Source organism: Zingiber officinale, chromosome 1A (assembly GCF_018446385.1).
Source record: "Zingiber officinale cultivar Zhangliang chromosome 1A, Zo_v1.1, whole genome shotgun sequence".
NCBI lineage: Eukaryota > Viridiplantae > Streptophyta > Magnoliopsida > Zingiberales > Zingiberaceae > Zingiber > Zingiber officinale.
Window position 1 is genome coordinate 160,625,636 of NC_055987.1, and position 144,179 is coordinate 160,769,814.

The 144,179-nt window shown below is 41.1% G+C and overlaps 4 protein-coding genes across 4 annotated transcripts; 2 read left to right on the forward strand and 2 right to left on the reverse strand.

Moving 5' to 3' along the window:
* The first annotated feature begins 8,651 nt into the window (after window positions 1-8,651).
* Window positions 8,652-13,080, forward strand: LOC122038192 (glutamine synthetase leaf isozyme, chloroplastic-like). The gene is made up of 14 exons (XM_042597826.1): window positions 8,652-8,804; window positions 9,496-9,778; window positions 10,145-10,184; window positions 10,294-10,397; window positions 10,499-10,547; window positions 10,663-10,769; window positions 10,897-10,984; window positions 11,195-11,323; window positions 11,626-11,700; window positions 12,087-12,140; window positions 12,226-12,263; window positions 12,397-12,556; window positions 12,643-12,703; window positions 12,810-13,080. The coding sequence occupies exons 2-14, from the start codon at window positions 9,522-9,524 to the stop codon at window positions 12,947-12,949; spliced, it is 1,302 nt and encodes a 433-aa protein (XP_042453760.1). The 5' UTR covers window positions 8,652-8,804; window positions 9,496-9,521; the 3' UTR covers window positions 12,950-13,080.
* Window positions 13,081-26,509: 13,429 nt separating this feature from the next.
* Window positions 26,510-48,314, reverse strand: LOC122038193 (rhomboid-like protein 20). The gene is made up of 8 exons (XM_042597828.1): window positions 48,056-48,314; window positions 47,837-47,937; window positions 44,558-44,698; window positions 44,318-44,384; window positions 29,841-29,986; window positions 29,662-29,763; window positions 27,362-27,481; window positions 26,510-27,045 (listed from the first exon to the last, which is right to left on the reverse strand). The coding sequence occupies exons 1-8, from the start codon at window positions 48,081-48,083 to the stop codon at window positions 26,878-26,880; spliced, it is 873 nt and encodes a 290-aa protein (XP_042453762.1). The 5' UTR covers window positions 48,084-48,314; the 3' UTR covers window positions 26,510-26,877.
* A 921-nt stretch (window positions 48,315-49,235) lies between these two features.
* Window positions 49,236-55,241, reverse strand: LOC122011862 (E3 ubiquitin protein ligase RIE1-like). Its single transcript, XM_042568273.1, has 4 exons — window positions 54,648-55,241; window positions 52,706-52,825; window positions 51,159-51,453; window positions 49,236-49,483 (listed from the first exon to the last, which is right to left on the reverse strand). Exons 1-4 carry the CDS (start codon window positions 55,160-55,162, stop codon window positions 49,331-49,333), a joined length of 1,083 nt encoding a protein of 360 aa, XP_042424207.1. The 5' UTR covers window positions 55,163-55,241; the 3' UTR covers window positions 49,236-49,330.
* Window positions 55,242-63,761: 8,520 nt separating this feature from the next.
* Window positions 63,762-67,016, forward strand: LOC122038194 (mediator of RNA polymerase II transcription subunit 4-like). Its single transcript, XM_042597829.1, has 2 exons — window positions 63,762-65,092; window positions 66,835-67,016. Exon 1 carries the CDS (start codon window positions 63,855-63,857, stop codon window positions 65,082-65,084), a length of 1,230 nt encoding a protein of 409 aa, XP_042453763.1. The 5' UTR covers window positions 63,762-63,854; the 3' UTR covers window positions 65,085-65,092; window positions 66,835-67,016.
* The last annotated feature ends 77,163 nt before the right edge of the window (window positions 67,017-144,179 follow it).

Consider the following 144,179-nt stretch of genomic DNA (forward strand, 5'->3'; position numbering starts at 1 on the left):
CTTTAACATTATGCAATCATCTTTGATGTGTTCTTCATTGTTGCAGTTGTAGCATCGTACCGTCCTTTTGTTGTGTTGATGCTTTTTCGACTGTGATTTAAATTTGTTAGTTTTAAGGAATTTATTAAAACGTCTTACCAGTAGAGCTACTTCGGTTTCGTCGATCGACGCTTCGGAGTCGGGATCATCCTTTTCGGCTTGTAGGGCAATGTTGAGGTTCGACTTCTCTACTTGTTTAGGCTCTGCAAGTCGAGACTCATGAAGTTCAAAGGTCAAAAATAAACTTTCTAAACTACTTACCTCAAAATCCTTAGAGATGTAGTAAGCACCTACTAAAGACGCTCATTCTGGAGTCCTTGGGAAGGTGTTTAGTGCATACCGGATGGAGTCTCAGTTTGTTACCGTTTCACCGAGATTTGTCAGTTGCGTTATCAACTCCTTGATCCTTGCTTGGAGTTGCGCAACCTTCTCGCCGTTGTTCATCCGGAGATTTGTTAGTTGTGTCTGGAGGACGTCGCACCTTGCTAGCTTCGCTTCTGAGGTGCCCTCGTGGAGCTCCAGGAATTTATCCCAAAGGTCTTTGGCGAAGTCGTAGCTTCCGATCCGACTTACCTCTTGGGGCGACAGAACACTGAGCAGGTGAAATTCTGCCTTTCCGTTGGCCACGCAATCAGCTTGCTCCTTCTTCGTCCAGTTGCATTCTTCTTTGTCTTTTGGCGTTGCATATTCATACTTCATTATTAAGAGTATATCAAATTCAGTTTTAAAAAATACCTCCATTTTTCGTTTCCAAATAGCGAAGTCTTCGTCGAACTTCGAGGGATGAATGTTCACTCCGGCCATCATCTTGATCTTTGTGCTTCAGTTGGCGGTTAGTCCTTCTGAGGCTGTCGGGCTCTGATACCACTTGTTGGTGCAACGGGGCCGGCAAGAGGTGGGTGAATTGCCTGCAAAATAAGATTATACCCTCCTCAAGGCTTTCAACTTAAAATAATAGCAACTATAAAAATAATGAAATAACAGAAAAGAATTAGAGACAGGAAATTTAACTTGGTTACAACCAAGACGGTTGTTAATCCAAGGCGGTTGAACAGCTCCACTACCAGAGTCTCCTTTACTGTAGCGGAGAAGCCTTTTTACACTTAGAACGCTCACTAGTTGCTAGGAATTGATTACAAAGTTGATTGCTTGAATGAATGAATATTTCTTACCTCCAGGGGCCTTTAAATAGCTCTTGAAAATCCTATCTCGAAGGTCTAACGCGCCTCCAACAAGGTCCAAGGCACCTCTAGCCAAGTCAATCGGATAAAACTTTATCCGATTGCAAACGACAAGTTTTACTAGGTCTGAGGCGCCTCAAATGGCCTTGGAGGCGCCTTTGACTAGGTCTGAGGTGCCTCCAAGCTGTCTGAACCGCCTTAGACAGTGGAAGCAGCTGAGGCGCCTTCAACATTAGTCTGAGGCGCCTCTGGCTAGCTTCTTCAGCTCCTTTTGGCTTCCTTTCTCCTTCCGAAGCTTCGATTGATTGGGTGATTACGGCCAACCGAAATAGGGCTCACCCGAACCTAATTTCCAGCCTTTTCCTCGAGCAGTCTTTCATCCCGGCTTTACGTCCCTCGAACGTCATGCACGTTCTTCTCACCCACCGGTGTATTCTTCCGCAGCTTTCTCGTCCTTCGAACGCATCGAGTCCGTCGGCTCCCTTCCTGTGTCGTCCTTCTCACTAGCTGCGTCTTCCGCTCAACTTCCTGCGCTCCTAGGCTCCTGCACACTTAGACACAGGGATCAAAAAACAAACAAGACCTAACTAACTTGATTAATCACATCAAAACAACCACGAGGTCCAACAAATAGTGCATGAACATAAAATAAACAAATAGAGTATGCCAAAAGGTATACAGTCTCATAAGGGAAGTAGCAGATACTAAAATAAAATCATAATAAATATTCATACCTGAAACTATATCCTAGGCTAGTAATAAAAGGTCAGAAGTAGTACTAATCTGCTATAGTACTGTTCATAGCTACAGAGATAACATATAAGGTATATAAACATTTCCAATAAATAAACCAATGTTTAAACACCTACAATGAAAGCATATCTCAACATAAGGAAGCATATCAGCATAAGTGAACAATAGCAGTAAGTAAGCAATAACAGCATATGTAAACAGCAGCAGCCAAAGCAAGTATAATAACAGCGTATGCACGGATAGTCACCCCACCCACCTCACTGCACCATGACCCCTGTATGGTCGAGAGGTCGGATCGATGACAACTGTACCACTCAAAGGTCGCCACTCCTCTCAAGTGACCGAGTGGATATGTGCTGAGTAGCTAACTAGCTACACAGCGAAGGGGGTCCCTGCTGCTTGCAACTCCAGCTACCACTACCCACAAGTGGCTGAGTGTGGCACGATAGGACAAGCGACATCAACTCCAGCTACCACTCTATCGAGTGACCGAGGATGCGGCCCTAGTCAACGACTCTCTGGACTGTAAGGAAGAATTTGTTGTTGACATATATGCAATGATATGATGCGCCAAATGCAACAGTCATCATACAAATATAAGTAGAAATTAGGTATGCTACATGAAGCCAGCATGCTCAATACGATACATAAACAAACAATAGTCATCATACCAATATAAGTAAAAATTAGGTATGTTACATGAAGCCAACATGCTCAATATAGTACATAAATAAACAACAGTCAAAGCATACAAATATGGTATCTAGTATCTGCTACTTATCATGGACAACAACCAAAGACTGTATAAATATGGAAACGAATATCTCAAAAATCACGTGGAAGTATCAAGCGCAGGAAAAATAAGAATGGAGTCAAGGTAAAACAGTCCTTATCCAAAATAGTTCATGCACTAAGTTCAAAGAACTACAGAATCAAGGTAAGAAGTACCCACCTTTATATGTAGATCGTGTCAACCGTCTTCAACAAGTCCAAAAGATCACATCCAATTCGAATCCTACAAATACAGGATACGAGACAAAACTAAAGATCTATAATATGCATATTAATCAATCTACCCCTCTTCCGTGACTCTACTAATTAATTAGTAGGTAACCTTTAATTGCTCCTCAAACCTAAGTAAATCAAATAATTCAGTTAGTTATCAAATTAATTAAGCTAACTTAGTTTACCCTTAGTTGATCTCCAAATCAATTAATCAATTGAACAGATTATTCAAACATTAATCCATAAATCAATATACCTACATTTACCTCTATTTGATAAATACGAGTAGTTAATCAATCATTATTCAATTAACTCATCTACTATTAATCCATTTCATCAATTCCTTAATATCATAATTAACCAAGTGATAAATTCATATCTTAATTAATCACCCAATTAACTAACCAATTAAACAAGTTAGTTAATCACTTGCTAATTAATCGAAACATGACAACCTCTACTCCTCAACATATCCTACCTTAATAAAAGCATACTTTTAATTTAACTAGTATTTCTATTACTGTGGATTTCGATGGCGAGAGCAACGCAAGCACGGGCATGGCCTTGAACTCCTTGAAGCTAATGGGTTTGTCACCATCGCGGTTGGATCATTCGGCGGCGTTGGGCACCGGAGGCACAACAATGCTCCCTGGAGGTGGAACACAGCGACGGCGAGGCTACTTCGACGCGAGCATGCGAGGACTACCAGACATCTGATCACGGTGGCTGGCGGCAAAGACGCGCGTGGCAATGACGATGGTGGTGGGATGGCAGCAACCGCTCGTTAACAAGATGGTATCGCGGTCCTGCGGACACAGACGTCACACAGGCTCGGCGGTCATGAGGGCGCGGCGGTCGCACGCTCGGCGGTCGCGGCGGTCGCGGCGGTCACGGTGGTTGTGGCGGTCGCGGGGGAAACGACCGCGAGGAGGCGGCTAGGGCATGGCGGGTGGTCAGCGATCTACCGAGGGAAAAATCGCAAGAGGGAAAGGGCGGCGGAGCTTCGGCGAGGTCGGGGAAAGAAGAGGTCGGCGGAGGAGACAGGGGCGGCGTCACGAGGTGAGGGGAGAAGGGATCGGGAATTAGGGGATGAGGAATTAGGTTTAATATTTATAATTTAGGTTTTGATTAATTCAACTATATGTTAATCAAATTAATCAATTCTCACCTTTGGGAATTCCAAACAGACTTTTCTCGAGCCCATAAGTGCATCCCCTTTAAATACGTCGTACGAGCTCCGTTTAATTCCAGAAAAATTTCTCAAAATTCTCAAAAATTTCGTTAAGGCTATTAACCTATTAAACCTTATTATTTAATTAATATTTAGTATGATATTTTACATGGATTTTGTGGTGGGATTGCCTAGGACACGACGAGGCCATGACGCGATTTGAGTAATCATTGATCGATTAACCAAATCCACACACTTCTTAGCGATTCGGAAGACCGATACTCTGGGTCAATTGGCAGAGCTATATCGTCGGAAGATCATCAGATTGTATGGTGTTCCTTTGAGCATTATATCGGATAGAGACCCATAGTTCACGTCCCGGTTCTGGCAGAGTGTCCAGCAGGCCTTGGGCACACAACTCCGTTTCAGTACAACATTCCATTCGCAAACAGATGGCCAGTCAAAGCGGACCATTCAGACATTGGAGGACTTATTGAGGTCTTGCGTTATGGATTTCGGAGGCAACTGGGAGGACCACTTGCCATTAATAGAGTTCGCCTACAACAACAGCTATCATTCGGTTATCTGGATGGCACCGTTTGAAGTGTTGTATGGTAGTCCTTGTCGGACACCCACCCTCTGGGAGGACATTGGGGAGACCCAGTTGCTAGGACCTCAGAGAGCTCAGTAGTACATTTTTCTTTTTTATCACATTTTTCTCTTATTTGAGGGTATTTTGGTAAAAAAAATTCATTAACCCCGGAATCAAGAAAAACCTCAGTTTTTCGAGGTTTTCCGATTCCGGGTTGCATGCCCCTTTTGCTAACGTGTCGGGCATGGAACATTATTCGGGAATTATCGATTACCTAAACCAAACAAAGTTTTCGTTGATAACCTTGGATGGATAACCAAGGTCATCAAGGATAACCCCCAACCAAACGCACCCTAAGATGTGTCGTAGTGCTATAGGGAGAGAAAGAGTTCACGTCCCGATTAACCAAATCCACACACTTCTTAGCGATTCAGAAGACCGATACTCTGGGTCAATTGGCAAAGCTATATCGTCGGAAGATCATCAGATTGCATAGTATTCCTTTGAGCATTATATCGAATAGAGACCCATGGTTCATGTCCCTGTTCTGGCAGAGTCTGCAGCAGGCCTTGGGCACACAGCTTCGTTTTAGTACAGCATTCCATCCGCAGACAGATGGGCAGTCAGAGCGGGCCATTCAGACATTGAAGGACTTACTGAGGTCTTCCGTTATGGATTTCGGAGGCAGCTGGGAGGACCACTTGCCATTAGTAGAGTTCGCCTACAACAACAACTATCATTCGGTTATCCGGATGGCACCGTTTGAAGCGTTGTATGGTAGGCCTTGTCAGACACCCACCCTCTGGGAGGAGGTTGGGGAGACCCAGCTGCTAGGACCTCAGAGAGCTCAGTAGTACATTTTTCTTTTTATCACATTTTTCTCTTATTCGAGTGTATTTTGGGTAAAAAAATTCCATTAACCCCGGAATCAAGAAAAACCTCAATTTTTCGATTCCGGGTTGCATGCCTCTTTTGCTGACGTGTTGGGCATGGAACATTATTCGGGAATTATCGATTACCTAAATCAAACAAGGTTTTTATTGATAACCTTGGATGGATAAACAAGGTCATCAAGGATAAGCCCTAACCAAACGCACCATAAGATCTGTCGTAGTGCTATAGGGAGAGAAAGAGTTCATCAAAGAATTTTTCCAAGAATAGCTACTTATAGCCTCTGAGAAATATAAAAAGGTATGACTCTTCATATTCTCCATAATCATCATTATGATGACTTTTCAAATTTTCCATTAATCATCATGATTATGACTATTTGAATTTTCTCTTCTTTGGATCAAATAAATCCATATTTGATCTTGATCTCGACTAGCTTCCGATATTTTAGAATTAATTAATAATTCAATTAATTCTAATTTAGAAATAGTAAAATTGATTAACTTTAATATCCACTAAAATAATCAATTATGGATAATGTTCATATCTACGTGTTATGCGTGCGATCCTTTAAGTTTTATACACGAAGATAGTATAAATTCATACACAGACTAAGGTAACTATCTAACAATAATTTTTAGTCACCTAATGCGATAAAATTAATATTGGTCATAAACTATAAACTACAATGAACTGATTACTGTGTAATTTAATCTCTTCATCTAAACCTGCATCCCAATTAATTCGGTACATTATGCGTCATCACCAAATTAATTATTTTACTTGATTTCCAAGATATAATAGACTCCTCTTAAATGATTAAATCATTCCTCCCATGGCTATAGATTTTGAGTCACTAATATCTCTATTAAGCGGTCAGGATCTTAACTCCTAATCCAAGAGAGTGATGAATCCTCTATTAACTCAACACTATTCTCTCTACACTTTGGCATACACCCAACTACCGTATTAATCACAATCCATAAAGATTGCTTTTAACGACGACAAAATATATAACTCCATGCATAGAATAAATGAAGGTCTCAAGTCAAAAAATCAATTACACTCGTTCATAAGAGGAAAGATAATGATGCTTAATATGTGGTCTCCTCTTAATCGAGTCGTATCCAGTGTACCTCTAAACTCAAGACACCCCCAAATACAACTTGAATATTTATTCCTTAGTCTATCTCGACCTAGTCTACTTAGCATTGATTTAGATATTCATGTCCCCTCTAGATATCTATTTGATAAAGAACTATTTTTATATTAATATATCCATTAATATATAAGATTTTATCATTAATCATATATATACAGAAAAATAAATAATTAATGATAAATACTTGTCTTTATGAAATAGTTATCCATAAAATACATAAGAAATATATTGACATATAAGTACTTACACTAACAAACCCAAGATTATTCGATTTAAAAAATTAGGTATCTTGTGCCAATTTTAAAAAAAAAAAAAATAAGAGGAAACCTTTCTCAAAGATTTTGAATACGAGTTTAACTTTATATGATAAATTTGTTAGGACTTTAAAAAGGTTTATAATAAATTTTTTAATTTTAAAATTCTATAATAAATTTATTAGAACAATTATGACAATAAAAGACAACTCGAAATTTGACAGTCGAGTATAACATACACATACGATAAATATCGACCTTCTCAACCGAACGATCCAATGCTCGACAACGAGTGATTTCACTGTCATGCGCAGCCAACATGCAGCAAAGAAGTAAATGATGCTGATCGAGCGATCTTTTGGATGAAGGGATTTTATTTCCAAGAAATTATTCTACGGAAATTCGATCCTGCTGTGACAAAATCTACGAGAGTTTTCATAGTTCAGCAAAATATTGTTCCAAATATTAGTCACTTCATCAGCGAAGTCACACCCTAAAAGCAAACAATAGCTGCTACTAATACCGCAGATGAGATAAACAAGCAAAGACGCCAAATTCGAGCTCTGAAATATAGTAAGAACCCGCCATTACTCTGAACTAAGTTTCTCATTCACTCAAGAAGGTCGTATAACAAACAGAGCTGCTGAATTAAAGAGAGCAGCAGAGGGAAGACAACGCCAACTAATCTCAAATCGCTACATGGTCATCGTCATCGCGCACCCGCAGCAGAAAAAGAAGAGCTTGGCGAGGGAATGCCAATCTCCACCCAGGGGGCCTTCCTCGGTTGGCCACCGCCCGGAGACGCCAGCACACGCAGGCCGCCACGCAGATGACGTGTGGGCCCCAATTGATGCTGCGGAACAACAGCACCATCGCCGTCTCGTTCAGGATCCCCGTGTGAGTATCGCTGGCGTAGGCATAGCCGCCAATGATCGGGGAGGCGGCGCCGCGGTCGGCTTCGACGGATGCAGTTTTCATTCTTTCTACTCTGCTCCATCGATCTCTTGCCTCCATCACATCCTAAGTTCCTAACTGCCAAGTTTTCTTGTTTGCAATGTATCGAAATGAATTGAATGTCCATTCGCACAAGAACATTAGAACAAAAAGGCTGCGCAGAAATAGAATGGAGCAAACAGATTTAATTTGTATTGGATCGGTTGCAAAATAATTATGCCGTTTATATTATAAAATGAGTTCCTCCAAATGGGGACATGATCTGAACTTCTAAGCCGCCGTATGTGCATATCTCTGCGTGCCATAGTATGGATCAACTCTTTTCATTGCGGATATAAAAACCAAAAAGCCCTCATGGAAACGACAATAAAATTAATTCAATTTCTAGTTTTATTATAATTCTCTCTGCCATCGAAGTCAAATAGTAGTAATGTGGCATCGACATGCTGTATGTCCAATCCATTTGGCATATGGTAACTTGCCAAAAAAAAATAAGTAATTATTACAAACTGCAATTATTAACTTGAACATGATCAAGAATAGAGAGAAGGCAAGATGTGGTCAACGTTATCTAGATATGGCTTCATGTTGTCCCCAAAACGCAGGGGCCAACTCTCGACCACCCAAGAATCCAACCCTATCTGCTCTGCAAAAGCCAAACCATGTTCCTCTACACTATTTTAGCCAGTCAATTGTTTTCCAATATAAACAACTTTGCCTCCTTTTCTGCACAAGGATTGCCTTCTCCTCCCTCCATCTTTCTCACTTGCAGGCTCACTGCCCAACCCTGCTTCTCTCTCTGGTAAGCATGCCTCCTCTCACTACTGCAACCATTTCATTAGCTATGCAGTTTATGTTACCGATTTCCGGTTTCTTTTAGCAATTTTATGGCATTCTAATATTGCCTCCTTGTGTTACCGGTTGTACTCATTGTGTGCATGTGAGTAGCATGCATGGTCCAATGACTTTTTCATTGTACTTTTTATCTTTTAAACCTATTTTTTTCTTTCTGGATTTATTGTGTTTGAAACTCTAGGATAAAACATATCTCGGCAGTTATTTTCTTTTTGGTGTTTATATTCCCTTTTGGGAGTCTTATCTTCTTTTCTTTAAACCCAAGGGAGTATAGTGCAAGGAGAGAAAGAGGAAATTACCGAGTTGACTTTTTGAAGAAACTGGAATCATTGGGATTATGGTTTGTGAGAGGATCCAATTCCAGTGATAGTATTTGATGCTTTGACCATTTCATGTTTCTATTTGGTTATGCTATACAGCCAAACCATATCTGTTTCAAGATTTGACTTTTACTCTATGGAACATCAAGCTATTTCATTTCAAAACATGTGTTTTTAAGAGAAGATGAAGAACAAGGGCTTCTTTTTTCTAATATGAATAGGATACGCCAAAAGGAAATTACTATAGCATATATTCTGATCAAATATGGGTTTCTGATTTTGATGTTCTTCCCTTGTATTGATTGCTTGTATTGGAAGGTCTGCGAGGGTAGCAGAAAGGCAACATGGCTAAAATGATGGTGTCTCCCATGCAATGCAAAATGGATTTTCCAGGCAAATCATTTCAGGCAGGGTCCATGCTAACATCAAAGATGTGGAATTCTTCAATGTTAAATGCTCAAAGACCTAAAACTAGAAGATGCATTTCTGCATTCAAAGTGCTCGCTGTAAAGTCTGAAAATGGTGTTGTGCCTAGGTTGGAGTACTTACTTAATCTGGACACAAAACCTTACACTGATAAAATCATCGCTGAATACATCTGGTATGCCACAAGCATCTCTGTTCATAATTTCTGAACCTTATAGAACTAGTCTATAAGATGAAGTAACGTGACTTTGAAAGAATAATAGAATGCAAAATCTTAGCTCAGTTACTTGTTTTTTCTATTACATCAAGTTTTATTTTAGCACCAAAAAAAAATTGTTAACGTAATGAATAACAGTATGAATTATACCTGCAGTTTAGTCTTGCTTAAAGTTCAATGGAGGATAAGCTCCATATAGTTGTCACTAACTTAAGCCTAATTTAATTTAAAGCACAACTTATTCTATATATGACAGAACTTATTTTGGATACCTGATATTATGTGGGTATTGGATGTAATAAAATCTTTCTCAACTTCAACTAGGATCGGAGGAACTGGTATTGACCTCCGAAGCAAATCAAGGGTATGTGTTTTTTAACATCTATTTTGGCTGTTTCTATAAGAGCAATCAAGCAGAGACCTGTAGAAAAATATTTTTCTCATGTTTGTTAACAGTTTTTAAACATGGTCAGACTATATCAAGTCCTGTGGAACACCCATCTGAGTTGCCAAAATGGAACTATGATGGATCAAGCACTGGTCAAGCTCCCGGAGAAGATAGTGAAGTTATTCTATAGTAAGATAGATAATGCTTAGTCTTTATGTTTTGTCTCTATCAAGATTGCAAAATGAAAGTTCTCAGTTTCCTTTGTTCTAAGCTATTACTTTTATCAACAGTCCTCAAGCTATTTTTAAGGATCCATTTCGAGGAGGAAACAATATATTGGTTAGTATATTCTGCTGGTACAAATTTTCTGATCTCAAACAAACAAGCAAAAAGTTAAAAAGTTTCGAACTTACACTAATTACTTCTTGAGCATTGACACATGTTTGTTATGAAGGTAATTTGTGATTCATATACTCCAAGTGGAGAGCCTATCCCTACCAACAAGAGACACAGAGCTGCGCAGATATTCAGTGACCAAAAGGTCATTGACGAAGTTCCTTGGTAAGATAAAGCATAGTTGTCTTGAGACCACCAGTTCCTTTTCTTGTGCAGTTGTGTAATAGATCCGTCTTGTTTTCAATTTGCCAAACTAAGATGTTTTCTTTATAATACTGTACAATACTTGTAGGTATGGTATCGAGCAAGAGTACACCTTACTTCAAACTAACGTGAAGTGGCCTCTTGGCTGGCCTGTGGGAGGCTATCCTGGCCCTCAGGTAACTTATTTTTCATTTTCCTGGCAACCACTTGAATTATGTCAAGAAGATGAGAATGAAAGGAGGAGCTACACTATCACAATTATTCTAGTTATTCCTTAATTTGCCCATCAAAAGAGGGATAAAAACACGAGAAAAACTGATACATCCTCTATGTTACACTTCTTGGTTTCTAACACGTTAATAATCATAGACAATATAATATCGCAGGGGCCTTACTACTGTGCGGTAGGTGCTGATAAGACGTTTGGTCGTGATATCTCAGATGCTCATTACAAGGCATGTCTGTATGCTGGAATCAACATAAGTGGAACTAATGGGGAGGTTATGCCTGGCCAGGTATTGTTTCCTTCTGTTTCTTGAGTGCAATACTGATCTTTATTTCATTCATATGTTGATCTCCTAAAATTTTGACATTACTGAAACACTAATTCTATTAAAATAATATCTTGCTTTCCTCAGTATACTATTTGGTAGATGGTTCCATATTAATGTACGATTTCTCAAATGACAATTGGTATTTTTCAGAAGTTTCACTGTTAGGATAGAAATTGTATCATGGTCTATGATGTTCTTTCTTCAGATATATTTGAGGCTTTCTCAACTTCAATAGATAGATAACGGAAGATGTATTTATGCAGTGGGAGTACCAAGTTGGACCCAGCGTCGGAATTGAAGCAGGGGATCACATATGGGCTTCAAGATACATTCTTGAGGTAATGTTTTTTTCTCTCCCCAATCTCAAAACAGAAGGAAAGATTGAGCAACATTTTATTGTTTTCCTTAATCTTTCATGAAATTTGTATTGTCTATTTATCTTAGAGATCTCTTTTCTATAAAATGCTTGAATGTTACATGTGTTGGTGCAAAAACCACAGCTTAATCTCCATTTAGCATCTTGATATTTGTTACTGCTACATATTCAGAAAGGAAGTACTTGTTTGAAACGATGAGATCCTGATCACTCAAGTTATTCGAGATCATTTTTGTTTCAATTTTTTCTCAGTTTTTTAACATAAGATATGATGATTATTTACGATCAAGAATTCTTGGTGTTCAAGTCCTTTTTTTCACTTAATGATTATGTTTTTGCCATATCTAGAGAATTACTGAGCAAGCAGGAGTTGTTCTTACTCTTGATCCAAAACCAATTGAGGTACTTGCATTCTTTGTTCGAAATGCATTGACTTTTATGTGCGGATATATCAGAAATAATTTTGAGTTGTTCGTAATGCGGTTAGGGTGACTGGAATGGTGCCGGATGCCACACGAATTACAGGTAAGAGGTCCATGTGGAGTTAAGTCTTTTGAAAAAAATTGTATCATAGTTCTTCTTTCCGACAAATATGTTTTTTGTTAAAATTGTCAATATGTTCATCTGATTGACTTGATTTAGATGCTTGGTAATGCAGCACCAAGAGCATGAGAGAAGAAGGTGGCTTTGAAGTAATAAAGAAGGCAATCCTCAACCTGTCGCTCAGGCACAAGGAGCACATCAGTGCATATGGAGAAGGTAATGAAAGGAGGTTGACCGGGAAACATGAGACAGCGAGCATAAACACCTTTTCCTGGGTACATAACTGAAAACTTACTTCACATTTTTCTTTGATTTTGCCTATTTTGAATGCTTAGAATGTTCAGTAAGAACTTTGTAACAGGGAGTCGCGAATCGTGGTTGCTCCATTCGCGTGGGACGTGAAACTGAAAAGCAAGGCAAAGGTTTGTTCTCATTTTTCCATGCCTGCCTTTTCTTTGTCAAGATCATGCATGTCATATAAGTTTGGAAGAAGAGTTCCATCTTCGACTTGGTTTCGAATAATTTCAGGATACTTGGAGGATCGTCGGCCAGCTTCAAACATGGACCCCTATGTGGTGATCTCACTTTTGGCTGAAACTACGATTCTTTGGCAACCCACACTCGAAGCAGAGGCTCGTGCTGCTAAGGAGCTGCAGTTGCAAGTGTGAGTATTCTTAATGGTGAAGCCTCGATCCTCAATATCGCGATATTCATGTATTCAATCAGTCTATTTGGTACTTGTTATTGTCATTGTACAATTTCCACATGAATGGCTTTCTAGCGTTGTGTACTTCTTTAATCTCAGTCCTTTTAACTTGTCAACTGAAGGGCATCCATTGGTTTTGTTTATTCGATATCATAATATTCAGATTCAGCAAAGAATAAGGCCGTGCAATATTTAAAATTCAGAAATAGAACATATTAGTCTTCATCAAATTCATTCCTATTCAATGAAGTTTAATTATTTATGTGAGTGAAAGGGCATTTACCATTAATTACTCCTAAAAAATGTAGAATATCTTCAATTAAAGAATTAATTATAATCCTTGAACATTGTATTATTTCATTTGTTATATGAAGACAAAATTCACAAGAAATGAAAAGGTACTAAAGGTTTTATAATGGTCTGGAGCTCAAAATGTTCAAAGATTGCTACGAGTTCAGTTAATTCATTGCTAGATATGACTTGAGGTTGATTATAATTCAGGTTTAAGCTCGAAATTGCCAATAAATAATAAATAGTAGCAGATTTTTTTAATTATTAAATGATTTGATTGATCACTATTTTTTCTTAACTAATAAGACGTTCGATTAGATGGAAGATTCAGTAAACCTTTTGTTTGGGGGCAATCAATCAAATATATTAAATTTGATATATAGAAAATATTTTGTGGAACTGTAATTTCCTATTATTCCACAACCAATTGGCAGTAAGAACTGTTATTTTCTATTATTCTGCAACTAATTTGTAGAATCAATCTATAGAAATAATGAGTAATGATACTCGGATGGGAAAAATATTAGATAAAATTTAAGAAATAGGCACATAAATTAGTAGTCTATTATTTTTATTTTAATATGTCTCGTGAGATTTTTCTTTTACATGTCATTTTTCATAAATAACTGTCTCCGCAATGCCAATAGACAAAGACTACGCAAGCAACGATGCCAGTCATCGAGGTGTGGGAAGAGAACTTGTTAGAGTAATTTGACTTGATTGCCCTTCTCCGCCCCATCTTCCCAATCGTCGCCTTGGACACCGAGTTCTCTGGATTCCTGCGCTTCACCTCTCGCCACGCCTCCGAGGTGGAGAGATATTCCGACCGCAAGTACAACGTCGACAATCTACGCATCATCCAGCTTGGCATCGCCCTTTTTTATGCTATCGTCAACCAGCCAATGCCCCGCGTGGCATGGCAGATCAATTTTTCTGATTTTGACCCCGACGTGGATTATTGCTCGCCGGAGCCCATGCGCATGTTGAAGAACAGCGGCATCAACCTATAGAGAAACCGACGTGAGGGTGTTTCTTCTGTTCGTTGTGCCGCTCTGCTCCGAGAGAAGTCGTTCGGCCACCACCACCACAACGGTTCATTTGTGACATTCCACAGCCCCTACGTGACCAGTGGAAAGCCGCTACCGGAGACGCTGAGCGAGTTCATAGCGGCTGCGAGTAGTATTTTCAACGGAAGACTTTACGACCTCAAGTACATGGCGAGACTCTGCCATGGTGATCTCCTTGGCGGAGAGCTTGACCTGATGAAGCTTGCGAGTCTATTGAACGTGGAGGCCAATGGAGTGGCTTGTTGGAAATTAAACTTTATTTTTAAAGATAGAAGTTGTTGATAAAGTTTGTGAAGATAAATGATGAGGTGATAATTTTTGATGAAAGTTTGTGATATGATAGAATTTGATGAGGTGACAATGATAAAAATAAGAGTTTCATGAAGATAGAATAAAAAAAAATCTAGTGTTTATCTAATAAGTGTATAAATATGTACTTTTTTTCAATGAATGAAGTAAGTTGAATTTTTGTTTTATTCTTCTTCTCTTTCACGTAGAGATTCTTCTCCTCTTCCACATTATTTTCTCCCATAATTTCTTTTATTTCTTCTATAATAATTCTTTTTCTAATAAAGTGGTATCAGAGTCATGTCTAATGAAGGTATGGTTCCCTTCCAAGTTCCAAGACTCAAGGCGAGTAATTATGATAATTGGAATATCAAGATGAAGGCACTTCTTGGAGCTCATGATGTTTGGGAGATTATAGAAAAAGGCTACGTTAAGCCACATGATAACTCGATACTATCTTCAATTGAAAAAGACAGTCTAAGAGATTTAAGAAAGAGACAAAAAAGCTCTCTTCCTTATTTATCAAACTTTAGATGAGGACGGTTTTAAGAAAATCTCAAATGCTACTTCGGTCAAACAAGTATGGGAAAAGCTCCAAGTCTCATATCAAGGAGAAGAAAAGGTAAAAAAGGTAACACTTCAAACATTAAGGACAATTTGATGCTCTTTGTATAAAGGAAGGCGAATTGGTATCCGATTACTTTTTTAGAGTCTCTACCATTTTCAATCAACTAAAGAGAAATGATGAGAAACTAGAAGAAGTAACTATCATTGAGAAAATTCTTCGATCACTGGATTCAAAATTTGATAGCATTACAACCATCATAGAAAAGACCAAGGATCTACAAGCCATGATAATAGAGCAACTCCTGAGTTCATTACAAGCCCATGAAGGAAAGAAGAAGATAAATAAAGAAATTACTCAACAACTCCTAAAGATGTCTCTTCAACCGACAAAGAAAGATGAAAGCTTCAATAACAATAAAAGTCAACGTGGAAGAGGTCATGGATCTGGGCGAGGCCGTCCTAATGAGAAAGGATGGGTTTCCAACAACAATAATGAAAGAGGAGAACATTCAACAAGAGGACATGGAAGAGAGTACACAAACTCGAGGTATGATACATCTCAAGTTAAGTGCTACAATTGTGACAAATTTGGGCATTATGCTAAAGAGTATAGATCGCCCAAGAACAAAGTATATGAAAGAGCAAACTATATAGAAGAAAGGAAAGAAGAAAATGTCACTCTACTGCTAGCATATAAAGATAATGAAAGAGGCGTACATACAATTTGGTATCTCGACACTGGTGCAAGCAACCATATGTGTAGGAAAAGGAACATGTTCGTAGAGCTTGATGAATCAGTTGGTGGTAATATATCCTTCGGAGATGAATCAAAGATTGAGGTGAAAGGCAAAGGTAATATTCTCATCCGTTTGAAGAATGGAAAGCATGAATTTATCTCAAATATTTTTTTTTATGCCAAATATGAAGAGTAACATTTTGAGCTTAGGACAACTCTTGGAAAAAGGATATGATATTCATCTAAAAGATAATATCCTTATCTTGAAAGATGATATTGGTTGCTTAATTGCTAAAGTACCTATGTCAAGAAATAGAATGTTCTTGCTTAATATTCAAAATGATATTATCAATTGTCTCAAAGCTTATTATAAAGGTATCACTTGGCTATGACATCTTCGATTTGGGCATTTCGATTTTGGAGGACTAGAATTTCTTTCAAAGAAGGAGATAGTAAGAGGACTACCATGCATCAAACATCCTGATCAATTATGTGAAGCATGTCTATGTGGGAAGCAATTTAAAAGAGGTTTTCCAAAGGAGTCAAATTCAAGAGCTAAAAAGTCACTTAAACTTATACACACGAATGTTTGCAGCCCGATAAAACCAAGTTCACTTGGTAAGAGTAATTATTTCATTCTTTTGATAGATGACTTTTCTCAGAAAACTTGGATATACTTCTTGAAGCAAAAATCGGAGGTCTTCGGTATATTCAAGAAATTTAAAGCTATCGTAGAAAAGGAGAGCGGTCTCGAGATCAAAGTTATGCGTTCTGATCGAGGAAGAGAATTTACCTCAAAGGACTTTCAAGAATTTTGTGAAGCCAACAGAATACGACGACCCTTGATGGTTCCAAGATCCCCTCAATAAAATGGAGTGGCGCAAAGAAAGAATCGAACCATCCTTGACATGGCAAGGAGCACTCTCAAAAGTAAGAGGCTACCAAAGGAACTGTGGGTAGAAGCGGTTGTATGTACAGTATACTTATCCAACCGATCATCAACAAGGAGTGTGTGGGGCAAGACACCACAAGAAGCATGGAGCGGAAGGAAAAATGGAATTTCTCATCTAAGAGTTTTTGGGAGTATAGCTCACGTTTATGTGCCTGATGAAGCAAGAAGCAAACTGGATGATAAAGTAGGATCGTTGCGGCCGGCTAGGAGGGGGTTGTTGGATATCCTGCTAACACAAAAAGACAAACCCTCCTCGAACTCTTTAAACTAACACTTGCATAAATAATAAAGTAAGCTGATAAATTAAAAGCATAAAGAAAAAGCGAGGCACAAAAGGTTTACATGGTTACAACCGATGTGGTTGTTAATCCAAGGAAGATTAAGCTCACTAAAAATCTCCTTCAGGCGGAGAAGCCTCGTACAGCAATGTAGCGCAGAAAACAGAAGCTAAACTAGAACAGAAGCGCACAAGTATTTGGAATTACAATTTTGAGTTCATTGAAAAGTTTCTGGACCAAGACTATATTTATAGCCTTGGTCGGGGCGCCTGGAAGGGTTCCGGGCGCCTGGAAGGGTTCCGGGCGCCCTAGGGGGGATAAAACTTATCCCCCAACGTTCAGATCAAGTCAAAACTCGATCTGCTCAATTTTACTGCTCAGGGCGCCCCGGACTGCTCCGGGCGCCCCGGACTGCTCTGGGCGCCCCGGAGCCCAAAGTCAACAGTTGTTGACTTTTTCGTCCGGGACTTCTTCTCTGGTTCAGTCCCGCCTCGATCCGGTTCTTCTCCTCCGGATCCGCTCGCTTGGGTGATCTCTACCATCCGGAAAAGGGCTCACCCGAACCCAACTTCCGGTCTTCTCGAGCAGCCTTCCGCTCGGCTTCTCATCCCTCGGAATCATTGCGTGTTTCCTTCTCGTCCACCAGCGTACTCATCCGCAGTCTTTGTCCCTCGGTCACACCGCATGCCGACCTTCTCGCTAGCTACGTCTCTTGCTCCTCGAGCAATCTTCCGCTCCGGCTTTCGTCCCTCGGAACCACCGCACGCTTCCGCAGCACCTCGTCCCTCGGACTGCCGTCCTTCTCGCTAACTGCGTCTTCCGCTCGACTACATGTGTTCTTAAGCTCCTGCACACTTAGACACAAGGTTAGAAACAAACAGGGTCTAACTTAACTTATTGATCACACCAAAACAACCTTGGGGTTCCAACAATCTCCTCCTTTTTGGTGTGATCAACCCAAGTTAAGCTAGGGTCAAAAATAGATATGAAATTAAAAATTTATTGCAATAACATGCAACATGATAGAAAAAATTAAATTTCAACCATTCCAAATTTTAATTTTCAATTTGCTACCTCCCCCTAGACTTATACTTCCCCTTCTCCCCCTTTGATCACAATAAAAATGGGGTACAACAAGAATCTAAGGGTTAATATAATGAAAATATATATCAATGATTTTCAAGGAAAATATTTCCAAGTCAAGGAAAATTTCTGAGTCAAGAAATAACTTTTGAAAAAAAAATTTCAAGTATTTGTCATCAAAAAACTTTCTAAGCTGAAAAGTTTATGCAAGAAAATTTAAGAGAATTGATAACATTAAAAGAAATTTTCTATGCATTTATTTATTTATTTATATATTCTAATGCTTTTATCAGAAAATTTTAAATTTCCATTTTAATTTATCATAATTTCTTAACTTTGAAGCAAGAAACTTTGAGCATGTAGAAATTTGTGCAAATTGTAACATGTCATTTTCTATTGTATTTTGAATTCCTAATTTGCAAAGATACTTCAATAATATAAACTTGATAAAGTTTTTCAACAATACTTCTGATTTGCAAACTTCCTTCGACAAAATATTTTGTAATTTGCAAAAGTATTTTGACAACATAAATTTGCAACAATCTGTGGATAATAGATTTACTACTCCAAAAAACTCTTTCGATAATATCTCTAATTTGCAAACTTTGTTCGAAAAAATGTTTCGAAATTTGTAAGATTCTTTTGTCAAATCATTTTGCGATTCGAAAAACTCTTTCAACGAGATAATTTGTACTTCGGGAAAATTTTTAGATTCGGAAAAAGTTTTCGAAAAAATACTTTGTGATTCGCAAGAATCTTTCGTCAAAACATTTTGTAATTCGAAATTTTTTTCTGATGATTCAATTTTTTATTTGCAAAAATTTTCATGTAATTTGATTAATTGAACCAGTTGTTCAGAGGGTAGAGGTCATACCTTACTTACCTCGTCAGTCGTTGATTCTCCCCTGTTGAGTTGCTTTCTTCCAATATCTCTCCCCCTTCATTGATGCTCACTTGGGATGAGCTTTCTGTGTCCTCGGGATGGAGATCGACTATCTCGACAGTTTCCTTATTCTCGGACTGTTCTGGCATTGAATCGGTGTTGGATTCATCCTCGACATTGGCTGGTTCTTCATAGATCTTCAAGAACTTTTCCCAAAGTTCTTTTACATTTTTGTACTCTCCGACTCTATCGAGATCTTCTTTTCGTATTACGGTTAGAAGATGGAATTCAGCTCACCCGTTTGCCATAAACTCGTCACATCGCTTCTTGTTCCAGAGGCGTAGATCGAGTTCTTCTCCATTCGTTGTCTTTGGTGCTTCATAGCCAGATTTTAATATGAAAGAAATACCAACATCAGAATTAAGATATACCTCCATTTGTTTCTTCCATGAAGAAAACTCCCCCTTGAATGCTGGTGGATATTCGCTAGCTCCGGCCATCGTTTTGTTGCTTCAGACGGCGGTTAGTCCTTCTGAGGCGAATTTGGCTCTGATACCACTTGTAGGATCGTTGCGGCTGACTATGAGGGGGTTGTTGGATATCCTGCAAACACAAAAAGACAACCCTCCTCGAACTCTTTAAACTAACACTTGCATAAATAATAAAGTAAGCTGATAAATTAAAAGCATAAAGAAAAAGCGAGGCACAAAAGGTTTACTTGGTTATAACCGATGTGGTTGTTAATCCAAGGAAGATTAAGCTCACTAAAAATCTCCTTCAGACGGAGAAGCCTCGTACAGCAATGTAGCGCAGAAAACAGAAGCTAAACTAGAACAGAAGCGCACAAGTGTTTGGAATTACAATTTTGAGTTCATTGAAAAGCTTCTGGACCAAGGCTATATTTATAGCCTTGGTCGAGGCGCCTGGAAGGGTTCCGGGCATCCTGGGGGGGATAAAACTTATCATCCAACGTTCAGATCGAGTCAAAACTCGATCTGGTCAATTTTACTGCTCAGGGCGCCCCGGAGGGCTCCGGGCGCCCTAGAGCCCAAAGTCAACAGTTGTTAACTTTTTCGTCCGGGACTTCTTCTCTGGTTCAGTCCCACCTTGGTCCGGTTCTTCTCCTCTGGATCCGCTCGCTTGGGTGATCTCTGCCATCCGGAAAAGGGCTCACCCGAACCCAACTTCCGATCTTCTCGAGCAGCCTTCCGCTCCGGCTTCTCGTACCTTAGAATCGTTGCGTGTTTCCTTCTCATCCACCAGCGTACTCATCCGCAGTCTTCGTCCCTTGGTCGCACCGCGTGCCGACCTTCTCGCTAGCTGCGTCTCTTACTCCTCTAGCAATCTTCCGCTCCAGCTTTCGCCCCTCGGAACCACCGCACGCTTCCTTCTCGTCCACCGAGGTACTCTTCCGCAGCACCTCGTCCCTCGGACTGCCATCCTTCTCGCTAGCTGCGTCTTCCGCTCGACTACCTGTGTTCCTAAGCTCCTGCACACTTAGACACAAGGTTAGAAACAAACAGGACCTAACTTAACTTGTTGATCACACCAAAACAACCTTGGGGTTCCAACAGATAAAAATAAGAAGTTTATTTTTATTAGCTATAATACTAATTCAAAAGTGTATAAGCTATACAATCTAGATACTGGGAAGATAATTATCAGCCGGGATGTTGTATTTAATGAAGAAGAAGAATGGAATTGAGAATCTCAAAATGAAGATTACAACTTATTCCCATACTTTAAAGAAAAAAATGTGAAGCAACCAAGGGTGGAGCAAACAAGAGAGGATCCTACTACTTCATTGGTAACACCAACATCAAGTACTCAAGAAAATTCATCTACATCAACTTCAAGTGAAAGAGTACCACGCTTTAGAAATTTACGGGAAATTTATGAGATAACTGAAAATCAAGATAATATTACTCTGTTTTGTCTCTTTCTGAATTGTGAACCAATAGATTTCTAAGAAGCTATAAAGAGCAAAAAGTGGAAAGATGAGATGGATGAAGAAATCAATGCGGTCAAGAAGAATGGTACATGGGAGTTAACTCCACTTCCTGAAGGGCATAAGACGATTGGTGTGAAGTGGGTGTACAAAATAAAGAAAAATGCCAAAGGAGCAGTTCAAAGATACAAAGCAAGATTGGTGACAAAAGGCTATAGTCAAAGATCTGGCATTGACTATGATGAGGTATTCACTCCTGTTGCTCGATTAGAAACTGTCAGACTAATCATTGCTTTTGCAAGCCAAAATGAGTGGAGAATATATCAAACGGATGTAAAATCTATTTTTTAAAATGGAATTCTCGAATAAGAAGTTTATATTCGGCAGCCATCAGGTTATGAAGTCAAAGGAGAAGAAGACAATGTTCTAAAATTGAAGAAGGCTCTCTACGGCCTAAGTAGGCACCAAGGGCATGGAATAACTAGATAGACAAGTACTTGCAAGAGAAAGGCTTCATCAAACATCCCTATGAACATGCACTATACATTCAGAGAAAGGATAAAGATGTTTTGATTATATGCCTATATGTTGATAACTTGATATTCACATGAAGCAAACCAAGTATGTTTGGAGAATTCAAAAAAGCAATGACTAAGGAGTTTGAGATAACTGATATTAGGCTCATGACATACTATTTGGGCATCGAAGTGAACCAAAGGGAAAATGAAATCTTCATCTCACAAGCAGGTTATGCAAGAGAGATATTAGAAAAGTCAAGATGAATAACAGTAAGTCTATAAATACCCCAGTAGAATGTGGAGTCAAGCTATCAAAGCATGATGAAGGAGGAAAAGTTGATCCAATATTTTTCAAGAGCTTGGTTGGAAGTTTACAATACTTGACGCGCACAAGGCCTGATATCCTTTATGCTGTTGGACTTGTTAGCCGCTACAGGGAAGATCCAACTATCATCCACCTTAAGATTGCTAAGAGAATTTTGCGTTATATCAAAGGTACGATAGATTTTGGATTGCTTTACAGTTCAAACTTGAAGGATATAACGACAGTGATTGGGGTGGAGATATGGATGATAGAAAAAACACTATGAGATTTGTGTTCTTTATGGGAGATATAGCTTTCACTTGGATGTCAAAGAAACAACATATTGTTATACTTTCTACTTGTGAAGCGGAATACGTGGCTACGACCTCGTGTGTTTGTCATGTTATTTGGCTTAGAAATTTATTGAATGAGCTATGCTTACCACAAGGAGAGGAAACTAAGATTCGAGTTGATAACAAGTCTACAATAGCACTATCAAAGAATCCAATTTTCTATGATAGAAGTAAGCACATCGATACGCGTTATCACTATATCAGAAAGTGCATTACAAGAAAAGAGGTGCAAGTGGAATACATAAAGTCTCAAGATGAAGTTGCTGACATTTTTACTAAGCCTCTCAAATTTGAAGACTTCATCAAGATGCGATATTTGCTTGGAGTCACAAAATCAAGTTTAAGAGGGGGTGTTGGAAATTAAACTTTATTTTTAGAGATAAAAGTTGTTGATAAAAGTTTGTGAAGATGGAATGATAAGGTAACAATTCTTGATGAAAGTTTGTGATAGGATAGAATTTGATAAGGTGACAATCATGATAAGAATAAGAGTTTCATGGAAATATAATAAAAAAAAATCTAATGTCTATCTAATAAGTTTATAAATATGTATCTTTTTCCAATGAATAAAGCAAGTTGAGTTTTTGTTTTATTCTCCTTCTCTTCCATATAGAGATTCTCCTCCTCATACACATTATTTTCTCCCATAATTTTTTTTATTTCTTCTCCAATAATTCTTTTTTCAACATGGTCACCTGGCTGGATTCGACAGTTTGGTCATAGGACTAAATTTCCACAAGATGAGTGAGAGGTGGATGGTAGAGGAGGAGCGAGATTCCATGATCCCCTATGGTTTGCAAAGTACTTGCCAAGAAATCAAGAACACTTCCTCTTTTAATAATCCTCTTCGCCACCCGACAATTTTACCGATAAGATTCATGATACAACCACCTCTTTTAATAATCCTCTTCACCGCCCGATGATTTTACCAATAAGATTCATGATACAATCGTCGATGATGAGTCCACCTTGTACTTGGTTTCGATTGATTCCACCTCGTAACTCTTTCCCTGGCACTGGTGTCACCATGCCCTACATTAGTTTGTAGTTATCATGCTGCTTATCGTCGGTACATAGAACTCTGTTACTAGTCGAATTAGCATTCTAACTGTCTGATAAATTTTGATATTGTGATTTATCTAGAGTGATATTGTAATCGGACTTAGCGCAAACTATTGATTTCATTGATTTGATTGCGAATATCAAAAATAATCTGTTAATTCAGAAGAATATCATAAATATTTGAACAAGTTTTGATTTGACTGGTTAAAGATCATGTGATTGAATCAAAAATTATGCCCGATCAAAATTTACAAAAAGGTTTCAAAAGTCTGGGCTATATATGCTGCTCCGTAGAGTAGTCCCACCCGTGCGTTCGAATGTATCATCTGCAGATTTAAAGGATCACTTTCACTAAAAAGGACAAATTAACATTCTTCCAAGCTATTCATTCCTTCAGACGAGCTTGCTAGCGAAAGCAACCTGTACAGAGTGCTAAATGATTCAATAATATTGCTCCACCATAACCTATTTTTTTTAGTCCTTCTTCCGACTGTTGAGGATGAAAAATAGGTGACTCAACTCCCTCATTACGCTACCCAACTTCATTAAATCCCCATTCCCTTCCATTAGATCCTCATTAATTCAAGCTACATCAGATACACTATTCTCTTCTGCACTACTATGGAAGTTGCTGCTCTTCCCGGTCTACTTCTAAAACCCTTCCACACTTGCCCAAACAGTCCGAGTCGCAATGCCTCCTTTCTCGATAGCGCTCTGTATTTCTATGTAGACACTGATCCATCAACTACTGAAGCCATCGAACTCAAGGACAATTATGGCGGCAATGACTTCGAATTTGAAGCATCGATTTGTTTGGGGCAGCAACAGCAGCAGCTCTTGTCATTCGCTGACGAGCTTTTCCAGAGTGGTAAACTACTGCCACTTAAGCTCCCACCTCGACTTCAGACAATCACCGGAAGGAATTGTCGGCGGTCAAGCTCTTGTGCCACTTCTCCTACCCTTCTTTCGGGAGCAACGTTCAGGAATCCATTTGTTCGACGACGACATAGCTCAAAGTGCAAGGACGTTGACCCCTTCATGGTGGCCCTGGAGAAAGTGAGGAAGGAGGATACTACGAGGGGTCGAGACTCCCCTGTAAGGCGAGCTCGTTCGTTATCACCTTTGAGAAAACCAGCAGCTGGTTGGCTTCAGGAACAGACAATAGGCACAAAGAAAGGAGATCCATGCGTAAATACCCAGCCATCAATGAAGCAGACAGGGATGCATACGACTGAGGTCAGTCGAGAGATTGTCGAAAACACAGACTCTTTTGGTAGGCGATCCAATCGAAAAGTAAAATACAAGAATATCCTATTGGCATGGTCGGAAGAATTGAGGAAAGCAAACGGTGGCAAGTGGAAAATTTGGCTTAAGGAGGTGTTTATGTGCTTTGGGAATAATCTGTGAGGAAAAAAGAACGAGCTTAATATTATGTTTAGTTTAAGGAAAAAAGAAGAATTTGTTTTAATTATATCATCTATCTGTACATTGTCACGAGTAATCTTAAAAATTTGAGTGATTATCAAATTTGGCAAAAAATTTAAGTCACGAGCTTAATATTTAACAGTGAATTTTATGTGATTTCTCTCTGAGTTACTTTCTAAATTAGTTTCCTATCTACTTGACATCCTTATAAAGTATCCAAAGTGTTATTCTTGTTAAAAAAAAAAAAAATATACTTTACGTTATTTTACATGCCCCAAATATTATTGGTGTAAGGGAATTTAATTTTTTTAAGTTTAATTTTATTACTTTAGACAAGTAAATGTACCACTGAATTTTATAAGATATATTTTAAATTAAATTATTTTGGACAAATATAATAATTAAATTAAAGTATTTTAATATAGAGTCTTAAATAAATGAGAGATTGTCCGGTGTCCGATTGATTAGACGGTGACACCTTTACTAATAGGATAATGTTTAGTAGCAAACGTCTTCTAAATTTTCTAAACATATAAGGATCAAATCATATTTTTAATGAATTAACAAATAAATTTACTTTAATTCATTGCAAGCAATTTTCGATGAAAAACTTCATTCCAGGATTAATTAGTGTAAACTAGATACATATGCCAATTAAATTTTTTTTATATATAAAACTCATTTATTTTTATTTAATAATAAAATAATATATAAATAAATTTGAATATTAACTTTTTTTTATTAATGATCAAAGTTCATAAAAAAATATAAATAAATGTATTTATCAACTTACATAAAATATAATTATAAAGTTTTTCCTATGTTTATTAAATATATTAAAAATATAATAATTTATTTTTTAATCTTAAATTGTTTATAATATGTTAAAAATAATATATATATATATATATATATATATATATATATATATATATTAGATAATATTTTATCTAAATTATAAGGGTAATAATATTGTTAATTACAAATGTCTCGATAAAATTTTTAATAAATAAACTTAAACAACCATGAAAAATAATTACACTTGAACACCCTTGTACATAAATAAAGTTTAGCTCATTTACATACATTTACATCCTTACTTTAATGCTATATATTTAATGGATACAGAGGTAAAATATATTTTAAGAATTAATTTAAGATAAACAATTTTACACTATCAAAATGATTTGAGTGGAACCACATCTCTAATGGGGACTAAATTATTAAATTTAAAAAATATATCTTCATTTTTAAACCCATGACTATTAGGTGGCTTGAATTTTTATCAATTTTTTATAGACCTCATTAATATCTAGCAACATCATATATATATATATATATATATATATATATATATATATATATATATATATATATATATATATACTAAAATAGTGGACTAATAAATCTAATTTTTAGGTTTGTCACTAAGGATAATCTTAGTGGATTTATAACTTTTGATAGGATAAATGATGCAGCAAAAATAAACCTACTTTAAAATAGGGAAAATTTTGATTAATGGCATTTATACTCATTAAACCAGCTTCAAACACGATTAAAGCACCTTAATTTTTCAAACATCGAGTCTCATGCTAGTGGCCAATAAAAAACCTCTATGAGACACATCAATTATCCCCAAAATTAATTGCCGTAAGCTAGATAATCAGTAACTAGAGCCAACAAAATAACTAAATAAATAAACCTCAATTAGTTGGAATCATTTCTTTCTTTTTTTAATGAAAAATACGATTGCCCGCCATGCGATCCTAGAAATAACATCACAGAAAAAGGGTGTTTACATAAATACTTCAGTACAAAGATTGAGTTCTAAACCTCAACGAATTTACACCATGGTTGGGTCATCGTAATTGGTTCTTTAGCATTTAATATTAAAACGGACAGAATGAGACCTACCTGGAGATGCTTCTCGATGTACAAATGTAACGTAGTGATGAATTCATTCTAAACTGCTAAAGATAAGGAATTAGGGAAACCAGAATCGGCTCATATTGAAGGAAGTAAAAGCAAGACCAATGGAAATTCTATTGGTTCCTCTTTTCTTATATGAATGCGGTGCTGGGCCAGGTTCCCATCCGTGTAACTCAATGTACATTTTCCAAAAGGACACAGCCGAGTTACCGAGACTGTGCTTCGAGGAGAATGTTTGTTGCTACATTTAAGTCATTTCTAGCCTGAAGGAGTGCCTGCCTAGCAGCATTGCTCTCAAAGCCCATGGACACCAATGTCGCAATCGAAGACTCTGATGGTTCTGGCATAAAATTTCCCACTGAACGATTGTTCCGCTGTATCAAAAACGCGTAGATAAGCTGTTCAAAATCTATATGTGGTGCGTTAGCCCCCAAACCATGGATAACTCTTTTACATGCAACTATTACATGCAAGCACATTTTATGCTCATACTGATGTTAACACTATTCTACTATCATGGTAGATTCGTAATAGGACCAATGCAAACAGGTCTTCCCTGATTTAAGAAGAAACTAAGTAATAGATGGATGTCATATATAAACATTATGGGAGGTTTCATCAATAAATTGAACAGGTTAAAAGATTTGTTTGTTCAAAAGTGCTTTATACAAAGAATGAAGACAAACTTGCCTGAACCTGATGGTCGATATTAGATATATGTGCATTTCTTCTGATATTGGCACTTGAAGGGAATGAACTTGGATACAACAAAAATAACCATGAAAATACTGATGTTAACTTTTTGGGGAACTGCAAGAATAAGAAATTGTCAGAACATAATCGACAATAACAAAAAAAAAAGACAGATAATAACAAAGATGAAGTAGATAATCTTATGGTTTCTCGGATTTTGTCTATCCTTGATCCTTGACTATGTCTGTTCAACAAATGCTTATATTCCCCTTAATACTAGTTTTTTTTTCCTCTAAATCATGATACCATAGTTGCCACCATAATGAATAATTATTATATTCAAGTATGCTTGCCTGGTCCATTGCATTGTACCCGCAATTAGTTCACCACTCATTGATTTTTCTTTTCCCAAACGGTAATTTGTTGTGTTCATGTGCAAAAAGAAATCTGTACGTAATCAAATCCTTTGTTCACATACAAGTGTAAAGAACCCCCAATATAGAAATCTCGCACACCCACACCCTCCCACAAAGGATACCTGGCAACCCAGGGATGAATCATTGATTTCTTTCAAACTGAACAATTTTGTTATCAGCCTTTTGTTTGTTGTGCATGCAAAAACCATAAGACAGTTCCTGAACAAAAGAACAGTTTCTTAATTCTATGTGTGTGAACTTTTAGTGATAGTTTCATAAAGATAATGATATTGTAAACGGAATCACTGTACAATATAATAAAAAAAGAAACTATTGTATCTTTACAATCTTGTTGACTTTATGCAACTGATGATTGAAATAAAAGATGCTTGTAGCAGTGCTACTTAAGCAACAAAATATAGACATGGTGATACTTAGACAAGCATAAGGGTGGGGAGTTGGAGAACTCACATTGAAAGTGGAAGGACGCATTTGACATATTATCTAGTATCTATAAGATTTCATGTAGGTGAGTGCAATTAACCCTTAAGATTATTATCTATCTCATATGAAAATCAATATATTTGATGCTTGTGGTTTGGTTCCTTAAAGAGTTGCATGTACACTTTTGTTGAGTACATTACTAATCTTATAGAGGTAAGAGAGATCAACAAAGCCCTTATCACTCCTGGTGATCTGGGAACTTATATCAATTGTTGATCATTGGATTAAATCTAGACATTATACATAATTGATAATAGATGTCAGTTTCTAGTAGGTCAGATTCAAACAAAGTTACTACATGTGCCCTATTAGGACAAACATTGCTCTATGTCCCATAAAGCACTATCATAAAAGGATCATAAGAGGACTAGATTACATGGAAATCATGTTGCAGAAAGACTTTGTGGAAACCTGCACCTCCAGAATGGTAGATAAACTTAGATACCACTGTTTATTAGAATGAGATTCTTTAGGACTCTTTATTTAATTAACTGATATTTATTAGGATGATAATTAAAGTCTTAATTATTTTAGCTTGAACGGTTTGCTAAGATCTCTAAGTCTATATAGCGAGAGTCAAGGTTGTTGTCTATGATACACAAGATAAATAACTCAACACCCTAGTCACCCTTCTTTCTCTACTCATCTTGGTGCCGCCAACGTCATACGGTGCCACCGTCGCTCCTCCACACTAATGCTCACCTAGCCACCACCAAGCTAGGTGAGTCCTCTAGCTCACACATTAGCACTTTTGCATTAAACTGCATCAGAGGATCATATTGTATGACAAACTAGAGAATGCGTTCCCTGACATGTCTCCATAAAGGTACAAACTTCTTTCTCGTTGATCTCGTTTTGGAATCAATCTAATATCATAAGTTAGTGGATGCTTAAAATGTTTCCATGGCTAATTTGGCTGTGCTCATGTGCTCCTTCCGTTGGGACGATCCCAACATGAACAGCATTGGTTAAGTATGTGCATTGTTGGGAGAGGTTTAGCCTTGTTGCTCCATCCTAAACACGAGTATACCTTGAGACCAAAAAAAATTCTTGCCTTGCTTTTTTTCATCTAAATTTACCATATACTAAAGGTTATATAGGACCACATGTGCACATAACACCCCAGATGAGTCATATCCCAGTTCCAGGAAAGCTCACATGTTAACCATCCAACCCAAATACTTAAGCAACTTTTCAGCAGTTTACTTGAGAAACTTAGCTTGCAACAAGAAGCTAGACAAACATAAATAGCGCATATATTTGAGAAAAAATACAGAAACTAATGTAAAGGCAGGAAAAGAAGCTTAATGTTCACACAAGGTCCCATAAGTGCGAGTGGATCCACATAAGCCAATTCAAAGTGAAAATTGTGATAACCTTAAGCTTGCAGATGCCAAATAGATTGGCTCGGAAAACAAAACCAGCAAGAAGACCACTTATGACTGGTATAAATGACCTTCTCCAGGCAGATAAAACAAGCTGGAGAAAAGGCACAAGTTGAGATACATCAGCACCGGAGATATGAAAGAGGGAGATTAAGAATAAATAAGTTAAACCTGAAAAGCGGCAAAGTATACAGCTGACTTGTTACTCAAGTTCAGTCCAAACATACGGAATCGTGAAGTAACAGGGATGTCAAAATAAAAAGATACAAAGGAAGCAAATATGAAACCATAAGGCCCAGATGCAAGTACTTGAGAATCTGCAGAAAATAGAAAAAATGATCTAATTAGGAAATAAAATGAGAAACAAAATTAACTAAAATGCTGCATAATTACATATGGAAGAAAAGACTGCAAAGAAACTTCAACTGAAACACTAGACATGACAGAAGAATTTTTTTTCACATAATACATACAAACAACCAATAAGTAAAGATTTAGACTCTTTACAACACACCTTCAACTCTAGTTGATTCAATTTAGATAACTATATATATCTATGGGTTATATTACAAAAATGAGACAGAAACGTTCCTAGAAGACATCTCAGATTTTAGTAACAAATTCTGAGATTAATCCGTTTTTATTGGGAATAAATTTCAGAGCAAACCATATGTCATTGGAAAGCCACGGATGCCTAATTTTCAAAAAAAAAAAAAAAAAAGGTGCTCAAAAATAATATTCCTTCATAAAGTTATGTCTATTTTGATGGAAGTCTGTCAGGCTGGAAATATTACTCGGGAAACCTTAACAATATTGCTTGGGAAAGATTAACTTGCTCGGGAAAGATGAATCTACTTGGGAAAGATAATCTACTCGGAGACAATTTGTCACAATTAAGGGTGCAAACGAATTGAACCGGTTCATGATCTTTTCGAACAAGCTCAAAAAATATTTGATTCATATTCAAAATTATCAAATTCGAGCCAAACTCGAACATGTTCGATAATTTTTCAAGCCGAATTCGAACCCATAATATTTTATTCGATTGTTCATGAGCTGCTCGCAAGTTGAACTCGAATCGAATTCTAGTTATTTTTACACAATTTTAATTTAAACATACTCAAATTAAGATTCAAATAATTCAAACCAAATTCGAATTTAAGTCATTTCAAATTATACTTCGAATATACTCGAATCAAGGTTCAAACAATTCGAATCAAACTCGAGCTCAAATTTTATTTTGAATTGAGCTCGAGACAAAATTATTTGTATTTTCGAGCTTCGAATATCAGATATACTGTTCAAGCTCGATTTCAATATTTTCATATTATTCGGCTCGACTCGATTCGTTTGCACCTCTAATCATAGTCACAGTACTCAGGAAAGACTAATTGCTCGAGAAAAACGAAGTGCTCGGGAATTGGAAAGAATCCATTTGTGTTTTTGGTATTCTTGGTGATCTTCTTGGAACTTGATAAGGTTGATGAGGCTTTAATACCACTGCATGCTTATTCATTGTTAAATGCACATTTTCATTCTCAAAGCCCTTGGAAATATAAATCTCATTAATGTAATTTTTGACTCATCTTGGAGGATTGTTCCATGTCTCGCCTATAAAGGCTATCTTTTGTATTGTTGGGCAGCAGATTTGTTTTTAAGATTGAAATATATTTGAGCTTTTAAGCTTGTTAGAATATTTATCTTCTTGTTATCCCTCTAAAGTCTTGGTGGATTTCCTAGAGTGGTGAGTATTAAGAGTGTCTTGTATTACCTCTTCTCCTACACTTTCCGGTGTCAAAAAAATATATCTATTGGATCTTTAAATATGCCCACATTTATATTTTATTATTGGAAACATTTAAAAACACATGTATACTAGCATTTTATTCTTTTTTTTTAGTAATCCCACATATCTATGTCCGCTCTCACCTTGCTCGATTTTTTTTTGTCTTGGTTGTTAATTGTCCAACACCATGACCCATAATGCATCATTGGTCATATAAAAGGTTACATAAGCCCATGAAGTTTATCATGAATATCACCAATAAATTTAACTCAACTCTTACCAATTATAACTGGGTTTCTAATGGTTAGGTCAATATGATTATGTTGAATATGACTAGTACTTTTAAATTAAAAGTACATTTAAAAAAAATCATACATTAATTCACTACAACTACATTATAGTAACTTTTGTGTTACAACAACAACAACTTTTGTATTACATGAATACAATAACTAGAGACTGCATTCTTTTCTAAAACCATCAAAATAAATGTATACTAACTCTAACATAAATTTTTCTCAGGTCAACAAAAAGCATGTGCAAACCTATACCTAAATATTTTCTGTTGAAATCAGCTAGTTGACCACTTACTGAAAAGCTTAAATTATTACTTGTTTACACTATGCATTTATCTAGTTAACATTTGCTCTCATGCTACTATGTAGACTGACTGAACTATGGGTACAGTGTCACGATTTGAAAATAAGGCTTTGATACTGATCCGGTGGTAAGGACGGGGGATCCTCGTCAACGGGGGGTCAACGGCACGTGGAGGTGAGAGGGCAACACGGTCAGGCCGACCGGACGGAGCAGGCCTACCGACAGGGCCCTGCAGTCCGACCGGCCAGGAATTCTCCGAGCCGAATGGAGGACAACCTGACTAGGGGTCGGGTTTCCGATGCTCAAGATGAAGAGGTTTCAATGGTCAAGAGGGCTCATCGTTCGGCTGGCGCGCAAGGCAACACAGGCATGAGCAGTCTCAGCCGAGCATATGACCAATGCAGGAGTAATATGCTTGCCGAGCGGCCTATCCGCTCGGCCCTGGAACAGACAAGACCCGCAAGAGGACAAAGGAGACAAGACAGCATCATCCTCGAGACACCTGCCGCCGACAAGCAGCAGAGTTGGCGGCTGAGCCGTACACAGAATCGTACGGTGGAAACTTCCACCGTCACATCCGGGATATGCTCGGACGATTGCGGAATGGCGCCAGAGGCACTTTTCTGACACAGGCTTGTTAAGGTATGTTTGGGGAAGCGTGCACGCGTTGGGAAACGTGCCCGCGCTTCCCCGGGGTCCTATATAAAGACCCCAGACGTCGACGAAGGTATGCGCAACTATTTACTGTAGCCACGTTACTCTGCCTCGTTCGTTGCATGACTTGAGCGTCGGAGGGCCGTCGCCGGGAACCCCTCCCGGCTCGGTTTCTTTGCAGGATCGTCGGAGAATTACATCAGCAGTCGGAGACAGCGGAGCGTGCCACGTCCCCAGTGTCCGTCGACTCAGCGCTCGGACAGGATCAAATTGGCGCCGTCTGTGGGAACGCACCTGAATCCGAGCTAAGAAGATGGAATAAGCTGGACGTCAACTTTTGGTAACGCTCTCTCCTGAAGAGCTCGAAGCACTCGTCCAAGCGCGAGCAGCGAAGATTGTGGAGCAGCAGCAGAAAGCTCAAGCTGAGCGGGCAGTGCAGCAAGCAACATCAACTTCGGGTGGCAGAGCGCCACACGAAGACCGACAGGAGCAGCTCTCAATATGGGGGCAAAACAAGGGGCCGGCCGGCACACAGATGGGTGCGCCACCCGCCCCAATACCTTTTCATCGGGCTCTGTTCCAGACGCCCTCGGAGGTGGCGCAAGCCAATCAAGACAAAGGATCCTCATCAGACGAGGCACCCATCCGGGACGTCAGAAAAGGAAAGGCGCCCCGATCGGACACGTCGCCCGAGCGGACCAATCAGCAGTTCTCAGAAGCCATTCTTCGCGATCCACTGCCGAGGCATTATGTGCCCCCTGCGATCGGAGAGTACAACGGGACGACCGACCCAGACGACCACCTGGGTAAATTCGACAATACTGCCACTCTGCATCAGTACACAGATGGGATAAAATGCCGAGTGTTCCTCACAACGCTTTCGGGATCGGCACATCGGTGGTTTCGAATACTGCCGGACGGCTCAATCACCAGTTTCAAGGAATTCCGGACGGCGTTCCTCCATCATTTTGCTAGCAGTAGGCGCCACCAGAAGACAAGCGTTAGCTTGTTTGCCGTCAAGCAAGGCACGAGGGAGCCGCTCCGAGCGTACATTCAGCGCTTCAACCAGGTGGCCATGGACATTCCAACGGTCACCTCGGAAACAATGGTGAACGCGTTCACGCAAGGGCTCGTGGACGGTGATTTCTTCCGATCGCTCATCCGGAAGCCGCCTCGGGACTACGACCACATGCTACACAATGCCAACGAATACATCAATGTGGAGGAGACCCAGGCGGCAAGAAGGAAAGAAGCTCAGAGCGACCAACCAGCTCTTGCCGAGCGAAAGCAACCCATCAGTCACCAGCCACCAAGAGGACCGCGGGCCGAAGCCGCCCGTCCTCCTCAGCATACTCGATCGCAGGCCGTCCAACAAGTCGCGGCTGATCGGCCCAAACACAAGGGGAAGGTATGGACCCCAATGTTTTGCTCACTCCATCAGTCGGCCACTCACAATACTCGCGACTGTCGGAGCCTCCCCCCATCGCTCATCCCGCACCGAGGAGTTACCGCCGCCGATCGCCTTCACCAGATCGGCAACATCAACAACGTAGCCCCAGGCAAAGGACAGAAGGGCGATCCCCCGAGCAGCATCACCGTCAGCAACACGGAGCCCACCATCGAGCGTCAAATGAACGACCTCGACCTTCGGCTCGGGATGAGGAGAACAGGGGCAACGCATCTCGGGGGAGATCAACATTATCGTCGGGGGTCCGACCGGCGGAGATTCGAATAGAGCCAGAAAGGCGCATGCAAGGCAGTTGAGAATCCACGCGGTCGGCTGCAGCCAGGAAAGGGCGAGCGGACCCGAGATCAGCTTCGGGCCCAGGGACCTTCAAGGAGTTGAAGTCCCTCACGATGACGCCCTGATCATACGAGCGGTAATAGCCAATTACACTATTCACCGCATTTTCATTGATACAGGCAGTTCGGTCAACATAATCTTCAAGAAAGCCTTCGACCAACTACAAATTGACCAAGCCGAACTACTTCCAATGACGACTCCCCTATACGGATTCACGGGGAATGAGGTCTTGCCAGTCGGTCAAGTCCGACGGGCTATCTCGTTGGGCGAGGAGCCGCTCAGAAGGACAAGGACCACCACCTTCATCGTGGTCGATGCTCCTTTTGCATACAACGTGATCCTGGGGCGACCGTCCCTCAATGAGTTCCGGGCGGTCGTCTCTACCTTCTGCCAGAAGATCAAATTCCCGGTGGAGGATCAAGTAGGGGAGGTGAGGGGAGACCAGCTGGCCGCTCGGAGATGCTACGTGGAGATGGTCCGGGCCGAATCTAAGTCCGCTCGGAAAGTGCCGCGTGTCGAGGTACATGATATTACTGAAAAGCCACCTTCTTTAGTTTATGAAGAGAAAGAGGAGGTGCAGATTGACCCATCCCGACCGAAGGCCACCACCTTCATAGCATCCGATCTAGAGGAGAAGCAGAAGGAAAAGGTGATCAAATGCCTCCAGCGGAACTGCGACGTCTTCGCCTGGTCGACCCATGAGCTGCCAGGTGTCTCGCCAATTGTAGCGCAACATGAACTTCATGTCCGGCCGGACGCTCGTCCGGTGAAGCAAAGGAAGAGGGACTTCAGTGCGGAGCAGAACGTAATAATCCGTGTGGAGATAAAAAAGCTTCTGAAGGCCGGCCACATAAGGGAAGTACAATTCCCGAGTTGGCTTGCAAACGTGGTCCTGGTCTCCAAGCCGGGCAACAAGTGGAGAGTTTGCATCGACTTCCGGGACTTAAACAAGGCGTGCCCGAAGGACTTCTACCCTCTTCCACGGATCGATCAGCTGGTGGACTCCACGGCCGGGTGCGAGCTGATATGTATGTTGGATGCATACCAAGACTACCATCAGGTGCCGCTCGCCCGAGAAGACCAGGAGAAGGTCAGCTTCGTCACGACGGACGGTACTTACTGCTACAATGTAATGCCGTTCAGATTGAAGAACGCGGGAGCCACCTACCAGCGCCTGATGAACAAGGTCTTCAGAGAGCAGATCGGACGCAATTTGGAAGTGTACGTGGACGACATACTTATCAAGTCCTTCCGGGCGACCGATCTCTACGCGAACGTGGAGGAGACCTTCCAAACATTGAGGAGGTATGGCGTCAAACTTAACCCTCAGAAGTGCCTGTTCGGGGCAAGAGGTGGACGCTTCTTGGGTTACATTGTGACCGAGCGAGGCATAGAGGCGAACCCCAACAAGATAAAGGCTCTGCAGGACATGTCGCCTCCCAGAAATCTCCGAGAAGTGCAGCATCTCACAGGTCGAATAACGGCGCTGTCAAGGTTCATCTCTAAGACCGCCGACCGAAGCTTGCCGTTTTTCAAGATACTCCGTAAAGCCACCAAGTTTCAATGGGATGAGGAGTGCGATCGGGCGTTCGAGGAATTAAAGGTTTACCTGAATTCTTTACCCATGCTGGCAAAACCAGTCGTAGGTGAGTCGCTTCGCATTTATTTATCATCAACTGAGCATGCTGTGGGCTCAGCATTAGTGAGGCCGAGCGGCGAGGAGCAGCCAGTGTATTTTTTGAGCCATATCTTAAAGGATGCTGAGTCTCGCTACACCGGTCTCGAGAAGTTGGCTTTTGCCTTGGTTCTTGCAGCTCGGAGGTTGCGCCCTTACTTTCTGGCGCACACAATTATTGTGATGACGAACAGCCCACTAGCCAGGGTACTCCTGAACCCCGAAGCATCCGAACGGCTTATCAAGTGGACGACGGAGTTAAGCGAGTTTGATATCCAATACCAACCCTGCTCGGCGATCAAAGCACAATCCTTGGCGGATTTCGTAACTGAGGTACAAAAGCCCGAGCGCGAAGCTACATGGAAAATATATGTGGACGGATCGTCCACTCGGCTTGGGAGCGGAATGGGGATAGTACTACTTTCGCCTCAGGGAGAGCGGATGCATCTATCCATCCGTCTGGGCTATCGGGCAACAAATAATGAGGCAGAATACGAAGCCCTCATAGCCAGATTGCAAGCCGCGCGGTATGTCGGAGCCAGTCGGGTCGTGATCCACTCGGATTCACAGCTTGCCGCTCAGCAACTCATGGGCGCTTTTGAAATAAACAATGCCAGACTCAGATTATACGTGGAGGCCTTTGAGAAACTCAAGGTCGGCTTCACCGAGGTAGTAGTCCAGAAGATACCCCGAGCGAAAAACTATGCGGCAGATGAGTTAGCTAAACTCGCAAGCTCAATGTCGCCGGTCGTCATCCACCCACCCATCGAGCAAGTATGTTTGGTAGCACACGTGGATCGGATGGACGGCCTCACATTCCCGAGCGATTGGAGAACAACCATCGCGGAGTTCCTGCGCTCGGGTGCCACGCCCTCCGATCGGGACGAAGCTCAGCTATTAAGAAGGAGAGCCAGCCGGTTTACGCTCATCGGGGAGCAATTTTACAAAAAGGCGTTCTCCCGACCTCTGCTGAAGTGAGTCAGCTCGGACGACGCCGAGTACATTCTCCAGGAGGTACATCAAGGGTCATGCGGAGGTCACCCGGGTGGCCGTTCTTTGGCTGGGAAGATCCTGTTAGCCGGATACTTCTGGCCAACGCTACACGAGGACGCCGCTCGGACCATCGCAACATGTCTTTCCTGTCAGAAGTACCACAATTTTTCACATAGGCCGACGGAAGAAATGAAAGCGTCCACAGTGTCTTGGTCGAACTGCCCGTTCGACCAGTAGGGCATGGACATCGTAGGACCCTTCCCTATGGCGACCGGACAAAGGAAATTTCTATTGGTGGTGGTAGACTACTTCTCCAAGTGGGTGGAGGCTGAGCCATTAGCCAAGATAACCGAGCACATGGTCAAAAAATTCATCTGGCAAAACATCATCTGTCGGTTCGGCATTCCGCGTCAGCTCGTGTCGGACAATGGGCGACAGTTCGTCGGAAGTCAGCTCGAGGAATGGTGCAAGGGGTATGGCATCGAGCAACACTTCACGTCTGTGGCGTATCCCCAAAGCAATGGTCAAGCCGAAGTAGCCAACCGGGAGATACTCCGAATACTTCGAGCTCGGCTCGACCACATGGGTGGAAGCTGGGTTGATGAGCTGCCGGGAGTCTTGTGGGTCATCCGCAAGACCCCCAAGGAGGGGACGGGAGTCACCCCGTTCCACCTGGTATACGGAGGCGAGGCGGTCGTCCCAGTCGAAGTCGACGTAGAGTCCGCCCGGATCCAGAACTACGATGAGGATAACGCCGAGCGGAGGCAGCTGAAATTGGACTTGATCGACGAGGAGCGAGCCAAAGCATCCGTCCGGCTAATGGCCTACAGGCAGAGAATGAAGCAGAACTACAACCGTCGCGTGGTTCCTCGAACATTCCAAGTGGGCGACTTAGTGTGGAAGAAAGTCAAGCCGGTCGGGGACGTGGGCAAGGTGGAGGCTCCCTGGGCAGGACCGTTCAAAGTCATCGAGAAGCTCCGATCGGGAGCTTATTACTTGGAAGATGAGGATGGACGAAGGCTAGAAAGGCCGTGGAACGCAAACCACCTCCAGCCCTATCGGGCTGGATGAAAGATGCGCTGATGTAATATACTTTGAAATATTCTGTTCGGATGTATTACTTGGTTGCAGGAATGAAAGCTATAAGAACAAAGGCACGATTTTGGCGCACCAAGCGGGTAGCAGCGTGATGTCGTGGCGAAGACCCCGAGCCGTTCGGCGAGGAGTATATTATCCGAGCCCAAGGCTCGATGGTGAAGACCCCGAGCCGTTCGGCCGAGGGAGTATATTATCCGAGCCCAAGGCTCGATGGCGAAGACCCCGAGCCGTTCAGCAGGGAATATATTATCCGGTCTAACGCTCGATGGAGAAAACCCCGTGCCGTTCGGCCGGGAATATATTATTTGAGCTATAAGCTCACCATTGAAGACCGTCGAGCGGCGAAGTTAAACTCTAGAGTCGGACCGGCGACTATAAACCCCCCGGTTTGAAGACCGTCGAGCTCCGACGTTAAACCCTAGAGTCGGACCGGCGACTATAAACCCCCCGGCTTGAAGATCGTCGAGCGGCGACATTAAACTCTAGAGTCGAACCGGCGACTATAAACCCTCCGGCTTAAAGATCGTCAAGCGGCGACGTTAAACTCTAGAGTCGAACCGACGACTATAAACCCCTCGGCTTGAAGACCGTTGAGCTCCGATGTTAAACCCTAGAGTCGGACCGGCGATTATAAACCCCCCGGCTTGAAGACCGTCGAGCGGCGACGTTAAACTCTAGAGTCGGACCGGCGACTATAAACCCCCCGGCTTGAAGACTGTCGAGCGGCGACGTTAAACTCTAGAGTCGGACCGGCGACTATAAACCCCCCCCGGCTTGAAGACCGTCGAGCGGCGACGTTAAACTCTAGAGTCGGACCGACGACTATAAACCCCCTGGCATAAAGACCGTCGAGCGGCGATGTTAAACTCTAGAGTCGGACCGGCGACTATAAACCCCCCGGCTTGAAGACCGTCGAGCGACGACGTTAAACTCTAGAGTCGGACCGGCGACTATAAACCCCCCGACCGGAAGACTCTCTGGTGTAGACACGACAAGTCATACGGATCCCGGCTCTGCGATCAACATTAGCAATCGACAAGCCTTGTCCATAGGGATAAAATAGTGATAATGTACTTCCGTCCGAATACATCGACGAAGAGGTACTCAAGGGGTCGGCATGTGAGCCAAGCGGCCGCGCGGCCAAGTTACCAAAAGTACTTCGCGACCATTTAACGAAAATCTCAGTATAAGTAAGGGGAGTCCATACGAGCGGCTTAGTTATAAACACGAGAAACGATTAAAGAAAAGAAAGGGAGGAGACATAACGATTGTAGCTCGCGCTCTGATCGGAGGACACAAGTATTGACAGTTAAATAAGTTAAATAACAGGACAGGATATATCCATTAAAAGCCTGGCCCTTAGAGCCGGTCGGAAGAGTTACAAAAAACACCAAGAAAACCACAAACTCTCCTCACTCCAGGGGCTCGAAGATGGACTCCGGAACGGATTCCAGCAGGCCGGCCATATCTCGGGGGAGGATGGAGGTATCCTCTGGAAGATGGCCCTTGGCCTTCAAGTATGCAGTGGTCGCCCGGATAGCCTCCTCGAAGGACAAGACGAGCCGATCGCTTAACTTGTTGCCGAACTCGTCCGATCGGAGGTAGTTCCGTCTCATCACTTCGAAGTGGTCGGACTCTCCGCCCTGATATTCCTTCAACGCCGCTCGGGATGAATCGAGAGATTCCTGGAGATCTTTCAGATCAGCTTGCAATTTAACTTCAGTAGCCGATCGGCTCTCTTTCTCAGCGGCTAGCAAGTCGGTCAATTCCGTGACAGCGCTCGAACCTCCACCTTCATCGTGTCCAGATCAGCAACGGCCCTGTTTTTTCTGTTGGTGGCCACAGTGATCTGGTGGTCGTGGGACTTGACTTGGTTTTCAAGTCCGGCCACCCTGGTTTCCAGGCCGGAAGCTTTGCGCTGCTCAGCTGCTAGCAGTTTTTCCATTTTGGCCAGCTCGGACTTGAGCGTGGCGTACGGGGGCCCCTCAGCCGGCGCTCCGGAAATTTGGAGCTTCTTCAACTCCTCTTCCAGCTCGGACAGACGATTGCTGACCGCAATGTTCTCCACCCAATGCTGCGTTCGGATGGATAACGTCAGTAACCTGATAAAGTCATCATGATAGCGCGTTAAGAAACATACCCCGGTGGCTTGCTGCATGTGGCTATCTGCCAGCTGACCGGGAGTCATCAGGGCCACGTGAGCCCTCGCATCTTCCCACGTCTGGGCGAGCGGACCCCGGATGGTGACTTGGTGCTCGGGAGCGGCAGGCTGATCCGCCGCTAAAAGGAACTCCTCGTTGGGGAGACGGAGGACAATCTTGATCATTCGGCGGCCGCTCGGATCTGCTTGGGTAGAAACGGCTCGGCTGGAAGACTCGCCGATCGGTGCAGAAGTAATGTCCGAGCGCTTGAGCCGAAGGCGGACCAGGGGCACGGAGCTAACGAGTGGTGCTCCAGTCGAGGGTGCTGGCTGGTCAAGCTGGGAGGGGGTTTGATCAGAAGAAATGGTCTCGTGCGCGGCAGGCAGCGGGTCGATTGCTTCTGGGAGGGCGTCGACTGCCCAATCACCGGCTCAACAGGCGCAATGGCGGTCCGGCGACGTTTGCGAGTTATCAGTGGGGAATCGCCGGCCGATCGCTCCGCGTCCTCTGATGCAGGCTGCTGACCGCCCGAAGAAATATCATCCCCGGTCGCTCCAGTGGCGGCGCCCTGAGCGGCAGACTCTCGGGCCTCAGTTGGAGCCTCTTCACTTTCGCCCTCGTGCGAGCCGACCAGCGCGATGCCTCGATCGGCCATCTCTTTGGCAGCCACCGCCTCAATCTCGGCGGCCTTCAATTTCAGCCGATCAGCAACCTTGGATCGCCACATGATGTCAGCTGCATAACAGAAGAATAAATCAGTTAGACCAAAAGGAGAAAGGACAAGGAGAGTGCTTACCCAAGCTGCTCGGAAGCTTTGTGCGGATCGGGCTCAAGCCAAAGACATACAACACCCCCTCATGAAGCAGTTTGTCGATATTGAACCTCTGGTCGGCCAGTAGGTTAGCCGCATGAAGGTATTCCGGTTGGTTCTTGTACTTGCCAAGGTTAGGCGGGTCCGGCACGGTGATTTGCCACTTGGTACGAAAGGAAGACAGCTCGGGAAAACGAAGGTAAAAATAATTTTCCTTCCAGTGCTTGTTCGAGATCGGCATCTTATCGAAGAAGACGAGGCCGATCCGCGACTGGAAAAGGAAAGTACCCCACTCGGACTGTTTTTGGTAGTAAAAGTAATGGAAAATTCTAGGGGTTAAGGGAATACCGTGCAGCTTGAAGAGGATTACTACGCCGCACAACCGCCTAAAAGAGTTAGGGACAAGTTGGTCGAGCGGGATGTGGAAATAATTGCAAACTTCCCGGATAAAGGAGTGTAGAGAGAAGCGCAGACCGGCCACAAATTGGTCGCGGAAGAAGAAAACTGTGCCGGTCGGCGGATTATGGGGTCGATCGGAAGAGGTAGCTAAAACTAGTCTATGGTCAGAAGGCAGTTCGAATTCGTTGAGGAAACGTCCAGCGTCAGTTTCGTCGAACCGGCTAAGCATGGTCATATACCACAGGCCAGGAGAAGAACCATAAGGTTGCGAAGTGCTAGCCATCGACGGAATGGTAGCGAGGAAAGAAGAAACGATAAAAGGAGAATGAAAGGATGAACAGAGGATCCAAACTATATTGAATGGGTATGGAGGCCACCAGAAAAGAAAAAACAGGAGAAAGCAAGGACAGGAGAAGGCTTACAAGGAATGGACCGTGAAGGAGGCGGCGGAAGTTCGTCGGAGCACCACGGCAAGCGGACACTGGGAGGATGGTCGCGGAAGGAATCGCCAAAAACGCAAAGGCAAGAGTGATAGAAGGAGGTTCAGTGCCGGCGCTTCTTAAACCCCGGTCTCGGTTCACCACAGTCGTCCGATCCAGGTCATCGGAAGAAGCGAAGGCATCGGACCGTCGGATTTGAACCGACGCATGTTCCATCGAAGATTACGCCACCGCCGTACGATGACGGCGGACTTGCCAGGTGTCGATCAGCGATTGGGCGGCATTTAATGAGCGCCATTACACACGCGTGGGCAGCTTAATGGGGATTGACACGAATCCCGAGGAGACCCGACGACGCCGACCGCTCCCGGAACAGTAGCGCAACAAGCGACGGAGGGAGATCAAAACTGCAAGGCATAGCCATCGACTCGCCGATCGGCCTTGGGGGCGTCCTAGAGCCGATCGGAAATACGCTTTCAGAAGTGGCGAAATGAATGTCGCTCGACCAGATTCATAGTCCAGTCAGTCGAACTTCGCGCCTCCTTCGACTAGACTTGAAGGGGAGGCATGTGATCCGGTGGTAAAGACGGGGGATCCTCGTCAGCGGGGGGTCAACGGCACGTGGAGGTGAGAGGGCAACACGGTCAGGCCGACCGGACGGAGCAGGCCTACCGACAGGGCCCTGCAGTCCGACCGGCTAGGAATTCTCCGAGCCGAATGGAGGACAACCTGACTAGGGGTCTGATTTCCGATGCTCAAGATGAAGAGGTTTCAATGGTCAAGAGGGCTCATCGTTCGGCTGGCGCGCAAGGCAACACAGGCATGAGCAGTCTCAGCCGAGCATATGACCAATGCAGGAGTAATATGCTTGACGGGCGGCCTATCCGCTCGGCCCTGGAACAGACAAGACCCGCAAGAGGACAAAGGAGACAGGACAGCATCATCCTCGAGACACCTGCCGCCGACAAGCAGCAGAGTTGGCAGCTGAGCCGTACACAGAATCGTACGGTGGAAGCTTCCACCGTCACATCCGGGATATGCTCGGACGATTGCGGAATGGCGCCAGAGGCACTTTTCTGACACAGGCTTGTTAAGGTATGTTTGGGGAAGCGCGCACGCATTGGGAAACGTGTCCGCGCTTCCCCGGGGTCCTATATAAAGACCCCAGACGTCGACGAAGGTATGCGCAACTATTTACTGTAGCCACGTTACTCTGCCTCATTCGTTGCCTGACTTGAGCGTCGGAGGGCCGTCGTCGGGAACCCCTCCCGGCTCGATTTCTTTGCAAGATCGTCGGAGAACTACATCACCAGTCGAAGACAGCGGAGCGTGCCACGTCCCCGGCGTCCGTCGACTCAGCGCTCGGACAGGATCAAATACCTTATTAAAATTGATTGTCCATATCGAGAGGATAATGGGCATAGCCTATCCGACTGAAAAGGCTAACACAACCTAAAAAGGCAATTATACTTTGCCACGTGGAACTATGAAACAAACTTACTGCTCCCAAAAATTTTACTACGCCCATGATCAAGTGACCAATCAGTGGAAACCCATTAATGATACCCGTTTATATATTGTATTGTTAGTATTTTCCATTAATTTTCAGGAATTTTCTTTCCTTTATTTTGCAGTTTCTAAAATTCGGAAAGACCAAACTAACCTTTTCTCTTTTTATGTATCTATGATTAAAATACAAAATAATAGGGTAACCTGTATGCCCCTTAACAATGAGATTGTACCATGTAACATTTTCAATCCCTATTAATCTAATATGAATAGTTTGAATGCACAGAATAAAAATAGAACAAAATATCCCTTGCTTTCATGTTATAAATTTTATAAACAAATATGGTGCCAATTCCCTTTTTTTGTTCCCAAATGTTATTAACTCAATTTTCTATGAAAATGCATATACAACATGTAGAAAATAAAATGATTATTGTACAATTACATATAACTTATTAGTCAGCTTTATTCAGTATTTTAGGAAGAAAAATCAAGAACCAACTCAATTGGTTATTAATACAATGGTATATTAGCAATCAAACAGTTCAATATTTCAAAAAAAAAAAATTGTATTGATTTGTTAATTCAAATAATTCCTCATCATGATTACTAGTATCAGTTCTACAGTTGAATAAGATCAACAAGTCAATGATATAAAGACGATGGAAGGCTAGTCTATTAGAAAGGCCTACATGGAAATACGATTTTGTATTGACTTGAGTTCAGGATATCAAATACCTTTTATAAGTCCTAAAGCCACAATTTGGAAAAATGTGGATGCCACTAAATTGAACAAAACAAAAACCTGCATGTTTTAACAATTATACAGTGAGTGACAAAGTTCAAAATTAACCACATAGCATTGGTTAGAAGAATATATGTATATAACCATATAGACCTGTCTACTATTCAATAAGTTTAAGCACATAATTCTAAATAACTTCAACTATTTGGAGAAGACATAAAGTTGCAACTTACTGAGTACTTGTTAGAGCCTATCTGTCTCTCAAATACTCTGAAATAATATATCAGATACAAGCCAATTATCGATTCTGGAGAGGATGAAAATGCAAATATTGATGGAACAATCTTCCAAAGACTATAGTTCTGAATAATATCCTGAATACAAGAGATATATGATAATATATCAGTTCCATTCACATAATAGTAGCAAGATAACTATTCTAACAACTCTAAATAAAACAGGTATTAAGTACAAAACCATGCATATCATGTTAAACTATCTCAAATAGAATGCATGCGGTGGATGTGATACATAACCAAGAATGTCAACCAATAGAGGCAAATGTGATAAGACTTTCCTTTGACATGTTTATAAAGAGAACCTATCTATAATAGTAATAGATATCCATGGAACTTATCCAACTACAAAATGACAGTAGTGACATGATGCTAACTCTTTGACGCTGTAGTGAAAAATTATTGAACTACTTTATGCTAAATATGCTAAATATGTTCGCATAACAAAAGATCTAAGAAGCTTTAGTTATCGGTAAAGAAAACCAGTTTATCTCACTGAAATTGTGTTGGATTCAAATGAAACTAATTCGATAGTTCTTAATGATGCTTAGACTAAATAATGTCCATGCATGAAAAAATTCAGTAACAAGTAAATGGATGAGAAAGAAAGAAGTGAAGCATAAACTACCATTGACAAGACACCCAGGAAATATGACAATTTCCAAATTAACTCGCAACAATTTTCTAAGATAAATATAAGTCATTTGAGTCATTATTGTTGTCATAGGCATTATCATCATTGAAAATTCAATAGTTCTTAATGATGCTTAGATCAAATAATGTCCATGCATGCAAAAAATTCAGTAACGACCAACTGGATGAGAAATAAAGAAGAAAAAATTAAATACCATTGACAAGATAATCATTAAATTTGAGAATTTCCAAAATTGAACACACAACAATTTTCTAAGATAAGAAAATATAAATCATTTGAATTGTTGTTGTTGTCATAGCCATTATCATCATCAAGTCTTATCTTTCCCAAATATATTTGAAGTTGGCTACATAAATTTTATCCCTCCACTCAATTCCGTACAAGGCTATATCACTAGTAATAGAAAAATAACTTAATTCAATTTACATTGCATAGACCAATGCCTCCTTTGATCTCCCTCTATCCCTTACACCATCTCAACTTTTTCATTGATTCCTTTCCAATTGCTGAAATTACACTTCATATATTCAATTTCGGTTCTACTTATTTTAAAAATCTCTGGTTTGTAAAGTCTTTCTGACAGAATATACTATTTAGATATAATGGGTAAATGAATAGCAAATTTAGACAATGTGACAGAACAACTAAAGACAAATTTAGAATAAACATAAGTACATTGTTTGACAGGTACTCATCCTGAATTGCCAGACACTATCACCGAAAAGTAATAGATATATACTTGAATGACTAACCCAAACCAAGAAATTGAATAATGACCATAGCTAAATTATCCATCTTAGGCAAACATCTACTTGCTCTCATCATTGATATCTATATTTTCTCAAATACAAACTCCCAAAGATACTCTGGAGCCAGTAATAGGCGGTTTATGAAAGAAAGAAAAACATATCTTGAAGTTTATTTAAAAATTCATTATTTAGGCAATTTTATCCCTAATTCTACTCTCAATTTCACTGAAGGAGTGAAAATCAATTTCCTATTTAGGGTCATAAGACTGGTCATAAATTTTGATAGCAGTAGTGAATTGAAAGTGTGTAAAATCATCCAAAGCTAAATTGATTTAAATTGTAATATATGTGTCAAATTATTAGTTTTAGAACTTCTAGCATATTTTCTAATGTCATTAATATTAGCATATAATATACATAGCATGAAAAAGTTCACTTGCGTTTAGCAATTACAAATTACATATTTATCAATGTAAAGTTTCAAAGTAAGAAATAGTCTTGCAAGTTTACTTAAACATTGTTCTACTTAATACTAATAATCTGTTAGCAAAAGTGAAAATTCAGATTTACCAAAAAACAATTTCAATGATAATAAAAATGGCATAATAGATATATATTATCAATTCTTAAATGGTACTTTACTGTATTGGTAATAAAATAAATAAAACATTGTCTACTATTGTCCAGTTCTAAATCTTAGCTGGCTACTTGGCTACACCATATGATATGACCATACAGCTTGTATTTGATAACTTTCCATTTTTATATTAACCATCCATGGCATATGGCCCATTGTTTCAATAATCAAAGAACTTCATGGCTCACATTGGCTTTTTCAAGAAGCCAGATAACCTGCTAGGGCAGTTGAACACCATGTGTTTTTATATAATACAGGCGACGAAAAAGGTGAGATGTGGTAGTCACTGAAAGACAAAGGTAAGTCGTTGCTTCTTCTATTTCTTTTTTTGGAATTTGTTCCTCTCCATGTCTTTCCTACATGTACCCTTATTGGTATTCCATATCTTCTCTTTGCTCACTCCCATCTCCGTCTTGTTGTTCATCATCTTCTATATCAATTCTTCGACTATAATCAAATTCCCTTTTCTTTTAAAGGGAATACATCAAAATGATACTGCAAAGTGTTTTCCTAAGATATATTTACCACCTGGAAAAAGAGGGGGAATCTATGATTCAAATAGAAGCAGGAGCCACCTCAAGCACTACAGTGGGATGTGCACGGTCAACAATAAACAGTAAGCTGCTACAGCACAAGAAAAGATGCCAAAGAGAAAACAAAAATGGTGTCAGTCTAAATAATGCAACGATAGACTATGATTTTATGTTGCAGATTTATACATTTATCTTAAAGGAAACATCTTTACTGAGTGAATTCAGGGCATGGTATGCTACAAATCCTATGGAGCAAATGGTCAAAATAAGTATAACGTGCCAAGATGAATTAAGTGCAAAACGAGAAGACATTAGACCCTATGCAACTTAAGTGGAAATATCCCAAGTTCAGGGGCAATTAAGTAATATAATCAACCAAACCCGTCTCAGACAATATCTCTCGCCCATTAAAAAAAGAAGAAGAAGAGAGAGAGAGAGATTGTACTAGGTTCCGTTTTCCAGCAACACAACTGGCACAATGCCTAACCTTTAATTACCCACCTTAATTCCTAGAAATCCAAGAACCCAGATTTCAGAGAAAAAAATACTTTAATTTGATACTGGAACCGGCAATCAGTGGAAATTATAATCCAACCAAACATATTTAAGCAACACAATAGACGCATAGGTAGAATTCGAAACCTGATACGACAACCCTATGCTGCGGGAACGGCCACGAAGGGCAGAGGTGACTGTGATGATGGCGCTAGAGATCACTAGGGTTCGCGTGACCGGCGCGTTGTCTGCACCCAATAAAGAATCCCAACAAGAAATTGAACAAGGGTTTCAAGTAGCTAAGTGGCAAAAAAAGACTTGCAATGGAGAACTGGTGGAATCACATAGTCAGCTAGAGAAGCTTACGAAATCCTGATGGTCCTCCGTGCATCATCAATCGCTAGGCAGAGAGGGGGAGAGAGAAATCGATCGGCTCGTCGTTCTCACGGCACGAAAGAGCGAGAAGTCGGCGGGAGATGCGAACCGCAGTGTTACGTCGATCTGTTAGTTGGGTCAACTCAATTGAGGCGACGAATGGCGCGTCATCGTCTTCATCTTGCCAGTACTCAAAACGACGGCCCCGAACTAAACTCGCCGATGAAAATTTATGGCCCAACAAGGGCACTTACTTTATGGCCATGGATTTTGTTGTTATAAAAATCAGATCAAAATTAAAGCCTAAACTTTTATGAAATTAAAATAAGTTTTGCTAACTGCTAAAAGCAATAATCAACAAGAAGAGGATGGTTTAAAATATCATGTTTAGGTCGTTTTATTTAGTTCATTAAAAACTAATATTTATGATTTTTAAAACCTAATAGAAAATAAATATTTATTATAAGCATTTTTACATTTTCACCTCTAATAAATTTAAAAAAGATTAAAAAAAAATTCTATTTCAGATCAACAACAACAAAAACAATAAAAAAAACAATCAAATAAAATAAGTTAAGTAATAAAAAGATAATTCAATACACGAAATTCCGATCAATACGAATCTTAAAAAAGATCAAATTGTATTGAACCTATTGTACTCATTTTTATATTGTATTTTATAAAAAAAAACTATTTCTGCTAAGTTAAGTGATATTTAATCTTAATCATCCATGAATATATGATAAAATTTAAGTATTAATTAGAGGATTATAAATTTACTATAATAAGATAGAGATTAATTCCTGCTAGATATATGTACTTGGAAAAAAATTTCTTCCAACTTTTAAGTATTTAACGTTGGACTAAAAATTAACTCCATAATTTATTTTCATTCACGTAACCTAAACTGCAACTTATCAACTTTTTAGAATGTTTAAGCATCTGGCGGACCTTAGAGGTGGACGCGTTTTCATGGTGAGGTGGATTACCAACATAAACTCGACATTTTCATTAGCGAACAATTTAAAGCATCTGCAGCGGACAAGAAACATTGGAGGACAGCGGGGGTTTTCTTGTAACCTTCACGGGATGCAAAGGGAAATTCAGAACTGATGACAACTAAGAAAAAAATTCCACTATCATATGGTTAAATAAGATTATATATACCTGACCCCAAATAGCTCGGTAAAAATACAGGTTGACCATGATGATTATGAAAGTTCTTTTCTCATTTATCAACAGCAACTGCCCCTTAATAGATGTCCATCATGATCCTCTGAGTATATTGAACTTGCAGAGGGGGCATGTGGCACTAATCTTGAGCCATTTAACAATGCAATCTGAATGGAAGTAATGGTTGCAGGGAAGTGAGTGTAGCTCCACGCCATCTTCGTAATTAGAGAGGCAAATGCAGCATTCCTATGAAAAAAAAAAAGTAAATTCATAAGCAAATAAGTAAACGTTATGATGATTTCAAAGTGATGATAGATTGTGCTCAACAGACGCCAACAAAATTCACCATGCACTTCGGCAAGAGCATGAATCTCGCACTAACAAAACTAACTAGCATACATAATTTTCTCCCAAGTGAACAAGTGTGGGGATAATTTTTTGTCCCGATCTCTACAATTGACTTCCAAGCACCAACTCATTCTGTTTGTTCTCAAAATCATGGCAAAGAACCTTGCACGTGAGTGTAAACTTGACTTGGTTCTTCTAAATCTTCTGCAGCGACTGTAAGGCAATTCTTAATGAAACATAGCTCTTGTCACCGGATGAGTTTGAACAGAAGTGAAGTGAGAAAACATAGGAAACAAACTAAATAAAGAACGCCTAGCCATTTCTCTAATGCTACTTAAAGCCGTCATGGCCAAGTTGCTATGCCTCCAACATTTAGTTAGCAAGCTACAATGGCGGAGGAAAACTTGTCAAATCGAAAACCAACACATTTTTTTTAAGCTAATCCGCCTCCTGAGATGCCTAAAATGGAATTGATGATCCACCAGAAGGGTGTTTGAATGGCAAGCAATGACTACACAAATGCCCTACACTCTGAAATGGACAGAAGTGCAAAGAAGGTGCATCTGAAATACCAACTCTTTTGCAAAATAGTGGTGGTGAAATGCAAACAATCACCGTTATATTGGGGAATCCTTGTTTTTTTTCCTTTTTCCAAACTTGTTTCTAAAAACTGCAGATATTTGTAGATCAAAACAAGTGTCGCTAGGCAAACTCAAAAACACTGCATTGGTTGCAATTTATGCCTCTCCTTTCTTGGGAATGCATTGGAAAACCTCTTTTCATTTACCGGCTTAGCAGTCATATGCTACGGCAAAAGAATTCCACTTGACCAATTTTAATGCTCTCAAATGGTTCATCCCAATTCCCAATACACCCCAAAGTTATCTTTGTTCCCTTATAATGCAAAGCATTGCTCTACTCAACCACAATGAAAGCAACAGAAATCCCTTCAAGATTGGTTGCTTCTATGATATATCACGTACACCTTATGGTGAACCTTCAGCGGATTATTGTGAAATGGTTAAATACTTTCTAATTAGTTAATCATGATCAACCTCCACTCTTTGTTCACTCAAAGAGGCTCTTCAAAAAAAAAGCCAAATCTGTTGCAGGGGCAACTCGAAGTTGATTGATTGGTTAGACCAGGATCGATATGGAACAAAAGAATATGAAACTTTGCACAAGACACTTCACCTTTGGACCCTCAATGAGCACGCCAACCACATAATCATGGAGGCTACTAACTAATATCTTATAGTTTCCTTATCCTTTTTCTCCTATGTACACTCCTGCAACATTTTACTCCTAATAAAGACAGTAGCGTAGTGGTCTTCTATCCACAAAAGAAACTGAAATTTTAAAATTTGCTGGTCGAGGAATCAAGCCATCAAAATATATTCACATCAAAATCAGTTGAACACCTATAGATCTAAATCTTTGATAATATCAACCATGAAAACAAGGTCAGTGGAAACTAAGCATAAACAGTATAACAGGAAAAAAAAACAAGCAGAGGCACAAAGCAAAGGGAGTAATAGAAGATAGATGAAAAGGTCTGAGTGATCAGATATACCGAATCTTCTGGAGGGAGGCAAAGATCCATCAGGGAAGAATCCTCCTCTGCTATTGTGATGGAAATTTCATTTTCATTTTCTTGGCCAAGTTTGTGTAGTTGATTGTTCTGACAGTAACGGAACCTGGGAAGGTTGCTGAGGTTGGTATCAGAAGCACCTTCTTGGCCCACAATAGCATGAAAGAAAGCTATAAGGCACGGCAGGCAACAGCAGAGGGCTATCCCAACTGCACAAGCCAACATGACACAAAATACTGCAAAGAACATGTCAAATGCTAGAAACACCACGGTCAACCTGAATGCCATTTCAAGTCAAATATTAGTAGTTCGTAATCCAACCATTAAAAATCAAGTACCCATTTAAGATTAAATGTTTAGCAGGAACTAGCAATGGTGCAACCTAATTTGCATCTTCAGAAAAGAGGCTATGGCTTAAAATTTGACCAGGAAGATGATAAACAGGACAAATTTTATGCATATCCATGAATCAACCAAACATTCATATCTGCATATGCTTTGAAGAACATCCATTGATATAAAGCCATCATTTTTTTTATCATTTAAGCCTAATGGATACACATATACCAAAAAAGATGTTTACATACATTTATCCATCTGTTCATCCTCTTCCAGTTTGCTTTGAATTTGCAACGGAAATATTAAAATTACATTTTAAGAAGCATGTGCACCTTAGACTCCAAGAAATTGACCTCAAGAAATGTAACAGTACAATGGCAGTAGTATTTTAAATTATGCACTGCTTATGAGGCTAGGATTTTTATGGTAGATGTGTGACAACAATCCATCTCTAGTTCAGGTTCCTTTCTAGTGGCATAGCCAGATAACTTTGAATTTGCAAAATAACAAATATGGTCCCAGATAAAAAAAATTGCAATGGTATGCAGGCAAAGCGTTACACAATAGGCGCTGTGGCAACAACATGGTAAAACGTAGCTTCTTGGGCTCTACATCACTTGTGTGGAGCTCATATCCAATTTGTGCAATATATGAATACACAAGAATACTGAGAATTTAAGTGGAGTTATTGTATTACTCCAAGAGTTTATATGATTTTGGTTGGTATCACTACCTGAACTTGAAACTCAAGGATTATGCTTTGGAAACAACATTGGAGTAAGGCTAAATTATCATCTTGATGTGATTTATGGAATCATTTCCGAAGATAAGAAAAGAGCAACTCCCTTACTACCTTTCCTACCAAACATCATATTAACTTGTGTTTCATAACCAAATTCCATCTAAATAATCTCATTGGCCCCATATTTATTGCATCCCTGGGATTCTTTATCTGGCAGCAACAAAGAGAAAATATCTTCAAGGTGTAATCTAATAACCTACGTTCTAAATTACTTTTTACTGAAAAATTAGTTACGAGCAAGTAGGAACTCAATAAAATATGTGGCTAAAACCATTGGGCCTAAAATAGAAAACACAATCCGGAGAAAGTGGCTCTAATAACCATTCAAACAAAAACAATGCCAAGTCAGCAACATAAAAGGTAAATGACTCTAGAAAGATATTTTTACCAATAGAGACGAGGTGCATCTTGTAGAAGAGCCTGGCCACCAACAACTATCCAATAGAAACCAAGCATCCACCAGAACAATGACATTATTGCATTAAGGGACTCCAATTTCTTAACAGCCCTGTTAAGACAATGTTTAACTAACAGAGAGACAACTGAACATCCATTTGAATGTGTGTTATATTGAAGTTCATGTCATCTGGAAGAAAAATATTTAAGCATAAACAAGATGGATGAAAACAAAAAGGACATAAAAAAATAGAAAGCATATAGCAACATGAATCAGAAAAACAATCTTCCATCTTTTAGTGCACATCCTTTATCATATTTAGTTTATGGAACCATCATTTAAGTTATCATAATCCCCTCACTATACAGAAAATGCAAATGGGTAGATAGTTTAAAACAGCTTCTATATCACAAATGGTCTAAAAGATACTACAGGTTTATTGAGACAAGGTTATAGATGTTGTTTTTGAAAAATGTAATACACATGGAAAAAACTGAGTCAGAAGTTCACAGAAATAGAGGATAGAAACATAAAATGAGATATTTGCAGTAGGTAATAAATTCAAATCATTTGAAATTTACATGATCGAATGATTTCAATGGTCAAACATAGATGGCAATTATATTGCACCTGATAGTGAAATTTCTCTACTAAATAGAGATGTGGGGTTTGGTGTTTGATAATCAATTTATGATCTTCATTCTTCTTCAACATAAAGTCGAGAGTTAGAAGTAATTAAAGGAGGGCAAACTGAAGACCCAACTAGAGTGCAGTTTTGATGTCAGAACATAGATTCACCTTATAAGCAAGCTATACTTCAAATGGTACCTATTAGGAAAACTACAGATGCTAAACAATTGAGCATCAGGTTCTTAGGTAAGAACTTTTAGGGAGAGTTTTTCTGGTTTTTTCATGAGGATAATAAGGTGGGCCAACTACCTACCTGCATACTCCAACAAGGCTGTGAAAGTAATTCTTGAACCATACTAGTTTTCCAAAGAATTACACTCAACAATTAGAGCTGATTCACATTATGATTTTGATACAGGCCTAGATGGGAGTTTCTTATATCATAGTGTTAGTTTCAGTGTCTGTTTAAAGTTTTTTGTTTTATCTTGTTTGGCTTCATGACTTATTTGCTACTGTTTTTGCAATGAATTAGTCATTGGGTAAAATATATTACTAAGTTTTTCCAACTAGTTCTGAATTTTTATCTTCAACAACAGCATAGGTTTTCAGTGAAACAAATAGTTTCAGTTGTATTTAATAATAACTTTCTGGTTTAGTGCAGACCCATATTTACAGTTTGCAGAACACTTTGAATTTTGTTTCACTTGATGCATATAATAAAACAGATAATACATAGCAGGAACATGATGTTTGTCATAGACAAAGGCCCAAAGAAAAGAAAAATGCTGACCCGCAAGACTAATGAGTATTATTACAGCAAGATGCTCCGACATGTGTAAAACTGAAAAATACAGGTGACTAGCATTCAATTTAACGCAGCAAGCCCATGGATGGAGAGGAGCATCCAAGCTCATGCCACCTCAAGAACACTATTAGATTTGGTTCCACTACTTTGTCAGCTCTGGATTAGTTTAATCTACTTTTTTTTTTGTCTTTTGAATCTTCTTTCCATAACATATTTGACTGTATAGAAACCCCAATTAAGAAAATCCAAAAACAAAAGAGTAAGGAAGGCCGAAGCTATTTTGTGATATCAAAAAAATATTTTAAGTACGAACAAGCATGCATATGTATAAGTAGAGGTCCATGTGCAGCTTCATATAACTCGTATGATCTAAACCGAAAATTAATCTAAATTCAAAAAACAATTTTGAGGTTACAGGAATAAAAAAAAAAAAGACAAAAATGTAAGAATGACTCAAAGCGTCAAGAAAAATGGATAAACTTGGAAATGCAAACAAACCTGCTCTCCTCCTGATCCGCTTCGAACTCCTCCTCCTCCTCCTCCTCCATCAACGCGACCCATCGGCTCCTTCTCTCCCTCATCCGCAGTCTCCTACTATACTCGCAACAAACAAATCCCACATGAAGCAAGCATTGCACTGCGTAACCTAACACCCAAGCCCTAATCGGCGTCTCAGGCCTCTCCCTCGACGCCCAGAGCAGAACCGCCGCGGAGACCAACACGAACAAGGAGTTCCATGCCACATCGAGAACGACAACTGGCTTGGAGTAACCCCAGTTGTAGGGTGGATCCGCTATCTGGCGGGCGTCCGTATCCGGCGTTGCATCAGACAGCATTGGCGGGGCCACAAACCGCCCAGCGGTCGCGCGCACGAGGAAGCTAGGAAAATTCCAGCTGACCCTGCCGCCACCGCGAGGTCGGCGCTGGAGGTGTAAGGAGGAGGTTGACCTGAAGATGACTCCGCCATTAGCGCCGCCGCCTCCTCCCCGGCCGCGCCAGAAGAAATCTTCCATCGGGGATCGTGGAGGGAAGGAGGGGCGCTTCCGGCTGCTTTCGACGCGATGGGATTTAAATTTAGTAAAGAAAGGAGTCGAAAACGGTGGTTGGGAGGGCGTTTCGTTTCACTCCCAAAATGTAGCATATTTTAAGGGTATGTTTTTAAAACAATCCTCAACATTTTTAGATTTTTTAAAATAACCTCAATTTATTTATTTGTTCATAGAAGGATATTTAAAAATAATTTGGATATTAATTAAATTTTAGAGATATTTTTTTAAAAAAAAGTTAGTAAGCATTGAGAAAATTGAAAATTATTGTAATAGGAAGAGGCACATAAAGGGCATTTTAATATTAATCAAACTTCATGGATATTTAAAAAAAATTAAACAAGGTTTGGAGTTTCCGTTATTCTATCTTTTCAAAATGTAAAAACTTTAAATATTTTTAAAATTTTATCATTTTGTCAACTATTGATATAATTAATTTACTTGCTAAAAAAAGTAATATTGCACATGTAGCATAGTATGAACCGGTGTGGTCCGCCGCTGACTTGGGGCATCAGAGTTTGACTTCGCCGCCGGTGTCGAGGCAACTGCAGGCGGCAGCAAAATGGTGAACCGTCGCCGCCAAGTGCTCCTACTCACAATAACAGAACAGAGGTGCGGGTGAGTTGGCCATGTGGCCAACTCAATGCTTCCGAGACCCACGCGAGGCAGCAACGATAATGTTTAATCCGACACGTTAAATTAGAAGACGGTTAGTCAACTGTTGTCGGTGTTATCGTGGGAGTTTTCAACTGTGGGTTAGCAAGTTCTTCCTTCTTTTCAGCTACTCCAGACTATGATCATAATTTTACTCGATGACTGCATTAGTAGAATTGTGTTATTAGATTACCGATTCTTGTATTAATCCATTGATATATAATCATGTACGTTGTTCAATTGCCCCCGAGGTTAGAGACTTCAACCATTAATTAGACATCTAAAATTTGAATCACAGTAGAAAACTCTAAGGCAAGCATGTTGTTGTTGTTGTGACTCTTAGCAATTTAAATGAAATGTAATTTATAGGAAGGAATATCAACACTGAATCAACTATCTCCTTGTCATTTGATTTCAATAGTTGGCAAAGTTGATCCACCTTGAAACCACTGAACATTTTTTGAAATGAAATATCCTTGCGAAGGACTGAATAAGCTGATGATGGATCACTTCATCTGCTGGTAATTCCATTTGTGCCTCCTCCCTTAAAGATGGGACTCCTTTATCTGGTATTCCAAGGAACAATAAGCCTCAAATAGTTCAAATCGGGATCAATATTGAACGTTAAGCCATGTGAAGTGATGACTGAAGATATCTGAACACCAATGGCACCAATTTTTCTATCACCAACCTGCACCCCAGTCTGACCTGCTTTCCCAGGATGTGCAACAACCAATGTTCTAAATGACGGTTGAGGTGGCTGATTAGGCGGGAGGCAGATCTCAACCGCACCATATTTGTGAAAGGCGGCAGTGAAAGGCGGGATGTTCTACCATTACTGACTCAAGTCCTTCAACGTAGTTCCTCGCCCCAAATCCAATTGTTCTCAGAGGAATAATAGGATGAAGGACAACATGCCTTGGTCCGTGGAATGTGATATCACCCCTTCTTTGTGTATATGAAGTTCAGCTCCAATGGCTTTGAGTTCAGATTCAGGCACTAATAAATTGTGATCCGTTCACATCTTTCCGAGTGTGTAGGTTGGTGGGTGTCGAAGGGATAAAAGATGGTATCCTGAATATTTCCAGCTTTTCTTTCACAACAATTAAAGCTTTTCTTGGAGCTTAATTGCACTAAAATAGTTCACAATTCCAAATTTGTAGACCTTGAAGGACCGATGTAGGTTCTTTTGATGCAACCTTAGTCAAGCACAGAACTACTGCAGCTTTAGTTTTATAGTGGAAGAAAACAAACTGAAACAACAGTTGAAAGCATTAGTCGTAAATGGAGTCACACAGCAAGGAACAAAGATTTTTGGTTCAGTCACAAATTTAGTTCTCAATGGTCTAGTTAAGAGAACAAATAAATACAACAACCACCGAGTCTTATCCCACTAGATAAAATCGATTATATGAATTTTTTTATCTTATTGAACTTTATTCTTTACTATATCATCATATATATTTAAATAAATTTTATCTTATTTTATTATTACTATCTAAATTTTATTTTTATCTTTCTCTTCAATGAAAAGGTATATATTATCGGTAGAATTAAGGATGATAATGGAGTCTCGTGTGTTTTTATGTAATGGCTGACACTAAAGACACTGGTTTGGCCATCACTACTCAGTATTCACATAACATTTGCAACTTTATCAAGCCCCGTTAAATCAACGTCTGTGATTTCCTTTTGTAATGAAAGATGAGATTGGTTGCCAATGCAACATTACTTGGAACATTGGAGACAGTGTTCAGAGAAGAGGCTGGCATTGAAGTCAAATTTACTCTAAAAACTAAAATTTTCAAGTTTCACTATCTACAATATGAGAACGAACTGACCACAATTGACAAAAATTGACAAAGATTCAAGTAGATAAACGGATAGTGCAAATAGTTAGTCGGCCCATGTAGTATATTTCGTAATAAATAATACTGAGCCGGATTTTCTTTTTGTACCATTTTGTATAAAATCGTAGGCATAAATATGCCAACTGCATTGACTCGATTGTTAAAACAAATTCTCTCCATCAAAATTGGTTTTTTTATCGAAACAGTACATTCTTCAACAGCAAATATAATAAACAATTGACACTCATAATGTTTGATAATGTCTATCAAAAGGAACACAATCATCGTATTAAGCGATGACATTAAATTTCAGAGTCGGATTGACGATTATAAATCCCTTGGCCCGAAGACCGTCGAGCGGCAATGTTAAATCCCAGAGTCGGACCGGCGACTATAAACCCCCTGGCCCAAAGACCGTCAAGCGACGACATTAAATCTCAGAGTCGGACCGGCGACTATAAATCCCCCGGCCCGAAGACCGTCAAGCGGCGACGTTAAATCCCAGAGTCGGACCGACGACTATAAACCCCCTGACCCGAAGACCCTCGAGCGGCGACGTTAAATCCCAGAGTCAGATCGGCGACTATAAACCCGCCGGCCCGAAGACCGTCACGGCGACGTTAAATCTTAGAGTCGGACCGACGACTATAAACCCCCTGCCTGAAGACCGTCGAGCGGCGACGTTAAATCTCAGAGTCAGACCGGCGACTATAAATCCCCCGGCCCGAAGACCGTCGAGCGGCGACGTTAAATCTCAGAGTCGGACCGGCGACTATAAATCCCCCGGCCCGAAGACCGTCGAGCGGCAACGTTAAATCTCAGAGTCGGACCAGCGACTATAAACCCCCGGCTCCGAAGACTGCTAAATGTCGCTCAGAAAGAATGTGTTCGAAGAAGTAACATTAACAGAATCGGAATTTTATATTGACTCGTCGTATAAAAATACACAAACAAGTGGGCTAAAAGTCAGATAAAAGCGGATAATATTAACTCGCGGAACGGCGAGCATACAAATGAAACTTCAAAATATAAAGACAAAGACCAACTAAAGACGCTCCTCACTCCAGGATATCAAAGATAGGCTCGGGGATGGTTTCCAGTAGTCCGGCCAGGTCTTTGGGGGGGGGATAGATGTCGTCTCCGGGAGATGACCCTTAGCTTTCAGATAAACAGTTGTAGCCCGGATGACTTCCTCAAAGGCCAGGACTAGCCGATCGCTAAACTTCTCGCCAAATTCGTCCGAGCGGAAATAGTTCTGCTTCATTACTGCGAAGCGGCCTGATTTGCCGTCTTGGTACTCCTTAAGTGCAGCTCGGGCAGCTTCAAGAGCGTCTTGGAGATCCTTCTTATCTCCTTGAAGTTTAGCTTCAGCAGCCGATCGGTTTTCTCGCTCAGTGGATAACAGGCTTGCCAATTCTTGGACGCGTTGTTCTAGCGCTCGGGCCTGCACATTCTTCGCCTCTAAGTCAGTAACGACCCTATTTTTCTTATTGGTCGCCAGCTTAATCTCCTGGTTGTGAGACTTAACCTAGGCTTCAAGCCCAGCTACCCTGGTCTCCAGGCCAGAAGACTTGTGCCACTCGGTCGCCAGCAGTTTCTCCATTTTGTTCAGCTCGGTCTGAAGCGTGGCGTATGAAGGCTCCTAAGCCGGGGTCCCTCCAGAAATTTGAAGTTTCTTCAACTCTTCCTCCAGCGCAGCCAGGCGGTTGTTGACCGCGATGTTCTCCACCCAATTCTGCGCTCAAACGAAATAATATCAAGAACCAAGTTAAATAGCCATGTAGTAGGTTGAAGAGCATACCCCGGTAGCTTGCTGCAAGTGGCTGTCGCCGAGCTGACCGGGAGTCATCAAGGCAACGCAGGCCCTCGCATCCTCCCATATTTTGGCGAGCGGTCCGCGGATAGTGATCTGATGCTCCGGAGCAACTGACCGATCAGCAGCCAGAAGAAATTCTTTTGTGGGGAGATGGAGGATGGCCTTAACCACTCGACGGTCGCTCGGATCCGACTGGGCTGAGCCTGCACGGCCGGATGACTCGTCGAGCGGAGCGGAAATTATACTGGAGAGCCTAAGCCGAAGATGAGCCCAGGGCAGGGAACTGACGAGCTGCGCTTCAAGGGAAGCTACTGGCAGATCAAGCTGGGAGGGAGTTCGGTCCAAAGAGATGGCCTCGACTGAAGCGGGGGCGGGGGTGATTGCTGCAGAGGGGGCGCCGACCTGCTCTGTCACTAGTTCCGCAAATGTAACTGAGTGAGCGTGAAGGTCCGTTTGACACCGTTTGTGTATCACCAGGGGAGAGTTATCGGCCGAATGCCCCGCGTCCTCTGACGCAGGATGTCCAGGAGACGAGATGGCATCGCCGATCGTTTCGGTTGCAGGGAGCTGAACGACCAACTCTCCAACTGCGGGTGGAGCTTCTTCACTTTCACCCTCGTGTGAGCCGACCGGTTCAATGCACAGAACGACCATCTCCTTAGCTGCCGCCGCCTCTACCTCGGCAGCTTTCAACCTCATCCGATCAGTAGCCTTGACACGCCACATGATGTCGGCTGCATAAAAGAAGAATAAATCAGTTAGTCCAAAAGGAAGGAGGGCGAGAAAAACGCTTACCCATGCTGCTCGGAAGCTTGGTGCGAATCGGGCTCAATCCGAATATGTACAACACACCCTCGCAAAGCAGCTTGTGGATGTTGAATCTCTGCCTGGCTAGCAGATTGGCTGCGTGGAGGTAATCTGATTAACTCTTGTATTTACCAAGGTCCAGCGGGCTCGGCATGGTGGTCTGCCATTTAGTTCGGAAAGGTGACCGCTCGGGAAAACGAAGGTAAAAGTAGTTCTCTTTCCAATGTTTGTTCGAGGTCGGCATCTTGTCGAAGAAAACAAGACCGATCCGCGACTAGAAGAGGAAGGTACCCGACTCGGACTGTTTGGGATAGTAGAAATAGTGGAAAGTCTTGGGGACTAAGGGGATGTCGTGCAGCCTAAAGAGGACAACTACCTCGCACAGCAACCTAAAGGAGTTTGGGACGAGTTGGCCGAGCGGGAGGCGGAAGTAGTTGCACACCTCAATAATGAACGGATGAACAGGAAAGCGTAGACCGACTATAAACTGGTCTCGGAAAAGCAAATAGTGTCGATCGGAGGGTCATGTGGCTGATCGGATGGGGTAGCTAGTATTAGTTCATGGTCGAAAGGAAGTTCAAAGGTTCGGACGAGGCTTAGCGCGTCCCTCTCGTCGAACCGGCTCTCCGTGGTGGTATACTAGAGGCCAGGAGCGAGGTCGGACTGGCGAGAAGAACTGGCCATTACCAGGATAAGGGCCGAAGCAAAAGAAGGCAAGGGTTGACGAGAAGAATGGCCGGAACAGTGTCAAAAGGGGCACGAATACGGCGAGAGTGGAAAGAAAAACGCAAAAGAACTGAAAGGAGAAGGACAAAGGGGCCTTACAGAAAATATGACCGAAGGAGAAGGCGAGGGATCGCCGGAACGCAGAGAAACAAGTTCGCCGGAACACTGAACGAGATGGAACAGAAGCCTTCGGATGCGCACACGCGATAATGCGAAGCGGCTGTGAAAGAAAAGATGTCCTTATAAACGTTGGGCTCGATCGACCGGAGCCGTCCGATCCTGGTCACGAGATCCGAGGAGTAGATCTGACCGTTGAATTCGAAAGGTCAAAGGTCCCATCAGCCTTGACAGCTCGAGCGAGTGGTGACGGCTACGCGGCCACGTGGCGCCCTCTCATGGGTCGCATTTAATGAGCACCATTATGTGGGCGTGGTTGCGTGCTCAACCTTAATGACAGTGATTTGCACGAATCCCGAGGAGTTTCTAGGGATACCAGTGTTGACCACTACCGGAGCGGCGGGACAACCGCTGGCAAACAAAACTTTCCAAGTGCCAACCGGTGCCGCGCCGATCGACATCACCTACTTACGTAATCCCCGATCGGATGGACACTAACATCTGTAGCCGAGTGGCAGGCGCGCTACCAAGCCAACGGTTCAGTCAGTCGGACTTGCCGCCTCCTTCGACTAGACTTGAAGAGAAGACATGTGATCCGGTGGTAAGGATCGGGGGCCCACAGAGGAAGGGGTCAACGACACAGGAGAGTCAAAGTTCCGGCTGAGTGGGGAGGAAGTCTCCTGGCCAACCGGCCTGAGTACATCCCGGGCCGGCGCGAAGACAGTTCGACCTCAGGTCAAGCTTCCGACGCTCACAAGCTCCCTTATAGAGGAACCGCTGTGCCGAGTGGCCAAGCTGCTCGGTCGAACTGCATAACAACTAGCTGGTGCCCCGTCCGAGTATGTGACCGAGCGGCCGTCTCGCCCGGTCCGAGGTGCATATGTACCCGAGCGCCCTAGAGCCCGAGCGACCAGCCCATTCGGCCCAATTAGAGACAAAGGGCTTAGAAGAGGACAAAAGGGGCAGCTAGTGATAACATTCTCGAGACACCTGCCGCCGACAAATAGCATGGTCGGCGACCGAGCCGTACCAAGGATCGTACGGAGGAAGTTTCCGCTGCCGTGGCAGAGATATGCTCGGACAATTGCGGTATGGCGTCAGACATGCTTTTCTGACACAACCATTCTGAGGTATTCTTTGAGGGACGTGCACACCTCGGGAAGCGTGCACGCGCCTCTCCGGGGTCCTATATAAAGACCCCCAGACTTCGATGGAGGGATGATCTTTCTCCTCATCTACTGTAGCCACAGTCTCTCTATTCTGCCTCTGTTTCTTCTCGCCATTGTCTGATTTGAGCGTCGGAGGGTCGTCGCCGGGAACCCCTTCCCGGCCTGGCTTTGTTGCAGGTTCATCGGAAGCTTACGTCACTGCGGAGATCACCCAGGAGCAACAGAGAACACCACGTCCTCAACTTTCATTGACTCAGCGCACGGACATGATCAATAACCATACTAGTGTAGGTAGGATAACCTAGTTCTACAACCAGACACACCAATGCCCATAGAAACCATTGAACCTAGGGCAAGTTAGCATAGCTAAACTATGCATTGAAAGACCGGATGTTTTAGAGGGAAGCGAGCATTCGAGGATGCGGACGAGCTAATCGTGATCGGATGCTGGAGTTTAGTGTTTTCCGGCGGCGAGGAAGCACAGTGATGGCTAGGGATGACAATTTTCTCCGCGGGTTTGGGGCCCCGCGGGGAAAACCCGAAATGGGGATGGGGATCCCCGATTTTTCGGAGATGGGGCGGGTTTGGGGTGGGTATGGGAATACTATCCCCATCCCCGAACCCGCCCCGAATATTATTATTATTAATATTAATAAATATTAATATGATTTTTTTAAAAAATATTAATAATAGTGCTAATATTAATATTAAAATTTTTGAAAATATTATTAATAATAATATTATTGATATTGATATTAATATTAATATTATCATTAATAATTATTATTAAATAATAATAATAATAATATAAATTAATTTAGAAATGGGGCGGGAATGGGGAATCTCTGAACCCGAAAAAATGAAAACGGGACGGAGATGGGAATGACAAATCTGGTCCTGTCCCGTCCCGTTGCCATCCCTAGTGATGGCAGCTAGCAGGCGGCGATGGTGGGAAGCCGAACAAAAGAAGCAGGACATGATTAGATAAATAATAATAATAAATAATAGAAAAAAAAAAAAGTTGGTATCTAACGAAAAAGGATAAGCGGAGCGAGCAATCATTCGGGTCGGATCTGGTAGGTACCAAAAATTATCTGATGTAAATTCTTTATATCAGGAAAAATAGATACTAAATTTCCGATTTTAGAAAAAAAATCTTGAATAATGATATTACAAATATAAAATCATATAATTCATTTATTTATTTTTATTTTTTTAAGCTGCGTAGTTGAGATTTGAATCGGAGTCACATTTGCCGGTGCACCATCTCCTGGGTTAGTTTTCTTCTTTTATTGTCCACCATCGAAAAAGTCTTCAGCAGCGTCTAATTTGTTTTAAATTTTACAAATTATATATATAATTGTTAAATTTTTAAAATTATAAATATTTAAATGTATAAAATTAAAATACAATATATGACTAGATTAGCGTTAGATTAAGATAGGTGGTCTCGTTCATGAGGTGATCTGTGGTATGTTTGTTCGCTTCTCAGCGATTCTCCAACGATCAAGGGACGCGAGATGATGCAAAGCCACGCGACACCGATCCCGCCCTCTCCGGCAAGGCTCGGCCTCACCGCCACCGCTCACTCGCCCTCTCTTCCCCCCAATCCGAATCCGAGCGCTAACCCTAACCCTAAACCCACTTTGCCATCTTCTTCCTCCTCCACCGCCGGCCAGAACTCCGCCCCTGCTATCTCTTCTGCCCTCCTCTCCCTCCTCCCCCCTCTTCCCCGCGCCCAGTCCATCCTCCCCCAGCTGGCCGCCCTCGCCTCCAAGCTCTTCGATCTATCCCCCAATCGCTCCGTCTGGCTCGCCGCCTACCGCGGTAACCTCCCGAACTTTTCCAACGAGCTCAAGTCGTCTGCCACCGTTCCCCTACCAGCCTCCACCAAGGACCTGCTCGCCCACTTCGCATCCCTCCAGGACCAACTCTCCGACGCCATCGCCGAGCTCCAGAAGATACTCGATCTGCAGGACACCCGCGCTAAGGTCGCCCGCGAGGTAGTCTCCAAAGATTCGGCCCTTCTCGCCTTCACTAAGAAAATACGAGAGGCTGAACAAGTTCTGGACCAGCTCGTCGACGACTACGCTGACTATCGCAGTGATCCCAAGCGCCCTAGATACGACGGCAATTCTTGTTATACATCATCCTCGTTGGACTTGGAAGATATTTTGTCTTACGCCCATCGTATTAGCTACACTACCTTCGCCCCACCGGAGCATGGGGCAGGGCTTGCCCCGCTCCGTGGTGCGCTGCCACCTGCGCCTCAGGAGAACGAGATGCGAGCGTCGCAGTTATATCACTTTGCTGACCTCGATATCGGGCTGCCGAAGAAAGCTGCGCCAGAGGCGAAGGAAAGGGCTGCGGACGGTGTGCCAGAGATTTCATTGCAGCCTACTCCGCCCAGGGAGGATGTGCCAGTGGCGATTCTGCCGCCATTGCTTCCTATTGCAGTGCCTCCAGGTTGGAGGAAGGGAATGCCTGTGGAGTTACCTACGGAGCTCCCCCCTGTTCCTCCTGGATGGAAACCAGGGGATCCAGTTACGTTGCCATTAGATGGAGTTGTGGTAGGTAATAAAGGAGATGAGCCGCAATTGGGTGGTGTTCCTGGTGTATTAGTCGGGCAACCAAAGGCGCCAGAGGCCATTCAGGTCAAGTATGTGCAGCTTGATATAAATCCAGAACAGGATGATTATAGTAGTGATTATAGCAGTGAGGTGGGGAGCTCAGAGGAGGATGAAGACTGAAGTTTGGGGTAAATTTCGTTTTTTTTCTTTCTTGTCCTGTTTATATCATTGGAATTTCAGCTCTTTCTGGGTTTGTTTTAAACAACAAATTAATCATGAGTTGCATTATGGAACTTTTCTCAATTTCTTTTAGTCAATGTCAAGTGCCATAATTATTTGTTTCAAACAAAAAAAAATTAAACATGAATGACGCTTGCAAAAGTTATTTAGTATAGTGCGTGGAACTTCTCACTGGTTCTTAGGAATTTTAGCTTCCATCAGTGATTTTGTTAAAACTACAAAATTTTATCAACAATGACATTACAAAAACATTTTTAGCATTTCGTACAATTGGCTTTGCTACTTCTTCAATGTCCATAATCAACAATTTCACTTGTGGATTCTAATCTATATCCTTGAAGGGAACCTCTAGCGTAACGGTAAAGTTGTTGCTTTGTGACGTAAAGGTCATGGGTTCGAATTATGAAAACAGCCTCTTGCAAAAAGCAAGGTAAGACTGCGTACAATGGATTCTTTCCCGGGACCTTGTGTGGTGGGAGCTTTGTGCACCGGGCTGCCCTTTATCCTAATCTATATCCTTGGAGTAAATTATCATTATATATCTTATCAAGTTGCTATTTTAGAAGCCAGTGCTAGCATGAGGCTCTTAATTTACTTTTTTACCATCTAGTGACACTGAGTTCAGAATTAGCCAATGTGAAAACTAAAATACCCTGCCAGAAGATAATTTGCTCCATGATGAACCAAGCTTGATTTGATTTCAAGTTTTCTTTCCTGAATTTCTATGTTCAGATTTGTTAAAGTTTGATTGTTTTAGAAGCTTTCTTTATCCTTGCCCTTATCTGCGCATTTGAAACTGATAGCACCAGTGGATTTTTGAAACTTACAAGCATCAGTGAAATGGTTTAATTTTGTTAGAAGTGTTCTACCAATAGGGTTTAATCAGAATAGTAATACAGGCAACTAAATCATTCTTATGCTTATTGTTGTCTTTATTTTTGACTAGTTTTTTGGAGTTTCTAAATGTGATCTTCTTTTTATGAACATTGCTCCTTGCAAAGTCATAATACTGAATTATCAGAATAAAAAAAAAAGAAGAGAAGAACTCTGAACATTCTAATATGAAGCTTTATATTTGAGAATTATTGCTCCTTTATTTCTTTAATTTCCGAGTTAAGCTACCAGTCTAGCATTGACTTGTATAAATAATTAGTTATGGATCCATTAAAGTTGTCTGGTTAGAAACACAACATTGGAAAAAAGTGACAATGTTGCAAACAGGCTGACAAATGTTTATCATATGGTTCTACTGCGAGCCAGACTAGAACTAAATTGTTCTAATGCTTTAAATGTTTGGATGCAAAGATTTGCTTGATCATCTTGGTCAGCTTCTCTTCCTTGGTCTTTGTTTCACAATACAAACTTAATCAGATATATCGTTAATGCTATCCATTTGCCAAGTTAAAGAATGATGCTCTGGAAGTCTATGAAATAGTGTAACAAAATTGCCTTTGTCTGATTGTCTTGAAGTCCAAAGAATCCTATACAGATCAGAATTAGGACGGAATATCCAGTAGGAGTTTCAGTAGATGACATTTGCATAGACATTGGCAGTAGGTTTTTGCTTAATAACTTCCATCCGGTTCTTAATGTTATAATGCTCCCAGAATGTATCTTCTTAGCATCTTTATTAATTGATAGTTTGACATTGTTTTGAAGTTTGTTAATTCATTGCTTTTCTAATGTACAGGAGTCTGTTTTGCTCTCTTATTCCTCTTCAGTTCGGTTGCATATTTGTCTTGTGCTGTTCGACATCATCACATTCAAGTTAATTTTAGACTCGGAAAGAAATAGCTACTGTTCTTTTCTGAAAATTGTTGGATACTTAATATGTGTTATTTAATGCATAATTGCCTTTAGGGAGTTTCATTCTTTGAGTTCTACTTATGATGTCTGTGTACTTTGAATTCGTATGATCTTGAAGTACTTGGGAGAAGGCTGGACATTAGGAGATATTTAGTTCATGCCATTAACAACTGATTCATAAACGTAATATTATTTATCCACTAGAATGATCAAACACATGTTAGCTAGCATTATAATTATGGTAACGAGTTAGAAAATTTCAGCATTCTGGAATTAGACAATTCTCTTTTTTTTGTTTGACTTTGCTAATTGATACGACGAATAAGATAGGGTCCTCAAAGTTGTGGTCGAAGTCAAGAAGGTTAGTTGATGTAATGGTCAAAGTCAAGGAATGGTCAACATTCAGGGATAGCACGGTTGTATGACTCAGCCAAATAGTCTAGCCAATCAAACCATTTGTCCGATCGGATCCTGAGGTTTCCTAGCTTGATGGAATCCCAAGCCGTCTCAGTTCAATTCAGAACTGATTCCTCTTGGTCTAATCAAATATACTAGGCATACAGTTCAACCGGACTCCTTGTCCGAGTGTATGTCGAGTTTCAAGGAGAACGAATCCTCAAGATGGTCAACATTCCTTAGTCTATCCAACTCCGTCCGAAGATTGGACGTTAGAGGGAAATCGGTCGGTCTATCACCAAAGCGTATTAATGGTTCAGCAATCCAACGACATAATAATCCTTTTTGACATTTTGTGTAATCATTGTCAGAGAATCAAGAAAATATTCTTTATACAATTCGTATGGTAGAAGTTTATACCTTATAAAATATAAAAATGGTGGATCTATTTTAGAAAACTTATCAGAATATTAGAATAGTCGGCTTGTTTTTTGGAAATGCATCAATATTTGTGTATAAAGGAAAACTAATACTATATAAGGGGTCTCCTCTTAAAAGTGCAAGTATGCAAGGCTAGGCATTCAAAGTTTACTATTCATTTCTACTATTCGTCGCATTTTATTTCTTTCCCTACCACTCGCCTAACTTGAGCATCGGAGTACTTGCGCCAGAACCCTTCTTAGGTTTGGTTGTTGATGTTTTATTCCATCTACGAAGGATCGTTCGGTGTCATCTTCCTCAAGCTCAAAGTTTTTTACGGTGCACATCAAAGTCACCTAATCAACGCATCATCTTTTCCGATTTGAGATCAGATCACTAATCATGTTATTGGCTAGTGTGTGAATTCATATCTAAAGCATTTTCAAATTCCTCCCGGATGTAAATTGGATTGGCGTAGTTGTGCAAGGATATATGCTACAAATATTTCACATCTTTCATATGCTACAAATTGTTGCTTTATTTGACATTTACGTCATGTGCTTGTGATCATCTTGTTTTGATAATAGTTAAAAAAAAAAATCAATTCTTCTGTACAACAAGCACTCTCTATTGGAGCAACACCGTGGGGCACAGCAAGCACACTCTAGTCACTGCGGGTTCAATATCAGAATGCCATTTCATGTTTTCTCCTTCCTCAAAAGTCCCGGCCGTGTCTGACACTGACGGAAACTCGTACTTGGTTGCCGCTAAAGACACGCTTAGTCGTCGTGGTGTCCTCCGGAAGGAAACCAAATGAGGCAGTGCAATACTGGAACAATGCAAGGCGATTATTTCCTTTGCATTCTTCTTCTCTGTTTCAAATGAGCCGCCCACAAGCTCATCGGCCTCCTGTGAGCTCGTCGGCTGCAGTCAGAGTTCATCCTTCGAATCAGGCGTTTCCTTTCGTTCCTTTTATTCTGGTCAACATGATGATTTTTTTTCTCCCTCAGAAAAAATTTTATGTTTAGGTATGATTAGTCCTCTATTATTAATTTTATGAGCCATCGCAAAGTCACCAGCATATTCACATGGTGGTGCAGTTGGTATTTGTATAGTAGTGCATATGTTGGCGCAGTTAGTATTTGTATAGTAATTGATATGGTATATGTTCGTGGGGTCAGTAAGGTGAGGTGGTTAAGAGTCAAGATCACAGGATGGTCAAAAGTCAAGCCTCCTTGGAGGTCAGAAGTCAAGCTCACGTGGAGGTCAGAAGTCAAGCTCACGTGGAAGTCAGAAGTCAAGCTCACATGGAAGTCAGAAGTCAAGCTCACGTGGAGGTCAGAAGTCAAGTTTACGTGGAGGTCGGAAGTCAGGCTTATGTGGAGATCAGAAGTGCAGCCTCTGTGGCTAGTCAAAAGTCAAGTTTACAGGACCAGGGTCCAAGTCTCAGCTGGTGGGGCGATCCAAGGATAGGAGTTTAAGTCAGACACGGGCTAGTCTTGATAGAGGTCAAAGACAGGGCCCATAGGCCAGGTACAATTAAGGATAAAGCCCATAAACCAAGGGTAAAGGAAAGAAGGTTCTGGGCGTAGAATAAACAGACCAGACATGCAGATCGGGACGTACAAGCCGTGGATAGCAGTAAACAGTAAATAGGTCTGGACATAGGCTGAGCGTGCAGGTCGGGACGTACTAGCCAAGGATAATATCAAACGGAAGCAGGTTGGGAAACAGACCTAATGTGCCGGTCGGGACGTATAAGCCGTGGATAGCAATAAACAATAAACAGGTTTGGACACAGACCTAGCGTGCAGGTCAGGACGTACAAGCCATGGATAGCAGTAAACAGTAAACAGGTCTGGACACAGACTGGGCGTGCAGGTCGGGACGTACAGGCCAAAGGTAGCAGTAAGCGGAAGCAGGTCGGGAAACAGACCTGACATTCAGATCAGGGCATACAAACCAAGGATAACGGTAAATAGAAGTAGGTCGGGAAATAGACCTGAAGTGCAGGTCAGGACGTACAAGCCATGAATAGCAGTGGATCAAAGCAGGTCATGACGCAGACCTAGCGCTTAAGCACTACAGGACAAACAAACCAAATAATCGTAACCGCTTGTCAGAGAATCTCAGAGAACAATCAATGTGTCAGAGAATATGCTAACAGTTGGGGCTCGCTACGTCTTTGGTTTTGCCGCCAGTCTATTAGAAAGAGTCACGTGTCAGTCACCGCCTGACAAAGCCTGATAGCCGACATTCCTTGACACTCGCCAGGTCCTATAGACATCCGTTGCAGTATAAAAAGGGATGTTTTGTCCCTTATGCAGGTACGCTCACTCGTCATTTCTCACTAGTCTTTACTTTTCGTTCTTTCTTTGTATTTTTTTGGGAAAAAGTACTTGACTTGAGCGTCGGAGGACCTGACCCGGGGATTTTTTTCCCTGGTTTCTGGTCTCTAACGACTCGTGGGCTCGTCTGAGTGTGCACAGAGCAACAACGTCATCGTCCTGGTCGTCTTTCTTTGTCAGCTGCTCGTACGAACCTTTCCAGGGGGTACCAGGTAGATCCAACGCTTCAGCAATTTTTCGTCAACTTCCAGTACACCAAGGTCCATCTTCATCCGACTTAGCTTCCAGACGGGATCAGTAATTATTCTAATAAATTTTAAAAGTATTTTTTAACAGGTGTAAAATATATTGTCGAGTCTTTGATTTTTCTCATGTAAAGCACCACTGCCCCTTAATAATGATTTAACCCTTTTGAAAATCATTAAGGTGTCGAACCTTTTGTTCCAACAAAATTATCAACTTCTTTTCTGAGGTACTGACGTATTGTGGCACACCGGGTTCAACTAGCGACCTAGAAGAGGCATGGAAGACTGTAGAGCTACGCTCGCTGTGAGACGAAGAGCTCAATTTGAGTGAAGGTCATCCTTTCACCAAAATGCTTTTAATTTTAGTCTACTAACGTAAAATAACGAAAAGTAGTTTGGGATGCTTGTATAGCTTTTCATATCTACAATGTTCAGAGCCGGTCCTTATTGTTCAAAGGTCCTGGGCGAAATTATAAAACATGCCCCAATTTATTCTACAGAACACTACTTTTCATTAATTAAAAAAATTACATATGAAAAAAAAAATCATAAAATGAAGAGGGTCAAGCTGATCTCATACTACAATTTCTAATCAAAACAAATAATAGTTTATCAATTTTTGATCAAAATAACTAAACTCCCAATTGCAAAAAAAATCTTTAGAAATCCATCTAATAAAATTTTACTCAATGAATCAACCACATATACAACCTTTCAAAAAATATGCATTGCTCCACCTTCAGAAACCATTATATTAAACTCCAACAGCAATAGTATCTCACAATCAAAACATATCAAATGCTAACACATATCAAAACAAAACCAACCAAATACATCTACACTATCAGAACATCACATTTCCAGCAAAACCAATACAAAAAACCAACTTTACAAATTTCCAGCAACCAATACAAAAAACCATTATAAAGAAAGCACATTGTACCAATATTCCTGTACAACATATCATAAACCATCAACATCACAGCTTCAATCCAACCCCTTTTAGGCACATTTTGTAAATAAGCTTCTCCTCCCTGCAAAATTCCCACTGCAACATCCATACTCCAGCCAGCCAACCACCAAAAAAAGTGCTACCTAATCTGACATGAATAAAACATCTTTGTATCAAAGCATATTAAGAATACTCCATAAAAAGGATGCTACTTGAAACAAAATTTCCACCATAGAAAATGCTCCACCATTTCCCTCCGAAAGCCACAGTAAACAAAAAACTATCAATTTATTAAACTATCAATTTATTAAACTATCAATTGATCTAATCACCAAAAGAAAAAAAGTATGAGTAGCACCAATTAGCATAGGTACTAGAGTTGTTATGACTTATGAACACTTTAAGAGCATAAATACAATGTCACGTGTACTCATAAGTAACAAAATGTTTACCTACAAGTGCGAATGAGAGTGAATGCAGAAGATATAGTTAAATTATTGGTTGTAATACACCTACAAAAAAACACAAAGGCAACTCATTTAAAGTGTATTCGTGATGCGCTTTTAAAGGCAAAATCATCAATAATAACATCATATTCAATATTTTCCAAAATATTATTTTCAATACATAAAATTGCCAATCCATTTAGTCTATCTTGAGTCATTGTGGTCCGCAAATAAGATTTTATTAATTTTAATTTTGAAAAACTTCTTTCAGCAGATGCCACTGTCACGGGTATTGTCAATAATATCCTATAAGCAATCATCACATTTGGAAACATATCCATTGTTTTTAAAAAATCTAATATTTGAATGGAAGACCATTTTTTATTTGTTTCATAAGATTCACTTGGTAACATTACTTGCAAAACTTGTAGTTCTGAAAACATATATTTTGCATCAATATCAGAAGTGTCACCATTTCTTAAAGTATTTTCAAGATTTACACAAGAACTCATCAATTCATCATCATCTAATGAAACTAATTTTGCAACATCATACAAGAATCCAAATATAGATTCAAAATATTGCAATTGTTCAAATCTACTCTTCAATTGCCCAAGAGCAATATCGACCACTAAGAGAAAATAATCTATTCGAAAAGATTCTTCTGGTGATTGATTTTCTCTTTCAGTGTTAGCAATTTCATCAAAATGTCTCTTTCTACAAATTTTACGTTTTGTAGGAAATACAGGCTCAATTTCCATATCAGATGCTATTTTTTTTTTGCATCATCTATAGCAGAAGCAAAACCATTTTCTCTATATTTTTCAAAAAAGGAAACAAGACCAGACAATTGTTTTACAGCAACATCAAGACGCATATCCTCTGACTGTAATTTTTTGCTAACTAAGTTAATTTTATGCAAAATATCATGCCAAATAACAAGGCTTAATATAAATTCAAAACTTGAAAGTTCACCAGATGCTAAAGTTTCAGCATCTCTACTTAATTTGCCATCTTCACTTATTTCTGCTAATTTGAACAAAGCTTCTCTAATTTGGGAAACTTGAGATAGTATTGCTTTGACTGTTTCAATATGACTTTCCCATCTTGTAGTTGACAATGATTTTAAAGTTAATCCATCAATATATTCAAGCAAAATATTCCATCTTTTTGTTGAATTAGAGAACACGGTGTACATACATTGACATGCTCCAAAAAATGATTTTGCTTTAGCACAAAAATTTGCCATGTCACAAACAACTAAGTTAAGAGAATGAGAACCACATGACATGTAAAATGCTCTAGGATTAATGTCAAGCAATCTTCTTTGCACACCTTGATTTTTGCCTTTCATATTAGATCCATTATCATAACCTTGCCCTCTCACATTATAAATATCAAGTTCTAAAGATTGTAAAACAACTTGCAATTCATTGAAAAGACCTAAACCGGTTGTGTCTTCTACATTTATAAATTTTAAAAAGTACTCTTCTATTTTAATTGGAGTCTCTGAAACATCTACACATCTTAATATGAGAGTCATTTGTTCTTTGTGACTTGCATCCGGTGTACAATCAAGAATTACTGAAAAATATTTTGCCTCTTTTACTTTTTTAATTATTGCATTCTTGACTTTAGAAGCTAGAAGAGATATTAACTCGTTTTGAATTTTATGACTAAGATAATGATAATGAATCTTTTTATTTTGAATGAGTCGAAAATGCTCTTGCATTATTGGATCAAAATCTGCAATCATTTCAAATAGACCCAAAAAATTACCATTACCATCTTCATAAATTTTGTCATGTGTACCACGAAATGCCAAATTATGTATAGCAAGACATTTGACAACAGCAACTATTCTTAGCATAACATGTTTCCAATGTTTTGTGTCCTTTTTAATCTGTTCTTGTATTTCCTTATCAATTGTCAATGTTTTTTTGAATCTCATTTGTAATTCAACAAAGGCTCTCAGATTAGTGAGGTGTTCAACACTATTTTCATGTTGTTTAAGTTTGTCACATAAATGTTTCCAATCATTAACTCCTTCTCTTGCTAAATTACTTTTGGTGTGTATTACTTTAAACAACTTACAACAAATACAAAATACTTTGTCCAAATCCTTCGAATATACTAACCATTTTCGATCACGAGTTTCACCATTTGGTAACATTTGAACATAGTAAGTATGAGAAAAGTGTCGAGATTCTTTATCTAAAGGAAACTTAAGAATATCTTCTCTTTTAGGACCTCTTTCCACAAGTAAATCTCTCATTTTTGTATCAAGGTTATCGCAAACTCTTGGATCAAATATGTTTATATCATATCTAGATGTCGAACATTGATATTCGTTTGTACACTTATCATCACAACAATTATCAATATCTTTAGTTTTGTCAATTTCAATTTCATTCAAATTATTAAGATCTGTATTCTCTTCATTCTCATTTTCTACAAATTTTTCATTCTCATCACTTTCGTTTCTCATACATTCTTCATATTCATTATTATTATTTTCAACAAAATCTTCATTTGCATTTGATTCATTACTTAAAATATGAACTAAACTTTCCGTTGTGTTATGTGATTCTTTACTAAAATATTTATTCAATGAACCTCTTAAGCTTTGGGCTATCTCCTCTTCTTTTTTCTTTTTTTGTCTTTTTTGATATCCAGAGAGTTGTTTCATGATGATAAATAATTATGAACAATAAGCAATAAACAAAGAACAATACAACCTGATATGGAGAATTTTTCTTTGATTCGAAATCCACTTATATAAGACCTAACACGGATATCCTGCAAATTTATTGAAAAACACAATAATTTAATTGTTTAGAAGTTGGGACCTTATTCATGCAATTAAAGACACAAGCACATTAATCTAACTAGCTAAATGACATGAAAACTTAGTTAATCTACTTATCATTTACTAACTAAAAGAACCCATCTGAAGAGAATAAATAACTAGAAGCCAAGGCTTTTTAGAGTAAACCAATAAGAAAATTCTTGTATCTACACATACACACACAAAATCCACAAAATCTAATTGTTGATATCTGCTTATTCTTTTTAATCAAGAGTCTACTAAGTGTGACCAACTACAAATACTAACTTTGGAATCTACTTGCATTCATCAAAGATTAAAGTTAAAGGTAAAGATAAACAACCCACTGACCAAGTTTTGTCAGCTAATAAGAGTAGGAATAGCAGGCTTTTGGAATGATGAAGACCCCAAAAAACACTGCAGCAAACCAAATCAAAACAGTCAGATTTCTATCTGAGATTTAGGCTGTCAAAAGTAAAATCTAAATCTAAGCTCACTCAATCTGAGTTGACAAGACTCCAAATTGTGATGTTACTGCCGCATCTTGCCATCACAAATAGAACTCTGAACTCCAGCCAACTGTAGAACATCAAGAAGCAATTTTTAGGGACACTGCTTGTATTCATCAAAGATTAAAGTTAAAGGTAAAGATTAACAACCCACTGACCAAGTTTTGTCAGCTAAGAAGAGTAGGAACAGCAGGCTTTTGGAACGATGAAGACCCCAAAAAATTTTGGTGAAATCCAAGTATACAAACCCTAATTGATTGCCTAATCAAACAACAAAACCCTAATTAACTAGGAATCAAGATCTGGTCGCGAATCGCAGTTGCCCTAAAAGATAAAAACGATTACTAACCGGAGGACTGGAGGACAGGAGGTCGGAGGAGCAGCCGTTGAGGTTATCGACGCTGGCGATATCCTCTCGATGAGCCGGGGTTGGTGAGGATGGCAGTCGGAGAATCGCAGCGAAGGTGAGAGTCGAGACTTGGTCACTCGAGAGAGCTAGGGCTTATTCGCTGAGTTCGGAGCTGCTTCGGCGACGGGAAAAACGCAAGGAGCGAAGCTGCGAAGGTGAGGAATAAAATTTTTATTAATATATATATATATATATATATATATATATATCTCTCTGTTTGGGCCCTTAGTATTTTTGGGCCCTGGGCAGGGGCCCTGGTAGCCCTGGCCCAGGGCCGGCTTTGACAATGTTGAGGGATGTAGCCGGGAGCCAACTATAGTGGATCGTCTGGAATAAACGTTATCATCATTTACTTTAATATTGAGCGACGTAGAATAAAATAATAAAAATTTAGCAGATTCTGATTTTATTGATAACTCAAAAGAACAACATATAATAAATTTCAGTTTACTAAAGATAAAATCATTACAATAACTTATCCCACTTAATAGATTGCCATAGCAATTACATGGTTTGTTTTCATGTTTCATCTGAAAACGAATAAATTGTGAAGGACAAAACGACTAATGAAATAACCCTACTATGATCAATAATTTTGGAGACAATTTTTTTTTTTGAAAAAACAAAGGTATATAATATATGTTGTCTGATCCTGTCCAAAAGTCAAGAAGATGGATGTTGGGGACGTGGCGCTCCTGTTGACCTCCGGTGGACTTCGGTCCCGCCTGCAACATAAGCAGCGTCAGTGCCGAGCCAGAGAAGGGGTCCTGACGATGACCCTTCGACGCTCAAGTCAGTCTCTGACGAGGTAAAAAGTAAAGAACTATAGCACAACAGTAAAAATCGCGAGAAAAAACATACCTCCGTCGATGCCTGGACCTCCCCTTTATATAGGGCTCCTGTAGTGTGTGTGCACGCTTCTTAAAGCGACCACACTATCCCATGCTTTCCCTGAAGAGACATGCCAGTAAAGTGTCTCTGACACAGTACCTTAATGGGTCGAGCATATCTCTGAAGTGACAGTGGAAGCTTCCACCGTACGATCCTTTGTCTGACCATGCCGCCCGTCGGCGGCACTAACTCCCAAAAGGATATCGAAGGATATCCTGCTGTGTCTATTGCTCGGCTCAACGGAAAGGTCGCTCGGCTGAAAGTGCCTTGTCCAAGTGTCGTTCTTTGCTAGGCCGAGCGGGATGGACGCTCGGCCGGAAGCCCACTGTCGCGCCGAGCGGTAGAACCGCTTGGCTGATCGGCCTTGATCCATGTTGTCCGCCATCGCGCCAAGCGGAAGAGTCGCTCGGCTCGGCTTCTATGCGTCCCTTGAGCGTCGATTTGATTACTTCCTATCGGAGATGGTGGGTCGGTGTTTAGCTCTCGGTCGCGCTATGTCCCACCTGACCGGCCAAGACTCTCCGTCCGTCGACCGTCTTGACTCTGACCTTCGTTGACCTCCATCGTGACAGCGGGGCGGGGCCCCTCCTTATCACCGCATCACAAGTCTCCCCCTCAAGTCTAGTCGAAGGAGGCTGTATTCCGACTGATTGGACCATCATGTGCACAAATTTCCTCTCGCTCGGCCATCATCCCTGTATGGACTCCAATCAGGATGGGCTCGATCCTTGCCGATCGGCCTTCTGAAGCTCGTCGCTCGGTCATAAGCACACTTCCTCGATCTGATCGGGGTGGACAAAGGCTTGTACTTGTAGAACTTTTCCTTCGGGTTGTCTCGGGTGAGCGCGGGCTAAGCTGATGTCACCATAATTTTTTGAGAAGCGTGCAAATCCCCTCTCATTAAGGCAGAGCATGTTCTCATGTCTGCCTTAATTGTTGACCCGTGGTAGCATGCTACATGTCATGCCCACAATCGTCGCACGCCTGATGTGACATACATTGATTACGACGTTTGGCGGTTTGAATTCAATGGCGAGATCTTGTCCTAGATTTTTGCAACCTAGATCAGACGGCTTTGGTCGGTCGAGCCTGGGGTTTATGAGCTCGCTGCATCGCTGCCTTCTCCATGCTTTCGCTGCCACGTTTCCGACCTTTGTGCTCCTACGTCCTGTGCTCTCCGGTGATTTTGTGCGTGTTGACCTCCAGCGATCCTCCATCTCTCCTTTTCTTAGTAATCTCTCTTTCCGTCATCTTTCCTTCCGGGTATTCTGCTTAACGTTGTCCCGACGATCTTTCGGTGAACCTTTTGTATCTTTTTCGATCGTCTTTCCTCCCTTTTGCGCCTATTTTAGCGATGGCCAGCTCTTCGAAGCTGTCGGCCCCCATCCCCGGACCCTAGTATACCACCATGGAGTCTAGGTTTGACGAGGGAGACGCGGAGGGCCTTAGGAATACCTTCGAAATTCCATCTGACTACGAAATTATTCTACCTTCCTCATCCGAATGGCCAAATACCCCGCCGACCGGATGCATCTGTCTGTTCAGGGGTCATTTCTCCGCCGGTCTGTGGTTCCCTATCCATCCCTTCATCATCACAGTCTGCAAATACTTCCGCATTTCCCTCCCTCAACTTGTGCCGAACTCCTTCCGCCTTCTGTGCGGCATAGTCATCTTATTCTGGCTACATGGCATCCCTCTTGTTCCTCGACTCTTCTACTATTTTTACTACCCAAAGTTGTCCGAGCCGGGGACCTTCCTTTTCCAGTCTAGGGTCGGCTTAGTGTTCTTTGATAAAATATCAACCTCCAATAAACATTGGAGGGAGTATTTCTTTTTCCTACGTCTTCCCGAGCGGCCGGAATTCTCGACCCGTTGATAGCTTGAAGTGGCGCCTCAACCCCCACTAAAGAGTTACAAGAGACGCTCAGACTATTTGGATGCTATGACAATGCTAGCTGGTCAGAAGTATGACATCCACGAGTTGCTGCTTAAGGGTGTCCTTTACATCTTCGGCCTGAGTCCGATCTGCACCCGGTTGTCGACCAGCCTAGGTAAGATACTACTTTACATATTCCTTTGATGCTAACTAATTTTTCCTTTTATCCTGCAGTCGAAATCATGATGCATGCGTGGATGGTCGGCAAGGCGAAGCTCTCGGACAACGTGATCGAGGCGACGGCTACCGAGGAACTGGCGAGCCGAGGTCTGCGGCCGGTCGGCTCTCACGAAGATCCGCTCGAGCTGAGCGAGGAGATGCCCGTGGAAGCAGGCGAAGGCGTAACCAGCCATGCGTCGAGCGGAGGGGCCACCCCAAGCTCACAGCCTCAGACGAAGCGACGCCCCATCATTCCCGTCGAGAAACGCTCAGGCTCGGCCTCCTCCGACGTGCCACTAACCAGGCATGAGAGGCGCCAAACGGAACCGTCTTCGCGCTCCGCTACCTTGGGCCCACAACTGGTCGAGAGGGTCGAAACTTCGACTCTGGCCCCGCTCCCAGCAATTGTGGAGGCATCATCGTTCGATCGGACGCCCTCCTTGGCCGAGCTGCCGCAAGAGGTCGTGGCTGCATCCCCCGTGGCCTTCATGCCGCCACCACCAAAGCTTGTGGCGGTCCAACGGTTTGGCATCTCACCAGCTTCCGGTTGGGAGGCCTCATCCCACTCGGCCCTGAGCAGCCAACGATTTGTTATGGCGATTTGGTTGCTACTCGGAAAACCTAACGGTTCCACTGTACAAAAATTTTGTACAAAGGTCTGAACCTTTTCCTGGCTACCATGTGTTCTTTTAAATTAAACTTGGATCGCCTGCGGAACTTAACACGTTTGATCCTAAGTTTAATTTATTTGTTCTTTTAGGTTTAGACTTGGATCTCCTGCGGAACTTAACACGTTCGATCCAAATCACCTAGGTCACGAAGACAATTAAATATCTATTTCCAAAATCGGCTTCCAGTACTGCATGGTGAGGCACATGACCTTCTTGGATATGAGAGCAACCACCACCGACTAGACAAAGCCTTTTAAGGAAATTAAATATTTAACCTTCCCATAATAACCCTAGGTTAACCGCTAAGAACAATCAAATCACAAGGAAAAGAAAAAACAAAAGAACACAATTTTGAAAACTAATTCGAAAAACTAGAATCGCATGCCTCTTGTATTTGGTATTTTTACAAAGAAACAAAACTAACATGATGCGGAAAATAATTATTAGTTATACCTTTCTTTGTGAATAATGACCTCTTGATCTTCTACCGTATTCCTCTTCTAATCTCGGACGTTGTGTGGGCAATGATCTTCCGAGACGAGAACCACCTAGCACCTTCTTCTCCTTCCTTCAAGTTTCGGCCAAGCACAAAACTTCCAAAGGATGAAGACTTTTTTCCACCAACTAAGCTCCAAGGGATGTAAGCTTTCTCTCCTTCTTCTCCAAGCTAAGATCCGGCCACCACTTGATCTCCAAGAAGGATGAAAGGTTCGGCCACACCAAGGAGAGGAGAGAACTTGAAGGGGTCGGCCACACCAAGGAAGAAAAGAGGGAGAAAATAGAATAGAGGTTGTTCACCTTGAAGGCACCCAAACCCCCTCTTTTATAATCCTTAGCTTTGGCAAATAAGGAAATTTAATTACAATAAAATTTCCTTAACTTTCCTTGACATAAATTAATTAAGAAAAATTAAATAAAATTTCCTAATAACCCATGTCATGGCCGACCACCTCACGGAAGGGCAAATAAGGCAATTTTCAATCAACCAATTAAAATTCCTTATTTGTTTCCGGAAATTTTAAAAAATAAAATTTCTCTTTAAAATCCCTTCATGGTTGATAAAAAGAAATTTCTATAATTTTAATTTTTCAACATGTGAATAATTTATAAAGAAGAAAAATAAAATATCCTTTCAATCTACAAATAAGGAAAGAGATTTAATCTCTTTCCTTAATCTTTTATAGAAACTTATAAAAGAGATATTTTAATTTTTAATCTCTCTTTTAAATTATATCTTCTACCTAAGAAAATTTTAAAATTAAAATTCTTTTCTATTTTAATAGGGCCGACCACCAAAGCTTAGGTTCAAGCTAGGGCCGGCCACCCATGGACCAAGGCTTGGCCGGCCCTAGCTTGGTTCTCAAGCAAGCTTGGCATTCCCCTACAACATGGGTATGAAGGTGGGTATAGGTGGGTATAGTACTCTATAACTAAGAGGCTACGATAGGGACCGAGAGGAGGAATTGGTTTTGGTCTCCCGATAAAATTAAGCATCCCGTGTTCGCCCCGAACACACAACTTAATTTTATCAATAATAATTCATTCCACTAGAGAACTATTATTGAACTACCGTACCAATCCCAAATTATATTTTTGGGCTCCTTCTTATTATGAGTGTGTTAGTCTCCCTGTGTTTAAGATAACAAATGTCCACTAATTAAGTAAGTTACTGACAACTCACTTAATTAATATCTAGCTCCAAGAGTAGTACCACTCAACTTCATCGTCATGTCGGACTAAGTCCACCTGCAGGGTTTAACATGACAATCCTTATGAGCTCCTCTTGGGGACATTCTCAACCTAGATTACTAGGACACAGTTTCCTTCTATAATCAACAACACACACTATAAGTAATATCATTTCCTAACTTATCGAGCTTATTGATTTATCAAGCTAAATCTCACCCATTGATAAGTCAAAGAAATAAATACTAAATATATGTGTTTGTTATTATATTAGGATTAAGAGCACACACTTCCATAATAACTGAGGTGTTTGTTCTTTTATAAAGTCAGTATAAAAAGAAACGACCTCTAATGGTCCTACTTAATACACTCTAAGTGTACTAGTATAATTATATAGTTAAGATAAACTAATACCTAATTACACTACGACATTCCAATGGTTTGTTCCTTTCCATCATGGTCGTGAGCTACTGTTTATAATTTATAAGGTACTGATAACATGATCCTCTGTGTGTGACACGACACATCATGTTATCTACAATATAAATTAATTGAACAACTACATTTATCATAAATGTAGATATTTGACCAATGTGATTCTTATTTCTAGATAAATGTTTATACCAAAAGCTAGGCTTTTAGTATACAACCTAACAATCTCCCACTTATACTAAAAGACTAAGCTGTCATATCTGCTGCCATACATCTGATTCCCAACCCTTCAACATGTCCATCAAAAGCTCTTGCCTTAAGGACCTTAGTGAAAAGATCTATAGGTCATTACTTGATGCACTCTAGGCAGCAACAACTTCTCCTCGTTTATACGATTTCTCGTTTTGGGTGGTACTTGCGCTCTATTATGTTTACTTGCCTTATAGACTTATGGTTTCTTCGAGTTTGCTACTGCACCATTATTATTACAATAAATTGTAATAATCTTTGGATAAAGCAAAAATTATATCTAAATCTATCTTGAAGCATCTGAGCCATACAGCTTCTATGACTGCCTCAGAGGCTGCCACTTACTCAGCTTCTTATGGTAGAGTCCGAAAAGGCACCTTTGCTTATCACTCTTCCATAGTTATGACTTTACCTCCTAAAGTAAACACAAAACCCCGAGGTCAACTTACTATTGTCCCTATCCGATTGGAAGTCAAAATTCGTGCAACCCACAGGGACCAAATTAACTGCCTTATAAACTAGCATATAATCTCAAGTGCCTCTAAGGTACTTCAATATATGCTTTACTACAGTCCAATGTCCTTGTCCAGGGTTACTTTGATATCTGCTTAACTATGCACTAGGCAAAACAGATATCTGATCTCGTGCATAGCATACATTAGGCTGTCCAACTGCCGAAGCATAAAGAACTTCCTACATGTCCTCAATCTCCTTTGATGTCATCGGAGACATCTCTTTAGATAAAGACACTCCATGCTTAAAAGGTAGAAAACTTTTCTTGGAGTTTTGCATGCTAAAACGAGCTCGTTATATAAAGCTTGGGATAAGCACAATATTCTTTTCTTGCGAACCTTGTTCCCAAGAATATGTGCTCATTTTCCTAAGTCCTTTATAACGAATTGCTTGGACAACCATACCCTTACTTCCGATAACACCTTGATATTGTTTTCAACTATCAAAAATGTAATCTACGTATAGTACAAGAAATACCACCACGTTTCCATCACACTTCTTGTATACACAAGACTTATCCGGTAACTAAATCCATAAGTCTGGATTACAATCAGATGTTCCAAGACCTTGAAGCTTGCTTCAGTCCATAGACTGATTGAGCTTACAAACAAAATGCTCTTTTTCCCTTTGCAATGAATCCCTCTGGTTGCTTTATATGGATGTTTTTTTCAAGACTTCCATTAAGGAAAACTGTCTTGTCATCCATTTGCCAAATCTCATAGTCCATATGAGCAGCAATAGATAAAAGAATCTGGATAGGCTAAAACATGGCTACTGGTAAAAGGTTTCCCTTTTCAACAAGCCTTTCTTTGGAAGTTCACACCTTCCTGTCTATTCTTCTTTTCCTATTGTAGACCTTTTTACACCCAATGACTTTTACACCATCTGGTGGTTCTACAAGCTTCTAGATTAGAATACATATATTCTAATTCTGTATTCATTGCTCTTTGCCAAGATGCTACATCTTTATCTTGGAGTGCTTTATCATATGTCCGGGATCAGGCTCATGTTCATTTAGGATCAAGTCCAAAGACTCTCCCAAAACATGAATCTCTTAGGTTGCTTGACAACCCTCCCACTACGATGAGGCACTGTTTGTAATTGTGTATCATTTATGATACGTGTTGCAGTTTCTTGTGATATTTCATCTTGTACAGTTGGTACTAGATTAGACATGTCCTTTATTATTTCCTTAAGAACAAATTTACTTATGGGCACGTGGTTTATTATATAGTCATTTTCTAAAAATCGGTCATTGATGCTAACAATGACCTTCTGATTTTTAAGACTATAAACCTACTTTCATTTCTCTAGGATAACCCACAAACAAGTGAATTCCTGTCCAACTTATCATTGCCTCTCTTCAGCATATGTGTTGGACTACCCGAATCCGAATATGCTTCAAAATAGGTTTACGCCTATTCATCAATTCTATATGAGTAGAGAGTTCTGACTTTGGAAGGTACTATGTTCACTTCCGTTTCCAGAGTATATCCTTAAAATGAATTTGGTAATTTTCTAAATAACTCATCATCAATCTACTTATTTCCATAAGAGTCCTATACCTTCCTTTTTCTACACCATTCTGTTGGGGTGTACCAGGTGCAGTTAGTTGGGATTGAATCTCTACTTCTGATAAGTGACTCCTAAATTCTCCCAAGAGGTACTTGCCACTACGATCTCACCGTAGTGTCTTGATACTTTTACTTTGACGTTTCTCCACATCAGCCTCGTACTCTTTGAACTAATCAAAGTACTTAGACTTGCGGCACATCAAGTAAATGTATCTGTATCTTAAATAGTTGTCTATAAAATAGACGAAATATTTGAAACAACCTCTTGCCTGGATAGTCAAAGGTCTTCACAAATCAGAATGAACCTATTCCTATATATCTTTGGCTCCAAACCCCTTAGACTTAAAAGCTTCTTGGTTATTTTTCCTTCCAAGTAAGACTCGCAGGTTGGAAAATTTTCCTCTACCAATGATCCCAAGAGTTCATCGATTATTATCCTTTGAATCCTACTCAAGTTAATATAACCTAGCCTTAGATGCCAAAGATATGTTTGGTTCATTTTGAAGGTTCTTTCTCTTATAGTTAGAAGATGTGTTACTAATTTCCATTTGTTGCATTGTAGGAGTTATTGGATTTATAAATTGTCAACCAACGTACCAGAACAGATAACTTCCCTCTTTTTCTTGATAACAACTTTGTTATTAAAAAAGGTAGAATATCAAGTTCTTTGAATAGTTTAGAAACTGAAAACTAGTTTTTTCTAAACTTGGTACGTAAAGACAATTACTCAAAAATCCATGTTTTATTCTTATCAAAGGATAAACATCTCCCACTGCAACAGCTACTACTTTTACAGCAGTGCCCATGTGGACAGTGTTTTTATTTTCATTTAGTTGTCGGGTTTCCTGGAACCCTGCAATGAATTACGGACATGATTAATGACATCTGTATCTACACTCCAGGTTCTAGTAGATAACACCACTAAACATGTTTCAAATAATGAATTAAATACACCTATATTGTTCTTAGTTCTAAGAAAACAGTCTACCTTAATGTCCAAGTCCTATTTCCAATCATTACAATTTGGACTACTAAGTCTTTTCTATAGTATAACAACTAGGGAATTGACAAACATTTTAAATCCTAAGAATCACAAAAATATTTGGTCAAGATCAATTCCTTAAAATCCCCATGAATTTTGTATGTCACGATAGTGTGGACGTATACAAAATCAAAGAAGAGATTTTATCCATTAATTTTATTATCTCGTCAACTTTATTTTATGACGAATAAAATTAATAGTTGATCTTTCTTTGATCAAATATTTGGTCAAAACTTTTGAATTTAAAATAACATTGATTCCTCAAACAATATTATTTAAATTCACCAACACCTCAAACACCGTGAATTTTGCATATCACGATAGTGTGAACGTATACAAAATTTAAACATTTGTAAGAGGAGGGTTTTACCCATTAATTATCTTGTCAATAAATCTTTATGACAAAATAAAATTACCTCAAACACCGTGAGTTTTTGTATGTCACGATAGTGTGGACGTATACAAAATCAAACATTTGTAAGAGGAGTTTTTAATTTTATTATCTTGTCAACCTATTTATTTGACAAATTAATAGTTGGTTTTCTTCGGTCACACAAATAATAACAGTGACTCCGATGGGGAGGATACTATTAGACGTGCCTAAGTGTATACTATTACTTGACACTAAGTCCATTAATAAGATTGTGCCCCTTCCGATGGGGAAGATCACACGCTCTTAATTAACTTCCTATAGTCATCCAAAATGGAAGTTTAATCTAGTGATCCGCAAACAAGCTCATCTGATATGGAGGAAGGCACTCAGAGCCAACGCGCAAGCATGTTGCATCACTTATAAACCAGTAATGGAGACCGTGGAATTTATTTAAAAAATAAATCCCTCTCCCACTTAGTTATTTAAAGTGAGGAATTTTGATTATGTTAGCCTACTTAACATGCATACTAACAAGCACATACAGCACAGCATAAAAAGCAATAAATAGAAAAACTAATTTTCAACTATTATGGCTTTTATCTATTGCTATCCTTCGTGTGTCGCCAACCCTAGCTGCTGCCATCTTTGGCCACCGCCATCGGGTCTAGTTGTCGCATCCATCTTGCTCCTTGTTCCGCTGTGCCTCTAGTCCTCAAAAGGTTCCACGCCTTGTAAGATTCGATCCGCGACATAAATAGAATTTTACATTTTTCAATCCTATATTCCTCGAAGGAATGTACATGTAAACTAGATCGAACATAAAATAAAATTTACATCCATCGATCCTATATTCCATAAAAGGAATGTACATGTAACTAGATTAAAAAATAAAATCCTAATAAAACTAAATACAGCTCCTGCTGTATTTTATAATATAATCATGCACACATAATAAAATGCCCTTGACATGTCCAAGGGTCCAATCACACACACAATATCTATAAGCCATAATAGTTGAATCCTACATCCACAAAGTTAGCACATCCTACTATTATCCTGCCTAAATTATGTATGACATGTGCATAATTAAACTAATACTAAATACGCAGAGGCAAAACCCTAGCTCTGATACCAATTGTTGATTGCTACTCGGAAAACCTAACGGTTCCACTGTACAAAAATTTTGTACAAAGGTCTGAACCTTTTCCTAGCTACCATGTGTTCTTTTAAATTAAACTTGGATCGTCTGCGGAACTTAATACGTTTGATCCTAAGTTTAATTTATTTGTTCTTTTAGGTTTAGACTTGGATCTCCTGCGGAACTTAACACATTCGATCCAAATCACCTAGGTCACGAAGACAATTAAATATCTATTTCCAAAATTGGCTTCCAGTACTGCATGGCGAGGCACACAGCCTTCTTGGATATGAGAGCAACCACTAATTCGAAAAGAATTTCGAAAGGAAAAATCAAATCACAAGGAAAAGAAAAAACAAAAGAAAACAATTTCGAAAACTAATTCGAAAAACTAGAATCGCATGCCTCTTGTATTTGGTATTTTTACAAAGAAACAAAACTAACATGATGCGGAAAACAATTATTAGTTATACCTTTCTTTGTGAATAATGACCTCTTGATCTTCTACCGTATTCCTCTTCTAATCTCGGACGTTGTGTGGGCAACGATCTTCCGAGACGATAACCACCTAGCACCTTCTTCTCCTTCCTTCAAGTTTCGGCCAAGCACAAAACTTCCAAAGGATGAAGACCTTTTTCCACCAACCAAGCTCCAAGGGATGTAAGCTTTATCTCCTTCTTCTCCAAGCTAAGATCCGACCACCACTTGATCTCCAAGAAGGATGAAAGGTTCGACCACACCAAGGAGAGGAGTGAACTTGAAGGGGCCGGCCACACCAAGGAAGAAAAGAGGGAGAAAATAGAATAGAGGTTGTTCACCTTGAAGGCACCCAAACCCCCTCTTTTATAATCCTTAGCTTTGGCAAATAAGGAAATTTAATTACAATAAAATTTTCTTAACTTTCCTTGACATGAATTAATTAAGAAAAATTAAATAAAATTTCCTAATAACCCATGTCATGGCCGGCCAACTCATGGAAGAGCAAATAAGGGAATTTTCAATCAACCAATTAAAATTCCTTATTTGTTTCCGGAAATTTTAAAAAATAAAATTTTCCTTTAAAATCCCTTCATGGTTGATAAAAAGAAATTTCTATAATTTTAATTTTTCAACATGTGAATAATTTATAAAGAAGAAAAATAAAATATCCTTTCAATCTACAAATAAGGAAAGAGATTTAATCTCTTTCCTTAATCTTTTGTAGAAACTTATAAAAGAGATATTTTAATTTTTAATCTCTCTTTTAAATTATATCCTTTACATAAGAAAATTTTAAAATTAAAATTCTTTTCTATTTTAATAGGGCCGACCACCAAAGCTTAGGTTCAAGCTAGGGCCGGCCACCCATGGACCAAGGCTTGGCCGGCCCTAGCTTGGTTCTCAAGCAAGCTTGGCATTCCCCTACAACATGGGTATGAAGGTGGGTATAGGTGGGTATAGTACTCTATAACTAAGAGGCTACGATAGGGACCGAGAGGAGGAATTGGTTTTGGTCTCCCGATAAAATTAAGCATCCCGTGTTCGCCCCGAACACACAACTTAATTTTATCAATAATAATTCATTCCACTAGAGAACTATTATTGAACTACCGTACCAATCCCAAATTATATTTTTGGGCTCCTTCTTATTATGAGTGTGTTAGTCTCCCTGTGTTTAAGATAACAAATGTCCACTAATTAAGTAAGTTACTGACAACTCACTTAATTAATATCTAGCTCCAAGAGTAGTACCACTCAACTTCATCGTCATGTCGGACTAAGTCCACCTGCAGGGTTTAACATGACAATCCTTATGAGCTCCTCTTGGGGACATTCTCAACCTAGATTACTAGGACACAGTTTCCTTCTATAATCAACAACACACACTATAAGTAATATCATTTCCCAACTTATCGGGCTTATTGATTTATCGAGCTAAATCTCACCCATTGATAAGTCAAAGAAATAAATACTAAATATATTGTTGGGGTTGTAAGGTTGCAAACATAGTCCCTGTAATGGCCCAATTTTCCTCATTAGGAGTTCTAAAAGTGCTTTAAAATATTTAGAAATACTTTAGAAAAATTCTAGATATTTTTAGGAATTTATAGAGTATTTTTATGCAATTTTTGGAGTTCGTTTGGTATTTTTACCAAACGAAAGAAGTTTAAAAAAAAATAAATAAAGTGTTAAGGTTGGGTTTTGAACCCTAAACCCTAGACCGAACTAGACCTTAACCAAGGTCAGCCAACCAACTGAGCTAAGCAAGTTTTGTTATAATATAAGGGAATTAAATGTAGTTAAGTAGTTGTAAGAAATGAAATTAAAATTCCGTTTCAAAAACAAAGGAAAGAGTCGAGGGCGGCTCGAACCCGAGACCTTCGGGAATCCTCTTTTCCAGCAGACCAAGCGTGCACACTGATATTTCATGAACAAATCAATCGCGAATTAGTCTTAAGCCGTAGGTTATAAAGGGATAAGTTAAGAGAGGGATTAATTATTTTCCTTTCCCTCAAAATTTCTCCTCTCGCACGCGGCAACGGCGTCGGCTCCTTCTCGGGCGAAATCGCAGCCGCCGCCAGGATTCCTTCCTCCGGTGGCCGGTGAAGGTTTCCTTCCGGCGGATCTTCACCAATTGAGGGCATCTCGGCAGGAGGGCCCGTAGGCACGAGGAAGCGGTCGGGGAACTCGAGCTTCGGCGCAAACTCTAGATCTCTATCTTCTTCGGTTGTAAGTCCAAGAATAGCGCGGTAAGTCGCTCCTCACCTGCATAAGAGTAGTTCTGAGATTTCATCTTGTGATGTTTTCTGGATTTCCGCTTGTTAGTGTAAGATCTTGTTTTGTTCAAGTTTTCTTTTTCCTGATGAATTGAGTTTTGAAACTATACTCTTGATGGATTTGTTGGATAAGGATGCCCTAGTTCTTCATGGAAGACTCAGTCCCGATTTGTTTTGTTTGTCATACGAACATTGATGAACGTGATGAGTTTCTCATTCCCTGGTGATGATGCCGAGCTATTTCTAGTGTAGACTAGAGGGATTTGGGGGATGTTTTATTGTGTGTTTGTCTCTATTGTAGTTAGATTCGGTGGATGAAAATTGGTAGGTTGTGAATTCTCTTGCTACGAGATTTGTTGCTTTCCTTCCTGGGCAGACTCAAGGATAAGGAATTGGTTTGAAGTTTTGGACAGATTTATGGGTAGCTAAACATTGAATGAGAGTGTTCTTGTTCTTCTTACCGTTTTCAAAAATCCTGGACAGATTCTGTTAGTAGATTTAGCTTGATGGTTGGTGTTTTGTTTCCCTCAAATTCTTTCAAAAGTTCTGGGAAGAGTGGTTTAGATCGGACTGAGTTTCCAATGTATGATGCTAATACTTCTCTTAATCAGGTTTCTTTAGTGGTTGTTTTTCCTTGATAACTCATGATGCCAATAATTTTTATGCACTGTTAGGATTTTAAAGTGGATCCTCTTATGAAAATAGGTTAAGTGCCATGCATTTTCCAGAATTTGGGTAGTTTAGATTTAGCTTAAATTGATGTGGTTCATGTATATAATTGGACATGCAGTAATTAGTTTAGGTGTTAAGTGTTTGGACTTTGGGATTTTGTTTCCATACTCAGAAAGTTGTTGGGTTGTTTAAAGCATAGCATAAGGAGGTTAGGAAATAATGGAGAACAGTTCGGGTTTCTAAACCTTCAGGTTTTCAAGCATGAGTTTCTTTGCTTTCTATGCTTTCGGATTGCCTTGTACAGCATTAGAACAACTAGAGATTATTGAGTAGCATGCATTCTTTGCTCTCTTTCTTTTATCTCTGTTGTAGCAAGATTTAAGGTTTTAATTTCAACACGTTTTAGATGTAGCATAAGCTTGTATGATATGCAGATTTTTATAAGTATAGCATGCAGAATTTAGATAAGCTTAGTATGCAGATTTTGTTAAGCTTAGTATGCAGATATTAGATAAGCTTAATATGCAGATTTTAGTTAAGCTTAATATGCAGATTTCTGTTTAAACTGGTATGCAGATTTTGTTTAAGCATTGCAGTGTTAGAAGTTGTTTAAATATTTCAGTTTTGTAAGAAGTATTTTTTTTATAGGAAAAGTATAAGAAAGATAAAGAAAAGTATAAGAAATATAAAGAAAAGAAAGAAAAGGCCAAGGCCTTAAGTAAATCCCAAAATCAAGACTTTAGGGATTTTGGCACACAAGGTGCTTATTAAAATGCCAAGGCATTATATAGAAGTATTAAAAGATAACGAGTATTTTACTTTTATCAGTGGCACTATACTGGACTCTCTGTCCTTGGGTTGGACTCCCATAGTCGTCCCTAGGTTTAGATAACCTAGTAGTAACGGCTCGGCCGACGGTCGACGGTCGACGACCATAGGGTCGCCAAATGGGCCGCCAAATGGGCCGAATGGGTCGGGTCGTTACAAAAGTAAAAGCACAGTTGCCGGGCCCAAGAAGAAGATGATTATTATTTTGAAGTATTATAAGTATAAGTTTTTGAATAAGTAAAACGAGTTTTTATATAAACATAAAGTATTAAAGAATAAGTTAGAACAAATGAATCAAGTTTCACTTTGTTTTAGAATCAGCAAGTTTAGTTCCCTTTTATGCTAGCATGTTATTTAGATTAGCTTACTGTTCTTTGCTATTAGAAGAGCATGAGTAGTTTTACATGTTTAGCTTTACATGTTAGCATTCATTTTTAGCATGTTTTTATTTCAGAATATTCACATACATATCGAGTTTTTGTGAGTTAGATAGCGCTTACTAAGCATTTTGCTTATAGACTACACTTCCTCTTACTGCAGATACAGGAAAGGAAAAGATATAGAAAGGAAGGCGACAAGGAGGTGTTCGAAGGATGTGTGATGCCAGGACTATGGAAGCCTTGGGACTAGGAAAGAAGTTTTAATTTTAGTTTCCGTATTTTAGTAATTAATAAACATTTGAGTTGTATTTTAAGTTCATGTCATTTGAGATTTTCCTGTTTAGATTGCATGTAGGATGAGTTTAGTTTAGTAAGTAGATATTTGTGTGATTGATATTTATTATATATTGCATGTATTGTTGAGTAAGGTCACCAGAACAGGGGAGACTCTGCCGAAATTTTTCGGTAGGGTTTCCATGTGATTTTTAATCATACTGGTTAAGTAGAGTTAGTAGTTAAGTAACGGTCATCCTTAGAGAGTAGTAGTAGTAAGAAGGGTGGTCGTTACAGTCCCATATTGGAAACACATGGGAAAGATCATGAGTTTATAAGAGAAAAGATATCTCCATTAGCATGAGGCCTTTTGGGGAGAGCCCAAGAGCAAAACCATGAGGGCTTAGGCCCAAAGTGGACAATATCATGCAATTGTGGAGATATCTAAATTCTTTTCGATCCAACAATTGGTATCAGAGCGGGGTCATTTTGAATCGGTGCAACCACCATTCAAAATATTTTTTCGTGGTATTTTTTTTTATTTTCGGAGTCGATTAGAATTTAGCCTCATAGCTATATTCTAATTCTTTTTCCCTCGAATCGGTTTTTCTCAGAATTGGTGCAACACCACCCGAGTTCGTGATCCATTCTTTTTCCCTACCGCACTACTAAGCCAGGACCAAGTCCTGGGACATTTTTTTTGGTTGTTTTTCGCTTTAGGTAAAACTGAAATGGCCCTTCAAGAAGGCTACAGTACTGCCCGCCCTCCGCTATTCACCGGAGACGACTTCGGGTACTGGAAAGGTCGGATGGAGGCATATCTCCAGACTCACTTTGAAGTCTGGATGATTGTCAAAACCGGATTCGAACGACCATCTGACAGCGCCGGCAAACCACTACCGTACGAGGACTGGGATGCATCTTTGATCAAGAAAGTGGAAGCTAATGCCAAGGCAACCTGCACCCTCCAGTGTGGCCTATCAAAAGAAGAACTCAACCGCGTCGGCCCCTTCAACAGTGCCAAAGAGTTGTGGGAGAAACTAATTGAACTTCACGAAGGGACATCCGACACCAAAGTAAGTAAAAGAGACCTAATTTTTAATAAATTATTTAACATCAAATTGCAGGAAGGTGAAACAGCTGCCCAACTCCATGCCCGGATTCAAGACCTGCTCAATGGGCTTCATGCAATTGGACAGAAGGTAGACAACCGGGACATCATAAGGTATTCTCTAAACGCATTTCCAAGGAACACCTTGTGGGCATCCATGGTAGATGCCTACAAGGTCTCCAAGGACTTATCTACCATTAAATTAGATGAACTTTTTGCAGAACTCGAACTTCATAAACAGACTAATGCACGCCCGACCGAGAAAGGGTTGGCTTTGGTTGCAGGAATAGGGAGATCGCGTGAGTCAAAAAACAAGCGGAGAACCGAACCTGAGTCAGAAGAAGAATCAGATTCAGAAGATGACGATGAACTTACAACCGAAATAGTCAACTTAGTAAAGAAGCTCTGCAAAAAGAAGGGCTTCAACAAAAAGGATCTCAGAAAGGCCATTCAGTCTAAAGAAGCCCAACCAAGCTCGAAGGTTAAATTCGAAGTGACCTGCTACGGATGCAATCAAAAGGGTCACATCAAGGCAAATTGCACAAACCAGAAGGATCCAAAGAAACCCAAAAGAAAGAAAGCATTGAAGGCAACATGGGACGAGTCTTTTTCCGAGGAATTCGACGACGAAGAACTAGAACAGACGAACTTTCTCGCCTTGACAGCCCGGGACTACACCAACGAATCCGGAAGCGAGGACGAATCGAAAGCTGAGTCCGAGAGAAGCCACGGATCCGCATCCGTTTCCGAAGGACCGAACCTCTCTGTAAGTAAAAATCGTTTATATAGCTTAATTAATTATTTAATGCATAAAGTAGCTAAGTCCAAGATTCGAATCAAAACGCTTCTAAAGGAGGTAACACTCCTTAAAGAAATGCCTAACAACGAATCCTTAACTGATCAAGTTCAGACTGGAACCTCAACTCAAGTTCAAAAACTTGAGGAAGAGAATTCCAATCTGAAAAGTCAGGTAAAGGATTTGAAAACTACCCTAGAACGATTTTCCTTGGGATCCAAGAATCTTGACTTGATTCTTGGAACATAAAGGGCAATCTACAATCGAACTGGACTAGGATATAAAAAGAAATATAAATCTTACCTATCCTTAATAAACAAACCAAATAGAAAAATGGTCCAAGCATGGGTTGCCAAGTCCAACCTGATCAATCAAGTTGGACTTGGACATTATTGGGTTCCTAAGGATCAAATACATTACCTCGATAAACCTTATCGAGGCTATGATCTAGGGGGAGCTAAAACAATAAAAATTTGAAATTAATCTAAAACTCCAAATTCAAAATTCGAAATTAATCTAAAACTCAAAACTCAAAATTCAAAATTCGAAATTAATCTAAAACTCAAAACTCAAAATTCGAAATTAATCTAAAACTCAAAATTCAAAATTCAAAATTAATCTAAAACTCAAAATTCAAAATTCAAAATTCGAAATTAATTTAAAACTCAATTCGAAATTAATCTAAAACTCAAAATTTAAAATTCGAAATTAATCTAAAACTCAAAATTAAAATTTAAAATTCAAACTCAAAATTCGTAATTAAAATTTAAAATTCAAACTCAAAATTCGTAATTAAAAATTCAAACTCAAAATTCGTAATTAAAATTTAAAATTCAAACTCAAAATTCGTAATTAAAATTTAAATTCAAACTCAAAATTATTAATAAAATTTAAAACTCAAAAATCAAATAGAAGGAGGGTCCAGAATAGCTGGCAACTCCGAAATTTATTTACCCGACAGGGTAACCGAACTTAATCTACCCGAAATGGGTAAACAAGAGTAGATTACCCAGATGGGTAAATAAGGATAGATTAAAAAGGGTTAAATTTTAACTTGAAGCACAGTACTGGTGAAGTTTTTGGATGATAGTACGTTGGGAAAACTTGGGCATCGCATGTCTAGGAAGATATGGCTTCGACCTGGTGCATTTGGCCAAGTGGAACTAACCGAAGCTACCCTTAAATGGATCCTAACTAGTTAGACCAAGGTTTAGTATTAAGCTCAATGGGTAGGACTATTTGGGAAACCTCGAAGGCATGATTACTTTAATGAGCTCCTTGTGACTCACCATAACCCAGAAGTTTATCCAAAGAACGCTTACTTGTTGAACCCAAAGCTAAACCCGAATCTAACATAAAGTTAAACAAAATTGAACTAATTCATCTCACAAAATAATAGGATCCCCTGATTGAAAACATTCATCGGGTGAGATGACTAAGGAAATTAAAATTTAAATATTCCTCCAAATTACTTAACTAAGACTTACTTCAATCAAACTGTCTTTTGATCCATCAACTACTTTATGTGTAGAAATTGGATCAATGGATGTTGGACAGTGGATGTTCCAGACATATGACTGGAGATCGGTTGAAGTTCACTAAGTTAAAACTAAAGAACCTAGGATCAGTTGCATTCGGCAACGATGGAATACTGAAAGTAATCGGAAAAGGTAATATCGAACTTAATTATGATTTTATTATTCGAAAAGTACTGTTAGTTGAAAATTTTAATTTCAATTTATTAAGTATAAGTCAACTATGCGATACTAGTTATTCAGTCAATTTTACCAAGTCTGAATGTATAGTCAAACATGTCGATAATCCAAAAATCATACTTAAGGGCACTAGAAAAGATAATGTCTACACCATCTATCTACCATCATCCTCAATAAAGTGTTTTTTAACACAACAAGAGGAAACTGAGTTATGGCACGGAAGAGTCACACGCACACAAGACTAATTTCAAAAATGAGTCAAAATGGACTAGTTAGAGGGTTGCCCAAATTAAAAGTTATTGAAAACTCAATCTGTAATGCATGTCAACAAGGAAAACAAACCAAGTCCACCCACAAGTCAACCAATACGGTTAGAACTACCCATCTACTTGAGCTCCTTCACCTAGATCTATTTGATTCACATGGAGCCAAGTCACTAAGCAAGAACTAATATTGCTTAGTTATAATTGATGACTACTCCAGGTTCACCTGGGTAAAATTTCTAAAAACAAAAGATGAAACCTTTGAAATATTCAGTAATTTTTGCAAATTAACAGAAAATGAAAAAGATACTAAAATTAAAAGGATAAGGAGTGATCATGGAGGAGAATTTGAGAATCACAACTTCACTGAATTTTGTGAGATAAATGGGTACAAACATGAATACTTCTGCCCTAGAACCCCCTAACAAAATGGTTTAGTAAAACGTAAAAACAGAACCTTACAAGAAGCTGCCAGAACCATGTTAAACGAATATAATCTGTCTAATCAATTCTGGGCTGAAGCAGTTAGTACAACATGCTACATTCAAAATAGGATCTTAATTAATAAATTTCAAAATAAAACCCCCTATGAAATTTATTATAATAAAATTTCTAACTTAAACTATTTAAAAGTATTTGGGTGTAAAGTCTTTATTTTAAACACTAAAGATTACTTAGGAAAATTTACATCAAAAATAACCCCAGGAATATTTTTAGGGTACTCAACCAATAGTAGAGCATATAGAGTATATAACAAGAATACCCTAAAAGTAGAAGAAACAACAAATATAAAATTTGATGAAGACACTATAGATGAAACTGAGGATATAGAAAATGCTAATCCAATAAACAGAGAAGATGACGAAACTCAACCTGAACCTATTGAATCTGAAGAACAAATCACTAATTCAAATGACATACGACCAACCAGAACAAGCACAAATCACCCATCTGACCAAATCTTGGGTGATCCAACTATAGGAGTAAGAACTAGGTCATCCTATAGAAACCAGAGTCAAATAGCCTTAATTTAAAAAATTGAACCCAAAACCATAGAAGAAGCCCTACCAGACCCAGATTGGACTATAGCAATGCAAGAAGAATTGGCCCAATTTGAAAGAAATCAGGTATGGGAATTAGTGCCTAAACCCATTAACAAAACCATAACTGACACTAAATGGGTTTTTAGAAACAAATTAAATGATCAAGGTGAAATAGTAAGAAATAAAGCCAGGTTAGTAGCCAAAGGGTTCAATCAAATAGAAGGACTAGACTATGATGAGACCTATGCTCCGGTAGCAAGACTTGAATCCATTAGGATGCTGTTGGCCTATGCAGCACACAAAGGATTCAAGCTATTTCAAATGGATGTAAAATCCGCATTCTTAAACGGATTTATTAAAGAAGAAGTATACGTAGGTCAACCCCCAGGATTTGAGGACATAGAACGTCCAAATTATGTCTTCAAATTAAAAAAGGTCTTGTACGGACTAAAACAAGCACCTAGGGCTTGGTATGAACGACTGTCCAACTATCTAATATCAAAAGGGTTCAACCAGGGTCAAATAGACCCAACCCTTTTTGTAAAAACCTTTGAAAACGACATCTTTATAGCCCAAATTTACGTTGACGATATTATTTTTGGATCAACCAACTCAAAATTTCTAAAAGAATTTACGAAACTAATGGAAAATGAATTTGAAATGAGTCTAGTGGGTGAACTTAATTTCTTTTTAGGGTTACAAATTAAGCAAACCAAAGATGGAATTTATATTTATCAAACCAAATATGCTAAGGAATTAATTAGTAAATTTGGAATGGAAAACTCAAAAATCATTAATACACCAATGACTACTAATGTTAAAATTGACTCAGACTTGGAAGGTAAAACAGTAGACTTGAAATATTATCGAAGTGCAATAGGAAGTCTACTGTACCTAACTGCAAGTCGACCAGACATCATCTTTGCAGTAGGTATGTGCGCAAGATACCAATCTTGTGCAAAAGAGTCTCACTTAACCTTAGTAAAAAGAATCCTTAGGTATGTTAAGGGAATCCTAAACGTAGGACTTTGGTACCCTAGAACTTGCACCCTTGATCTAACCGGCTACTCTGACTCTGACTATGCCGGGTGCAAGCTAGATAGAAAAAGCACAAGTGGCAGTTGTCAATTTTTAGGGCACTGCCTAGTAAGTTGGTCAAGTAGAAAGCAACACTGTGTTGCCTTATCTACCACTGAAGCTGAATATATATCACTAGGTGAATGCACATCTCAATTACTATGGATGATGCATACCCTTAAAGACTATCAACTTGAATATCAAAAAACAAAAATCTCAATCGATAACATAAGTACAATAAATCTAACAAAAAAACCCAATTCATCACTCAAGGACTAAACATATAGAAGTAAAACACCACTTTGTAAGGGATCATGTAGCTAAGGGCGACATTGTACTCAGCTATGTTGAGTCAAAAACAAACTTAGCTGACATCTTTACAAAACCCTTACCTGAACTTGAGTTCAGTACACTTAGAAGACAAATAGGAATGTGCTGGGTAGAATAGATACTGTAGCGCCCGAAAATTCCCAAACTTGCATTAGAATTATTCTAGGATTTTTCTGGAATTTTTAGATATTTTTCCGGAATTTTTCGAGTATCGGGAGTAGCAAAAATGAATAGAAAAGTAAAGTGGTTTAAGCGGGAATCGAACCCGGGACCTCTCGGGTCCGCTAAACCTTTAGTTAGCCTTAGTAGCCGGTGAACCCAGCAGGGCCGTGTTGAAAGAGAAGGGAAACATTTATATTTATATTTGAGTTGGGCCTAGTTACCCACTTAATATAAATTAAAAACTTAAGTAGGTTTTGGTTTATTTTTGGGTTCGGCACCTTCTCAACCCTCACCACCGAAACCTCACCGCCGCCTCTCCCTCTCCTTCTCTCTCGGCGCCCTAGCCCCAAGGTCCATAGGTTCATTTTCCGGCGACGACTCCAGCACGAAAAAGGTTCTTCTCCGCGAGAGGAACGCGAAGACGCAAGTGGATCGTCGAGAGGATCGTTTCCTACAGAAAACTAGCGATCCAATTCGTAAGAAACTACGCGCTGGATGTAAGAAACCCCTCACCTGCAGTATAATAGCTTCCGTTTGAGTTTTTATGCTTTAGTTAGGATGTATGCAGATTTTTATCGATATCTAGGGTGTATTTAACTCTCTTCGCAGATTAGGGATTTAGTTGAGCACCTCTAGATGGGCCGGACACGTTTTCCCTCTTCAGATAGGAGGTTAGACGTTGTCGGGTGCCTAGAGGTGGTCTCCCTAATAGGGAGAAGAGTTAGAGCATCCTAGGTGCTCGATTAAAGGTCTAACTCAGTAATAGACAGTTTAATTAACTTATTAAATGCACTAGAAGCATTTAAAATAGCAAATTAGTTTTATTTCAGCTTATGTAGGATTACAGTCCCATGGGTGGGCTCCCACAGTAGCCTCTAGGTTCAGACAACCTAGTTCTAGGTTCAGACAACCTAGTTCTAGGTTCAGATAACCTAAATTCAGCAAAATAAGTATATAGCATTCAGTATTTTACTTTCAGCAGTGGCACTGTACTGGATTAGATATCCACTGGGCTGGACTCCCATAGTCGTCCCTAGGTTTAGCTAACCTAGTAAACCCTACTAGATTCGGAACTTGCAATCCCGGGTTTAGATAGGGATGCGCGCACAACAAGTACAGTTGCCAGGGCCCCTCAGCAGCATGTTTAGTATTTTCACTTATTATATGTATAGCTTTTCAAATTCACAATCAGTTATGTGAGATCAGCTTAGTTTCAGTTTCAACTTCAGTTTAGCTCTTCCTTGTTGATACATTATGATAGCTTATATTCAGTTCTTGATTGCTATGCTTGTATGAACACATGCCATGCCATGTTTAGCCTAGTCAGTATATTTCGAATAGCATGTTTTAAAAAAAAAACCATATCTGCATCGTATGCATGTTTTTGTGAGGTAGATGGTTTCTTACTAAGCCTTTTAGCTTACATATGCTACTTTTCTTGTACTGCAGATACAGGTAAAAGAAAAGTGGACTAGTGGAGGCTGGAGGGCAATGCAGATCAAGATGTGTGTGGAAGGAACCTGGAATAAAGATCCTAGGGATCTAGTTTTATTTTACTACGCATTAGAACTTGCAGCAAGTCTAGTTATTAAAGTCTTGTTCTCTTTTCTCTTATGCTTCGCATTCTAGTATGGTTAATGGTATGAACTAGTGAACATGCATTATATTATGTCTTGAATGTTGCCCAATGTATGAGAGAATAGTTATTAGTATATGTTTAGAGTGGTTGCAGGTGGTTTTGGCACGACAAAGTGTCGAAATCAGCATCTCTGATTTCGTATCAGGAAATCAGACGCTGGATCGGTCTGCCGACCGATCCAGTAGCGTACCAGGCTTCTGGATCGGTCAGCCGACCGATCCAGACAGATACAGTATGCTACTGTATCCTCCTGGATCGGTCAGCCGACCGATCCAGCACGATACAGTAGCGTTCCAGGGGTTTCGGGTGCCTGGATCGGTCGGCCGACCGATCCAGCCACACCTGAATTGGTCTGCCGACCGATCTAGCCACACATGGATCGGTCTGCCCGACCGATCCAGTTGGGAACCGTATGCCCCATAGCTTCGATCGATCTGCGGATCGATCGGCAGGTCTGTAGTTAGTTGGGAAGTTTAGTTTCTAGTCCCTAGCTCAGTTGGGATGTTCAGTTTCCCCTCCTTAGCATATGTACATTAGCAAAGAAGGTCTTTAGACCTTTCTTAGTAATTGTATCCGTCATTAGTAGAGTAAAATTTTAATTAGCCCAGCTTTCCGCACAGCATATAGACAGCAGTAATTGTAGCGACCGGCCTTACAGCCAGTACCCAGAAGGTGGGTCGTTACAGAGTGGTATCAGAGCCAAGTTTTCCATACTTCCTACACACACATCAGCATTGAACCTGCAGCTTCCAAGTAAGAATACCTCTACTTTATTTATGCTCCTTGTTTTGTTATTACAGTTCATGTTTATATGCCTACTGCTTGTTAGTATGTGATAGCTTTTAAACATGACATCAGTAGTTATATAACTGTGATTACATTAGTTATGTTATGTTCTCTATGTCTTTAGAAATGGCACGGGGACGCCCAGCTAGAAGGGCATTAGCTACTAAGCCCCAGCAAGAGGCAGGCAGTTCAGTGCCTCCTCCAGAGTTACAGCAGCAGCTAGCTGAACAGCAACAGGAAATAGCCACCTTAAAGGCTAATCAGCAGAGTACCCCCACAGTCACCCCGGAACCAAATTTGACTACTACGGTAGTCTTGGAGGTTCCACCAGCTCAGCCTACAGCACCAGCACCAGAGCCAAGAAAGGAAGCCTATCTGATCCAGTGGCAGCGGGTCAAGCCAGAGAACTTCTCAGGCACTAGTGAACCATGGGATGCACAAGCCTGGTTCAAAACACTGGAGAGCACGATGGAGCTTCTGGACTGGCCAGAACACGAGAAGGTGAAGTGTGCCTCCTTCTGCCTGACAGGAGACGCACGCATGTGGTGGGAGAGAATCAGAACGAAGCGCCCAGTGAACCAGATGTCATGGGCTGACTTCGAGAAGGAGTTCTTCGAGGAGTTCTTCCACATACGGGTTACGAACCGCCACTACGACGAGTTCACTGAGTTTCGTCAGGGCAACCTTTCAGTTGAGGAAGCCGTGAAGAAATTCAACAGGTTGGCTCGTCTATGCCCAGAGCTAGTCAGCACAGAGAAGGAACGAATCCGGTTGATGCTCAAGATGCTGAGGCCAGAGATAGCAGTGAACGTGGCTGGTGGCATACATAGGCCACAAACCACAGAGGAGCTAGTGAGCAGTGCCTTGACCACGGAGCATTACCAAAACAGCATAAAGCAGCAAAAGCAAGTCTCCTCAGAGTCCAAAGGCCAAGGAAACTCTCACACTAAAAAACAGCAAGGCCACAGCTCTAACTGGAAAGGGAACTCCAACAGCAAGCGCAGATCAGGAAGTGACCCAAAAGGAGGACCATCTAGCAAGCGACCCAGTTATCCAAAGTGTGCTACTTGTGGGAAATTCCACCCAGGGGTTTGTCGCAAGGGCACACGAGGATGTTTTGAATGTGGACAAGAAGGGCACATGGCTAAGCAGTGCCCGAACAAGACCGGTCTTCCTCAGCCACAGCAGATTCAGTATGCTGGCCAGCCAGCTCAGTTATATCAGATGCAGGCCGCTCTAGAAGGTCCACTTATCAGCCAGGGCAGATTAGAAGCCCCTCCAGCTATGGCGAATGCGAGGATCTACACTCACCAGAGAGGACGTAGCCAATGCCTCGACAGTTGTCACAGGTCAGATTAGCATTTTTCAGTATAGTGCTACTGTTCTATTTGATACTGGGGCAACCCATTCTTATATAGCCAGGATGTTCTCCGAAAAGTTAGAAATACCCTCAGAAGTACTCAGTGGTCAGTTTTTGACGGCACTACCTTCAGGAGAGATCATGGCATCCACGCACTGGCTCATAGCAGTGCCGGTCATTATAGCAGACATAGAGCTCTTTTGTGATCTGATAGTGCTAGAGATGACCGACTATGACGTTATCTTTGGAATAGACTTTCTGATCAAGTACGGTGCTACCATAGAGTGCCGTAAACAGAAAGTCATCTTCCAACCTAAAGCGGCAGTGCAATTTGAATACAGCGGGGAACCAAAGAGAAAGGCCAAGAAGTTTCTCTTAGCTATGAAAGCACAGAAGCTACTGGATTCAGGATGTACAGGATTCCTAGCACATGTAGTCAACGCCAGCCAGGACAAGAACCAACAGCTAGCAGAGGTTCGAGTCGTATGTGACTACCCAGCAGTCTTCCCTGAAGAGTTACCAGGCTTAGTGTTGATACAGTCTGACCTGGATGTTGTTTTGATGTTGACACTGATTTAAGTTTGAATCAGATATTAAATTAACTCAGATTAATTACTAATCAAGGTTGACTTGGTTAACCTGATTGACCTGATTGGGAAAAGTCCAAGCAAGGAGCTTGGCACGGGAAAGTCCTGGTGAGTGAAGCCAGGCAGTGGGAAAGTCCTAACTGGGATGTTAGGCAGTTGGAAAGTTCTGGTGAGTGAAGCCAGGCAATTGGAAAGTCCTGGTGAGTGAAACCAGGCAATTGGGAAGTCCAAGTGTGGAAGCTTGGCATGTATGGTCGGAGAGGGTTCGGTAGCACGCTCTCTGGACCGTCAGGGGTGAGGGCAGCAAGCTTGGAAGCTTGACTCGAGACTCACAGCTTTGGATCGGTGCGGACCGATCCTGATGTACGGTGATCGGTGCATGGGCCGATCCGGTTACTGATCAATCTGCGCCGATCGAGGCAACACTCGATGCACTTCGAGTGTATCTTGATCGGTCGGGACCGATCGAGCAAAACTCGATAGCACATCGAGTGTATCTTGTCGGTCCGGGACCGATCGATAACACTCGATAGCACCGAGTGGATCTTGATCGGTCGGGGACCGATCGGATGATCTCGATGGCGGTGGATCTCGTCGGTCCTACGGACCGATCGGTGAATCTGATCGGTCCGCACCGATCGATGCCGGTCGCGTGAAGGGTGGATCGGTCTTGGGACCGATCGAGACAAGCACGATCGGTCACCGACCGATCGGTGGACGATAAATAGAGCGTGGATCGGTCTGGCGGACCGATCCACAGTATGGCTTGTTTTGCATGCGCTTTCTCTTATTGTTTCTGATTCGCAATTGCTTTTACCTATTTCGTTTCTAACCATCTGCTGTAAGCTTTCTCGAAGTTACAGGTTACAGATTACTTGATGTTGGGTGAATTCAAATTAAGGATCATTAGTAGAAGGCGACGAAAAAGCTTTTGCTGTGTCTCGCTGCGGACAAACCAGTTTTGGTAGCAACGTCTCGTTTGCGATCTGTTGGCAGCCGTTTGGTCGAAATCAGCTTGACTTGTGCTGATAGGTTCAAGCTCAGAGGTACCAGTGGAAACGAGGATGCCATTGGTGGGAGCTGAGACAATCAGACAAGGAAGAAGCGTGATTGGCGACGTCGTGGACGGTTGCAGGGATTTGCAGGGATTTGCTGCAGGTTTGGCAGAGATCCGTTACAGAGTAGAGAGGCATATGAAGGTGGAGAGGAGAGGCTCTCGTGACAATGCTTTTTGTGCTCTTGCTGTGAAAAACTGTGGAGAAAAACTCTGAAGATTGAAGCAGTGTGCTTGTTCTTCGCTGATTGTGGCTGTGAGCTTCCTTTGATCATTTTCACTTGAGCCACTACTGTAAGTCTTGTGCTTAATTTCTTACTGCTGTTAAAGACTTTGTGGGGAGGTTACTCCACCGAGAAGGAGAATCCTTTAGCCGGATAGCTTCCGGGGTGTGATCTACCGAAAGATCAAGAGGATTCGTCCACCTTACGGACACGCCGAGGAGTAGGGGCAAGTTATCCCCGAACCTCGTAAATCTCTGAGTTAGTGTGCTGTGCTTTCTTGTTTTAGTTTTCTAATTCCGCTGTGCTAACAAAGTTCTTGAAGAAATTTGTGTTTAGTGTTTTTCAAAGAGGCTATTCACCCCCTCTAGCCATCTAAGGTCCCAACAAGTGGTATCAGAGCCTGGTGCTCTTCATCTGGACTAACATTCCAAGGAGCAACAAGATGGCCATGAAGGAAGGATTCAGCACCAACAGACCACCGTTCTTCGATGGAGCAGATTTCCAGTATTGGAAGAGTCGCATGGAGTATTACCTCAAGACTGATATCTCCATGTGGTTCTCGGTCAAGGAGGGATTCTCACCTCCAAAGGACGAAGAAGGTAAGGAACTTGACTCATCGAGATGGTCAACCGAGCAAACTCGCAAGGGACAAGCCGATGCCAAGGCGGTTGTCACTTTGCAATGTGGGATAGCCAAGGATCAACTTGTCAAGGTTGGTCCTTTCACAAGTGTGAAGGATCTATGGAACAAGCTCATCGAGCTCCAAGAAGGGACTCGAGACTCTCGGATCGCCAAGAGGGATTTGTTCCTAAACCAACTACAGAACCTTGTCATGAAGGAAAATGAAACTGTAAGTGAGATACATGGAAGGTTCAAGGAGATCATCAATGGTCTCCATTCGGTGGATGAACGAGTAGAAAACCGTGACCTCGTAAGGTATGCTCTAAAAGCTTTTCCTAGGAATGCCTTGTGGTCATCCATGGTGGATGCCTACAAGGTATCCAAGGATCTTTCCATTGTTAAACTAGATGAATTTTTATGTGAGATGGAACTTCATGAGCTTGCTAACAAAGGTCAAAAAGAGAAGGGTATTGCTTTATTTGCAGGACCAAAGAGCAAGGATGGAAGAAGGAAGAAGGAAAAGAAGAAAGAAAAGGAGATTTCCTCATCCACCTCTTCTTCCGAATCCGATGATGAAAGTGGATCATCATCAAGCGAGATGGCGAACTTCGTAAGGAGGATTATGAGAAGAGGCCGAAGATACAAAGGAAAAGGTAAAACTAATGATCAAAATTTTGATAAATCTAATGTTACATGTTATGAGTGTAGCAAGAAAGGACACATTCGGAGCGAGTGTCCGAAACTAAAGAGGAAGGAGGAACGAGCCAAAAGGAAGGAGGAAAGAGCCAAGAAGAAGAAGGCTCTCAAGGCCACTTGGGATGAGTCCTCATCAAGCTCATCGGAGGAAGAAGAGAAGATGGAAAAGAGCACTCGGCAATTGGCACTCATGGCAAGGGAAGAGTCAGAATCCGAGAGTGATGACTCAAGCGCTTCAACCACGGCTTCATCATCTTCGGATGATGAAGAGGTAACCTCTTCTCATATAGAAAAGTGTTATAAAACTATCACTCACTTATCTACATTGCTTAAAAAGTCAAAAACAGAAAATAAATTGTTGAAAGAAGAAGTAAAAACCTTAAGGACCCTTAGGGAAGATAAGGTCGATGACCTACATCTAGAAGTCCTTGAGGATGAGAACAAGGCCTTAAAGGGTGAGGTTGAGAAACTCAAGAAAATGCTTGAGAAATTCTCAACTAGCTCTAAGACTCTAGACATGATTCTAAATGCCCAAAGGGCAGTTTACAACAAAGCCGGGTTAGGGTATCAACCCAAGGAGTCGAGTTTCATTTCTCTAATGTCTAGAACTCAAAATAGTAGATCACATGTTTCTAGAGTTCATGGAACTAGGAAAGGTATGACCAAGGCATGGGTTCCTAGGTCTTTCGTTGTAGAAGCATTAGGTCCCAAGATTTGGGTACCTAAAACCTCTATTTTTCGTGTATTGTAGGCATTGGTCGAGGGGGAGCATCTATCAACTTGGTTTGTTGATAGTGGATGCTCCAAGCACATGACTGGGAACAAATCACTGTTTACTACCATTCAAAACAAAAGTAGAGGTAATGTGTCTTTTGGTAATAATGGTAGCCTTAAGGTTGTAGGAATTGGAGACATTCATATATCCGAATGTCTTCATATCAAGAATGTCCTTCTAGTCAAGGGGATGACTTTTAATCTCCTAAGTGTCAGTCAATTGTGTGATACGGGTTACACAATTGAATTTCATTCAAGTCAATGTTTGGTTAAACACATTGACACACTTGACACGGTACTAGTAGGCACAAGGGTTGATAATATTTATCAAGTATCATTTAAAAGTGCTACTAATGCTTTGATTAAGTGTTTCATGTCAAAAGAAGAAGAGTCTTGGCTTTGGCATAGAAGGTTGGCACATGTCAATATGAAGAACATCCGGAAGTTGGCCAACCAAGGACTAGTACGAGGCTTACCAAGCATCAAGTACCAAAAGAACAAACTATGTGATGCATGTCAAATGGGTAAGCAAACAAAAGGTGTTCATAAAGGTAAAAGCATTGTAAGTACATCTACTGCCTTAGATTTATTGCACATGGACCTATTTGATTGCAGTAGTGTAATATCATTGAATGGAAGTAGATATTGCTTGGTAATCGTTGATGATTTTACTAGATACACATGGACTTTCTTTTTGAAGCATAAGGACCAAACTATAGATATTTTTATTTCCTTTTGTAGAAGAACTGAAAATGAAAAATCAACAACAATTAAAACCATTAGAAGTGATCATGGTGGTGAATTTCAAAACCATAGGTTCTTAGAATTTTGTCAAGCAAAAGGGTATAGACATGAGTTCTCAACTCCAAGGACCCCACAACAAAATGGGGTTGTGGAGAGAAAGAACCGAGTCTTACAAGAGGCTGCACGAAGCATGCTCAATGAGTACTCACTACCAAGTTACTGTGAATACAGCTTGCTATGTGCAAAACCGAATACATAGGTTTTAGGAAAGACTCCCATGAACTTTGGTTTGGGAAACCACCTACAATTAAACATCTTAGGGTGTTTGGTTGTAAGGTGTTTATTTTAAATACCAAGGACCATCTTGGAAAATTTTCGGCCAAGGCTGATGAAGGGATACTGGTCGGGTATTCTCTTACCAGCAGAGCCTATCGAGTCTACAACAATAGGACTAAACTGATTGAAGAGTCCTCTGATGTAGCTTTTGAAGAAATCCCTAACTCAAATGATCAATCAAGGGCTATAGGAGAAATTCAATTTGAACTTAGAAATCTAAGTTTGAATGATCAAAATGAAGAACGAGTCGAAGTTGACTCTGATGTTGATGAGCAAAGGCAACAAAGAACTCAATCTGATCCTTTGCCAGATAGTGAGTCCTTGCCCGTGCCTAGTGAGACCATTCATGAGGCACCATCAACACCAAGACAATCTAGGATAGCCTCTAGTCATCCCCAAGACCAAATTGTGGGAGACATTCAACAAGGGGTTAGGACTAGGTCATTCTTCAGAAATGAGTCTAATGAAGTCGCATTGATTTCAGAGATTGAACCGAAATTAGTTGATGAGGCATTGCACGATCCTGATTGGATCATAGCTATGCAAGACGAATTAGGTCAATTTGAAAGAAGCCAAGTGTGGGACTTGGTTCCTAGACCTAAGAAGACCACCATTATTGGAACTAAATGGGTCTTCAAAAATAAGTTAAACCAAAAGGGAGAGGTAGTAAGAAACAAGGCAAGACTAGTAGCCAAGGGCTATAGTCAAGTTGAAGGCCTCGATTATGATGAGACCTATGCTCCTGTGGCACGATTGGAGTCCATTCGTTCAATGCTAGCTTTTGCTGCACATAGAGGTTTCAAGCTCTATCAAATGGACGTTAAATCGGCCTTCTTAAATGGTTTCATTAAAGAAGAAGTCTACGTTGAACAACCACCGGGGTTTGTGAATACCGAAGCTCCAAACCACGTGTTCAAGCTCAAGAAAGCTCTTTATGGGCTAAAACAAGCACCTCGAGCTTGGTACGAAAGGTTGTCAACATATTTACTAGAAAAAGGTTTTGTAAGGGGTCAAATAGACCCAACACTATTTCTTCGTCGAGATGGTGAAAATATTTTTGTAGCCCAAGTATATGTCGATGACATAATTTGTGGCTCAAATAACAAGGGCTATTTAAATGAATTTATCACTCACATGGAAAGTGAGTTTGAAATGAGTCTTGTGGGAGAATTGACATTCTTCCTTGGACTAGAAATCAAACAAACTAGAGATGGCATTTATGTCCATCAAGCAAAATACACTCAAGAGATGCTTAAGAAATTCAAAATGAGTGATTCTAAGGAAGTATCCACTCCTATGGCGACGAGCACTCGTCTTGACAATGATGAGAGTGGAAAATCAGTTGATCTAACGCAATATAGAAGCATGATCGGTAGTCTTCTATATCTCACAGCTAGTCGACCGGACATACTCTTTGCTGTGGGCATGTGCGCTAGGTATCAAGTCTGTGCCAAGGAATCTCACTTAATTGCAGTTAAGAGAATTCTGAGATACCTTAAAGGCACAATTAGAGTAGGTCTTTGGTACCCTCGTACTGAATCATTTGACTTGATAGGTTATACCGACTCCGATTATGCTGGGTGCAAATTGGATCGGAAAAGTACGAGTGGGGGTTGCCAATTTTTAGGTTCATGTTTAGTTAGTTGGTCAAGTCGGAAGCAACATTGTGTTGCTCTCTCCACGACCGAGGCTGAATATATTGCCATGGGAGAGAGTGTATCACAGTTGTTGTGGATGATACACACCCTAGAGGATTATGGACTTTCTTATAAGTGTGTACAAGTGCTATGTGACAACATTAGCACGATCAACCTAACTAAAAATCCAGTCCATCATTCGAGAACCAAACACATTGAAGTGCGTCATCACTTCATAAGAGATCACGTAGCTAGGGGAGACATTGCACTCACATATGTGGAGTCAAAGTCAAACCTAGCCAACATTTTCACCAAACCCCTTCCGGAGAATGAATTTAGTCATTTAAGGAGGGAGTTGGGAATGTGTTTGGCTCCTTAGGTCATTAGAACTTCACCATGATCAATAAGGACTATTAAAATGACAAGAGTAATTGGGACAATATTTTGGGCAACTTGGGAACATCTCACACAAACTATAAGGTTTAACAAAATATTTTTGTTTGCTAGAAATGGGGTGAGATGCTAGGAACAACCAAATTATTCAAAATGTATCATGCATCCTTGAATAATTAGGTTGAAGAGACATTAATTGAGTATGGGGAAGGTCATTACATAATTCATGTGTATTTGACTCCTAGATCTTACTCATATATTCCAACCAAGGAATCTTGGTTGGACTTTTGTCTAGAAATTATCTAATCATGATTGATGTGTTGATTGATACTTTGGATTGGTATCTTTAATGATAAGATGAGTTGATAATGTAAGAATAGTAATTTAGGATATATTTTGACAAATTTGAAACTAAACATGACAGGGTTGGATATTTCAGGTTTTGAAACTCTGAAATGTCTGAAACTAACTTGTAACTTAATAAAAAAAAAACCTAGAATGTTAGGACTTTCAGAGCTTGCAATTAGGAAATGTTCTTGTTCGTAGATGTTTAAGTTCTGTGTTCTGAATTTGAGAAGTTCTGAATTTTCAGAATTCTCGAGAGAAACGACTGCGAAATCAGTTGCTCGAATTCAGATATCAGAAATCTGAATTATCAGACACTGATCGGTCTCACGACCGATCAGGAGACTCTCTGATCGGTCCACAGTCCGATCAGGGGTCCTCCAGATTTTTCTGTTGGCTCACTGATCGGTCCAGGGACCGATCAGGAGGTTCTGGCACGCGACAATCACAAATGATCGGTCCAGGGACCGATCAGGAGGATCTCACGCGACGATTCACATCTGATCGGTCCAGGGACCGATCAGGAGAGTCTCAACCTCTTCAACCTCTCTGTTCGATCTCTGATCGGTCCAAGGACCGATCAGCTCTCTATGGTTCGCAGGAAGGCCCCTGATCGATCCGAGCACCGATCAGAGGGTTTCCTGATCGGTCAAGGGGACCGATCAGACCCTTTTTGTGTGCGTTAAAATCGATCCTGATCGGACAGCCGTCCGATCAGATTACACTGTGCGCTACCCCCTCATTAAATCCTCCTGATCTCCTCTCTTCCCGATCTTCTTCTTTCTCACAACCCTAGCCGACCGACGCCCCGACACCCCTTTCTTCCTCCCGTATTCTCGACCCATCGTCTTCTAAAAGCCGAAGGTCAAAATGGCACCGAGGTAATCTCTCGATCTCTAATCTCTACTGTTATTGTCTTTGGCAGTTCACGTTATCATGGTTCTTACGGTGACTGTGGTTTGTGTTTGGTGGTTTGCCCATGGCCGGTGCTCTCTCTTTGTTTCCCATTGTCCAAATGGTTAGGAAGAAACCCACTAGTGGTGAGGGTACCTCTAAGGAACCAACCGAGAAATCCAAATCCAAGTCCAAAGCTCCTGCTACCTCCCGACCTCAACCGGCTAGTTCGGGGAGATTCCCCAACCAACAATTTGAAAAATCATTTAAGGAGAGGACTTTCAAATTACTCCCTTGTCGATCCGTTGATAAGAAGTTCATGCAGGAATCTTGTCCCTCTATTTTAGAAACCATTGCCTACTACAAGCTCGATTCTTTGGTTTTTCTAGAAAGGGACATCAACTTTGATCTAGTATCTGAATTCTATAACAACCTTCATCCGACTCCTGATGGTAGTTATAGAACAAGAGTGGCTAAGCAAAACGTTGATCTCAACATAATTGCCTTCTTTGAGTATTTAGGTTGTCGTTTGTGTTCGGGGACGGTGTTCTCCATCTATCCTGTTTTGCCTGAACCCGTACCTCATCCTCTTAATGTCTCTTCTGACTCAATCTATGAGTACTTCTTTGGTCATCCGAGACTGGATGGTTTAGATGAGTTAGATGACGACTTTCCTACATTTGCAGCCCTTAGACTCTCTGCTCCTGACTACATTCTTTTCAAAGTTGTCACACAATGTCTTCTACCTATCACCTCTAAACCGTTGGCAGAAATTCGACCATATCACTGTCTGATGCTTTATGGGTTACGTCGACGTCTAGATTTTGATATTATGTCGAGTGTCTATATGTCTATCATATCCCATAGCGAACCGAGCGGTGACAACATCTATATGCCTTTTGGGCATATAATTACTGATTGGCTCGAGTCCATGGGTATTGACGTCTCTAGGGGGAGGATAGTGAAGATGGTCAGGCAGGATTGTTGACTTGGGAAACGTGCGTTTTCCAAGTCCGGAATCCTAAGTCAGGATGGGACGGTTAGGTGGAAGGATGGGAGGGCACTGGGTGAGCTACCACTTCCACGACAGGTTGCTCGTCCTCCTGCTGCTGCATATGGCGCTGGCAGATCGCTGAGCTGGAGAGCCGGTTTGACCGCCACGAGGAGATGGTGGCTGCAGAGTTCGATGGCCTGCGCCTCCAGATTGATCAGCGCTTCGATACTCTACAGAGACAGCAGTTGGCGACACATCAGGCATTTCTAGGATGGATGGCCGGCCATCCACCTCCTCAGCACTCCGCGGGCGAGCTACCCTCAGGCAGCAACATGCCTCTTCAGGATTCCACTCTTCCAGCTGATGCTGCGGATGATCCTCTTGATGAGGATGTTGGCTGACATTCTCTATGTTTTGATTGTTTTGTTGATACTATGTCTTTGATACATTTATCTGAACTGGATGTTAGCTGTGTTTCTTATATTCATGCTATTTATGATGCTTCACTATTCATGATACACTTATGATGTTTCATATGCCATTGTTTTCATATACCGTTTTTTTTATGTGGATTAAGATTGAGGCGTTATTGGTTAAAAGGGGGAGGTGCTTGTCAGTCTTATTCATTATTTTACACCTTTTCGGTGTTTGACAAAGGGGGAGAGAATAATTAAGTTTAGAGACGATTTGACCTCTTTGAATCAATATAAAAAAAAAAAAAAAGGAGAGGAGAAGGTAACTGAGTTATATCCATCTTAGGGGGAGATCTTAATTTCCCTGAAATTATGGATATGAGAGTTTTTCTGATCTAAACTTAAATTGTGTTGTCAAACAACAAAAAGGAGGAGATTGTTGATACAGTCTGACCTGGATGTTGTTTTGATGTTGACACTGATTTAAGTTTGAATCAGATATTAAATTAACTCAGATTAATTACTAATCAAGGTTGACTTGGTTAACCTGATTGACCTGATTGGGAAAAGTCCAAGCAAGGAGCTTGGCACGGGAAAGTCCTGGTGAGTGAAGCCAGGCAGTGGGAAAGTCCTAACTGGGATGTTAGGCAGTTGGAAAGTCCTGGTGAGTGAAGCCAGGCAATTGGAAAGTCCTGGTGAGTGAAACCAGGCAATTGGGAAGTCCAAGTGTGGAAGCTTGGCATGTATGGTCGGAGAGGGTTCGGTAGCACGCTCTCTGGACCGTCAGGGGTGAGGGCAGCAAGCTTGGAAGCTTGACTCGAGACTCACAGCTTTGGATCGGTCTGCAGACCGATCCAGTGGCACAGTGGCACGGCTGATCGGTCTGTAGACCGATCCAGTTGCCTGATCGATCTGCAGACCGATCAGGCAACACTCAGTAGCACACTGAGTGTATACTGATCGGTCCGGGGACCGATCAGGCAAAACTCAGTAGCACACTGAGTGTATACTGATCGGTCCGGGAACCGATCAGATAACACTCAGTAGCACACTGAGTGGATACTGATCGGTCCGGGGACCGATCAGATGATCCTCAGTAGCGCTGAGTGGATACTGATCGGTCCTACGGACCGATCCAGCTGAGTCCTGATCGGTCCACAGACCGATCAGGCTTCGGTGCCAGATTCGCGTGAAGGGGTGGATCGGTCTTGGGACCGATCAGACAAGCACCTGATCGGTCACCAGACCGATCAGTGACGATAAATAGAAGCGTGGATCGGTCTGCTGACCGATCCACAGTATGGCTTGTTTTGCATGCGCTTTCTCTTATTGTTTCTGATTCGCAATTGCTTTTACCTATTTCGTTTCTAACCATCTGCTGTAAGCTTTCTCGAAGTTACAGGTTACAGATTACTTGATGTTGGGTGAATTCAAATTAAGGATCATTAGTAGAAGGCGACGAAAAAGCTTTTGCTGTGTCTCGCTGTGGACAAACCAGTTTTGGTAGCAACGTCTCGTTTGCGATCTGCTGGCAGCCGTTTGGTCGAAATCAGCTTGACTTGTGCTGATAGGTTCAAGCTCAGAGGTACCAGTGGAAACGAGGATGCCATTGGTGGGAGCTGAGACAATCAGACAAGGAAGAAGCGTGATTGGCGACGTCGGGATTTGCAGGGATTTGCTGCAGGTTTGGCAGAGATCCGTTACAGAGCAGAGAGGCATATGAAGGTGGAGAGGAGAGGCTCTCGCAACAATGCTTTTTGTGCTCTTGCTGTGAAAAACACTGTGGAGAAAAACTCTCTGGAAGATTGAAGCAGTGTGCTTGTTCTTCGCTGATTGTGGCTGTGAGCTTCCTTTGATCATTTTCACTTGAGCCACTACTGTAAGTCTTGTGCTTAATTTCTTACTGCTGTTAAAGACTTTGTGGAGAGGTTACTCCACCGAGAAGGAGAATCCTTTAGCCGGATAGCTTCCGGGGTGTGATCTACCGAAAGATCAAGAGGATTCGTCCACCTTACGGACACACCGAGGAGTAGGGGTAAGTTATCCCCGAACCTCGTAAATCTCTGAGTTAGTGTGCTGTGCTTTCTTGTTTTAGTTTTCTAATTCCGCTGTGCTAACAAAGTTCTTGAAGTAATTTGTGTTTAGTGTTTTTCAAAGAGGCTATTCACCCCCCTCTAGCCATCTAAGGTCCCAACACTTAGCACCAGACAGGGAGATTGACTTTGAGATAGAACTCATTCCCGGTACAAATCATATCTCCAAAGCGCCTTATCGCATGGCTCCAGCAAAACTGAAGGAACTTCAGGAGCAACTACAGGAGCTGCTTGACAAGGGTTTCATACGCCCGAGTCACTCACCATGGGGAGCGCCTGTATTGTTCGTGAAGAAGAAGGATGGAAGCATGCGACTGTGCATAGACTACAGATCACTGAACCAAGTCACGATCAAGAACAGGTATCCCCTTCCCAGAATCGATGACCTGTTCGACTAGCTGAAGGGAGCAGCAGTGTTCTCTAAGATAGATCTCAGATCAGGTTATCATCAGGTGAAGGTTAAAGAAGGGGATATACCCAAGACAACATTCAGAACCAGATACGGACACTACGAGTTCGTAGTCATGCCCTTTGGCGTGACCAATGCTCCAGCTACATTCATGGATCTCATGAACAGAGTATTCAGGGAGTATTTAGATAAGTTTGTTATTGTATTTATCGATGACATTCTTATCTACTCAGGAACTCAGGAAGAACACTCAGAACACCTGAAACTAGTATTGCAAACCCTTCAGCAGAACCAGCTATACGCCAAGTTCACGAAATGTGAATTTTGGCTAGATCAGGTGTCCTTCCTGGGTCACATCATCTCAAAGGATGGTATTATGGTAGATCCCAGCAAGATAGAAGCAGTAAGTAACTGGAAGAGACCTAAGAACGCCAGCGAAATCAGGAGCTTTCTGGGATTAGCAGGTTATTACAGAAAGTTTGTAGAGGACTTCTCCAGGATAGCCTCCCCACTGACAGCTCTCACCAGAAAGAACAGAAAATTTCAGTGGACAGAGGACTGTGAGAACAGCTTCAGCGAGCTCAAAAGGAGATTGACCAGTGCTCCCATTTTGGCTCTACCAGACAACACCAGCAGCTTTGACATCTATAGTGATGCCTCTAAGTTGGGACTAGGAGCAGTACTGATGCAAAACGGCAAGGTGATCGCCTATGCCTCCAGACAACTCAAGGATTATGAGAAGAATTACCCTACTCATGACCTTGAGCTTACAGCAGTAGTGCTCGCTCTCAAAATTTGGAGACATTACTTATATGGAGCTCAGTGCAGAGTGTATACAGATCATCAGAGTCTGAAGTACTTCTTCACTCAGAAGGATCTGAACATGCGACAGCGTAGATGGCTTGAGCTGGTCAAAGACTACGATATAGACATCCTCTACCATCCAGGGAAAGCCAATAAGGTAGCAGATGCACTTAGCAGAAAATCCAGTGCTACCTTATTATCTCTTACAGCCATGTCACCGCCCCTACAGAAGGAGATCGTAGATTTTGGTCTCGAACTCATCGTTGGACAGCTCTCTACTATGACCTTAGAGTCTACCTTGCTTGGTGATATTCAGTCAGCTCAGGAGCAGGACCCTGAAATTCAGAAAATCAAGCAAGGGCTAGCAGAATCAGAAAGTAGAGAATTCAGAGTGTCCGATAGCGGGGTGTTGTACTTTGGTGACAGACTCTGTGTTCCAGATCAGGAGGAGCTACGGAGACAGATTTTAGTTGAGGCTCACAAGACTCCCTATGCGATGCATCCAGGTTCCACCAAAATGTACCAAGACCCGAAGAACCGTTTTTGGTGGCCCGGGATGAAGCGAGACATCGCCAGATATGTTAGCATCTGCCTCACCTGTCAGAGGGTCAAGGCAGAACATCAGCGACCAAGAGGAGTTCTGCAGCCTATACAGATTCCAGAATGGAAGTGGGAGGATATCTCTATGGACTTCATAGTGGGACTACCCAGAACCACGAATGGTTTTGATGCCATCTGGGTAATAGTCGACAGGTTGACTAAATCAACCCACTTTTTAGCTATCAAGATATCCTACTCCATGGAGAAGCTAGCTCAGTTGTATCTACAGGAGATCGTCAGACTTCATGGAGTCCCACGTACCATTATTTCAGACAGAGACATCACTTCTGGGAGTGTGTACAGTCAGCATTGGGCACGAAGTTAAAGTTCAGCACAGCATTCCATCCTCAGACAGATGGTCAGACAGAGCGAGTAAATCAGGTACTCGAAGATATGCTCCGAGCATGTGCCCTAGATTTCAAGGGAAGTTGGTGCAAATATCTGAGCTTAGCAGAATTTGCATACAACAACAGCTATCAGGCCACTATCGGCATGGCACCTTATGAGGCTCTCTATGGGCGGAGGTGTAGATCTCCAATCTGCTGGTATGAGAGTGGTGAACAGAAAGAACTAGAGCTTCAGACAGATCTAGTAGCAGATACCACAGCAGCTATACAGCAGATCCGCCAGAGGATAGAGACAGCTCAGAGCCGCCAGAAGAGCTATGCTGATACACGGCGTAGACCCTTAGAGTTTTCAGTTGGGGATTCAGTGTTTCTCAGAGTAGCTCCCATGAAGGGAGTAATGCGTTTTGGGAAGAAGGGCAAGCTAAGTCCCAGATATGTGGGACCATACCTGATCAGCAGAAGAGTGGGCAAGGTAGCATATGAGCTAGAGCTACCCCAGGAAATGTCAGCTGTCCACAACGTATTTCATGTCTCTATGCTGAAGAAGCATACCCCAGATGCCACCCAGGTGATTGAGCCCCAGTCGGTACAGATCCGCGAGGACCTCAGTTATGATAGTCGGCCTATTCAGATAATAGACCGAGCAGTTAAGAAATTACGGAACAAGGAAGTACCATTAGTCAAAGTCATTTGGCACAGTCACACAGCAGAAGAGGCAACTTGGGAGACAGAAGCCAGCATGAGACAGAAGTACCCAGAATTGTTCTAAGTTCGAGGATGAACTTTTTATAAGGTATGGGGGATTGTAGCGCCCGAAAATTCCCAAACTTGCATTAGAATTATTCTAGGATTTTTCTGGAATTTTTAGATATTTTTCCGGAATTTTTCGAGTATCGGGAGTAGCAAAAATGAATAGAAAAGTAAAGTGGTTTAAGCGGGAATCGAACCCGGGACCTCTCGGGTCCGCTAAACCTTTAGTTAGCCTTAGTAGCCGGTGAACCCAGCAGGGCCGTGTTGAAAGAGAAGGGAAACATTTATATTTATATTTGAGTTGGGCCTAGTTACCCACTTAATATAAATTAAAAACTCAAGTAGGTTTTGGTTTATTTTTGGGTTCGGCACCTTCTCAACCCTCACCACCGAAACCTCACCGCCGCCTCTCCCTCTCCTTCTCTCTAGGCGCCCTAGCCCCAAGGTCCATAGGTTCATTTTCCGGCGACAACTCCAACACGAAAAAGGTTCTTCTCCGCGAGAGGAACGCGAAGACGCAAGTGGATCGTCGAGAGGATCGTTTCCTACGGAAAACTAGCGATCCAATTCGTAAGAAACTATGCGCAGGATGTAAGAAACCCCTCACCTGCAGTATAATAGCTTCCGTTTGAGTTTTTATGCTTTAGTTAGGATGTATGTAGATTTTTATCGATATCTAGGGTGTATTTAACTCTCTTCGCAGATTAGGGATTTAGTTGAGCACCTCTAGATGGGCCGGACACGTTTTCCCTCTTCAGATAGGAGGTTAGACGTTGTCGGGTGCCTAGAGGTGGTCTCCCTAATAGGGAGAAGAGTTAGAGCATCCTAGGTGCTCGATTAAAGGTCTAACTCAGTAATAGACAGTTTAATTAACTTATTAAATGCATTAGAAGCATTTAAAACAGCAAATTAGTTTTATTTCAGCTTATGTAGGACTACAGTCCCATGGGTGGGCTCCCACAGTAGCCTCTAGGTTCAGACAACCTAGTTTTAGGTTCAGATAACCTAGATTCAGCAAAATAAGTATATAGCATTCAGTATTTTACTTTCAGCAGTGGCATTATACTGGATTATAAATCCACTGGGCTGGACTCCCATAGTCGTCCCTAGGTTTTGCTAACCTAGTAAACCCTACTAGATTCAGAACTTGCAATCCTGGGTTTAGATAGGGATGCGCGCACAGCAAGTACAATTGCCAGGGCCCCTCAGCAGCATGTTTAGTATTTTCACTTATTATATGTATAGCTTTTCAAATTCACAATCAGTTATGTGAGATCAGCTTAGTTTCAGTTTCAACTTCAGTTTAGCTCTTCCTTGTTGATATATTATGATAGCTTATGTTCAGTTCTTGATTGCTATGCTTGTATGAACACATGCCATGCCATGTTTAGCCTAGTCAGTATATTTCGAATAGCATGTTTTAAAAAAAAAACCATATCTACATCGTATGCATGTTTTTGTGAGGTAGATGGTTTCTTACTAAGCCTTTTAGCTTACATATGCTACTTTTCTTGTACTGCAGATACAGGTAAAAGAAAAGTGGACTAGTGGAGGCTGGAGGGCAATGCAGATCAAGATGTGTGTGGAAGGAACCTGGAATAAAGATCCTAGGGATCTAGTTTTATTTTACTACGCATTAGAACTTGCAGCAAGTCTAGTTATTAAAGTCTTGTTCTCTTTTCTCTTATGCTTCGCATTCTAGTATGGTTAATGGTATGAACTAGTGAACATGCATTATATTATGTCTTGAATGTTGCCCAATGTATGAGAGAATAGTTATTAGTATATGTTTAGAGTGGTTGCAGGTGGTTTTGGCACGACAAAGTGTCGAAATCAGCATCTCTGATTTCGTATCAGGAAATCAGACGCTGGATCGGTCAGCCGACCGATCCAGACAGATACAGTATGCTACTGTATCCTCCTGGATCGGTCAGCCGACCGATCCAGCACGATACAGTAGCGTTCCAGGGGTTTCGGGTGCCTGGATCGGTCGGCCGACCGATCCAGCCACACCTGGATCGGTCTGCCGACCGATCCAGCAACACATGGATCGGTCTGCCCGACCGATCTAGTTGGGAACCGTATGCCCCATAGCTTCGATGATCTGCGGATCGATCGGCAGGTCTGTAGTTAGTTGGGAAGTTTAGTTTCTAGTCCCTAGCTCAGTTGGGATGTTCAGTTTCCCCTCCTTAGCATATGTACATTAGCAAAGAAGGTCTTTAGACCTTTCTTAGTAATTGTATCCGTCATTAGTAGAGTAAAATTTTAATTAGCCCAGCTTTCCGCACAGCATATAGACAGCAGTAATTGTAGCGACCGGCCTTACAGCCAGTACCCAGAAGGTGGGTCGTTACAGATACTTTCAATTCAGTCCTTTGTTTCATTTTTATAACTTCTAGGCAAAACTGATTTTTCAAAATCCCTACTTTACTAAACTTTCAAAAGTTGGATTTAGCCTAGGATTTCCCCTAGAAATCATGTTCCCCCAGGACTCAGCCAGAGCATCTCACAAACACCTAGGTTTACCTTGATTGTGTTTGTAAAACATAGAACGGTGTGAGATGCATAGGGTACAGCCTGGACTCAAGAATGCTTATTTTTGTGCATCAATATGAGTCTGGGCGTTAAATACGTGATTAAAAGTAATCAAATCAAGTCTTCCAGCCTTAGTCAAATCTAACTGGATCAATTGACTTGACTTGACTAGACTAACCAAGTGAACACTGTTGCCCTCTAGGCAATCAGCAAGTAGCTAAACGGTTAGACAGCTGGTGAAGGAAATAATAAGTTTAAGCATGTATGTACTTAAGGGATCTGATACCTGATCAAAACAAATCTTGACTCATGCTTGGACTTTAGGGCTCTGATACCTTACTAAAACAAATGACAAGCTATTAAAAAAAAAAAAATAAGGTTATCGCTTCTCCTTTGCCTTGAGTATTCTTGAAATTCATTTCAAAAACATGCCTTAAGCAGCTTTCTCCAAATTTAAAACTTTCAAGTGTCCTCTACTTTGAAAATTTTTGTTCTTGTTAGAAAGGTATTTAAGCTGAAACTTTTTCGAAAATTCGTTAAGTTAAAATAAAGTTTTTTAGAAAATTATTTAAAACTTTGAAATTTTTTTTAAAATTTTTTCCTTGGAAATTTTCTTTAAAAACCTGAATATTTTTTTTCAAGAAAATTTTTGAAGTTGAAAATCTTGTTTAAAATTTCTGAAGTTGAAAATTTTGTTTGAAAATTTCTGAAGTTGAAAATTGTGTTTTGAAAATTTTCTTGTGAAAATTTTGGAAACTCCTCAAAATACACTAAGTTAAAAAGAGCTCCTTTTTGCTATATCTCTTCAAGCAAAATCAATTCTAAGGTGTTGCCTTTCACTTAAGGTAAAATGTTTTCTGCTAAATTCTATCTTGAAAAGTTAAGTTTTTCAAAACTAGCTCATTTTTGATATATGACAAAGGGGGAGAGTAGAGAAATTCAAAAAGAAAATATTTTAAAGGGAGCTTGTATTAAGGGGGAGCTATGGCTATTAGTAAAAAATTCAAAGAGAATAACTTATATTAAGGGGGAGCTATGTTTATGCTTATCTTGCTATCACACTTATCGTGGTTCTTGTGCTTATACATAACTACATATTTTTACTTAACATTGAATTTCGGTTGCCATTATCAAAAAGGGGGAGATTGTTGGTGCGGGAAGCATCCGACGATCGAACCTTAGTTTTGATAATGGCAAAGGATTCAAAGTTAAGTTAGTGTGTGATCTAACATGTTTGAATGAGTGTTTCAGGAAAGTCCTAGCTGCGGTTAGGCAAGTGAAAAACCCTAAGGGGAGGTAACCTTAGGTCCTAGGGGGCGGTAACCCTAAGTGGAGAAAAACCCTAAGGGGCGATAACCTTAGGTCCTAGGGGGTGGTAACCCTAGGCGAAAAGTCCAGTCGGTCTGGAGGACCGGACTGGCATCAGGTAAATCTCCTGAGTGGAGTAGGTGAGGACGCGTTCCCCATAGAGGGAACAGTAGGCGTCGAGTCGACCTAGGGTTTCCGGTTGGGAATCCGAAGTCAGACTCGGACAGTTCGAAGACTGTCAGCTCTTTTTCACTTATGAATTATCAGATTCTAACATTGTCTTGCAGGGTATGAAATTGCTCGGACTAACCTTGTTTTGCAGGAGAAGCGGCTCCTGGAAAAAGGAGGTCCGGGCGCCCGGGACTAAATTTTATCCCCTGCGCGACTTCACCACGTGGAGCAACCTAGTTGGCTGGCAACGTCACACTCCAGGCGCCCGGAACCTCATATAAAAAGAGGGTTGAGGTGCAGCTTCAAGTACAACCATCTTCTAAGCATTCTCCGTGCGACAAGCTGCTAACGTCTCGACTCAGAAGTGCTGCAACGACAATTCGGAGCTTCAGCTTTATTCTTTTTATTGTCGGTACAATATTCTTTTCTGCTTGAATTATACTTAGCGTGTAATAGATTTTACGAATTATAGTTGTTGCCCACCGGAAGCGATCAAGGATCACGGGCCTTCGAGTAGGAGTCGTCACAGGCTCCGAACGAAGTAAATCCTTCGTGTCTACTCTATTTACTTTTCCGCTGCGTTATTTCTGAACAAGCTTTTGCGATTTCGAAAAACGAAATAGCCACGAGCGCTATTCACCCCCCTCTAGCGCTTTCGATCCATCAATTGGTATCAGAGCCCGGACTGCCAGAAGGTTTAACCGCCGACTGTGCACAAGAGCTATGGTCTGATTGAGCCATGTGGGTACAATATTAACCTCGAACAAAGAAAGTGGGGGCTCCTATGTTCGGATCAAGAGTACTAGACACTAGGCAGGAAGTCCTAGTTTCGACTAGGCAAGGAAGTCCTATTAGGTCGAGTGGACCGAGGGGCAGGAAGACCTGGTGGGTCGAGGATCAGACGTGGGAAGTCTATGGTCCTTTGTTTGAGGGGGGGATTGTTGGGGTTGTAAGGTTGCAAACATAGTCCCATATTGGAAACACATGGGAAAGATCATGGGTTTATAAGAGAAAAGATATCTCCATTAGCATGAGGCCTTTTGGGGAGAGCCCAAGAGCAAAACCATGAGGGCTTAGACCCAAAGTGGACAATATCATGCAATTGTGGAGATATCTAAATTCTTTTCGATCCAACATATATGTGTTTGTTATTATATTAGGATTAAGAGCACACACTTCCATAATAACTGAGGTGTTTGTTCTTTTATAAAGTCAGTATAAAAAGAAACAACCTCTAATGGTCCTACTCAATACACTCTAAGCGTACTAGTGTAATTATATAGTTAAGATAAACTAATACCTAATTACACTACAACCTTCCAATGGTTTGTTCCTTTCCATCATGGTCGTGAGCTACTGTTTATAATTTATAAGGTACTGATAACATGATCCTCTGTGTGTGACACCACACACTATGTTATCTACAATATAAATTAATTGAACAACTATATTTATCTAAATGTAGACATTTGACCAATGTGATTCTTATTTTTAGATAAATGTTTATACCAAAAGCTAGGCTTTTAGTATACATCCTACCATCTCTATCTGCCAACGGAGGACTACAGTGAGCCGAGCGCCCAGTCCCAGATCCCTGAGCACCAGATCCTCATCCAGGGGTCGCTTGTCGCAGTCTGGGAGGACGCTCGGGCCCGTGCGGCGATGCTACCTCCGAGCACCCTGGCCAACAGTCACACCCAAATGGCCACCGGGGTAAGTTCGTTAATGTAAACCCATGGCTTACCTCCGTTCGACTATAACATTTTTCTCTTTTTCTTGCAATACTAGGTGGAGAGTCTGGCCATGTGCCACAGACTCGCATTCTTGGAGGGCGAGTTCACAAAACTCAAGGTCTCGAGCAGCGTCTCCTCCTCCCAAGGGCCATCGCTTTATGAGGTCGAGAAACTAAGGGCCAACCTGGAGAAGAGCAATAAGCTTCTGGAGGTTGAGCGGAAAAAATCCGCAAATCAAAAGGTGATGTTGGCCTGGCTCAACAAGTAGGTCACCACCTCCGACAAAAAGATCGAGTTGGCCACTGCCAGAAAGCAACGGGTCATTGACGACCTCGAACTGAAGAACAAAGAGGCCTGGAATCTCTCCCAGAAGATGAAGGAGCTCAAAGACTTCTTGGTTTCCGAGCGGAGCAGCCGCTCGGTCGAAGAAAAGTCCTTCCGCGACCAGATCGCCTCCAAGGACGTCGTGTTAGCCGCTGCCAAGGATGAGCTGGAGGGCTCCCGCGTGGCGCTGCAAATCTACGAGGACGTCGAAGGGAGTGAGTTTGAAACCATGAAGCAAACCTACCTCCGTTCAAACGCGTTTTGTGATAGGTTCACCGATCAGGCCCTTCGACTGTTTGACCTGGCGATCAAAGGAACGATCGGTCAGCTTCACGAAGGGGACCACCTGCCGATCCCTGTGACCAATAAGGTCATAAGTCGAGACAAGCTGATCGTCGCTCTACCAAATGACGTGCTAGACTACTTAGAGTGAGGCTGAGGGCTCAATCCTTTGCAATCCCCCCCTTTTTGTAAACCTTTTAAGTATTAATGCATGTCAGGCCGTTCGGCCAAGCTTTCCCTTTTTCTATTTATTGTCTGGTCTTCTCTCCCTAGTGCTGTAATCTCATAATTTTCTCGATCGACAGTAGCTTATGTGCATGTCTACTCGATTCGCCTTTCTCTCCAAGTTGCGGAGCTTAAGTATTTTAGCACATTCTACCGAACGGGTCGTTCATCTGTAAATTTGGGGACTTTTGGATAACTCTTATCCGTAGTCATCCGTTCAACTGTCCGCGTAGACTCAGGTCTATCATTGCTACTCTACTATTTGATGAAGCCTCGGGTTTAACGTCGCCGCTCGACGATTCAAAGTATGCCTGTGTTTAACGTCGCCGCTCGACGATTTGGTGAAGACTCAAATTTAACGTCGTCGCTCAACGATTAGTGGAGACAAGGGTTTAAGGTCGCCGCTCAAGCGTTGACGGATATACACGTTTAACATCGTCGCTCGACGATTGGTGGAGACAAGGGTTTAAGGTCACCGTTCGACTGTTAGTGGAGACTCGAGTTTAACGTTGCCGCTCAACGGTTGGTGCAGATAAGGGTTTAAGGTCGTCGCTCGACCGTTGGTGGAGGCTCGAGTTTAATGTCGTCGTTCGACGGTTGGTATATACTCGCACTCGGGTTTAAGGTCGTCGTTCGACGGTTAGTATATACTCGCACTCGGGGTTAAGGTCGTCGTTCGACCGTTGATGGAGATGCACTTGAAACTTATTTATTTAAACTTTGCCTTGCATTCAACAAACATACAACAACTATGAAATACAGGATTCACTTGTGCACCTCTCATCCAGCCCTGTAGGGTTGAAGATGGTTCACGCTCCAAGGTCTCTCGAGCTGCCTCCCTCCTTCGTCCTCCAAATAGTAAGCGCCCGAACGGAGCTTCTGCACGACCTTGAACGGTCCCGTCCATGGTGCCTCAAGCTTGGCAGCGTCGTCGACCGACTTCACCTTTTTCCATACGAGGTTGCCGACCTAGAAGGTGTTATTAGAGCCCTAGAGCCAATCATATGATGATTGTTGTATGGGCTCATTGTATCATATTCTTATGTATATAAAGGCATTTGTTTTGGTTATTATACTTATTTGTATTGGTGCCAAATAACTAAGTATAATAGCGTCTTTGAGTAGAAGGTTCTTATCTATATCAATCGATTGGTAGAATCGATAGTGAGATGATATAGAGAACACTACTCTTAACATTCCTAGTCAAGTATTAACATTCAGGGACAATGTTAATGCGACGAGACTAGCATGTAAGTCAACTCGATGACTTGATCTCACAAGTCATGGATATGGAGATATCAAGTTGGCACATGGGTATGCATTGGAGAATGTATACTGAATGACTTGCCATGAGAAAGTATTATGGATCGTTATATGAGTGTCATATACTTTCTCATGTGGCTATTAGTATGACTATTAGTCCTTGGACCTGAAGTCACCATGGTTCCCTACATAAGGAGTTACATATTTTGGCTTCGTCAAACGTCACCCGTAACTGGGTGGACTATAAAGGCGATTACTGGGTATGTAACAAATTATGCGGAGGGATGTGAGTGATGTAGATGAGATTTATCCCTCTTATATGACGGGAGTGACATCATTATTCTTGATAGAGTGAGACCACTAAGTGCATGGCCATGCCCAAATGAGTCAATATGAGATGTTGAGCTCATTTGATTGAGTGAGTCTACTTGGGATTCAAGATTTAGATTGATCAGAGGATGACACAGTCTATGCCTCATATTGATCAATCTAGATGTCAAGGATAGAAGGACACTTGTCATATATTGTGAGGGGTCACAATTAGTAGTCACAAGGTGATGTTGGATCTCAACATTCTTGTAACTTGGGTAGTAATGATGTGTTGCTAGATACCGCTCATTACTTATGCTTCTAAATGGGTTTAGGAGCATTGCCAACGTTACAAGAACTTATAGGGTCACACACAAAGGGTAATTAGATGAAGATTAGGTTCATTTGATGTACCTAGAGGATTAGGTTCATGTGATGAACCAAATTGGATTAAGAGTAATCCAAATTAGATTAATTGAGTAAGACTCGATTGAGTTAGACTTGAGTTAGACTCAAGTGAGGTTAGACTTGAGTTAGACTCAAGTGAGGCTTAATGATAATATTCATTGAATTTTGAATTCAATGATAAATGGAATTCAATTTGAATTTTAGATTCAAATTTCGAATGAGTTTCAAAATGACTATTTAATGAAGAATATTAAATACTCATTAAGGCTCATTAATGAGGCTCATTATTGGTGTTAATGAGTAATAAGTATTTTCATTAGATGAAAATACTTAAGTCATTTTTTACTCTTATTTTTATTATCGATCATTATTATTCCTCCTTGCTTCTTCTTCTCTCCCTCTCCTCCTCCTTGGCCGAAACATCCAAGAGTGCTAGCACACTTTAGGTGTTTTTCTCCACCTAATCGTTCGTGTGGATACACATAGAGGGGTATTCACTTGACACCCTTGAGATCCGGCATCTTCTTGGTCGAGCGGGATTCACGAACGGCTTCGCTACAAGGGTAATCTCTTAACCATGTAGATCTAATGTAGATCTAGGATAGAAAAACATGTACACGAAATTTTTTGTTCTTTTAATCTTCGCACGAATCCGGTGGCATGGGATTTCGAGGTTTCCGCAACGCAAAAAGCGGTTTTTGCGGCTCGAAAAACCCAACAGAAGGACCTCGGGATTACTCGTCGATTGTAATTCTGCTTCATGCACTGCTGGTAAGCCGTTATCCGAGCGACGACTTTTGCCCTCACTTCGCCCACCAGGTCGAGCTCTATTAACCTCCGTTCAGCGTTTCCTTTGTCGTAGTGATGCACCCGATCAGACTCTACCCCGACCTCTACAAGGATAACTGCTTCTCTGCTATATACCAACTGAAATGGGGTTAAGCCGGTCGCCTCTTTTGGAGTCGTGCGGAGAGCCCATAGCACGCTGGGGAGCTCGTCGACCCAGCTGCCTCCCATGTGGTCGAGCCGAGCGCGCAAGACTCTAAGAATCTTCCGATTGGTAACTTCCGCTTGCCCATTGCCTTAGGGGTAGGCCACTGAGGTGAAGAATTGTTGGATGTCATAGCCTTCATACCATTCTTTGAGTTTCTGACCGATGAACTGCCTCCTATTGTCAGACATGAGTCGGCGTGGGATCCCGAACCGGCAGACAATGTTCTGCCAAATAAATTTGGTAACCATCCGCTCGGTGATTCTTGTAAGTGGCTTGGCCTCTACCCATTTTGAGAAATAGTCCACCGCCACCAACAGAAACTTTCGCTGACCGGTTGTCATAGGGAAAGGTCCCACGATATCCATGCCCCATTGGTCGAATGGGCACGATACTGTGGATGCTTTCATTTCCTCAATCGGTCGGTGCGGCATGTTGTGGTACTTTTGGCAAGATAAGTAAGTTGTTACCATCCGAGCAGCATCCTCCTGGAGGGTCAGCCAGAAGTATGCAGCCAGAAGTATTTTTCGCGCGGCCGCCCAGATGACCCCCACAAGAGCCTTGGTGTACCTCCTTTAGGATGTAATCGACGTCTTTTGGTCCGACACATTTGAGTAGGGGTCAGGCGAAGGCCTTCTTATAGAGTTGGTCGTCGATCAGTGTGAACCGACCGACCCTATTTTTTATCAGGCGAGTGTCCTCCGGATCGGCAGGTATAGTTCCTAAACGTAGAAATTCTGTTAGGGTCATCCTCTAGTCGTTCGGGAAAATGATGTTGGTGCGGTTAGCACTAACGGTCTAACTCAGGTTTTGATGAATGACAAATCAGGTTAAGTTAGGTTCGTCGTTATCTAACACTCTGATCGAGTGTGCAGGATAAGTCCAGCTAGGTCGACGGGCTGACCGGATAGCTGGCGAGAAGTCCAAGCGGGTCGACGGGCTGACCGGACGCTTGGCGAGAAGTCCAGCTAGGTCGACGGGCTGACCGGATAGCTGGCGAGAAGTCCAAGCGGGTCGACGGGCTGACCGGACACTTGGCAAAAAGTCCAGACGGGTCGAAGGGCTGACCGGCGTCGATCCGGCTTAGAACCATTTCGGATGTCTAAGTCGAGATCGTGACTAGATTCCGGTCTCGGAAAGACGGAATCTAAGTCATACTACTTGTGCTAATTCCTACTATGATAAAATGTGCTAACAATCTGTTTTGCAGGATATATATTGCCTCGAACTAACTTTGTTTTGCAGGAAAAAGGAGATTTCTGGAACAAGGTAGTCCGGGCGCCCGGAGGGGATCCGGGCGCCCGGAAGGGATCCGGGCGCCCGGAAGGGATCCGAGCGCCCGGAAGGGATCCGGGCGCCCGAAAGGTAAATTCTATCCAGCCAAGTCGTCGCCACGTGGAGCATCTCGATTTGAGCAGCTACGTCACATTCCAGACGCCCGGAAGGAATCCAGGCGCTCGGAGCAGCATATAAAAGAAGCCCCAGGCAGGAGCTTCAGTATCAAGAATTAATCTGAGAACTCTTCTACTACTAGTCTTGCTGCTCGACGTTCAGTGCGACATCAACAACGCTCCGACAAAGTGCTCCTTCAGCTTTTATTTAATTTCCTTGTCGGTATTGCTTTATTTTCACTAGCATTTCCTATATTCATTCTGTAATCATATTTCGACCTGTTAGTGATTGCCCAACGAAAGTGGTCAAGTACCACGGGCCTTCGAGTATGAGTCGTCACAGGCTCCGAACGAAGTAAAAAATATTTGTGTCTATTTTACTTTTCCGCTGCGTTTATACTCTAAAATTTCTAATCGATATTCACCCCCCCCCTCTATCGAATCTAACGGTCCTACAAGTGGTATCAGAGCAGGTACCGCTCTGATTTGGTGCAACCACCAATCAGACTGGGGGTGAAATTTTTTTTGTTGTTTCCTTTTTTTTTCGATTTTCAGTTTTACACTTAAACTCAAAACTGGTTTATCATTTTTTTTTGTTGCAATTAAAATTAAATTGGTGCAACACCAATCTAGATTTTTTTTTTATTCTCTCTTCCCACACTACTAATCCAAGACCAAGTCTTGGGATTTTTTTTTGGTTATTTATCTGTGTACAGGATGTCCCAACAAGAAGGTTTCAGCACAGTACGACCTCCACTTTTCAACGGGGACGATTTTCCGTACTGGAAGAAGCGCATGGAGGTCTACCTCAAAACAGACTTCGACCAGTGGATGAGCATTATGAGGCCCTACAAAATTCCAGCAGACACTTCCGGGAATATACTGGATCCTGAAGACTGGACAGCTGATTTGAAAAAGAAAGCATCAACAGAAAATAAAGCAATCAACACTCTACAATGCGGATTAACAAGAGAAGAACTAAACAGAGTCGGTCCACACAAAAACGCTAAAGAGCTGTGGGACAAATTGATCGAGCTGCACGAGGGAACGAGCGACGCCAAGGTAACCAAACGAGACTTGCTCTTGAATAAAATTTTTAATATAAAAATGCAGGAAGGTGAAACGGCGAATCAGCTCCATGCGAGGATCAAGGATATCCTCAACGGGCTTCATGCGATAGGCCACCAGATGGATAATAGAGACTTAATAAGGTACGCATTAAACGCCTTTCCACGTAATAGTTTGTGGGCATCAATAGTGGATGCCTACAAAATTTCTAAGAATCTTTCTAAATTAAAATTAGATGAGCTTTTCTGTGAATTAGAATTACACGAACAAACTAATGCTGGAGCCGAGAAAGGTGTAGCTTTATTTGCAGGTTCCTCCAAAGAAAAGAAAAGCAAGCCTGAATTTGAAGAAGACTCCGACCAAGACTCCGAAGATGAAGAACACCTGGTGAACTTGGTAAGAAAAATGTTCACCAGGAGAAAGAGGAGCTTCAGCAAAAAGGATCTTCAAAAGATCAGTTCTCCCTCAGAACAAAAGAACGTGACTTGCTACGGCTGCAATAAAAAGGGACACTACAAGAACGAATGCCCAAAACTGAAGTTCGACAAACCAAAGCCAAACAGAAAGAAGGCACTCAAAGCAACGTGGGACGACTCCTCGGACGAATCAGAGGAAGAAGAGCAGAAACATCAGAGCCACCTCGCACTGATGGCCCGCGAAGACGAAACAGAAGACGAGATGAAGACGGGTCTGAACCCGAAACAAGCCACGAGTCCGTACTCGTTTCCGAAGGCCCGAATGAGGTATATTTTAATTTAAACAAAAAATTCTTTAGAATTATTTCCTGTTTAAATAGTAAATTAACCAAAATAGAAAATGAAAACAAATCACTTCTTGAGGAAAATCAAAACCTCAAGGAACAAATCAAAAATTCAGATCCAACTCAAGATCTAACACTTGAGGAGGAGAATTTATCACTAAAAAATGAGATCAACAGTTTAAAAGGAATGTTAGAAAAATTCACAACAAGATCAAAAAATCTTGACTTAATCCTGAACAATTAAAAAGCATGTTATAATAAAACCGGACTCGGATACAAGTCAAACTCAAATAAAACTTTTAAGTCATTAATAACTCAATACAAATCAACTAATCAAACTTGGGTTCCGAAAGCGTGCTTAACCAAGCAAGTAGGACTCAATCAATATTACATACCTAAAGAAAAAATACATTATATAAAATCAAATAAACCAAACCAAAATTCAAAATACAAACCCAAATCAAATTCAAAATCTAAACACTTTAAAAATCAACAAAATTATCATCAAGTTAACCATAACTATAAAAAGAATCGACACAAACCAAAAAATCAAAATTTAAAATAATGACCAATAATTCAGGGGGAGGCTCCAGAATAGCTGGCACCTCCAAAACTAACTTACCCGATAGGTAACCCAAAACAAACTAACCCGGCAGGGTAATTAGGATTAGAGACCAAGTTTAACTTGAATCATGGTACTGGTGAAATTTTTGGATGATAGTACGTTAGGGAAGCTTGCGCATCGCATGTCTAGAAAGATATGACTTCGATCTGGTGCATTTGGCCAAGTGGAACTGACCGAAGCTACCCTTAAATGGATCCTAATCAGTTAGACCAAGGTTGAGTACTAAGCTCCGTGGATAGGACTATTCGGAAAACCTCGAAAGGTTGGTTACTTCTAATGACGTCCATGTGACTCACCAAGCTTAGAAGTTTATCCGAAGAATGTTTGTTTGTAGAGACCAAAACTAAACCTGAATCTAATGCTAGTTAAACCAAACTCTATAACCAAACCAATTTCATCTCACAAAATCATAGGATTCCCTGATTGATAATATAGATCGGGTGAGATGAATAAGGCTAAAATTTTAATTTTAAATTAATTTCAAAATTTTAATTTTAAACTTAAAAATTAATTTCAAAATTTTAATTTTATACTTAAAAATTAATTTCAAAATTTTAATTTTAAACTTAAAAAAAAATTAATTTCAAAATTTTAATTTTAAACTTAAAAATTAATTTCAAAATTTTAATTTTAAACTTAAAAATTAATTTCAAAATTTTAATTTTAAACTTAAAAAAATTAATTTCAAAATTTTAATTTTAAACTTAAAAAATTAATTTCAAAATTTTAATTTTAAACTAAAAAATTAATTTCAAAATCTTAATTTTAAACTTAAAAAATTAATTTCAAAATTTTAATTTTAAACTTAAAAAATTAATTTCAAAATCTTAATTTTAAACTTAAAAAATTAATTTCAAAATTTTAATTTTAAACTTAAAAAATTAATTTCAAAATTTTAATTTTAAACTTAAAAATTAATTTCAAAATTTTAATTTTAAACTTAAAAATTAATTTCAAAATTTTAATTTTAAACTTAAAAATTCATTTCAAAATTTTAATTTTAAACTTAAAAATTAATTTCAAAATTTTAATTTGTTTACTTAAAAATTAATTTCAAAATTTTAATTTTAAACTTAAAAATTAATTTCAAAATTTTAATTTTATACTTAAAAATTAATTTCAAAATTTTAATTTTAAACTTAAAAATTAATTTCAAAATTTTAATTTTAAACTTAAAAAAAAATTAATTTCAAAATTTTAATTTTAAACTTAAAAATTAATTTCAAAATTTTAATTTTAAAACTTAAAAATTAATTTCAAATCTTTAAAACTTAACTTAAATAAGGTCTACTTAAAAAGACTAACTTTAAATCCCACTTACTGTAGGAAACCAAGTGGATTTTGGACAGTGGTTGCTCCAAACATATGACTGGAGATCACACCAAGTTCACTCAACTCACTTACAAAAGCCTAGGAACAGTTGCCTTTGGAAACAACGGCAAACTCAAGGTAATTGGTATAAGTAATATTGAATTAAAATTAGACTTTATAATTACAAATGTTTTACTTGTTGAAAATTTTAAATATAATCTTCTGAGTATAAGCCAATTATGTGATACTAGGTATAAGGTGAAATTTCTATCCACAGAATGTTTAATCAAACATCTAGATAATCCTACCATAAGCCTAAAAGGTTTTAGAAAAGACAACATCTATGCCATCAACTTAACCATTTCTTCCATTAAATGTTATTTAACGCAAAAAGAAGAAACTTTGTTATGGCATAGGCGAATGTCTCACACCAACTTCAGAAATATAAGTAAACTAAATGGACTTGTGAAAGACTTACCAAAATTACCTAACTTAGATTCAACCATATGTAATGCTTGTCAACAAGGCAAACAAACTAAATCCACTCACAAACAAACAAATCAGCCACAAACTAACTCAATTTTAGAACTTCTACATTTAGACCTTTTTGACTCCCATGGAGTCAAATCTATAAATGGAAACTTATATTGTTTAGTAATTATAGATGATTATTCTAGGTTTACTTGGGTAAAATTCTTAAAACATAAAGATGAAACTTTTGAAATTTTTACAAATTTTTGCAAACAAATTGAGAACGAAAAAGATATTAAAATTAAAAGAATTAGGAGTGACAACGGGGGAGAATTTAAAAATCACAACTTTAACAGTTTCTGTCTTGAAAACGATTACCACCATGAGTTCTCATGCCCTAAAACCCCCCAACAAAATAGGATTGTAGAAAGAAAAAATAGAACCTTACTTGAAACTTCTAGAACAATGTTAAATGAGTATAACCTACCTAAATACTTTTGGGCAGAAGCCGTTAGTACAGCCTGCTATGTACAGAACAGAACAGAACAACAATAAATAAAACTCATAACAAAACAGTCTTCGAAATGTTTTATAATAAACAACCAAATATAAAATATTTTAAAGTATTTGGATGCCCAGTCTTTATTTTAAATACAAGAGAACACTTAGGAAAATTCTCCTCTAAAATTGAAAATGGAATTTTTGTAGGATATTCCCTAAATAGTAGAGGCTATAGAATTTACAATAAGGTTACCTTAAAAATTGAAGAAACAACTAATGTAAAATTTGAAGAAACTAAACAAGACTTAGAACTTACACAACCACCTGAATTTGTTTCAGAAACCAACCAGACTCTAAGTCATGAAGAAGAGGAACAACATCAAGAAAGTCAACCCACTAGAACAATAAGGGTTAACCCAAATCACCCAACTGATCAAATAATTGGTGACCCAGACTTGAGAGTTCAAACCAGATCATCTTTTAGAAACCTAAGTCAAATTTCTTTAATTTCAAAAATTGAACCCAAAACTGTGGATGAATCCTTACTAGACCCAGACTGGATTATAGCTATGCAAGAGGAACTAGCCCAATTTGAACGTAATGAAGTTTGGGACCTAGTACCACCACCTAAGAACAAGAAAATAATAGAAACAAAATGGGTATTCAGAAACAAATTAAGTGAAACTGGAGAAATTACTAGAAATAAAGCTAGACTAGTTGCCAAAGGGTTTAGTCAGGTTGAAGGACTTGACTATGATGAAACCTATGCCCCAGTAGCCAGATTAGAATCCATTAGAATGTTACTAAGTTATGCAGCCCACAAGGGATTTAAACTATACCAAATGGATGTTAAGTCTGCCTTTCTTAATGGACTAATTAAAGAAGAAGTTTATGTAGGTCAGCCTCCTGGGTTTGAAAGTCTAGAACACCCTGATCATGTTTTCAAGTTAAAGAAAGCTTTATATGGCCTTAAACAAGCACCCAGGGCATGGTATGAAAGACTAACATCGTACTTAACATCTAAAGGATTCAACCAAGGTCAAATTGACCCAACCCTGTTTGTTAAATCTTTAAATGCAGACATATTTATTGCACAAATATACGTAGATGATATAATATTTGGATCAACAAATTCAGAATTTTTAGAAGAATTTATTAATCTAATGGAAAAAGAATTTGAAATGAGCTTAGTAGGAAAATTAACTTATTTCTTAGGATTACAAATCAAACAAACAAATGAAGGAAATTATATTTATCAACATAAATACACTAAAGACTTACTTAAAAAATTTGGAATGGAAAATACAAAAGAAATAAAAACACCTATGGCAGTAAACACAATCTTAGACAGTGACCCAAATGGAAAACCAATTGACTTAAAACATTATAGGAGTGCAATAGGTAGCCTACTGTACTTAACTGCAAGCCGACCTGATATTTTATTTGCAGTTAGTATGTGTGCTAGATATCAAACTTGTGCTAAGGAATCCCATTTGACACAAGTTAAAAGAATTTTTAGATATCTTAAAGGAACAACAAATGTAGGAATCTGGTATCCTAGGACAAATAATTTTGAACTAATAGGGTACTCTGACTCAGATTATGCTGGATGTAAATTAGACCGCAAAAGCACAAGTGGTGGATGCCAATTACTAGGTTCATCACTTGTTAGCTGGTTTAGTAGAAAGCAACATTGTGTTGCTCTATCTACAACTGAGTCAGAATACATAGCTATAGGCGAATGTGTTGCACAATTATTATGGATGATGCATACTCTAAAAGATTTCAACTTAAATATCACAAATGTAAAAGTATTAATTGACAATATAAGTTCAATTAACTTAACCAAGAACCCTGTGCATCATTCAAGAACCAAACATATTGAAATTAGGCACCACTTTATCAGGGATCATGTTACTAAAGGTGATATTGAACTCAAATATATTGAGTCCAAATCATATTTAGCTGACATTTTTACAAAACCACTCCCTGAAAGTGAATTTAGCAACTTACGTCGAAAATTAGGGATGTGCTTAATAGACTAGGATTTTTTTCAAAATGATTTTTCAAAAATAATTCTTTCAAATTATAAGTTAAACTTGTTTGTTTTCAAAACTTTCCATTTTTAGATTTTCAAAAACAGTTTTGGCCTTAGACTAGTTTTGAATCCTTAGAAAGCATGTACCCATAGGTCTAGTTTTTGAGCATCTCACCAACACCTTAGGTTTACCTTGCTTGTGTTTGACAAACATAGAAAGGGGTGAGATGCATAGGCCAATTGTCTGGACTTAAGATGCGTATTTCAGTGCATCAGCATAAGTCTGGACGTTAAATACAACTCAGATATTAATCAGACTAAGTTGATCAGTCAAGTCAACTTAATCTGACTAACCAAGTGAAAGCTACTATCTTCTGATAGTCAGTTAGTATCTAATTGGTTAGACAGCTGGTTAAATTTAAGTATCAAGTTCAGGGGGAGAAATTAACTAAAATTTTGTGTGTTTGAAAAATGTTTTTTAAAACTAATTTATGTTTACAAAAAGTTAAACTTAACTAAGTGTTTGAAAAACTTGGAAGGTTAATTCCACCTAATTTTCAAACATGATTTAAAAAGTTGACTATTAAGCTTTACAAATTTAACTTTTATCAAATTAGCCTTAAAAATTTATTTTAGCAAAATTTAATCTCACTTAATTTTTGCGTTGTTTTGAAAAAGTGAAATTGAAAATTTACCTTTTGAGAAGTAAAAGTTACTTAAACCGGAAATTTTTTTTGAAAAGTTGAAAAACCTGATTTAAAAATTTTACACACCTGAAAGGTTAAAACTTGATTAACTTTATACTTTTCAAAATTCAACTTGTCTCCCCCAAGACAACTTGATTAACTTTATATTTTTACTTGGATTTTTTTTTTAAATTTTTGAACCAAACTCAGATATTTTTCAGCTGTTTTACAATAACTCTACACTATGTTTACCCTTGTTTTTTTTGATGAATGCCAAAGGGGGAGGGTTAGGTGGTTAAGTTAGAGCAACTAAATGCAAACTAAATGCAAACTTGAAAAACTAACTTAAAAACCTCGAAAATCATGCTTGATTTTTTTCATATATTTATCACTAACTTAACCAGATTGTCATTCCATCAAAAAGGGGGAGATTGTTGGTGCGGTTAGCACTAACGGTCTAACTCAGGTTTTGATGAATGACAAATCAGGTTAAGTTAGGTTCGTCGTTATCTAACACTCTGATCGAGTGTGCAGGATAAGTCCAGCTAGGTCGACGGGCTGACCGGATAGCTGGCGAGAAGTCCAAGCGGGTCGACGGGCTAACCGGACGCTTGGCAAGAAGTCCAGCTAGGTCGACGGGCTGACCGGATAGCTGGCGAGAAGTCCAAGCGGGTCGACGGGCTGACCGGACGCTTGGCAAAAAGTCCAGACAGGTCGAAGGGCTGACCGGACGTCTGGCAAGTAAGTGAGGTAAGTCACTGGAGGGGAGTGACTGCGAGGACGCGTTCCCGGGAAGGGAACATTAGGCGTCGATCCGGCTTAGAACCATTTCGGATGTCTAAGTCGAGATCGTGACTAGATTCCGGTCTCGGAAAGACGGAATCTAAGTCATACTACTTGTGCTAATTCCTACTATGATAAAATGTGCTAACAATCTGTTTTGCAGGATATATATTGCCTCGGACTAACTTTGTTTTGCAGGAAAAAGGAGATTTCTGGAACAAGGTGGTCCGGGCGCCCGGAAGGTAAATTCTATCCAGCCAAGTCGTCGCCACGTGGAGCATCTCGGTTTGAGCAGCTACGTCACATTCCAGGTGCCCGGAAGGAATCCAGGCGCCCGGAGCAGCATATAAAAGAAGCCCCAGGCAGGAGCTTCAGTATCAAGAATTAATCTGAGAACTCTTCTACTACTAGTCTTGCTGCTTGACGTTCAGTGCGACATCAACAACGCTCCGACAAAGTGCTCCTTCAGCTTTTATTTAATTTCCTTGTCGGTATTGCTTTATTTTCACTAGCATTTCCTGTATTCATTCTGTAATCATATTTTGACCTGTTAGTGATTGCCCAACGAAAGTGGTCAAGGACCACGGGCCTTCGAGTAGGAGTCGTCACAGGCTCCGAACGAAGTAAAAAACATTTGTGTCTATTTTACTTTTCCGCTGCGTTTATACTCTAAAATTTCTAATCGATATTCACCCCCCCTCTATCGAATCTAACGGTCCTACAAATGATTCCCTCCATACGGTCGATGTGGGCTAACAGTGAAATTTGCTCGATCGGCTGACTTATGACGATCGACGCTAACGAACTGGCCAGCTTTGCTAGCTCAACCGTCGCTTGGTTCTCCGATCGGGGGATCTATTGTATCACCACTTTCTGGAAGTTGGCCTTCAACTTTTTAAAAGCCTCTACATAGATCCTTAATTGTGAGTTATTTATTTCAAAGGCCCCGGATAGTTGCTGGGCGGCGAGCTGGGAATCCGAGTGAATGAGGACATTATCCGCTCCCACGTGCCGAGTTGCTTATAGGTCGGCTATCAATGCCTCATACTCTATTTCATTGTTGGTAGCTTGGTAGTCCAGTCGGACGGACAACTGCATCCGGTCCTCTCGAGGTGAGATGAGGAGTAAGCCGATCCCGCTGCCCTGCCGAGTGGATGATTCATCCACATATATTTTCCATGCCGCCGCCGGCTCGTTATTATGGACTTATATAACAAAATACACTAAGGCTTGAGCCTTGATCGCCGTGCGGGATTGATATTGGATGTCGAACTCACTAAGTTCGGTCGTCCAATTGATTAGCCGCCCGGACGCCTCTGGATTGAGGAGGAGTCTTCCTAGAGCGATGTTAGTCATCACTATAATTGAGTGCGCTAGGAAGTACGGGTGGAGCCTCCGTGTTGCGAGTACCAGTACATAGGCTAACTTTTCGAGACTGGTGTAGTGAGATTCAACATCTTTCAATATATGACTCAGAAAGTATACAGGTTGCTGATGCTGGCCATTCTGCCTGACTAAAGTCGATCCAACGGCATGTTCGTTGGACGACAAATATATCCAGAATGACTCACCCACGATTAGCTTGGCTAACACAGGTAGTAAGCTCAGATACGTCTTCAGCTCCTCCAATGCTTGGTCACACTCGGCATCCCATTGGAATTTTGTGGCTCAGCGCAATATCTTGAAAAATGACAGACTCTGATTGGATGATTTGGATATGAACCAGGACAATGTCATGATCCGACCGGTCAACCTCTGAGCTTCCTTCAAATTCCGAGGTGGAGACTGTAGGACCGTTGCGACCGGCAGGAAGGGGGGTTGTCGGATATCCTGTAAAATCAAAAACAAACGAATAACCCTTCCCTGAACTCTTTAAGCTAACACTTGTAAAATAAACAAAGAAGATAAATAAAACATTAAAAAGACGAGGCACAAGATTCACTTGGTTACAACCAATGTGGTTGTTAATCCAAGGAAGATTAAGCGCACTAGAATACTCCTTCAAGTGGAGAAGCCTCTTACAACGTTGGAGCGCAGAAAACAGAAGCTTAAATATAACTCTAAAGCATACAAGCGTTGGACATGAATTACTGGAGTTCATTGAAAAGCTTCTGGGCCAATGCTCTATTTATAGCCTTGGTCGGGGCGCTTGGAAGGGTTCCGGGCGCCCTGGGGGGGGGGGGGGATAAAACTTTATCCCCCAATGTTCAGAACGCATTAGACGCGTTCTGGTCTAAGATGCTGGTCCGGGTGCCCGAAGGGGTTCCGGGCGCCCCTGATTGTTCCGAGCGCCCCGGACCAGTAAAGTCAACCCATGTTGACTTTTTCATCTGGAACCACTGCTCTGGTTCGGTTCGGCTCGGTCTGGGTCTTCTACTCCGGATCCGCTCGCTTGGGTGATCTCTGCCATCCGGAAAAGGGCTCACCCGAACCCAACTTCTGGTCTTCTCGAGCAGCCTTCCGCTCTGGCTTCTCATCCCTCGGAATCGCTGTGTGTTTCCTTCTCGTCCACCAGCGTACTCATCCGCAGTCTTCGTCCCTCGGACGCACCCCATGCCGACCTTCTCGCTAGCTGCACCTCTTGCTCCCCGAGCAATCTTCTGCTCCGACTTTCGTCCCTCGGAACCACCGCACGCTTCCTTTTCATCCACCAGGGTACTCTTCCGCAGCACCTCGTCCCTCGGACGCATCGCGTGCCGTCCTTCTCGCTAGCTGCGTCTTCCGCTCGAGTACTTGTGCTCCTAAGCTCCTGCACACTTAGACACAAGGTTAAAACAACACAGGACCTAACTTAACTTGTTGATCACACCAAAACAACCTTGGAGTTCCAACAATCTCCCCCTTTTTGATGTAATCAACTCAAGTTAAGCTAGGGTCAAAAATAGATATGAAAATTAAACAATTTTCATTTTTCAATTTTTCAATAACGTACAACAAGATAGAAATAATAAATTTCAAAAAATTTCCAATTTTCAATTTTTCTACCTCCCCCTAGACTTATACTTTTTCTTCTCTCTCTTTGATCACATAAAAATTTGGGGTTGCAAGAAAAGTCTAAAGGTTGACACTTAGAAACGTATAAAAATCTAAGTCAAGAAAAATTTCTAAGCCATTAAGAACTTTCTGAGAAGTTTCTTTGTTTTCGCTAAAAAAAATCTTTCTAAGCCCAAAACTTTATGCAAGAAAATTTAAGAAAAATTGATAACATTAAAATAACTCTATGCATTTATTTATTTATTTATTCTAATGCTTTTATCAGAAGGTTTTAAATTTCCATTTTAATTTATCATAATTTCTTAAATTTGAAGCAAGAAAATTCGAACATGTAAAAATTTGTACAAATTGTAACATGTCATTTTCTATTGTTTTTTGAATTCCTAATTCACAAAAATATTTTGATAGTATAAATTCTAAAATAGAATTTTTCGACAATATAATTTGTAAAAATTCTTTCAGCAATGTCTTTACTTTGCAAAATTCTTTCAGAAGAATATTTTGTAATTCGCAGAAGTATTTTGTCATAAATTCTAATTTACAAAAATCTGTCGACAAAATATTTTGTAATTCACATGAATTTTTCGTCAAAACTTTTTTTACAATTCGAAAAAGTCTTTCGATAATATTTTTAATTTGCAAGAAGTGTTCGGCAGTTGATTTTCTAATCCGAAGAACTATTTTGATGATTCAATTTTTAATTCGCAAAAATCTTCAGGTAATTTTTCGATCGATTGAACCAGTTGTTCAGAGGGTTGAGGCCATACCTTACTTACCTTGTCGATCGTTGGTTCTCCCCCTATTGAATTGTTTTCTTCCGAAGATTCTCCCCCTTCATTGATGCTTAGTGAAGAAGGGTTTTCTGTGTTCTCGAGATGTACTTCGGCTGTTGGTTCTGCCGGTGGCTCGGTGTCTATTGAGTCGTCGGCTTCCAAAGGTTCTTCGTAAAGCTTTAAGAACTTTTCCCAAAGTTCTTTTGCGCTTTTGTATTCGCCGATTCTGTCTAGATCTTCATTTGGTATTACGGTTAGAAGATGAAATTCTGCCCGTCTGTTTGCCATCGATTCATCACGTTGCTTCTTGTTCCAGAGGCGTAGATCAAGTTCTTCTCCATTTGTTGTCTTTGGTTCTTCATAGCCACATTTTAATATTAAAGAAATACCAAAATCAGAATTAAGATATACTTCCATTTGTTTCTTCCATGAAGAAATCTCCCCCTCGAATGCTGGTGGAAATTCGCTAGCGTCGGCCATCGTTTTGTTGCTTCAGACGGCGGTTAGTCCTTCTGAGGCGTCTCGGCTCTGATACCACTTGTAGGACCGTTGCGGCTGACAGGAAGGGGGGTTGTTGGATATCCTGTAAAATAAAAAACAAACGAACAACCCTTCCTCAAACTCTTTAAGCTAATACTTATAAAATAAACAAAGAAGATAAATAAAACATTAAAAAGACGAGGCACAAGATTTACTTGGTTACAACCGATGTGGTTGTTAATCCAAGGAAGGTTAAGCGCACTAGAATACTCCTTCAGGCGGAGAAGCCTCTTACAACATTGGAGCGCAGAAAATAGAAGCTTAAATACAACTCTAAAGCATACAAGCGTTGGAAATGAATTACGAGAGTTCGTTGAAAAGCTTCTGGGCTAATGCTCTATTTATAGCCTTGGTCGGGGCGCCTGGAAGGGTTTCGGGCACCCTGGGGGGATAAAACTTTATCCCCCAATGTTCAGAATGCATTAGACGCGTTCTGGTCAAAAATGCTGGTCCGGGCGCCCGGAGGGGTTCCGAGCGCCCGGAGGGGTTCCGAGCGCCCTGGGCTGGTCCGGGCGCCCCGGACTGTTCCGGCCGCCCCGGACCAGTAAAGTCAACCCATGTTGATTTTTTCATCTAGGACCACTGCTCTAGTTCGGTTCGGCTCGGTCCAGGTCTTCTACTCCGGATCTGTTCGCTTGGGTGATCTCTGCTATCTGGAAAAGGGCTTACCCGAACCCAACTTTCGATCTTCTTGAGCAGCCTTCCGCTCTGGCTTCTCGCCCCTCGAAATCGCTGCGTGTTTCCTTCTCGTCCACCAGTGTACTCATCCGCAGTCTTCGTCCCTCGGTCGCACCCCGTGTTGACCTTCTCGCTAGCTGTGTCTCTTGCTCCCCGAGCAATCTCCGCTCCGGCTTTCGTCCCTCGAAACCACCGCAGGCTTCCTTCTCGTCCACCGGGGTACTCTTCCGCAGCACATCATCCCTCGGACGCACCGCGTGCCATCCTTCTCGCTAGCTACATCTTCTGCTTGAGTACTTGTGCTCCTAAGCTCCTGCACACTTAGACACAAGGTTAAAACAACACAGGACCTAACTTAACTTGTTGATCACACCAAAACAACCTTGGGGGTTCCAACAGAGACATGTTCTATAAAGTGTGGACCTTGCTAGGTTGGCTTCGATGTCCTACTTGGTGACAATGTAGCCTTGGAGGTGACCATTCTTTGCGCCGAACAGACACTTGCTCGGGTTCAGCTTTATCCCGTATGCTCTTAACGCCCGACAAGTTTCGTTGATATCTGCGCATAGGTCAGCCGTTCGAAGGAATTTGATGAGTGTGTCATCGAAGTATACCTCCATATTACGGTCGATTTACCGTCAGAACCTTTATTCATTAGCCTTTGGTAAGTGACCCTTGCGTTTTTCAGTCAGGACGGCATGACGTTGTAACAGTATATTCTGTCGGCCGTGATGAAGTTGACCTTCTCTTGGTCCTCGCGGGCGAGTGACACTTGATGATATCCTTGATATGCGTCAAGCATACAAATCAGCTTGCAGACTGTCGTCGAGTCCACCAGTTGATCTATCCTGGGCAGCGGATAGAAATCCTTCGGGCATGCCTTGCTTAAGTCACGAAAGTCGATGCAGACCCGCCATTTGTTTTGCTTGGAGACTAGCACCACATTGACCAGCTAGCCCGGGAATTGGACTTCCCTGATGTGGACAACCTCCAATAGTTTTTCTATCTCCGCTCGGATGATCACGTTTTGCTCTATGCTGAAATCTCTTTTTCTTTGTTTAACCGGCCGAGCGTCCGGTCGGACGTGCAGCTCGTGCTGGGCCACACTTGGCGAGATGTCGGGCAGCTCATGTGTCGACCACGCAAACACATCGTGATTCTTTTTTGAGGTAGACGATCAATTCCGCTTTCTGCTTCTCCTCCAGGTCGGTAGCCACAAAAGTCATGGCTTCCGACCGACTTGGGTGGATATGCACTTCTTCCTTTTCTTCATATGCTAAGGTAGGAAATTTCTCGGTAATAGCGTCCACCTCTAGCCGTAGAGCCTTCCGTGCTGCTTTGGCCTCGGCCTTGACCATCTCCATGTAGCATCGTCGAGCGACCAGTTGGTCGCCCTTGATCTCGCCCACCTGGTCATCTACTGGGAACTTTATCTTCTGGCAGTAAGTGGATACTATCGCCCGAAATTCGTTAAGGGTCGGTCAACCCAAAATAACGTTGTAGGCTGATAGTGCGTCCACAACTATGAAGTTGGTGGTCCGGGTCCTCCTCAATGGCTCTTCTCCCAGCGAGATGACCAATCTTGCTTGGCCGATCGACAAGACTTCATTGCCCGTGAACCCGTAGAGCGGGGTTGCCATGGGCAACAGTTCACTGCGCTCAATCTGCAGCTGATCAAACGCCTTTTTAAAAATGATGTTCACCGAACTCCCCATGTCGACGAAGGTCCGATGAACGGTGTAATTGGCGATCACCGCTCGGATGATCAAAGCATCATCGTGAGGGATTTCGACCCCTTCTAGATCGCTGGGGCCGAAGTTCATCTGAGGTCCTTTGGCCTTCTCCTTGTTGCATTGACGACATGGATCTCCAACCATCGGGCGTAAGATTTCCTGGCCCGATTGGAGTTTCCGCCGGTCGGCCCTCTGGCAATCATGCCTATCTCCCCTCGGGAAGCGTTGTTCATGTTTTCCTCTTCCTGGGCAGACAACCTATTTTGCTCGGCGGGGATCCTGGAGGGATTGGTTTCCTCCCTTCGCTGATGAGGGTGGCGCTCGAGCTCCCGTCTCTCTTCTCGTCGCTCGGTCGAGCGGTGACGATCCCGTCGGTCAAGGGATGGGGAGCGACGGTGATATCCCTTGGGGGACGGTCGGTTGACGATTGGGGTCAGTCCTCGGCAGTCCCGTGTGTTGTGCGTCGCCGACTGGTGGAATGAACAAAACATAGGCATCCATACCTTGCCCTTGGACGCCTTGGGCCGACCAGACACCACGTGTTGTACGATGTGTGCTCTGGTCTCTTGATGCAACCATGCTCCTTCAACCCTCGGTCCTTTGGGCGACATATGGCTGCTAGTCGATCGATGCTCGGTTGGCGTTGAATGCTCGGTCGGCGCCTCCTTCCTTCTAGCTGCTTGGGTCTCTTCCACGGTGATGTATTCGTTGGCCTTTTTCAACATGTGGTCGAAGTACCGGGGCGGCTTCCGGATGAGCGACCGAAAGAAGTCCCATTCGGCGAGCCCCTGGGTGAAGGCATTCATCATGGTCTCGGATGAGACCGAGGGGATATCCATAGGCACCTGGTTGAAGCGCTAGATGTACGCTTGGAGTGCTTCCTTGGGCCCTTGTTTCAGGGGCGAAGAGGCTGACGCTTGTCTTTTGGTAGCGTCGGCTGCTGGCGAAGTGGTGCTAGAAGGCAGCTCTGAAGTTTTTGAAACTTTGTATCGAGCCGTCCGACAGCCTTCTGAACCAGCGCTGCGCTGATCCAGAGAGAGTCGTGAGAAAGACTCTGCACTTTACTCCGTCCGTGTATTGGTGCAGCATAGCCTCGTTGTCGAACCTATTCAAATGATCATCTAGGTCGGTCTCCTCGTTGTACGTTTCGATTGCCAACAGGGTGTAATGTCGAGGCAGAGGGTAAGATCTCTTCTGAGAACTGTCTGTTGATCCGTTCGGGGGATGTGGCGCTTCGGGGCATTTTTCCTTTCCTCGCGTCCCGCACGGGCGCCTTGCCAGAAGATGACCCCCGCTCCTGATGCACTTGACCTATCTCCGAGGGGGTTTGGAACAGAGCTCGATGGAAGGGGATCGGCGTGGGGGGTGCTTCCCCTTGGGTGTCGGTTGACCTACGGTTATGTCCCCATACAGAGAGTTGCTCCGCTCGATCTTCCTGCCCCGCTTGCCTATCGGTCGCCGAGGTTGTCGATTACGGTGCTGGCCGATCGGCTATCACTTGTTGTTGTTGCTCCATCTTTTTTGCCGCTCGTGCTTACACGAGCATTTCCAACTCCTCTTGCGTGAGCGTCATGGTGGTTAGTCATCCAACGTCTTCCATTTCCTTGGCTCGGATTCAAGTAACGTTCCCACAAACGACGCCAAATATGATCCTGTCCAAAAGTCGAGAAGACGGATGCTAGGAACGTGGCGCTCTTGCTGACCTTCGGTGGACTTCGCTCCCGCTTGCAACACAAGCAACGTCAGTGCCGAGCCAGAGAAAGGGTCCCCGACAATGACCCTCTGACACTCAAGTCAGTCTCTGGCGAGATAAGAAGCAAAGAAATGTAGCACAACAGTAAAAATCGCAAGAAAAAGCATACCTTCGTCGATGGCTGGACCCCCCCCCCCCCCAACTTTATATAGGGCTCTTGTAGCGTATGCGCACGCTTCTTAAAGCGGGCATGCTATCCTACACTTTTCCTGAAGAGACATGTCAGTAAAGTGTTCCTGATACTGTACCTTAACGGGCCGAGTATATATCTAAAATGACAGTGGAAGCTTCCGCCATACGATCCTCTGTCTGACTATACCGCCCGTCAGCGACACTAACTTCCAAAAGGATGTCGAAGGATATCCTGCTGCGTCTGCTGCTCGGCTGAACGGAAAGGTCGCTTGGCTGAAAGTCCCCTGTCCAAGTGTCGTTCTTTGTTGGACCGAGCGGGAT

Excerpts from the sequence above, each read along its gene's own strand:
- LOC122038193 (XM_042597828.1), bottom strand. The coding sequence starts at position 48,083 with ATGATGCACGGAGGACCATCAGGATTTC. Across the intron at positions 44,699-47,836 it reads GCATAGGGTTGTCGTATCAG|GATATTATTCAGAACTATAG; the intron begins GTTTCGAATTCT and ends TCTTGTATTCAG. Across the intron at positions 27,046-27,361 it reads ATATCGACCATCAGGTTCAG|CGGAACAATCGTTCAGTGGG; the intron begins GCAAGTTTGTCT and ends TTTTTGATACAG.
- LOC122038194 (XM_042597829.1), top strand. The coding sequence starts at position 63,855 with ATGATGCAAAGCCACGCGACACCGATCCCGCCCTCTCCGGCAAGGCTC.
- LOC122038192 (XM_042597826.1), top strand. The coding sequence starts at position 9,522 with ATGGCTAAAATGATGGTGTCTCCCATGCAATGCAAAATGGATTTTCCA. Across the intron at positions 10,185-10,293 it reads ACCTCCGAAGCAAATCAAGG|ACTATATCAAGTCCTGTGGA; the intron begins GTATGTGTTTTT and ends AAACATGGTCAG. Across the intron at positions 10,548-10,662 it reads GAGGAGGAAACAATATATTG|GTAATTTGTGATTCATATAC; the intron begins GTTAGTATATTC and ends TTTGTTATGAAG.
- LOC122011862 (XM_042568273.1), bottom strand. The coding sequence starts at position 55,162 with ATGGAAGATTTCTTCTGGCGCGGCCGGGGAGGAGGCGGCGGCGCTAAT. Across the intron at positions 51,454-52,705 it reads GATGCACCTCGTCTCTATTG|GTTGACCGTGGTGTTTCTAG; the intron begins GTAAAAATATCT and ends AATGGCATTCAG. Across the intron at positions 49,484-51,158 it reads GCCTCCCTCCAGAAGATTCG|GAATGCTGCATTTGCCTCTC; the intron begins GTATATCTGATC and ends TTTTTTTCATAG.